This window comes from Perognathus longimembris, chromosome 25 (genome assembly GCF_023159225.1).
Source record: "Perognathus longimembris pacificus isolate PPM17 chromosome 25, ASM2315922v1, whole genome shotgun sequence".
Classification (NCBI taxonomy): domain Eukaryota; kingdom Metazoa; phylum Chordata; class Mammalia; order Rodentia; family Heteromyidae; genus Perognathus; species Perognathus longimembris.
In genome coordinates, this window is record NC_063185.1 from 9,958,284 (window position 1) to 10,084,358 (window position 126,075).

The window sequence follows — 126,075 nt, forward strand, 5'->3', positions numbered from 1 at the left end:
AGAATAAAATAAATCTATATGAAGTTTTATAAAATTTAGGTTAAAATAAGACTCTACAAACTCGTAATTTTCTGGTACCTTTTATCTATGCATTCAAGCATTTCACAAGCACTGTAGGGTGTATTTATAATAACATTTGCTTAATGGGAGAAGCAGATGAATCAATTTATATCCCAGATTCGCTGTGAGTCAGAGGTAGAGTGGTCCCACTGACTCATTATCAGCCCTAAAACAAGTGTTAGGAAAATTATTTAAGCAGAAGCCTTTGGATTAGTGAAAAATAAAAATAGCACCTCTCTGTATATCAGTTTGACAATAAAAAAACAAATAATAAAAATAGCCATGTCCTACTAGTTTTCAACCTACTAGATTGTTTGAGGCCAAACGTGGGAGGATTTCACATACCTACTGCTACTTCTAAGATGTAATACAAACATATTGTTCTTACCTTTAAAAAGTATGTCTGTTGTATTTATGGTTATTTTAGGGACGGAGAGCAATAACCTAACCACTTACAGCTGAAGTCCTATGCCAAGATCCTTCTTGTTTTTGTGCCCCCCAAGGGAACTGTGTCAACAAGTCAATAGCTTCTATTAATTCTGCCCTTTCTATCTCAGAACCTAGCTTCTGAGGTAACCACCTTGTAAATCCTCTAACACATTGTGACATAAATCAGAATTCTGTGAGAGGCAGAGGCCAGGGATCACAATTTGAGGCAACTCAGGCAAAAAAAAAAGTTTGCAAGATTCTAATCAATTCCTGGTTGCCTGGCTACAATATTTGGTCATGAAAATTACAAACACTGTTCTTATTAGTACATATTCTGTGTTCGGGTAAGTTTTCAATGACAAACTAATAAGGCCCTAGAACCTTGTTCTAAGAGTACATTATTTAAAGTACAAAGCTTGTTGAATCCAGAAAATGGGAATTAACTCCAAGAAACACCCAAAGGCCTCACTGGAAAGGTGGTGTGTTATGGCTCTCACCTTTTCTTCTCACCCTCACACCCTCACAGGGATACCACAGGGGACTCATGATTGGTATGACCATGTACCTTTCTTTATGACTATATCAAAAATACTTCCCTTTAGTGGAGTCTAAGAATGACTTTAATCACCAAGGAAAATCCAGTTTCACCCAATAACTGTCACATTCCTACTTAATTGATGAATTCCTATATTCTAAGATTAGGTAAATAGTAAGGTAGATGATTGAGTTCAACATGCTGTATTGAGTAACGTATTGTATTGAATAGGAAGTGATGTATCTTTTGGATTTTAAACCATATGGCCACACAACCTATCCAAAAAAAAAATGGAAATACATTTTGGATTACTGTGAATTGAACTCAGGGTTTTGTACAAGCTACTATGTCCTGTACAACTGTTATGCCTCCAGACCAAAGCAATACAATTTAAAACATTAACATATTTCACTTGAAATATTGTTAAGACCAACCCCATATTCAATCAAGAAAGCCTTGTTCTTCAACAAACAACATATGTGCACACCTCTCTATCCCCCAGTGAATAAGCTGTTTTAGCTTGAAGTCAGAAAGAATGCACTCATCAACTGTTTAGTTGTTCTGTCAGTCCTGGAGCTTGAACTCAGGGCCTGAGCACTGTCCCTGAGCTTTTTTGCTCAAGGCCAGCTCTTCACTACTTGAGCTACAGTTTCACTTTGGGGTTTTGTTTTGTTTGGTTTGGTAGTTAATTGGAGATAAGAGTCTAATGGGCTTTCCTGCCTGTGCTGGCTTTGAAACAGAACCATGATCCCAAATCTCAGCCTCCTAAATAGCTAGGGCTGCAGGTATGACCCATCAGTGCATAGCCAACAGGCATAGAATGGTACTTCAAAAATCCATATCAACAAGCTATTTCACTGTGTCATCATATATTACTTAATATACTCCTTAGGTCAAAATAAAAATGATGTAGTTCCAAAACCATTCAGCTCCCAGGGATAAATGGATAAGTTAGAGAGCAGAGGGAAAAATCACATTTAGTTTCCTTCTTAAGTCTCAGACATTTCTACTGATCTCAGTGCTAACAGACAAAAAGAAAGAAAGAAAGAAGGAAGGAAGGAAGGAAGGAAGGAAGGAAGGAAGGAAGGAAGGAAGGAAGGAAGGAAGGAAAACAAAGAAAGAAAGAAAGAAAGAGAAAGAAACTTGGAAAAATGAGAATGGAGAAGACTATATATGAAGGATACAGTCTATTCATTGTAGTCTATTATAGTGATTCATTGTAGCCTGTTATAATGATTCATTGTAGCCTATTTTAATCTTTACATAACAAAAATTTCCAATTGACTATATTGCTATTACCCATGGGAATTTAAATGACTAAATCCACGATAACAAAGAGAATATCTTAGAGTTGCCTCTCTTGAACACTAGTATCTTTGATACAGTTATAAAACTGCAGGTAATAGGGATTTGCATAAGAGATTTGGAGAATTTACTGTTTTCCTAGGTTCACTCCTCTGGCCCTATTTCTAGCTCCTTCTCTCCCACTTGCTTTCCCTTCCTCCCTTATTTTCTTTTTCCTCCTGTCATCCTTCCCTCTCTCCCTACCTTCCTTTCAATTAAAATATCCAGGCAATGGGAATTCGAGAAGCAATCTCCTAGATGGGTACATAAATAACCAAATAAATAGCAGAGAGCTAATATATGATAAGCTCCGTACACAAAGCACTTCACACACCTAGTGGTATAGATGGTTGCATCCTGTCCTGGCCACATTGAGGTGCCCTAGCAGCACCTTTGACCCACTGCAGAGGAAGACAGAGCTTGGATTCAGGTCTCTGGAAGGGGAAAGGAAATTCAATAAACAATCGGTTGCAAGTATCTTAATGGATAAACACAACCCTATTCCCTCTGTGGAATTGATGACCTGTTTTGTTAAAAAATGTTTGCTAGCTTATTAATACCATTTTTAAAAGCATTTACCTCTTGAAAGTGAGCAAAGGCAGTGATTTAAATACTTGAGGACAATTCATGAGGTAAAATGCTAACTTTGAAATGTCTTTGAGGAAGACTGGAGAAACATGTCATCTTTCCTTTATATTATGTTTTGCTTGAGCTAATACCAAAATTAATTTTAATCTATTAAGACAACAGTGAACTCTCAGCAGAGTAAACTGGATAAAGGAAAATGCTAGCTGAAATTTTACCAGAGCAAACCTACAGAGAAGGTAACCTGAGCTCTGATACCATGCAGGGCATTTATATTCAAGAAAATAACATTCTGTTATTTTCTGCTTATTCTTAAAATGATTTCCCCCAACCCCCCATACTTTTTCGATGTCTATTCTGATACTGACTAGAGTTGGGCTCTTGAAGCTGCACCTAGCCGATTCTGATCAAGGCTAGACTAGATACAAACTACTTGTGATGGCATAAACAACCTCCTCCCTCAGCTAAATGGACCTAAATCAGGAAATAGCAAGGTAAAACAAATCAGAATATATTAGGCCCTGAGCTGTGAGGATCGCAGAGTAGAGTGGAATACTCAGTGTTCCCACTGAGGTAGGCAATGGACAGTATTTATACAGGTAACTCCTGCGTGTCAGCCATGCTTGCTGACACGGGTCCAAGTTTACAACCAGAAGTACAACTCTGAGCACATTTAAATTGGTGATGATGTGAGTTAAGCCTAGACATGTCAGAAGAGGCTCATAGGTTGTTGACAACCGTTAACATCCATTAACAGCACTTGGAATAAACAGTTACTTTTATCAGAAATGGAGCTAATCATTCAACTCATCCCAGCCCAATTTCTCATGTAAATGACTTCATAAAGAAGGTACTCTGTTAACTGCCTTGCAGATGAGAAAACTGGGGCACAGAGGAAGGGTTGTGGCTGATTGAAAAGTCCATGAATTTATCTCCTGTGCCGGGCCTGCTTTGGGAAATTTAACGAGGAGAAATAGGAAGGAAATGGTGTGATTCATGAGACTTTAAAGCAATGCACATTGATATCTTCCTGATGAGTACGCTCTTCCTTTTTTTGGCAGTACGATAGTTCAGAACAGGGCCTTGAGCTTGCTAGGTAGGTACTCTACTGCTGAGCCTCCTCCAGCCCCCTTTTATTGTTCTGCTTTGTTTGGGAGGAGAGGGTACTAGAAATGGAGTGCAATGCCTCTGGATCACTAAGCTTTCTCACTTGACTAGAATGTTTATACCTGTATCACATCTCTGTCTCTGCCTTTTATGGGTGAATGAGAGATAGAATCTCTCAATCCTTTCAGTACAAGTTAGCCTCAAACTTCAATCTTCTTAGTTTCCTGAGGAGCTAGGGTTGCACCTGTGAGCCACTGGCACCTGGATGCTCTGTTTATTTTCACAATGGGTCTTGCTTCCTCCTGGGTACATGCCAGGGCCACAATCCACTTATTGCAGGCTTCCTCTTGTAGCTGAGATGACTGCACGTCATGATGCAGATTCTTCTACTGAGGAGTTTTGCATATTTTTCTATCTAGGCTGGCCTGGAACTCCCATCTTCTAAATCTCAGGCTGTCACTTAAAGTAGGATGACAATCACATGCCACTTTGCCCAGCTGTGGGTGGGGAAGGGATCTCAAAAGTGTTTCTGATTGGCTGGCCTCTAGCTTTAAGCCTCCAGTTCTCAGCCTCCCAAGGAGCTAGGATTACACTAGCCATTGTGCTAATGGGAACTAATTTTTATAAGTTATTTCCAAACAAGCCAGTTTTATCTACTTGGCTACAGTTTAACTGAAACACATACCAGTGAGACACATAATGTGGCTATAAAACTAATGAACACTTTAGCCAGGCACCAGCAGTTTATATATGTAATACTAGCTACCCAGGAGCTGAGGCTGTGGTTCAAAGCCAGCCTAGACAGAAAAGCCTGTGAAAGTCCATCTCCAACTAACCAGCAAAAAGCTAGACTGGAGAAATGGCACAAATGGTAGAGGTCCAGCTGTGAGCAAGTAAGCTAAGTAAGAGTGCGAGGCCCTGGGTCCAAGCTGTGATAACAGTTAAATAACAACAATAACAACAACAACAAAAAACCTGGAAGTGGCACTGTGGCTTAAAGGGGTATAGCACTAGCCTTGAGCAAAAGAGCTCAGGGACAGCACCCAGGTTCAAGCCCCATAACCAACAACAACAAAAAGAAACAAACAAAAATACAACTCTATACCTTCTAAAAATTATGCATCAATAGAGCTCAATGATAAAAAGAAAATAAGCAGCAGCTACCTAATAGCTAACACTAATTGAGCCTTTAGCATGCTCTAGGTGTTGATCTAATTCACAAAGTGGGTGCTATTTTTAATCATCTTTGCAAATGGCCCTCAGGGTTTTATTATAAACGGCTAAGAATATCTAGAACCAGAATTCAAACACAGGAAGTCTGCCTGAAGGGTCTAATCACTGCTGTGTACAGTCCTTAAATGAAAGAGGCTTGTGAGCCAGTTTCAATGGGGACTCCTAGGTATTGAGAAGTGTGTGTGTGTCAAAGCAAAGTGCCTAACATAGCCAAGAGTCCCCTCACTTGCCCAGCCCAACGTCCCAGCTCTTGCTGCTGGACTGGCCCTTGGTGCCATCCACTTCTTAGCCAGCAGAGGTTGGTAAGGTCCAGTAGACATCTTATTTACTCTTTGGAGTCAGCTTTTCTTTTATTGTCTGGAATGGTTGCTCATGTTGCTGTCTCCCCAAGTCTATGACCTTGGGTAGTAGGTCCAAAGCTGTGTGCTTGCTCACCTCTGAAATGTCTTATTAATACCCAGGTGGAAGGAACACTATAAACACAAAATATTAGCTATCCTTATCTTCAGGACTATACACACACAACAGGAGATATTTAATGAGGCACATAAATCAGCACAATTTTCACAACCTTGTTTTACAAATATTTGCGATGTCCTTGCTATCTCACAGTGGCACAGACAGAATCACAAGTGGGCCAAGTGACCTGTTTAAAGTTACATAGGAGGGTAGAGGTAGGGGTTCCTGGCCTGGATTTGATTCTAACGTGTTATGCCACTGACAGGCAAATAACAGCAGCAAAAGTGCTCTGGGCACTCATCAGAAGCCAGACCCTGCCCTTCACTGAAGGGGCATGCTCCAGTTCTCACAACTACAAGGCAGCTATGACTATTCATATTTTATTTAAGGATGAAAAAATGCACCCTCATAGAGGTTTAATCATTTCCCCAAGACTGCAGGCTTAGTATTTCCTCCCGCAGGTTTATTATGTGGCACAGGATCCCAAGATCCAAAATCGGATCTCTCTGACTCCAGAGACTTGGTAGGAATTCATTACCACCTAAACTCTGTAGAATGGGAATGTACGTGTAAAAGTCTCCTTACCTGAGACATAAAATAAATGATGGCCACAGGTTATGACCCATGAACAAGGATGTGCAGTTGGTTATTTGCTGAACTCTTTAAGCCAGGGGTCAAAACAAGAAAAGAAAGCATGTGTTATATATATCATGTTACTATCACCGGGTTCTCTATTGCTTATGTTCTGAAACTGATATGTGTAATACAACTGTTCATGTTGTGTGATTTATAAATATATTACTTAGTAGCAACAGTGTTAAGGGTATTGAATTGTGGTTTAGTTCCCTCCATGTACTGTATTATTATGTATGAAAATCTGTTTAGAGTACCAAGAGATGAGAACATAGAATGTGGTTTAGGTTATAAAAAGATATCACATGCACAGATTTTCATAGAGACACAAATTTAAACAATATATGTTTTCAAGTTTAAGTAGTCAGGCCATCTCTAGAGATAGTCTGAGTTTCAGAACATGAGTGATTTTCCACTTGGATGAAATCTGATTTGAACTATATGTATTTGCATGGGTCTTTTCTTATTCAAAGTGTGGTATCTAAAAACTTTCAGCAACTAAGGTTATAGTGAGAGAAAGTGTATTGATAGAACTGTTCGGGATAAAGGTAAAAAGTCATAAATTTCTTAAAGCCAGAATATTTTCAAATGAGACATGCTATTGACTGCTAAAAGAATTAAAATTTTACCAGATTACTTATTTTCCTCAAAACTTCTCTATCAGAGACAGGGACCAAGATACAGACATTTTTCACAATAGACAAACTATCTCTTGTTATCATCTGCTATGGGCTCCAGCCACACATGAAATCTGCAGTGCCTGTCTTGGCTGGTCTGTTTGGTAAATTCTGCTTGCACTGCCTTTGCTTATGCTGCTTGATTTGCCTGGAAAGCCTTGGCATTCCCCTCTAACGCTCATCTTCAAAGATTTACCTCACCTGTACCTCTGGCCCACTTATATTTCCTTCCAGCTCAGCTCACTTCTGAATCTCTCATTGCATTCTCTTCTTTGCACCCAGTTAGGTTGTGAAGCTCTGTCACTGTTGGCATTATACAACAGATTCTTCAAAAATCTGTAAGTAGGGAATTTTTGGTTTTATGTCCTTAGGATTCAAGAGGGCTAGATCTTCTTTGCTGAGTGCCACAGCATTTTCGTTAGCATTTTTTAAATTTAATTTTATTGTCAAGGTGATGTACAATTACATACATAAGGCAGTGAGTATATTTCTTGTTATACTTGTTAACCTCTCTCATTTTTCTACCACCTTCCCTCCTCCCAAGCCGGTCCCCTCATTAGCATTTTTATGCACTCCTATTTTAACTTTTTTCTGGGGCTGGGTGTTGAACTTATGAGCTATATTCCCAGCTCCAGCAGTGCTAATTTTTATAAAAGTTTCATCTTTAATAAACAGGCAACTCCAAACTCATTAATTATTATGTGGTTGTTTTTTTTTTTTAAAGCCAGTTCCTTGTACACACTAGGCAAGCCCTCTACAAATAAGCAACATCCCAGCCCTTAAAAAAAATCTCTTTATTATACATCACCATTCTTAATTATACCCCTCGTAAGGTCAAGAATCCTGTTTGTCTCCAGAGTACTTCAAATTCACTGGCTAATCTGAAAACATATTTACTATCTATGTAAATGTTAACACTCTTATTGAACTTAAGAAGCTCTACTTACATTCTGCCATTTGAACAATTTTTTTCCCTGCAAAGGGTTATAGTCTTCTGGGGGGGCCAGGTAGAGGAGAAAGGAGGAGGAGGAGGAAATTTATTTTCACAACTACATTCATGTTTTGGTTGGTAAAGGTTTGTTTGCTATCCAGGTCTGCTATTTACATCTCAATTCGTAATCTTCAGGGTTTATTTTTAATCTTTGATTTAAATGAAGTCTGCTCAAGTTTGAGGTTTGTCAAGCAAAAAGAATTTCCTTCCTTCCTTCCTTCCTTCCTTCTTTCCTTTCTTCCTTCCTAAATGGAGTCTTGCTATGTTACTCAGGATAGTCTGAAATACATAGACTTAAATGATTCTTCTACCTTATATTTCTGAGTAGCAGGGACTTCAAGTGTGCATATGTCCAGGTATTCTTTCTTGGTTTATTTTACCTGTTTCCTGGGAACACTGTGGCAGGCATTTGGTTGCCTACCCAGCAGCTATTTCTAATGCTTCCCTTCCTGTGCTGCTTTTCTCTAGAAGGGAAAACACAGCAGTTATTCCCCAGCCTCCTTGAAGCCAGGAGTTCTCAATATGGGATGGCCCCAAGAAAGAGAATAGGAAGTTTCTTTTTTTTTTTTTAAGGGACAAAGGATTTATTTTGATTCATTACTTCAAAGGATTCTGTTCTCCATTCCTGAGACCCATGCACTGGACACAATATGACCACAGTGGAAAAATGGAGCAGAGAATTACCACACCTGCTAGCAGCCAGGAAGGAGGCTGAGGGAGACACTGAAAATGACAGAGAGAAGAGAGCCGAGGGTGAGAGAGGAGTAGGGGAGGGAGGAGGAGGGAGAGCACAAGAGATTCCTGGTAGAGCCTTCAAGGACAAACCCAAAATGACCTGTTTCCTCCACCCAGAAGTCTACAAGTGTTCTACAACAGCCCAGTCCACTGGGGACAAGGTTTTAAAGCAGGAGTCTACTGGGAATATTACATTATCAAAACACAAAAACATCAATATATTCTATTAAGCAAATTAAAAACACACTAGATAGGCAGGCACATGTGAAAAGTTTTTGAAAATGCTCGGTATCTTGACATTTGGTCATTTGTTTCTAATTTTACAAATATACATGCATCTTACAGCAAACTATAATGCTATTTAATATACTTGCTAAGCAACTTCTGTTACTTGTAAAGATATGCTCTTCAGTAACCTGAATATAGGTAATTTGAGAAGTTATATTGAAAAGCACACTTTTTCCACATTATTGAAAATATTTCACCAGTGACCACTTACATAAAATCGGTAAACTCTTTCATTAAGGAGCTTCTCTTTTGTTTTTTTTTCTTCTGTTGATTCCTTGGGCTTGAGCTTAGGGTCTGTATGTTGGGCCTGAGCTTCTTTGCTCAAGGCTAGCACTCTACCCTTTGAGCCATCGTTTCCACAGCTGACTTTGGGGCAGTCAGTAAGAGTCTCACAGACTTCCTGCCTGGGCTGGCTTCAAAAAATAGTCTTCTGTTCTCAGCCTCTGGACAAGCTGGGATTACATATCTGAGACACTTGGGCAAGGCCCTTTTGATGTGAATATGTTACCATATACTTTATGTAAGTTATCTCAGGGTTATCATCATGATTTGACTTAGAGGAGCTCCCACCATTACTCTGCCCAAAGGAGATGTTTAAGGACAAACATCAGGAGTATTCTGAGGGCCTGACCAACAGATACCCATGTACTGAGGAGGACCGAGGGGCCCCAAATGCCTTAGGCTGCATACCCAGGCACTCACCTTTGACATAATTGTGGCATTCCTAGACACTTGGGAAGGAGAGAAAACCCTGTGCTGTGTTTCTCAGCACATTTGGGGATTTCTGCTAACGTGAAGAAGTTGGATATTATCTCAGTGGAAAGGATATTGAAGGAAGGGATGGCCCAAAGTATGGGCTGAATATCTTCCCACCTATCAAGGAGTTCAGATCCAATGGTCTGGTTCAAACTTCATGATAAAAAGTACAACAAAATGAATGTCAGATCTTCTCAAACTAGTCTCTCAAGTATTTGAAATCTGTATTCCTAATTCTATCTGCAAATTAGGTTCTGTCTGGTTGACCTTTAGTTTGGATTGCATGTCATCCAAATCTACATGTGATGATTCCTCTTATTAATTTTATGCAATCTCACTATTGTATATATATATTCATACATACGTATATATTGTTTAAAGATACTTTGACATCCAGTAAATGAGAAATGACTCCACTTTCAAGCTTCCTCAGTGAATCTTACTGTTGAAAAACACATCATTATTCACTCAGAGATTTTCATCACTCATGACACTAAACATCATATACAATATGGAACATTACATATACCACAAACATGGCTGTTAAATAAAAAAGCTATCAATTATAAAAGTTCATCATTCATTTAGATGGAATACTTAAGAGTTTTTAGAACTTGTCACTAGAGGGTTTTTTGCATGCCATACCTGATGCCTAGATGAATATTGTTCACAAAATTAGAGACAAATGAGGTATGTCAAGTGACGTGCTCTCCTATTACTTACAAATACATTGTATCCCAGTGCTGGTGGCTCAATCCTGTAATCCTAGCAACTCAGGAGGCTGATTATCTAAGGATCAAAACTGAATGCCAGCCGGGCCAGGTAAGTTCTCCAGTTCACTTAGAAAGCCAGAATTGGGGCTGTGGCGTAAAGTGGTAGAGTGCTAGCCTAGAGAAAAAAGAGCTAAAGGATAGTTGACAACCCTCACACCAAGTTCAAGTCAGACGACCAACCAACAAAGAACCAAGACACACACACAAAAACGTCATAGATGAAAGATTTCTCCATTAAGGATGGATTAGGAGTTTCCTTTCCGCTAAGGCCCTTAGGGTATTTGAAACTAACATTGTAACTACAGACTCCTACATTCCCTAGAATCCAAGCAGATTACCCACATACATCTTTAAATGTGTTTGTGCATAGGGACTGACTAGCCAAAATGAGTTGGGGTCTCTAGGTGGCTTTTCTGGTTCTAGTTCATCATATTTAAATTTACACTAAAGGTTGAGTCATAGTCACAGATGTTATGTGCATAATATACGAGCAAGATATAATACCCCACACAGCTCTATTCTTTCCTTTTTGTATTCCCACATGATATTGAAGGGCTGACTATAGATAGGATTTCTCACATGAAAAATGTTCTTGTGGATTCTCATCAGTGTGCATCGTTTGAGTCTGTATACGAGGAGTAGATCAGTTCACAGCTTTCCCACGAGTGACAGTCACTGTTTCTCTTCGCCATTTGTTCTTTGAGGGAGCCAACCCTCCATGATGACTGAAGGCTTTCCCAGAGCTGCGATGTTCATCGTCTTTCTCGCTCGCAGATAGTCAGGCCTAAAGCCTCTCACAAAGATGGTTTCTGTCGGTGGTTTCTGTCTAGTCTATGTCCTCTGGTGTTGTCTTAGATGAGTTGATTGACTGAAGACTTTCCCACATAGATGAGACTCCTGAGTTCTCCCTCCGGGAGGATTGCTCTTACTTTCTAAGGTTACACTGTGTACCAAAACCTTCCACACACAGGTTGCATTTGTGTGATTGCTCTCATTTCTTGTCCTGGCAAGGTTTAAATGAAATACTGGATGATTTCATTCCCTGATGACATGCATCATTTTATTCTGTAGTATGTACTTTCATATGGTGAAAAAGACTGGAGGCCAAACAGAAAACTTTCCCACAGAAGTGACACATATAGGGTTTCTCTCCAGTGTGTATTCTCTCATGTGCGGCACGAGAAGATTGCACAGTGAAGGCTTTCCCACAAGTGCGACATTCAAAGGGTTTCTCTCCAGTGTGTATTCTCTCATGTGTGGCACGAGAAGCTGGCGCAGTGAAGGCTTTCCCACAGGTGCGACATTCATAGGGTTTCTCTCCAGTGTGTATTCTCTCATGTGTGGCACGGTGAGATGACAGACGGAAGGTTTTCCCACAGAAGTGACACTCATAGGGTTTCTCTCCAGTGTGTATTCTTTCATGTCCAGCACGATAAGATGGCGTAGAGAAGGTTTTCCCACATGTGGGACATTCATAGGGTTTCTCTCCAGTGTGCACTATGCTATGTGCCTTAAGGTTACTTGGCCATTTGAAGGCTTTCCCACAGATGTGACATTTATGCCCTTTCTCTTCAGTGCGTGTTCTTTTATGTGTCTTAAGGGTACTTGGCCTTTGGGAGGCTTCCCCATTGGGAGGACATGCCTGTGCTTTCTCTCTGGCATGTGCTCCTTCTTGATTTCCAGGATGAAATGGCTGAGTGACCGCTTCCCACACACAGAGGGGACCTTCATCTGCCCCTCCTCCCTCCTGCTGCCGGAAGTGACTTGGCTGAATGGAGGGGGCAGTACCCAGGTGGCTGTCATCAACTTCCTGGCTAGTGTCTCCTCCATCCTGCCAACTGAGCTCCCTGGGTTGATCGAGTACATGCCCCAGTTCACTTTCCTCACATGCTTTGTCTCCATGGTGTGCAGTCCTATGGTGACTGAACTTTGAAGGAACAAAGGCTGTCCTACACAAACTACAACCATGTGATTTCCCTCCAGTGTGAGATACATTGTGTTTACAGCGTTCATTGCTCTCAACAAAGTATTTAGCACATAGACCACAGTCACACTGTCTGTTTTCCTCGAGAGACTTACTGCACTGTCTAATGTCTAACAAATTCTTCATAATGCCATTGCCATTTAGATGATCAATTTCTTTGTGTTCCAGGTGCTCAGGAGTACGTGAATATTCATGGTGGTTCTCTCCCCGGTGTAGGCTAACAGAGGAGATGTCTTCTGCATCTTTTAGCAAACTCTGTGTCAATGAAGAGTTGTGAGTCTTTGTTTCTGTGGAGTCATTCCTGTCAAGTGAGTCTTGCAGATAAAGAGATTTCTGCACTGACGGGGTCACGTGGACCTTACCGCTGACTTGCTGTATGTAAAGATGGCCATCTTTGTCATGTGGAATGGAAATGCCAATGGACTCCAGAAGACAGGCAACCTCTGACATCACATCTCTCCACAGCTTCCTCTGTACTGCGTTCATCAGGTCCCACTCATTGGGGGTGAAGTTCACAGTTACATCTTCAATGTTCAGAGGTTCCAGGGACGCCATCATCCCAAGACAGTCTAGGAAGTTTCTTGGTAGCTCCCTAGAATATTTTTTTTCTCCCTGATAAAAAAAATAAAAGTAATATTCAAAAAGAAATATTCAAGGGTTCATAGTTTGGAACAGCCATGCTAATATGAGTGTAACTTTTAAACTCAATACTTTTACAATTCCATTCCATCTCTTACACTTACTGATTTAAAACACACACACATGCACACAGACACACATACACGCGTACACACACACACAAAAAACCCACCCTTGAGACATACTTCATACACTGCACAAGTTAAGCTCCCTCTTGAAAAAAAAGTTGCATTTTCCTTTGGAAAAAAATATCTGAAGACTATTCATCTTTCTTACCCCACCTCCCTTCTCTCTACCCACAACTTCTACTTCTATATGTGCCATTTCTAACTCCTCCATCCACGATTCCCCACCTCCTTGGGGTTTACCCCATTGAAAAATCTTCATTCTCTTTTCACCTGTGCTAAGAACAGAACCCAGGAGCTCATGCATGCCAGTCAGGCACTTTCCCACTGAACTACATACTTCCTTAGTCCAGGAAGCTACTTCTGATATAAGCTTCCCCTCCCCCCCAAAAAAATGCATAGAAAGTAAGTGTAACCCAAATGGGTTAGCTGAGCAGTGTGGTCAGACAAGAAGAGGTTTGGGTATGGCAAGATTATTGGCTAGACAGAGCAGCAGGACTTGGCACGTTTAGGAAACCTATCAGGCTTTTGAAGTAGCAATCAAGGTCAGGGATGCCAGCTAATTATATTCCTCAGGATGGCGATCCAGGATCACTCCTGGAAAGGACTTGTTCTCTCACTCTAGCCTGAGACACCGTTGTCTTTCATCCATGGTAATCTAGATATTATTTGAGTCTGCATGTCCTTCCTGTCAGATAGCCAGACAATTTAAAACTTTCTCATTCAACAACAACAAGGAAAAGATTTTATAAGCGAGAGAAGGGAAAGATTCTCTGTCAGACTCAAGGCCTGGTTAGAAGACTGAATCCTTTCTGCTGAGCAAATTATGCAAAGCCTAGTAATTGTCTTCAGTTTTCTTTTGTCAGGACCCAGAACCTAGTAATTTTCTTCATTGTTTTCTTCTGCCAGGTTACAATGGGGTGGGGTGAGGTAGGCTCTGAGGTGCACAATCCTCTAATCAGTGTCTAGTCTCAATCTTTACTCTCCTAATGGAAATCTTCTAAATATTCTATATCTTTTTTTAAGGATTAAAAAAGGGAGAATACTAAGTAGATGTGTGTGTCATGTGAGATGCCAAATCAGAGAAGTGGACAAGAAAAGCCACACACACACTGTGTTGCCATTCAATTTTAGGCTCTGGAGTCTACAGGGAAATGGATGGACACTTTAACTTTCAATATTACTTCTTATGGAAAGAGGATCACATACCTGGGGACTGTTAGACTGAGTCTAACAGAGTTCACCAATCCTACGAAATCCCCAAACTGGAACCTGAGCAGCAAGTCCTGCAGCCTACATACCATTTAGATGGCCTAGACACATGGAGAAGAAATATCAATGATCCCGTATTGGGGAAAGGTCAGACCCTATCTAAAAGCAATAACTAAAACACAAAGTGCTGGGTAGCATGGCCTGAGTGGTGTAGCGCAAACATGAGGTCCTGAATTCAAACCCAGAATCACCGGCGGGGGGGGGGGGGGGGCAAAAAGTGTCAAGGAGGAAAATGAGAAGAAATGTATTATGCAAAAATGCAAAATGCAGAAAAGAAGAAAGCATAGATCCACAAAAAGAAGAAAAAAACACATTTGCTCTACAATTATACAAATTCTGTAAGATGCTCAAAGATGAGATGATAAAATCACAACATGAGAAGGAAAAGAGAAATTTCAGAATGTAAGAAACAAGGCAAGAATATCACTTTAGGCATGAAAAACAAATACCCAAACCAATGGGACAGACAACACAGTAAATCTCCTGCCAGTATCTTCTGCCAGTTGGCTCTTGAAAAATATGCCAAAAACAGACATTGGGGAAAGGACAGCCTCTTTCTTACAAATGCTGCTGAGAAAGAGTCCACATGCAGAAGATGGACAGTTGAAACCTGTCTCTCAAAGTCAACTCAACCCATATTTTCTAATAATGCTTAATTGTTAGCCAAATAGACTTTGAGAAAATTTTTCTCTCCTGCTATTGTGGAGCTTTGCATTGAAGTTCTCAGGTGGCCATGTGATCCAGATTGAATGTGACCTTGAGTGCAATGTTCAGTCTCTTAGATTTTAGATTTCTCTATTTACAAAATAGGATATCCTCAAAATGTTGTGGAGGCTGAATGAGATAAAATATTGATTACAGAGCAGAAAGGATGTTTAACAAACACTGGCTTCTATAAACAACTTGTTGACTTTAAATGTCCATGGTCGGATAACCCTCTCACTGAGCTTTTGAGTGTGAGCCAAGTATATTTATTGACAATCATTAAATATTTGAAGTGTTGCGATTAATTTTTCTATGTAAAAATGTGTGATGCTTGGAATCCAACTCATTGTTTAGCTATCTATTTATCACAGTATTCTTGATAAATGTTTTTCTATAGAAGGCTCTTTTCCTTTGTTTGCAGGATAGGCAAGAATATCAATTTTATAAGAACCTCACATTCTTTTGAATCAGAAAGAGTCATAACTACCTTTCAGTCTGAGCTGAAACATCATTGTAATGTTTGAAGACATCATAATGTTTCTTTGCTGTGCCAGAATCTGAAACAACTAAGCTGTTTGGTATTTTAAAGATATTTTTGTTAGTAATAATAAAATACTTCGTATTGGCTATTCTACTTAGAAAGCTTTGTGTGCAGATAGAGATGGCCTCAGATTGTTTTTCAGCACTCTCAAACATCACTAGGGAATTTTCTTTGAGGTTTTACTGAGATTTGACTGAGGACTGTGGGAAACTTTAGGAAACCTTAGAAGTAATAAGTTAAAAGGTACACTTAGGAAATGTTAGTGACCAGTAATACAAACTGGGAGGTCAAAGCAAAGGGACTGAAAATTTGAGGCCAATCTGGGCAATTTAGTGAGACTCTATTTCAGAATAAAATAAAAAGGGCTGGGAATATAACCCAGTAGTAAGGTGCTTGCCTGCTGCGATTGAGACCCTGGGTTCAATCTCCAATACCACAGTGGGGAAAAAAAGAAGAGACAAATTCAACTATAGGTATATTAGATCTCAACAAAATACATTAATAAGACATATAGTTGGATGTGGTGGAACAGGTACCAGTAGTCTTAACACTCTGATGGCCAAAGCAGGAGGATGGTGAGTTTGAAGCCAGCATGGACCATACAGGGAGATTCTGTCTCAAAAACACAACAACAGAGCAGTGCACTGGAGCTCCTGCCTATAATCCTAGCTACTCAGGAGCCGAGAGCTGAAGATTGCCTTTCAAAGTCAGCCCTGGCAGGAAAATCCATGAGACTCTTATCTCCAGTGAAGCATCAGAAAACCAGAATAGAAGCTGTGGCTTAAAGTGGTAGGAAACTAGCCTTGAACAGAAAAACCTGAGACAGTGCCCAGGCCTTGAGTTAATGTTTCAAGTTATTAAAAGGGGTATGGTTCTTATGCTTGCTCTTAATAATTTTTAAATTTCAAGATCAAATAAATATATATATATTTCAAAAAGCTTAAGAAAAGGAAATTAAATTTCTAGCATACTCTCATCAAAGTATTACTATGAAATCTTTGTTGTTGAGATAGTGTCCTAATGTAGTCCAGGCTGGCCTGGAACCGGCAATCTGCTTCTCTCATTGTCCCATCCCCTTTTGCTCACCATGCCCAGCAAATAATTAAATCATCATCATCATCATTATCCTCATCATCATCCTCATCACCATCATCCTCATCGGTGCTGGGGGTTCCAAACTCAGGGCTTCACGGCTGATTAGCTTGATAAGCAACTGCCCCTTAGTTACAACTCCAGTCCTAAACTTAAGTCTTTGTAAAGGCAATAATAGAGAGGGCCTAATTATATTCATTCATTCGACATGGAACTTCTAAATTGGGACTGACACTGGGCTAGCCATTTGAGAGAGAGAGGGAGACAGAGACACAGAGAGGAGAGGGGGAGAGAGAGAGAGAGAGAGAGAGAGAGAGAGAGAGAAATAGTCTGTCCCCAACATGCTTATAATATATGAGGGAAAATATGCAGATATTTGTCAGTAATAATGCAAAACTCGCGTCAAAATGCAGTGCGAGTTGAACCTCACAGCTGGTAACAGACGTTTTCTTTTGCAATTCTTGGGTTCTCTTCCCAAAACACACTAGAGCAGGGCTGGATCGGTGTTCTCATCAAACTGTTTCAAAATCTATATTAAAATAAATTTAAGTTGAAAAGATGTAGTCGGGTTTTGTCCAGTGTTTAAGCTGTGAAACTCACCCTGTTTGACCAGGTGGAAACGCGCTCAAGACTGGAATAACCAGACTTCCAGATCACGTGGAGTCTCAAGGGTCCAGCAAGCGGTGCATATTGGGACTTGTATTCCGCCCAGGACCAAGGAAACCATGACGCCAGTAGACGTCAAGCATCACGTGGATTAGAGTCTCAAGGGTCACCTCCGGAGCGGTGCATGTTGGGACTTATAGTCCGACCGGGGCCAAGGAATATGCAGCTTCATTTGTCATACCTTTCTTCCTTTAAGCATTCTGGCCCAACAGTTAGATGAAGTCCTGAACTAAAAGCATAGCTCAGTAAATCTCACGGTAGGCTGATGGTACTCCTGCGAGTCTGGTGGTGGTTCCAGATCAAACGGACGGAGCGGTCCTTCACCAACCGGAAGGGGATTGGTCAGCCTTCAGTGCTGGGCGGAGCTTTAACTGGAACGAAGCTCAGGATTGGCCAGCTTTGGGCTAGAGGCGGTGACTTTCGCTCTACTTGCGGGTTTGTGTACAGTAGTAAAAGACTGAACCCTTGGCCTCAGCTAGGCTGAGGAAGTCTCGCGATATTTCTGCCGACGGGACCCAGAGACGCGTAGTGGGCGGCGGAGGGCAGTGGGGGCGGTGGCACCGGAGCCGGGCAGGGGCCGGTCCGGCGGGGCGGGCAAGCGTGTGCGACGGGAGCCTCCTGGGCCGTCGCGGGGAAAAAGAGCCGTACCACGGCCTCGGGACCAGTGAAACAGCCCAGCCGCGGCTGGAGAGCGGACGCCGAGCCCCTGGGCCCGCGCGGTGACAGGTGCGCCTGCCCGCCCTCCCGTCCGCTGTCCGCACGCCCCTCCCGGCCTCGCCCGCCGGGGCCCGGGATGAGAGGACCCCGGCCCGGCGGCTCCGGCTCTCGGCGCCTCTCACTGCGGCTGTCGGCGCGGAGGAGCGGCAGCCGCTCCTGAGGGCCGGAGAGGACGCGAACCCGCGGCACCGCGGTATGAGCTGGGCGCGGCGGCCGCTGTGGGTCTAAGGTGACGACATGAACCTGCACCAGGTGCTGACGGGCGCCGTGAACCCCGGCGACCACTGCTTCTCTGTGGGCAGCGTCGGCGACCAACGCTTCACGGTGAGTGGCGGCGCCGGGCTCGGGTGGAGGCCGGAGGCCAAGCGTCCGCCCCCTGGGTCCCGGGTGCCCGGTGTCCCCGTCATTCTCCTGTCCCGCCCCGGTCCCCGCCACCCTTCGGTCTCCTTGCTCCATAGGTTCTCTCGCCATAGCCCTGTCCTCCGGTCCCTGCCCCTCGGTCCCTGCTGTCCCCGGTTCCCTCTGCCCCCTGTCCCCGGTCCTCACCGTACCTCTGTACCACTGGCTTTCTCGGTACACCCCCTAGGTTTCAGCTGCCCCTTGGTTCACTGGTCCATGCTGCCACCTGAGTGTTCGCATTCCTCCGTCCCCTGATCCCCACTACCCCAATGTCCCCGCCACCCCCAAGTCCCTCGCCGCTCCTAAGGGGGTTCACGCTGCCCTCCTGGGTCTCCACTGACCTCGGAAAACCGAGGCAAAACCTTTAGAACCTGAAACCAGAAGTTGGGATATCTTTAGGATTAAAAAAAAAATTAAAAATAGGATGCAGTATCTTATTTTGACAAAGTAATTTATCCAGAGAATGAGTTGAAATCTCCAACCCCCCCCCCCCACACACACACTTAGAACTAGTTGGGATTTCATTTTTTTTCTTTAATTCTAAGTTGAAGTCATTTGTATTTGTAGTTAAAAAGCGGGTGCACTTAATAGCTCAATAACTAGGTAAACACATAAGATGTTGCTAAACGAAGCGATTTATCATTGTTGTTGTTATTGTCCTATGTGAAACTGTGCCTTTTTCTTCTCTGTGGTTTTACTCATGTGTCACTGTAACTGATTTTGGTACCCAGGGTATTGTGTATACATTTATTGGAACTTGGGAAGGGAAGGGGAACATCAAAATGGAGGGACAAAGGGTAAAAGGCAAACCAACGCAACAGCAATACTTACATATGACAGTATGCTGTAAACCATGTGTACAGCTCAGGGTAGGGGGAGGGAGTTTGGGAGGAGAGAAGGTGGGAGAAAAACAAGGGCAGAGATAAGTTTGATAAGAAATGTACTCACTGCCTTACATATGAAACTATAACTAACCCCTCTGTACATCACTTTGACAATAAAAATAAATAAGTGAAAGCGGATGCACTGGCAGCATCAGGAATAACTTTGGGAGAGTAAAAGATATTTTAAAAGTAATCCACAGGTACTTTGAATTCCATATATAACAGTCTCAGAGTTCTTAAAACTTTTTATTTAATACTGTTCAAATTAATTAGTCAAAGTTGTTTCATTGTGTGGCACAACTCCTGCTGTGGAGTAGTAATTACAAGTTAAGGCGTTATCCAAAGTGACTTGCTTTGCTTGGTCCCCTCAGATTTTGATTGAAAGAAATATGACTCCATATTTGCTGTTAATCACCACAGTGGCTTTTCTTCTAAACCTTAACTAGCTTTTATAGTGCACAGCACTGGTTTAAATAACCTTAACTAGCTTTTCTAGTCATTTTAAATCAGTGCTGTGCACACTCGAAACATTTGTAAGGCTAATGATATTAGTTATATAGCTTGTGTTTTTGTCTCTTTAGTTATGGCTAAAAGCAAAACTCAGTTTTGTATAAGTGAAACAGTGTAAACAGATTAATGAGCTCCAGATTTTGAAATTTTGTGTTTCTGGTCTTACTGCCTTTGACTTTTTGGGGGAGCCTTTGTCAGAATAAATAATACTCAGTATGTAACCATAGTGTAGGCACTTAATGCCTGAACTGTACCTTGAGAGTTTTGCCAACCAAGCACTTGATCACAAATAGAGAATGCATTCTGACTCATGCACACCTTAGTGTGCGCTTGATACTAGTAATTGTCAAGATTCTAATTCTTAGTGTTTACCCAGCCTGAATAGCCTGGGGTAGAGTGAGCTATGGGTCTCAATGAGCAGCCTCTTTATAGCTAGATATTGTTCTGTTTCTTGTTATTTAAGGGAAGGAAATAAGCATCATCATGAGGGATTCTCCTTGGGAGAGTTTATAGACTACTACCATTGCATTCCCTGTCATCTCCTAAACTTATGTGAGCTCTTTCTCCACTGTCAAAACTAAGAGCTTTTAAAAGAAGGCATTCAGAATCTTAGGAAAGCAGTTGTGTGAACTTCAAAGCATATACAATGTGCCGCAGTCATGTGAACTTCAAAGCATATACAATGTGATGGCTTATGTTTATACCTGGGGTTATTCCTCTGTGAAACCTCAGTTGCCTCCATCTTGTTTATTTATTTATTCATTTATTATTATTGCCGCTATCCAGGCCTGGGTGCTATCTCTGAGCTCCTTTACTTAAGGCTAGCATTCTACCACTTTGAGACACAGCTCTACTTCCAGCTTTTTGTGATTAATTGGAGATAAGAATCTCACAGACTTACTATGTGGGCTGGTTTCCAATCATGATCTTCAGATCTCAGTCTCCAGAAGAGCTAGGATTACAGGCATGAGCTGCTAGTGCTCAGCTCCTCCATCTTATTTGTGAGAGACCAATGTTACATGGTCAACCTCCACCATCATGTAGCTTCTTTTTAAAAATCTCCCTAAAGCAAGCTTCACTTGCCTCCCTCCAAGCTTACTGCACATTTCTCCTAAATTTCTGGAAGCACACCAGTAAATAGGTTAGAAAATTAAAAAACAACAACAACGTGTATATATTAGTTTAGTATAAATGAATCCCAATTCTCAGTTTCAGTAGTTTAAGGATCTAGTCATGGGTTGGGCATTAGTGGCTCACACCTGTAATTCTAGCTAATCAGGAGGCTGAGATTTTAGGACTGTAGTTTGATGCTACCTTGGGCACAATAGTCTGTAAGGCTCTTTAACCAGAAGTGGAGGTTTGGCTCCTGGTAGAGCTCCAACCTTTAAAAATCTAATCAAGAACTAGAGGCCCTGAATTCAAGCCCCAGTACTGGCATAAAAAAAAAAAAGATTAAACAATGTTTTTGCTTTCCAGTCCTCTCATGACTTTAATACATCAGTAGTTCTTTTTACAAAATTTCTTGTTCTGTTTCCTGAAACTTACATTTATCCCTCTTAAAATTTCCCCTTCTTTGTCTCTCACATGACAAGCCAACCTGTTGTTTACATATTGACTTTTGTTTTTAACTTCTTTTGCTTTCTCTTATTCTGGTGATATAGCCCAGGGCCTCTGACATGCTAGTTTGAGCTACAGCCACAGCCTAGGTTTTGATTTCTTGTTTCTTTTTTCTTGTGTTTTTTTTAATAGAAATATAGCAAAAATGGATAGTAGATGGTATGTGAAGACTAGAAATCCCTCTTAGTTGCAGTTTTACTAGAAGTGGAGATGTGAGATCATCTTGCCATTCCCCTTGGAAAATTATTTGTAATGGTTTATGATTCCTCTTAAGACAGTCATGTGTTTGTTAATCCCTTTTTGCATTTTAAGCAACTCAGCCTTTCTTTGGAAGATTACAAGTGATATGATCCTGTTGTCAACATAAAGTCTGATAAATTTTAAATTAAAATGAAATTGAATTCTAGTTTTCATGTCTTATAGATTTTAAACTATGCAATTACTAATGTAAGTTAGCATAGTTTTAGACTGCTCTTAGTAAGAAAGCATCTAGTTGACAGCGACTATCTCTCTTACACTTTATTTGTGCTTTCATTATATCATGAACCAGTCTTAGCTTGTGTGTGTGTGTGTCTTCCCTGGGATTGAGGGTGTGGTGATATCTCATAGTCACCTCATTACCTGGATTTGTTTTTCAGTCCATCCCTCACTGTTAGTTGTTCTAAGCAAGTTCCTTAACAATCTTTACATTTCTTATTTCTCAACTGTAAAATGGGATCAAAACATTCTTTTAGGGGCTGGGGATATGGCCTAGTGGCAGGAGTGCCTGCCTCATATACATGAGGCCCTGGGTTCGATTCCCCAGCACCACATATACAGAAAATGGCTAGAAGTGGCGCTGTGGCTCAAGTGGCAGAGTGCTAGCCTTGAGCAAAAAGGAAGCCAGGGACAGTGCTCAGGCCCTGAGTCCAAGCTCCAGGACTGGCCAAAAAAACATTCTTTTAATTTAAAAAATTTAAGTTGGGTATAAAAATGGGTTTCAACTCCATAAGTCAGATTATGAGTACAGTACATCCTAATCAATGTCACCCCTTAAAACCATTTTTGGAGTTGGGGATTCAGCTCAATGGAAGAGCATTGCCTGGCAGGTGCAAGGCCCTGAGTTTGGTCTTCACCTCTACCAAGAAAACACAAAACAAGACATTCTTTTTTTTTTATTAATTGGACATAAATTTTTTTACAAGGTGTTGTGCAAAGAGGGTGCAGTTACATAGTAGGGCAGTGTGTACATTTCTTATGATATCTTACGACCTGTTTTTCTATCCCTTGTCTAGGTTAGGTTGACATATATGCAATATACAATGTATCAAGAACATATACAGTATTCACAGACTTGGTCTCTACTGTCTCTCCGTCTCCCTTTGTTAACAGTCATATATCAGGGAGATCATGCCCCTTTGTTTTCTGTGTTCTAGGCTTGTCTCACTCAACATTATTAAAACAAGACATTCTTACTCACATATGAACATATGTATGTTCTCTCAAGTCCCTTTTCTAATCTTAATGTTTTTGGCAGTTTATGTAGAGCTATTTTGGCTTTGGAATGAATTGAGGAGAAGGTACATAAACATGAATATAAACAAAAATGTTGAGAACTTAAATGGAAAAAGTAGTGGTAGATGTTAATTATTGTCTGTATGTTATGCTGTACCTCCCTGTAATATATGTAAATATTAGGACAGCCATATGCCTTGTAAAAGAAGAAACATCTGTGGTCAACAAATATATGGAAAAAGGCAAAAGGAATTTGAGTTGCAAGAGTTTTGCTCATTGTTAAACTTGAAAGCAGCTTTAAAATGCTTGTCAACAAGGCTTGAACAATTACCCTTTCATTTGAATATAGTGGCTGTTTTGTGAGATTAAATAGTCACTTTATCCTATAGGTGTTTTATAGAGTACTACTTGTATTCTAGTCCTCTTCTGTTGGAATAGGAGAGTGAGATAAACTTTTCCTACCTTTTTGCAATTTAACTTAGACAATGAGAGCAGATATTTATAAATTATGATATTCTGTTGTGAAACAATAAATAGTAATGTGATTGAAAATAATAGAGAATGGTAGGGAACTTAGAACTGAGTATTAACTTAGAACTGAGTATTAGGCAAACACTGAAGACAGATAAAAGTCAGATGAGCTATCTCGAAATGGAAAAAGGAACAGAAGGAAGGGCAATGTATGGATAGGTGAGGGAAGAAAAGGAAGTAGGAAGAGCTTGAGAAGGATTTATAGAATGACAATCTTGCATTTCATTTCAACTGCAGCAGGAAATTAGTGAAAAGGTTTAAGCATGAAAAATAACTAGGTATAATAAATGTTTTTTAAAAGTCACTGAAATTAGAGAGACAAGAATGGAAGCAGTTATACATCTTTTATAGCAGTGCCACACAGGGATGGTGTCACAGACAAGGGTAGTAGCTTTCAGTGAAGACAAGGGAGTGGGCAAAGTAAGTTGGTAAGCGTTTTGCAGATAGACTGGCAAAAATTGCTGTTGGACTATATTTTGAGAAGAAAGTGAAATACTTACAAATAAATTTTTTTCTTTTATTTTTTAAGAAAGAAAACATGTAAAATGATCAGTTTAAAACCCTGTATATTTTAAGCCCTATACTCAATACTAGTATTCTACCTAACACTTTTATTAATTTTATTTTTGTTTAGGCTTATGCCTCTGGATGTGACATTGTAATTCTGGGAAGTGATTTTGAAAGATTACAGATTATCCCTGGAACTAAACATGGAAATATCCAAGTGGGATGTGTTGACTGTTCAATGCAGCAAGGCAAGGTTTGTAATCTTATGGCAATATGCAAATTTGTTTTTGGTCAAGATAATTTATGAAGCATGGATTTCCTTTTTCATTAGAGACTTGCTTTGTTTCAAGGACAAACTTCTTTGGCTAAGATACATTGTGGAGTATGTTCAGAATTGTTCTTATATAACTTAAAAATGTTACACAATTTTCTCTTTGAATTAAGAAACAATAATTTCAGGTCTTAAAACCTGCTTTTTTTTTTTTTTTTTTTTTTTTTTTTTTTTTTTTTTTTTTTTTTTTTGGCCAGTCCTGGGCCTTGGACTCAGGGCCTGAGCACTGTCCCTGGCTTCTTCCCGCTCAAGGCTAGCACTCTGCCACTTGAGCCACAGCGCCGCTTCTGGCCATTTTCTGTATATGTGGTGCTGGGGAATCGAACCTAGGGCCTCGTGTATCCGAGGCAGGCACTCTTGCCACTAGGCTATATCCCCAGCCCCAAAACCTGCTTATTTTATTTAGCATGCAAAAACAAAAACAAAGTTAACTTATTTAAAAATTAATTGGATTGAGGTAAAGGAATGACATTAGATCTTCAATTTGTTTATAACTTTTTTTTTCCAGGAAATGAATTGTCACATAATCATTTTGTAAGTAGGTAGATTTCTCCCTGTAAATTTGTACCAAAAGTCTTCTAAAACACGTGATGTTTTATTAAGTTCCAAGTTTATAAGAAAGATCACAAACTTTGCCTGGACTTCTGTTTGCATATAAAAGTAAAACTGTAACCTTCAAAGTAAAATAACCATAACAAAGCACAAGAAACAGCATGTACATAGTTCTTCTAGATCATCTTAGACACAAATCTGTGGCATACCAGAATGGAAGGCATACTAGTAGGCAGCATATATAGGTTATAATAGCACCACATAGTTATAGATGATTAGGTCTATTTACAATGGCATCTAAATTCAATTGAACATTGTAAATTCATTTTTTTTTACAATGGCATCTAAATTCAATTGAACATTGTAAATTCATTTTTCCCTAGAGATATACATAGATTTTTTTACTCTGTGATCTCATTAGGACTCTTTTTTGTGTGTGTGTGAGACAGAGATTAAATCCAGGCCTTAAACATACTAAAGACACACTACCACTGAGCTACTACTGGCCTCGCGTAGAACATTTTGTGTAAGGAATAGCAATTGTACGAGAGTATGTGGACCTAATTGCCCTTTAAGAATAGCTATCGTAAATTCCAATAAATCTTCCAGTATGAGAAACTACTATTTGGGCCACCATTGCAATCAATACCTATTTCTTGTCCTGCAGTTCTTCTTGTTATACTGGATCCTTTCTTTTTTAAAATATAATTACGAATGTCTTTCATCTATCTTTTCTTTAGTCTTATTGCTTCGCACAATATAACTACAAACATGATTTTTTTGTGGGATGCTAAGAATCCTTGAGTTTGTTCATTTTTCACATTTTCTCTCCTTGCTCTATAGTTCTGTACTTTTTGCTATTTTATAAAAAAACTTACTTATATCATTACATAGCTCACTAGGTCACTAGTTTCACAATAGACTATAGTGATACTCCGGAGTATAATAAAGAAGTCATTTAGTTTTATGATCATTCTAGTAAAGGACAAATTTTCTTGTTTACAAATATCACATCTATCAAAGTCTTTCTTCAAGTATGAGGAAGAAAAATGTCAAATCCTAATACATAGAGACTTCTGACTACTCTTAAGAAAGAAAATACTGGAAAGGAGAGGTGAAAGGAAATGTAAATATGGTTGGCGTATTTTAAATGCATGTATAAAAATAGAATAACAAAACCTATTAAAATTGTTTGCAAAAGGGGAGGGAGTAAGAAAGTAATAGAGAGGGAAAACTTGATCAAAGTATATTATATGTATATATGAAAGTATTACAAACCCATTAGTGTAATTAACAAATTACACTAATAAAAAGAGAGGGAGAAGGTACTAGTTTTGTTTTATTTTTTCTTTGACAGTCCTGGAGCTTGAACCTCAGGGTCTGGGCACTGTCCTTGACCTTTTTTTGTTGTTGTTGTTCAAGCCTAATTAGTGCTGTACCACTTGAACAATAGTTTGACTTGTGGCTTTTTGGTGGTTAATTAGAGATGAAGAGTCTCAACGACTTTTCTGCCTTGGCTGCCTTTGAACTGCAATCCTCAGATCTTAGTCTCCTGAGTAGCAAGAATTACTGGTATGAGCCACCGGCAACTGGCCAGTCCTAGTATTTTATCATGAACATTTTTTTCTTTGGCCAGCCATCAAATTAATTTTCCTGAAATTAGTGTGGTTCTGTTTTGTATTCATCAGCTTCAAAACATTCTTTGCTTCAGGTGACCTTGGAAAAGATCAAATTATTCATGGTATGAATCCTTGTACAGGATTGGATTCCAGGTGACCTCTTGAATCTTGTATTCTTTATTCTCTTATAAGGAATACTTTCTTCTAGTCAGACTTATGGTCAGTCAGCTCTAAACATGCTGCCTCTCCTGATCCTCTCACCCAGGCTAGTTTCAAACTGGAGATCTTCCTGCTGCCCCCTGTCAAATGCTGAGGTTACATGTGTGCACAACCACACTCAGCTTGCCCCTTTTAATCTTCATAGCTGTGTTCATACTGTCATATTTTTCTAATTGGATAATGACTGCCTTTTGAAATCTAAAACCTACTTAGGCTAAGACTCAGCTCAACTCACTGTAGGTGGTTTGTACATCTTAGGAACTCAGGACATCTAAAATATTGGATTGAAAATAGTATTTTTCATATGTCATATTTTCACATCTCACCCACTTTAATTGATCATATTTTCTTTTTCTCAAATTTATTTTATCTATTTTGATTTCTAATATTTCAATGTTCTTTGTAGAGGACTCACTTAAGCTGTCATAGTGCTTACTTTATAGAATAGGGTTAGGAAAGGTTATTTCCCTGACTTAATAAATTTAAGGAGTCGGGGGAATGGTTCAGTGGAAGAATACATGTACAATGCTCAGACTTGCACTCCCCACAAAAAATTAAAAAGTTAACTTTAAAGATAAATAAAATGTTTAAAGATATACTCAAGAAATTCAGAAAAGGGATAGATTCAAGTTTGTTTGTTTGTTTTTAAAAGTTAATATATACCAGAAGAACTGTGAACTTTCAGGATAGACTATCCAAAAACCATTGTTTGAATGCTATGAAGTTACATATTTAGTAGGGATTACATTGATAACTTTTCTTCTGCAAGGAAAAGAATTAACATTATTATTCTTGTTAAATGTTATTTATCACATGCTAAGTGTTTTACGAATATTCTTTTCACTCCTCAAAATACGACTTTTGTTTTATAAACACAGATAGGAAAATTTGTATAGGTTTAGAGAAATGAACCTGCTAGATACAGGTAGCAGCCTAGGAATCTAAGCCAATGTGGGAATCTAAAAAGCTAACATTCTCAAGTATTAGTGAATGAAATTATGTGTATGTGGATATATTAAAAATTACTGTACTTCATTTTCTCTTTTGATCTGTAAGCAAGTTAATACATCTATAATAATTTTTTTCTATTTTCTTTTAAAAGATTGCAGCATCCTATGGAAATGTTATCTCTATCTTTGAACCAGTTAAGCTACCGAAGCAAACGAAAAATGTGGTCAGTAATTTATAATTTTTCTTTTAGGAATTGAAATGTCTTTATTGTTTGAGGGATATTAAATCAAAGGGACCACCAGATAAACTACATGTTAAGTCCAACTTTCATATCAGAATATATTTAATTTTTTATTAGAATCAGATTATACTAACCTGTGCCAACAAAATACCTTGAAATGCTTTCTTTCCCTCAAGTCATTTTTAAAAAATAATGTTTTAAAAGAATATTCTGAAAGCCTGATGCTGGTAGCTCACACCTATAATTCTAGCTACTCAGGATGCTGAGATATTAGGATTATGCTTCAAAGCCAGCCTGGGCTGAAAAGTTCCCGTGAGACTCTTAACACCAATGAACCACCAGAAAGCTGGAAGTGCTGCTGTGACTCAAGTGGTAGAGTGCTACCAGCCTTGAGCAAAAGAGCTCAGGGACAGGGCCCAGGCCCTGAGTTCAAGCCCCACCACCACCACCAACAAATAATATTTTAAAAGAATAATAAGCATGAAAATATATTTGACAGAAAGATGCTAATCATAATTGACTATTTTTTTTTTCTAATTTTAGGAATTTTATAGTCAGTGGCAGAAAAGTGGTCAGTTTTTTCTGGAATCAATAGCACACAATGTAACCTGGGATCCTACAGGTAAGAAAACAAGTAGGATTAACTACAATGAAATAACATTGCTTGGGCTATTGTTACTCGTAATTCATGCATCAGATTGTGGTGACTATACAAGTAACTATACAAGTAGAGAAAACAAGAAGTTTCCCTTTGCTTCCAAGCTGTTTCAACAAAACTAAAATTATCAGCCTTTTCCTTTTCTCCAGATATCCTTTTATTTTACTTGTTTGTGAAGTTGTGTTCTCTTTATAGTATTATGTGGAACTCTTGAGCATGTAACTTAGTGTTATATACCTATATAATAAATGGTGATCCCTTTTTTCTTTCTTTCTTTCTTTTCTTTTTTTTTTTTTAGGCAGTCGTCTTTTAACTGGTTCCAGCTGTTTGCAACTCTGGTCCAATACTAATTTACCAAGGCAAACTGAAGATGAAAATCCAGATAGAACAGATATTAACTTTGGGGATTGGAGGTGCATTTGGCATTGCAAGTAAGTAATGAATTAGAAGGTTAAACAGACATGCCTGTTCTGTATAGTTTTGTTATTTTATAAATATACATTCTTTGTATAAAACCTAGCTTATTTTTAAAAACTTTGATATGTGTTTTCTCATGTTCCAAAGATACACACACACACACACACACACACACACACACACACACACTTTTATTTTGTGCCTGTTCTGAGGTTTGAACTCAGGGCCTGGGTGCTATGCTCTAGATCAGTGCTCGTCCACTTCAGCCACAACTCTACTTCCAGGTTTTTTTTTTTTTTTTTTGGTGGTTAATTGGAGCTAAGAGTCTTGTGCTCTTTTCTGCTGGGGCTGGCTTCAAATTGTGATCCTCAGATCTCAGTCTCCCAAGTAGCTAGGATTACAGGCATGAGCCACTGGTGCCCAGCAATCCATATTTATATATTTTTAAGAAGTTAAAATAACAAGAAAAAATTATATTTGAAATGATGTGACGTTCATCTTTTACTTGCTTTGCTAATAAATTTATTACAGATTTATCTAAGTATGAATTTGTGCAAAGTAAAAGAAAGCAGTAACAGTGTAGTGCTTTGACATCACTGTATGTGTTGCAGTGAGAAGGAGGGCATTGTAGGGTGATGAGCCATTGTTCCTTTCAGAAAAAGGCAGGTGTATGCCCAGTAGGTACGTGAACCTAGCCAGTGAGTACATGATTACTCTAAGTCCTTTATTAATGAACACTTAATATTTCCCAGTTGAAATAAAAATTCATGCTAGTTTGCTTTCTTAAAATATGTATTACAATGTAGGGATTGATAGCTCTGGAAATTTGGTTTCCAGATTTAAAAATGAAACAATTTTTTCTTGCATTATCAGGGAGTAGAGTATGACTTTTAGACAGTAAAGATTTTGATGAAACATTATTCTTAGTAAATTTAGTGTTTTTTTCTTTTCTTTTTATTTCAGGTGTGGGGCTTGAACTCAGGGCCTGTTTGCTGTCTCTGAGCTTTTTTGCTCAAGGCTAGTGTTGTACTACCACTTTGAGCCATAGTACCACTTCTGGTTTTCTGGTGGTTAATTGGAGACAAGAGTCTCATCGACTTTACTGCCTGGGCTGGCTTTGAACCACGACCCTCAGATCTCAGCCTCCTGAGTAGCTAGGATTACATGTGTGAGCTACCAGCACCAGACAGGAAATAGTTTTTTTAATACTTAAAATTTATTCAAATAACTATTCATTTATGAAGTATACTTAAAAGTGAGAGGTGGGCTGGGTATGTGGCTTAGTGGTAGAATGCTTGCCTAGCATTCATGAAGCCCTGGGTTTGATTCCTCAGTACCACATAAATAGGAAAAGCCAGAAGTGGAGCTGTGGCTCAAGTAGTAGAGTGCTAGCCTTGCGTACAAGCAGGCTCAGGGACAGTGCCCCTGAGTTCAAGCCCCCAGAACCAGGAAAAAAAAAAAAGTGAGGAGTGGCCTTGGCCAACCTTGGTGACATGTATTTCTCAGTGTATGAGGCAGGAGGCCCATGAGTTCCAGGCCAGCATGAACTACATAGCAAGATCCTGTTATTTAAAAAAAAAAAAAATGTGTGGGATTTTGGGAACTGGAATGTAGTTCTTTGATAGAGCTTGTGCTTAGCGTGTGTAAGGCCTTAATTCAGTTCTCAGCACCAAAAAGAAGTGATTGTACTTCTAGAGCTGAGAGTGCCATACTTTCAGTCCTAGCTAATAGGGAAGCTGAGGCAGGAGGACAACTTGATACTAGGAGTTCAGAGACAGCCTGGGCCACATAGTAGGACTCTTCTTAAAAAGAGAAAAATGTTTAAAAACTATGAAACTAATCACAATTTTTCCTGTTTGAAGAAATTACTGAAGCTTAAGTTCAAGACCATTGAATTTTTGAACTGTTTTTTTTTTTCTGGCAAATTATTCCTTATCTGTTTAATTTACAGAACTGCTTCACAAGTTCATTTAATGAAATTTTCACCAGATGGAGAATTTTTTGCCACTGCTGGGAAGGTAAATTGTGAAAATATCTTGTGTGTTTATACCTTATTTTAAAAATGTAAATACATAAGCCAGTTTTATTGTACTTGAAAATATTGCTTTCTATTGAAAATGTTAAATAGAAAAGAGCAGCTAGATATTGCAATGTTAAAGGCTGTATGATATAATGGAAATAGCTTAGGCCTTAAGGCCTAAATAAATGCACCAGATTTATCATCTTCATAGGTTAGTCCCTTTGAGCCTTTTTCTTTTTTTTGCTTTTTCTGTTTTTTTGCCAGTCCTGGGGCTTGAACCCAGGGCCTGAGCCTGTCCCTGGCTTCTTTTTGCTCAAGGCTAACATTCTACCATTTGAGCCACAGCTCCACTTCCGGCTTCTTCTGTATATGTGGTACTGAGGAGTCAAACTCAGGGCTTCGTGTATACGAGGCAAGCACTCTACCACTAGGCTATATTCCCAGCCCCTTGAGTCTTTTTCTTTTCTCACGTAAAATTAGGGTAACACCACTTACCATATAGACTTATTAATTATTGCGTGTATTTAGACAATACATATAAAGAAACTGTAGTATATAAGCAATAAGTATAGCTGTTATTTATATTACTTTATAGCTGACCTGTGAATAAGGCTGCATTTAAAATGTAAGACTTTCCAGGCTTGCTAGAGAGACATTTGTAACCATTTCTTCATGCCATATACTTTGTTAATACCTACTGATTTCAGTATACTGTAATTCCTTGAAATTGTTTTCTTTATAAACATTGGTTTACAGAGCAGCTTGTGAACCTCTACTGGTCTGAAATTAAGAGTTTTATGGCTCAAAGCCTTCTGAAAACAGTGTAAGATACTCTGCCCTTTAAGGTTTTCTTGTTATTATTTTGGGTTGTTTTAGAGAGCAGTGGAGCTGTATTATGATTGACTTTACAGATGGAAACTCAATTATAACTTAAAAGTAGTACATAGTACTAGTCTTCCTTGCTTTTCTCTTCCTATATATGAGTCATGATAATTCACAAAATATCCTTTTTGGGAATTAGGTGTTTTTGTAACTCTGCTGCTGTTTGGCTTTCTTCTTGGATATTTGACATAAGGGAAAATAAACTCTTTCCTTTCATTGTTCAGTGTTTCCATAGTATATACCATAGTATTTTACTTGAATATAGAATACGTATATTCATTTTGATTCTCAAAACAGAATTAAGTAATGTTAACTGAAAAGTATTGTATTCATACATTTTCTTCTCATTTTTCTATGCCCAACCTTATGTCTTGTTCCCAAGTTCTTGCTGTTGAGAAGAATCACCCTTTTGCTATTTGGCTTTGGGTTTTTTAAATTTTTTATATTTTTGAGACAGATCTTGCCACATAGTCCAAGTTGGCCTGGAATTCACCATGTAACCTCTGCTGGCCTTGAACTTCTGATCCTCCTACTTTCCTCACCTGAGTGTTGGGATTACAAGAATGCATTGTTTAATTCTTATCTGAATATTTGTGTTTTTGTTTTCCCTTAGGATGACTGTCTCTTAAAAGTATGGTATAATGTAGAAAACTGGCGGACAGCTGTTACCTCTCCAGATAGAAGTTCAGAGAAACAATCCCAAGGAGAAATTGACTTTGCTTTTGTATATCTGGCTCATCCTCGAGCAGTAGATGGATTTTCCTGGCGTAAAACAAGCAAATATATGCCTAGGTCAGTGGATTTCTTATTTTCTCCTGTATGTTAAGACAACATCTTCATTGTGACTTTGCTTTTCTCACTTTGAGTTCGTACCTCTTAAGACTTCTGAGCCTTGGGTGGTCAGAGCAGCACTAGGCAGGTGACTAGGTGGCCCTTGTGACCTGCACACTTCTGGTGGTGGGTGCGTATGGCAGATGCTTAGCATGAGAGCCGTGCACAAAGAATTCAAGCTATGACAATTTACTTCTATTTCAGATGTCTTTCTGTCAGAGTTGTATATAAATTTTGTTTTGTGTCCACTTTTGTCTCTTTAATTCTTGCATTTTGTACTTTCTAATACGTATCTCCTCTGGTTTCCTTTCTTGTTTTTTTTTTTTTTGGCCAGTCGTGGGCCTTGGACTCAGGGCCTGAGCACTGTCCCTGGCTTCTTCCCGCTCAAGGCTAGCACTCTGCCACTTGAGCCACAGCGCCGCTTCTGGCCGTTTTCTGCATATGTGGTGCTGGGGAATCGAACCTAGGGCCTCGTGTATCTGAGGCAGGCACTCTTGCCACTAGGCTATATCCCCAGCCCTCTGGTTTCCTTTCTTAATGATAGCTTTACCGAGAAGATATAGCATAAATCCTCAAGCATTTGACTATTCCCAACATCCTTCAGGGAAATAGAATAGATTCATACCTTATAATCTTCCTTTGAATTAAGTATTAGTTTAACCCACACAATCACATATGTACCTACTGCTAGTATTTCCTTTCTTTCTCTTAGTCTTTGAAAGACACTACCGCGCTGAATTTTTCCTATGTCTATGTGAAGTTAGAGAAGCCTGTTACTTAAATACATGATGCTCATGTCAGTTTTTACACTTGTTACACCATGTAGGTTTACCATTTCACTATTCTGCCAGTTTTGTCACCTGAGACATTCTGAGCTGGTCTTTGGTAATGTACCTAGATCGTTTGTTAATTCTGTTTTGTTCTTCTGGGCCAACAGAACATACATAGATTTTTTTTTTAACTTTCTTTTTTTTAATGGTTGGGACACCACTTTATTTTTTAACAGCATAGATTCAAAGCATAGTAGTACTTCAGTTTTCCCCAAGTGACACTCTGTTATTACTTAGTAATCTCAGTATTTTTTTTTCATTTCTTTATTGTCAAAGTGATGTAGAGAGGGGTTACAGTTTCATATGTAAGGCAGTGAGTACATTTCTTTTCCAACTTATTACCTCCTCCCTCATCCCCCCCACCTTCTCCCCTCTCCCTTTCCCTTCCCCACCCATGAGTTGTACAGTTAGTTTACACTATACATAGATTTTTGAGCTATAGTGCAGTGATAACTGTCATTACTTAAGCCTAACAATGCAGGTAGGAGGGAACACTCTAGGAAAAAATTTTCTTTTTCTTTTTCTTCCTTGTTCTGAGACTAGGACTGGAACTAGGTACTTGATTTGCTTATTGGCTGATGCTTTCCCAACTGAGCCATGCCTCAAATCCCAAAAGGTTTATTTCTTTTTCTCTTTCCTTTTATTTTTTTGTTTTGTTCCAACTGTATTTTTAAGAGATTGTATCTTTGGGCTAACAGATCATTGCCTGGACAATCTATATAGTTTGAAAGGGCAACTTCACCTTAGCTTCACTGAATACTGTTGCTCTGGTTCTTCCTAAGTCCTGTATAAAAATGTGTTTCAAACAGAATGAGGTCATGGCATATGTTAACTCTTGAGTTGAAATTTAAAGGAAGAGGGGCTGGGGATATAGCCTAGTGGCAAGAGTGCCTGCCTCGGATACACGAGGCCCTAGGTTCGATTCCCCAGCACCACATATACAGAAAACGGCCAGAAGCGGCGCTGTGGCTCAAGTGGCAGAGTGCTAGCCTTGAGCGGGAAGAAGCCAGGGACAGTGCTCAGGCCCTGAGTCCAAGGCCCAGGACTGGCCAAAAAAAAAAAAAAAAAAAAGAAATTTAAAGGAAGAGGAACCAAGACAGATATGCTATTTTCGCATTTCTTTTCTTTTGCTCTTAGTGTAATAGGATTAAAGTAGGGAGAAATAGAAAAAGGGAGAGAAACACTTCCTACTCCCCCTGTAGGAAGTGGGAGTTCATAGTTCTACTTGTTCTTTTTTAATCAGGTAGAATTCTTTATCAAGGTGGCTACTATAGAATATTCAGTTTCCCTTTTCTTGGCTTTTTCTTTCAGTTCTGAATATTGGACCCCAAGGCCTTGTACATGTTTGACAAGCACTCTACCACTGATGTACATCCCTAACAAATGATTTATTTTTTATTTTTCTTTCCTGTAACTCACCAAATTTCCTGATAAAGCCTTCTACTGATTGTTTAAAATTAGGTAGATATTGTGGAATGAATGCTGACTACAAGACACTGTGACTTTTTTTCTTTGTCTTTTTTAAACTTGCTGAGTTACTAGTAGAAGATCTTTGTTGATAGGACTTCAACAGTTGAACTCTTTGATGCTTCTGGGGATTATTAATGTATATGTAATAGATTTATACATTTAATTTAAGGAAGTCTGAAGAAGGAAATGAAGTAAAAGTTAAAAGATGGCTAAGAAGGGAGGTGTTTAGTGCTGATTTTATTGTAACTTTTCTTGCACTTTGTTGCCTTACCTAGGTAGGCAAGGAATAGCTCCTGCCACTTAATTAGTGGTCAGTGTGCCAATGCTTTTACAGAAAGTAAAATATAAACCCATATGAAATAATTAATAGCTGTCCTCTGAATAAATCAGAATTTTTTATTCCATGATGTAGTTTTTTTCTTGCTTGTTAGCTGGGAAATTGTGGTTTAATCTCACTCTGTTCTTTATATGTGGGAAGAATCTTAAATTATTAAAATGAGCTAGTGAGTTCTAGGAAGAAAAGAAATAGGTGGGTATATTTACTGTGATATGTGAGTATATTTTCTTCATTGTTAAATTAGTTTTTGTACTTAATTATTTAGAGAAACATTGTAGAATATTTAGGATATGCTTTAAAATCTTTATTATTGCTTCTAAAATCTTTTTATTCTTAGGGCTTCTGTATGTAATGTATTATTGACTTGCTGCAAAGATAATGTATGTCGACTTTGGGTAGAAACATTTTTACCAAATGATTGTTTGTTGTATGGAGGAGACTGCAACCGTTGGTCTGAACCTATTAATTTAACAAATAATTTCAAAAGAAATGCTTCCAGTAAAGAAAGAGTTCAAAATGCTCTAGAAGTAAGTGTTCTTGTTATTTTCTACAAATGTTCAAACCTATTGTATATTGACTTTTTTTGTAACATAGTAGTAAGAAATTTTTGTCTTAGGAAAAGTAAATATCAGAATTTTGTTTTTAATTTTAAGTGGTTGCACAAAGGGGTTTCAATTTAACAAGTCAGATTTATGAATATAATGCATTTTGATCAGTGTCACCCCTTCCAATGTTCTCCCTCAAAAACTTTGTTTTATCTTGTTCAGAAAATATACCTAAGAATTTTTCTAAGTGTTTCTCAAATGGTTTATATTAAAATTCAAAATTATTGCATTTTCATCATTTCTCTGTCCATTGCTGGCATATCATGTTGTCAGCATCTTGGGTTTACTCGAATATGTACATAGTAAGACTTCCTTTTCAATGGGCATTTGTAAGTGTGTTTGCTAATTGATATGCTGTGGTACTGTTAACATATTCTATGAGCAATATAAAGCTCTAAAATCTAAATGGCATACCACAGTTCAGTCTTTTAGCTCAGTTTTCATTATATATGTTAAAAGGGTAATGGTTTCTCTGAGATGATTTTTTTAAAGGTATCTTAATTTTCAAAGTCATTGATCCTTTCAATGAGGAAAATTAGTGAGTATTGAATGATGCATGTGAAATTATTTTAAATTGGCTACACTAATTTTAAATGAGTATAAATTTTGATATTCAGAAAAAGTACTGTCCTGTAAAATATTTGTAATATATCATACAATGATAAGACATACTGATGTTTTCATTGAAATTATTGATCTTGCATAGTAAGTGCATGAACTTCTATAGTAATATAATTTGGAGGATGTTGGAATTAAAAGTATCATTCTAAAAAAAGAATTTTTCTAAATTCTTAAAACTGCCTATAATTATGACGTTACTTTTAGCTTAACTAGTGATATTAAATGAGTGATTATATTTACTTAGCTGATAGTATAAAGTAAATTCCAATTTGAGTATGTAAAGATTTGACTGTTAAGATTTTTTTTTTTTTTTTTTTGGGGCAGTCCTGGGCCTTGGACTCAGGGCCTGAGCACTGTCCCTAGCTTCTTCCCGCTCAAGGCTAGCACTCTGCCACTTGAGCCACAGCGCCGCTTCTGGCCGTTTTCTGTATATGTGGTGCTGGGGAATCGAACCTAGGGCCTCGTGTATCCGAGGCAGGCACTCTTGCCACTAGGCTATATCCCCAGCCCAAGATTTTTTTTTTAAGGCTTAGAGTAGAGTACACTAGTTTATTATATTCTGTTCTATAGAACTTGGTCTGCCAGTCTTTATTTTACTAGTGAATTTTGAAGAGCAAAGTAAGTTTTTTTAATGTTTGGGCTAAGAGAAGATAGAATAGGAATACAGACTCATTACTCCCTTAATATTTAAGTAATGATTTAAAAATAGCTATCTCTGCTGGGTGCCCATGGGTTATGCCTGTAATCCTAGCTGCTCATGAGGCTGAGTTAAGAGAAAGCCAGACCAGGCAGGAAAGTATGAGGGCTTTTTTTTTTTTCCTTCTGTTGGTCTTGGAGCTTGAACTCAGGGCCTGGGCATTGTCCTTGGGCTTTTGCACTCAAGGCTAGTGCTCTATCACTTTGAGCCACAGCACCACTTCTGATTTTCTAGTGGTTAATTGCAGATAAGAGTTTTTTGTATTTTTCTGCCTAGGCTAACTTAGAACCACAATCAATCGGAGGAACCTTATCTCCACTTAAATTACCAAAAAAAAGCTGGAAGTAGAGCTGTGACTCAAGTGCTATCCTTGAGCAAAAGAAGCTCAAGGATAGTGTCCACGCCCTGAGTTCAAGCCCTAGGACCTGCACCAAAAGTAAAATAAAATTTAAAATTAAAAATTATATATATATGAATCTTGGTATGACTGCAGAGCATTTATTGTTGAAATCTGAATGGTATTCTAATGGCTCAGAATATAATTAAATATTTATTGCATTGTATATTCCACAATAGATAAAATGTCAGTAATAATGGCTGAATAAAGTTCCAGACTAGGAATCCAAAGAGTGTTCTTTAAACTCTGCTTTTTTTTTTTTTTGTAGTTGATTAGAGATTAGAGTCATACAGACTTTCCTAGCCTGGCGGGCTTCAAACTTAGATCTCAGTCTTCTGAGTAGCTAGGATTAACTAGCATGAGCCACTGGCAGCTAGCTGGCTTTTGGTTCTTCTTGTTAGCTGTTTGACCTTTGGTTCTTTTAAACTGTTTTATTGCATGAAAGATGGATTGACAGTATTTTCAGAGTACTTCAGGGAATGATATGATCTGAATGCTTGTAAGTTTTGAAATACTCTAATGTGTGATAATATTCAGTACTTTACAGTCATGAGCGAGCTGTGGATAGAGAGGACAGTATACATAGAGACTTCAGTGTTCATAGAAACAGTGTTAGGGGGCTGGGAATATGGCCTAGTGGTAATAGTGCTCACCTCGTATACATAAAGCCCTGGGTTCGAGTCCTCAGCACCACATATATAGAAAAAGGCCAGAAGTGGCGCTGTGGCTCAAGAGCTAGAGTGCTAGCCTTGAGCAAAAAGAAGCCAGGGACAGCACTCAGGCCCTGAGTCCATGCCCCAGGACTGGCAACAAAAACAAAACAAATAAAAAAAGAAACAGTGTTAGAATTTTTTTATACTTTTAAGCCAGAGAATTAATTCTAAGAAAATAAACATTTGCACATTTTCTCTTATATGTGGAAGCTAGGATTAGTTTATCAGTAAATACCTTGGGTGATATTCAAGAATACACAAATGTCTTAACTGAAAATTTGCAGATTCATGGGAGAATTCAATATTCTTCAAAGGCAAAGTCATAGTTCAATAAAGTAAACACCAGAAAATAGGTGGTTGAAAGGATTAGATATGGAGCTAAGAGGTGAGGGGTAGACAAATGAAGAGAAGTGGGGAAAATGCAGTCAAAAATTCAGTGTAGCCAGGTTCTGGTGGCTCACGCCTGTAATCCTAGCTACTCAGGAGGCTGAGATCTGAGGGTCGTGGTTTGAAACCAGACCAGGCAGGAAAGTCCATGATACTTTTATTTCCAGGAAAGTACTCAGGAAAAGCCTGGAGTTGCAATGTGGCTCAAGTGGTAGAGTGCTAGCCTTGAGCAAAAGGAGTCCAGGGACAGTGCCCAGGCCCTGATTTCAAGCCCCAGGACTGGCAAAATAATAATAATAATACATACCCCTTACAAAATGAAAAGAAGTGAGGGAAAGAGGGTAGGTTGGGAAGAATTGGTAAGATTGTTGCGAAAGGTGACAGTGATCAAGATGCATTGTATTCATAAACTGCTCTGCTGAATGGCAACTCCTTTGTCCAACTACTTAAAGATAATAAAAAATCTTTTAAAGGAAAGAAAAGAAACCAGATAAAAGTTGACAGGTTTTGCATGAAGGTTAAAAGAGGAGCCCAGGCTCTTGAAGTTCTGACCATATTCTTCAAGATTCAAATGTGTTATAAATGAGCACCCATGGCTCATGCCTGTAATCCTAGCTACTCAGGAGGCTGAAATCTGAGGATCAAGGTTCAAAGCCATCCCAGACAGGAAAAATCTGTGAGACTCTTACATCCAATTAACCATATCAAGCTGAAAGTAGAACTTGCTCAAATGGTAGAGCACTAACTAGCCTTGAGTGCAAAAGCTTAGGAACAGCATCCAGGCCCAGAGTTCAAGCACCGGACCAGCTAAACAAACAAATGTGCAAAACAACATATTGAAAGTTAGTTTCAATTATAAAATTATCAGGAGTAGGATATATGTGACTGTATCAGTGACTTAATATAAACATTAATTAGGCTTCGCCATTAATATAGGCATTCATTAGACTTTGTTTTTATTTGCACAGGTAAATCTGAGGCATTTTCGCCGAGGTCGGAGGAGGTCACTTGCACTTGTAGCACATACTGGCTATCTGCCCCACCAACAGGATCCACACCAAGTCCACAGGAACACTCCACTGCACGCCAATGCACTCTGCCACTTTCATATCGCAGCCAGCATCAACCCAGCCACAGGTAATGGACATAGTTTTGAAATTGTGTAAATTTATTTTTATTATTACAAATAAATTATGTGGTTAGGTTTTTTTTTGTTTTTTTTTTTTTTGGCCAGTCCTGGGCCTTGGACTCAGGGCCTGAGCACTGTCCCTGGCTTCTTCCTGCTCAAGGCTAGCACTCTGCCACTTGAGCCACAGCGCCGCTTCTGGCCGTTTTCTGTATATGTGGTGCTGGGGAATCGAACCTAGGGCCTCGTGTATCCGAGGCAGGCACTCTTGCCACTAGGCTATATCCCCAGCCCTTAGTTTTTTTTTAATGTAAACAATACATTTAGTTTTTGGTGGTGACTTACTTTGCCAGTTTTTCATTGTAGCAAATTGACTAGTTTCTGTATTTGGTTTAAAAAAAATTTTTTTAGTTTTGTTTTTTCTTGTACTGAGTTTGAACTCAGAGTCTTATGTTCAACTTTCTTGATCACAGTTGGCATTCTACCAGTTAAGTCACATCTACAGTCTGGCATTTTGCTGTTTAATTGGAGAATCTTGCAGACTTTTCTGCTCAGGCTGGCCTTCAATAACAATCCTTTAGGTCTCAACCTCCTGAACAGAATTATAGGCATGGGCCACCAGCATCTAGCTTATCTGCTTTTTCAAGCCTAAAACCATGATTTGATTCATAATATAAATCTTTATAAGCCATTGAGATTCATTGTTAGCTTAGTCAGTAGTTAAGATCAGAACTCTTACCTAATAGAGATTTATACCACAGAAATAAATACTTTAGCTGGGGATATGGCCTAGTGGCAGAATCTGTAAGAGTGCGTGCCTCGTATACATGAAGCCTTGGGTTCAATTCCCCATCACCACATATACAGAAATAGGCAGAAGTGGTGCTGTGGCTCAAGTGGCAGAGTGCTAGCTTTGAGCAAAAAGAAGCCAGGGACAGTGCTCAGGCCCTGAGTCCAAGCCCCAGGACTGGCAAAAAAAATAAATAAATAAATACTTTAAAGTCATCTTATAGTTGAAACTATTGTGTTTGGTACTTATTCTTTGGATTTATTTCATAAAGAAGTAAGAAATATGTAAAAGTTATATCTGGAAGAATTAAGAAACTATACTGAAATTTGTGTGTGTGTGTGTGTGTGTGTGTGTGTGTGTGTGTGTGTGTGTATGTGTGTGTGTGTCCATCATGGGGCTTGAACTCTGGGCCTGGGCACTGTCCCTGACCTCTTCAGCTCAAGGCTAGCACTCTGCCACCTGAGCCACAGCACTACTTCCAGTTTTCAGGTAGTTAATTGGAGATAAGAGTCTCATGGTCTTTCCTGCTGCGGCTGGCTTTGAACCATGATCCTCAGATCTCAGCCTCCTGAGTAGCTAGGTGGTACTCGGCTTGAAATTTGTATTAGTAGAAAAACTAAAAGATCTTTAAGTTTAGAAATTTATGTGTTTATCATTAGATATTTTATGCGAGTAGAAGACTCACGGGCACAGTTGATAATGGCTTTTAAACTACAATCTTGAAAAATTACTTAAAATTACATACAACATTTGTACATGATAAATGCTATACATATAGAAAGTGGGAAATAAAAGCTTCCTCTTTCACTTTACTTCACCGTAGTCCTCTTTCTAGAAGATGGCCATTATTGGAGACAATACATTGTACAACGTTCTTAAGCATTAAGTATAAACTGTTCGCTAAGAGCTAGAAATGGCAACATTGCATTTTTAAGGGAACTTAGCAATAAGCATTGTCTTTTAGTTACATGAATAAAATTCTATTCATCAAAGTGAGATGTGCTCTACTAGGTCAAAGTGTTTATATATGTTTGATACATATTGTTTCCAGTCTTAGAATTTACTAGATTGAAGTAAATACTCAAGGTATCCATGAGCCAAAAAATATAACTAGAATATTGAATAATCTTTATTAAAAATTATCTTGGCTCGAGAAAGGTCTGTCACCTCTATCAAAACATATAATGGCAATGGTTATAATACACAGTTACCTGTAAGGTCATTGAATTAATTTTGAAGATAACAGTGTTAGGTAAAGCATAATACTGGGGAGGAGGTATAGTTTCTTAGAATCTCAAAATTTAAAAATGGCAAGATTTTGAAAATACAGCTTGACAGGAGTGGCACTGTGGCTCAAGTGGTAGAGCGCTAGCCTTGAGCACAAAGAGGTACAGGGACTGTGTGCAGGCCTTGAATTTAAGCCCCAGGAACTACTAAAATAAAAAATATAAGCTGGGCACTGGTGGCTCATGCCTGTAATCCTAGCTACTCAGGAAGCTGAGATCTGAGGATTACAGTTCAAAGCCAGCCTGGGCATGAGACTCTTATCTCCAGTTAACCATCAGAAAACCAGAAGTGAAACTGTGGTTTCAAGTGGTAGAGCACTAGCCTTGAGCACAAAAGCTTAGGAATAGCACCTAAATAGCACTTGAATTCAAGCCCCATAACAAACACAGAAAGAAAGAAAGAAAGAGAGAGAGAGAGAGAGAGAGAGAGAGAGAGAGAGAGAGAGAAAGAAAGAAAGAAAGAAAGAAAGAAAGCTTGAATATTGTCATTAATGGAAAAGGCCTGAGGGTTTACAGAGAAAGGAAAGTTAATGTCAGCATGTCAGGTTAAAAAAATTGTTGCTATTGATTTGGGCACTGGTGGTTTATGCCTATAATCATAGCTGCTTAGGAGACTGAAACTTATAAACATGTCTGTGTTATAGACATATTTCCCCAGGAGAGTATTTTTTAGAACTAAAGTAAACAGGAATAGTTAAATTATGGTATATGACCTAGAATATATAATTTTATTTCTTTTATAATAAGCATAGTAAATTTGCTACTTAAATATGTTTTTGTTGAAAATAATATTGACAGCTGACACCTGTGATTCATGCCTGTTTGTAATCCTAGCTTAAATCATGGTTTGAAGCCAATCAGGGCAAAAAGTCCAGGAGACTCTTACCTCCAGTTAACCATACACACTAGAAAAAAAAGGAATGTATTTTTATAAGTTGAAAGATAAGTATAGTACTACTTTAAATTTGTCCATGTTCATAGAATGTACAACCCCAAGGGTGAACCCTAAGGTAAATTATGGACTCTGAATGCTGGTGTTATGTCAAAATGTGTTCATCTATTTTAACAAACACTAGTGGACTACATTGATAATGGGAGGGACTGTGCTTAATATGGAATGCAGGTGGCAAGTTCTGTACTCTTCTCTGTTTTGCTGTAAGCTTTAACTGCTTTAAAGTAGTCATTTAAAAGTTAACTCAAACTAAATCAGATTTAATTAAAAAGTGGAGAAATCTTTCTCAGACAGAAGTTAAGTGCAGTAGTCAATAATTAAAACAAGAGATCTGAATGTTTTGTATACCAGAATAATAACAATTGTTATTTTGTGGCTTTTTCTATACAGACATTCCACTTCTTCCATCTATAACATCTCTGAGTTTAAGTGAAAATCAAGAAGAGAGTGGACCTTTTGTAGTACACTGGTTAAACAACAAAGAGCTGCATTTTACTTTGTCCATGGAAGTCTTTCTACAGCAACTTAGAAAAAGTTTTGAACAGCCATCTTCTGAGGCCAGCATGGAAGACTCGAATCAGGCAGATGTAAAATCTGATGAAGGTAAAGCATTAAGAAAAATGAACAGTTTTAAAGTATATTCAAACAGGTTTTAGAAACAGGTTTTTGTTTGTTTTTGTGCCACTGGAGTTTGAACTCACCCTAGGCTTGCCAGGCAGGTGCTCTGCTACTTGAGACATTAAGTAGCTTTTATATTAGGGCAAAACTAGCTATTGTTAGAAATACAATTCCAAGATTACAATGCATAATACAGATGTAGAGTAGATGTTCCATTTTCACTTTTCTTCCTTCTACATGGTGGTTCAAGACCTTAAAGGATCTTTATTCTTGGGATTGTTTTTCAGCCTTTAAGACCGAATAGCCCAAATTGCTGTCTATAGACAGGATCAGGATTACAGGGTGTTTTAGGAATGCAGAATCTCAAATTGGGAGCTGGTGGGTCATGCTCTCAGGAAGCTGAGATCTGAGAATCCCCCTTCAAAGCCAGCCTGGGCAGGAAAGTACAGTTCACCAGCAAAAAGCCAGAAATGGAGGTTTGGGACAAGTGGTAGAACATCAGCCTTTAGTGAAAAAACCCAGCAAGAGTGTGAAGTCCTGAGCTGAAGCCCTGGTACTGGCCCTATAAGAAAAAGGAAAGAAGGGAGGGAGGGAGGGAGGAAAGGAAAAAAAAAAGAGAGAGAGAGAAAAAGAAGGAAAGAAGGAAGGAAGGAAAGAAAAAAGGAAGGAAGGAAGGAAAGAAAGAAAGAGAAAGAAAGAAAGAAAGAAAGAAAGAAAGAAAGAAAGAAAGAAAGAAAGAAAGAAAGAAAGAAAGAAAGAAAGAAAGAAAGTGGAAAGAGTGAATACCCTGGAATGTTTAGCCAAGTACAGGTACTGTTGTTATTATGATCTCTGATGAGCTAATACTGTTTTGCAGTTGTTTTGTACAATTCCATTTGTTTTAATTCTTTCAGGGACAGTGCCTAGGTCCTGTGTTCAAGCTCCAGATCAGCACACACACACACACACACACTCGCACACGCACATGCACACACATATACACACACAGGCACTGTCCCTGAGCTTTTTACTCAAGGCTAGCACTCTGCCACTTGAGCCACAGCTCCACTTCAAGCTTTTTTGGTAGTTTTAGTGGAAATAAGAGTGTCATAGATTTCTCTGCCCAGGTTGGCTTTGAACCATGACCCTCAGATCTCAGCCTCCTGAGTAAGCTAGATTACAGACATAAGCCACTGGTGCCTGTCTTAAAGCTTTTTATTAGCTTATAGTAATAGTCTCAATTCATTTCCTTGGTTCATGAACCTTTTGCTTTAGAAATGGATGATGGTGTTGATGATCTGAAAATAAATCATGAAAAGAAGGAACTGGGAGAAGACAAAATGGTACCAAACTCAAGTTTTGCACCATTGCCATCAGCTGCCATTGATCATGAGATTGAAGTACTTCTGTCTGAATGGAGCAAAAATGCAGACATGCTTTTCAGTATCCATCCCATGGATGGTTCTTTACTAGTTTGGCATGTAGATTGGCTGGATGAATACCAGCCTGGAATGTTTCGCCAAGTACAGGTACTGTTGTTATTATGGTCTCTGATGAGTTAATACTGTTTTGCAGTTGTTTTCTACGATTCTATTTGTTTTAATTCTTTCTTGCTTTCTTAATTCCTAGGTGTCCTTTGTTTCGAGAATTCCTGTAGCTTTTCCTACAGGTGATGCGAACTCTCTCTGTAAAAGCATAGTAATGTATGCTTGTACCAAGAATGTTGACTTGGCTATTCAGCAAGGGAGACAAAAGCCCTCTGGCCTCACTCGATCTACATCAATGCTTATCTCTTCTGGTCAAAATAAGTCATCTAATAGCTTAAAATTAAGTATTTTTACCCCTAATGTTATGATGATTTCAAAGCATGCTGATGGTTCTCTGAATCAGTGGCTAGTAAGTTTTGCTGAGGAATCTGCTTTTTCTACAGTTCTTAGTATTTCTCACAAATCCAGATACTGTGGGCATCGTTTTCATCTTAATGACTTAGCTTGCCACTCAGTGTTACCATTATTACTGACAACGTCTCACCATAATGCATTAAGGACACCAGATGTTGATAACCAAAAGAAACCTCATGATACTGTAAATACTGAAGAATGTTCCCTGGTACACCAAAATAAAAGCACCATTGATGTGGCATTTCAGGATCCCAATGCAGTTTATAGTGAGCTTATTCTTTGGAGGGTTGACCCAGTTGGGCCATTGTCCTTTTCGGGAGGAGTGTCTGAGCTTGCCCGGATCAATTCTCTTCATGTTTCTGCCTTTTCCAATGTGGCATGGCTTCCTGCTCTTATACCCAGTTACTGTCTTGGTAAGCATTCTGATTTTCATTTCAGTATTTAAATTTTCTGACATTGTTACTGAAGGCTAAAGTATAAATGATGTAAATGCTTTCTAGGTGCATACTGTGACTCTCCTAGTGCTTGCTTTGTGGCTAGTGACGGGCAGTATCTGAGGTTGTATGAAGCAGTCATTGATGCCAAGAAGCTTTTATGTGAGCTCTCCAATCCAGAAATTTCTGTACGTACTGCCTTTAAAAACTTGTCTAAGTATTAAATGATATTTTTCAGATACTTAACTGTTGTTACTGAGCATGTCTAGGGTTCTGACGTATAATTTGTATTCAGTATGTCTTTTGTTATTTTTTTCACATTTGTATTGTATCTGTTTTATAGTGATTCTAAGCTAAAGAAACCATCATTCATTTAAAAATTAGGATCTAAGCCAGGGGTATAGCTCAGTGGCAGAGCATATTCTTAGTATATTTGAGGCCCTGTTTTCAATTCATAGCATACACACATTAAAATTAAGAGTTTAATCTACAGTATGTGTTTCTGTAACACTTCTTTGCTCATGGGTAAATGGAGACTAATGGGAGCATTGTGTATAAGTTGTTAGTTCTTTTTCTAGATAAGTAGGGCTAGAACAAAAGGAGTGAAAATTTAATCTTAAACATGAAAGAGAAAACGCTCAGGCAGGAGTCCTAACTATAACACTATAAGGCTTTCACCATTAGAAATAGATGCACTCTTCCTATGTTGACTAATAGCAGTCTACCCACTGCACTGTCTCTTTAGTACCTCAGGATTTCAGTTTTTCTCTAGTGTTGGTGCCTTAAATGTTTTTTGTTCATTTGTTCATATTCTTTCTTCTCTCCTCTTTCCCACTTTTCCCTTTCTTCCTCTTTTCTTTCTTTTTCTTTTTTTTTTTTTTTAAGCCCAGACTGGTCTCAAACTCACAAAAGTTCATACCTCAGGTGCCTAGATGCCAGATTCACAGGCATATGTGCCAACCAAGGCTAGTTTTTTACTATCCCGGAGGCAACTTTTAGCTGCTTAGGAGATTCATGCAACTTTCCAGTCTTTAACTTTGTGGATACACACTATTCTCCCCATCAGCACTTTCCTGTACCAATTCAAAAGCTGTAAATTTTTTTGGAGGTGGGGTTTGCATTCAGGGTCTTGCATTTGCTATGCAGGTGCTATACTACTGACCTGTGCTTCCAGACCCACTTTTAAAATTATGATATTGGAATTTATTCCAAGAGAATAGATGAAACATACCCATATACACTCACAGATCAACTTGTGAGGTGATGTTTCTAGAAAGAAGTATCTATAATAGCCAAATTTTTAAAAAAATCAAACACACCAAACCTTTTCACTAATTTAATGAACATTTATTGAGTACTTCTGTGTGCTAAGCACAGGAAGACAAAGGTAATTCCTGCTTTCCTAGAGAAGTTGCGTGCATAAATACTTTAGAAGCACAAAATAAGAATGGATAATGCACAACAGAGGATCACAAGAGCCCAATAGCTATACCCTTATGATCACATAAGATGATGCTAAGTGAAATGAACTCCATTTTATGAAAATGATTGTTATATCACAGTTGTAACTACTTTCAACATCCCATGTGTATCTGTAGTTTCTACTATTGATGATGTTCGTGTATCACCTTCTTGTGATTGTATCTACACTATCTCTGTAATCTTATCTGAGTGTATGGGAAACTGTGTAGTGGTATTAGAATTAGGAAATTCAAAGGGAATACCAAAATTGAGAGACAAAGGGTAAAATACGAGAAACAACAACAAAAGCAATACTTGCAAAACTGTTTGTGTAAGTGAACTGAACACCTCAGGGGGGGGAAAGGGGAGGGCGGAGAGGGGTATGAGGGACAAGGTAACAGTACAAGAAATGTATCCAATGCCTAATGTATGAAACTGTAACCTCTCTGTACATCAGTTTTATAATAAAAATTAAAAAAAAAAGAATGGATAATGGCAGCCACATACATTAACTTGTCTAGTAGTAGATCAAAAGGTAGGCATAGCCAGGTGTCAATGGTTCATGGCTATAATTCTAGCTACTTAGGACACTGGTATCTATAGTACTATGGTTTGAGACCAGCCCAGGAAGGGAGACTTATGGGAACCGCTAAGAACACTATTATTCTTGTAGATTCTACATTGACTTCACAGAGGAGCATGTTAGTGATTGAAAGAATGAGCCTTGAAGCAAACTGAATGGGTTTAAATCCTAGCTTTCCCACTCCAGTTCAGTGACATTAAGAAAGTTTCATCGTCTCTCTTATCTCATTATAAAATGGGAATATTAACAGAGTAGACATAAAGGGACATTAGAGTTGATTAAATGAATTAATATGGGTAAAGCATTTATAATAGTCCTGGGTACACACAGAAATCAATCAGCCTCTGCAGATTTTAAAATATAAGGATTATGTACCAGGCCTAATGGCCTATGCCTATAATCCCAGTTACTCTGAAGGCAGAAACCAGGATGATCATAGTTTGAGGAGAGCCAGTGCTAAAAGTTAGCAAGACATCTAAAATAAATTTAAATTTTGCATGATGGTTCATGCCAGTAATCCCAGTTATGTGGAAAGCATAGACAGGGAGATTGTTAAGATTGTTACTGAGATTAGCCACATATCATCCTGCTTATTTTAAGAGAGGGTCTTGTTTCTACTTAATTTGCCTTTTTTTTTCCCCCTGCCAGTCCTGGGGCTTGAACATAGGGCCTGGGCACTTGGTCACTGTTCCTGAGCTGCTTTTTTTTTCTTTCCCAAAGCTAGTGCTCTACCATTTGAGTCACAGCTCCACTCTGCCTATGGTGTTTAATTGGAGATAAGGTCTCATGGACTTGCCTTCCTGGTTTGGCTTCAAGCCCAGACCCTCAAATCTCAGCCTCCTGAGTGGCTAGGACTACAGCCATGAGCTTCCAGCACCCTACATGATCTGTCCTTTCTGAGTTGGGATGACAGGCACCTGCAACTGCATCCAGCTTTCCTTCATTGATAAGGGAGTCTGTCTGACTTTTCTGCCTGGGCTGACCTGAAACCTTGATGCTCCCAGTATCAACTTTCCACATAACTTAGATTGACAGGCACTTACCACTTCTCTCACCTATGGGTTGAAAAGAAGTCTCTTGAACTTTCCTACCTGGGCTGGCCTTGATCCACGTCTTCTCATTCTCAGCCTCCCAACTAGCTAGGATAGCAACTATGGTATTCCAGTACTCAACTGATATGTAACTATTTACTCATGCCTTTGTAACTCCTAGTGAGGTAAAATCCTAGAGTATTAGTACTTGAAAGGTACTATGTGTAGCCCACTTGAACTTAATTATTTTTATTGTTGTGCCTGAAATTTCATGTTTATGTTTAACTTATTAAATTAAAGTTTTAATTTATTTTCTCTTTTTTTGATAGAAATATGTTGGTGAAGTGTTTACCATTGTCAGTCAGCAGTCAACAGCCAGGCCAGGGTGCATTATTGCATTAGATCCTATAACTGAACTTGTAAGTATTATGTGCTGCACATTAGGTAAATAAAACACACATGACATCAACTTATGGTGGTATTTATTCACATTCAGCATGGCAGGAAAACCCAGCTTCTTCATGTGTTTCAAGAAGACTTCATTTTGAATAACTTGGAGAAGAAAAGTCTGGGGAAGGATAGCACTCCCTCTGATACAGGTAAAGAGAAATATCAGTATGGTAGGCAGTTAATAAAGATGAATGGATTGGTTTCTAAATGTATTGAAGTTAAAATTGTTCTGTATATGCTTATTATTTTTATTTTTGGCAGTACTGACCTTTCAACTCATAATTTTGTGCTTAATAGGCAGGCACTTGAGCTATGCCTGAAGCCTTTTTTGCTTTTAGGTTATTTTTCAAATAGGGCACATTTTTTACCTTGTCTGATGTCTAACCTGCACCGCTTGTCAAGGGCATTACAAGTATCAGCCACTATGTCCAGCTTGTTTGTTAAACTGGGATCTTGTTAAGTTTTTACCAAGCTGGCCCTGATCGACAATCTTTTCCTGACCTTCTCCTCCCAAACAAATAGAATTGTAGGCATGAGCAGCTGACCTGGCATTTGTGCTATTTTTTTTTATTGTTTTTGTTTGAAACATAGTCTCATTATGTGGTCTAGGCTGGACTGGACTGCAATCTTCTTATTTATACTTCCCACTGTAGCTGGTGTATGCCATCATGTCCAGCTTTTTTCAGTTGAAACTGAGTCTTAGGAACTTTCCTCAATCCTAATCTCAACCTCCCAAGTGGTTGGTACGAAAGGTGTGTGCGAGCTCGCCCAGCTCATCTTTACATTCTTAATGAGGAAAAATTCAAGGTATTTTCTCAGTTGCATGTGTTTGTTAGTTTATTATTAATGTGTAGAGTTTGGGCTTTCTTTTGTGTGTGCCAGTCCTGTGGTCTGAACTTAGTGTTTTGGGCACTGTCCCTCACCTTTTATTGCTCAAGGCTAGCACTCTACCATCTGAGCCACAGCTCCACTTCTGGCTTTTTGGCAATAAAAGCCTTACAGACTTGCCTGCCCTGTCTGGCTTGGAACTTAGATTCTCAGATCTCAATCTCCTGAGAAGCTAGGATTACAAGTATGAGCCACCAGCTACATACTTGCTAATGTGCATGTGGGTACATTCCTATGTTATTGGTTTCAATAATGTGGCAAAATCTGCCTTTTCAAAAGCCATAACTTAAATAAATAGCCTTAAATATATCTTGTGTCCTAATACTATTTTTTTTTTTTTTTGTCCATCATGGGGCTTGAACTCTGGGCCCTGCGTGTGCTGTCCCTGAGCTCATCAGCTCAAGGCTAGCTCTCTACCACTTGAGCCACAGCACCACTTCCTCCTAATACTTTTATAATAGAACAACTTAATTTTTTGGTTAAACGTCACACAAATTGTTAATTTGAGTGAAAGAATGCTGATTAGCTGTAGGTAAAGCCTTGGGTGGTCAGAAAAAAACCTTAGAAAGCAACCCTAGCCCATGTCAGTTAATCAAGTGTAGAGTGCTGTTACCTACATTATTAAATTAGTCTGGATTTCTTTCTTACATTTCTGTACACTTCTTCTACCTTTCCCTTTTTCTTCTCCTGAGGAGGCACAGTTAGTAGTTCTCCCTTCGATGTTTACTATCTAATCTCCTGCCTTGTTCTCAGATTTATGCTTTGCCTTGAAAAAGACAGGTTCTGCACATAGGCATTATTCCTTTGTTTCTTCATTGTAAACATGTCAGAAGTTTGCCCAGAAAGATGAGTAACAAAGATGACAGGTGGAGCCTAAAGGATTATCAAGTGTTCCTATTAACAATTCTAATCTCTTTAAATTAAAAATTTTAAGCAAAAATTACTTTCTCTGCCTACAGTTGAATTTTTTGTGCTCTTTATCTTTTCTGTTTCTAAGATTCTATAGATTTATTGTTTTTATGTTTATTTTTGTTTTTATTTTTCTTAAAATACCCATGGAATTCTTATTGACTATTAGGCTAACGTTCTACCACTTTGAACCACAGTGCCACCTCCAGTTTTCTGTTTGTTAATTGGAGAAAGGAGTCTCATGAACTTTCCTGCCCACGCTGGCTTCTAACTGTGATCCTCAGATCTCAGCCTCCTGAGTAGCGAGGATTACAACCAGGAGCCACTGTTGCCCAGCTTACCATTATTTTTATTATTAGAATTTCCCAGAAAATGCCTATGGAGTTAAATCTTTATGTTCTTTTGTCAAGAAGAAAGGTACTGGGCTGGGAATATGACCTAGTGGCAAGAGTGCTTGCCTCCTACACATGAAGCTCTTGGTTTGATTCCCCAGCACCACATATATAGAAAACGGCCAGAAGGGGCGCTGTGGCTCAGGTGGCAGAGTGCTAGCCCTGAGCGGGAAGAAGCCAGGGAAGGTGCTCAGGCCCTGAGTCCAAGGCCCAGGAATGGCCAAAAAAAAAAAAAAAGAAGAAGAAGAAAGGTACTTTACAGACATTATTAGGGTATTATTTTGTTTTAGTAAAATTATTACAAGTAGATTGAATTAGTCTTTTTCTTGTCCTATAATTCTTACTTCCTTTTAATTCTTATGATTTAAATGCCTAACCCATCTAGAAGATGTCATCAAACGTGTCTCTTCATTTAATCTCTTGTCACATGGTAATTTAAGATCTTCATGGTTTTTCTGATGTTCCTTTGGGGACTTTTCCCCCCTAATATTAGTTGCTTTCTGTTTTTACATATTTTTATTTATATCATTTTATAATTTTTGTTTACATAATTTTGTAAATAATAAAAAAACTTACACTAAAGTTTTTTGTAAAAGAAATAAATTGTCATTTTATAATATTTTAGGTGCATTCTTACTTTGATTTGTGCAACCTTAATGCTGTATAAATTACGTAGTATGAGTTATTATGAACACTTGTATTTTGATCATTAGATAAGAAACATGAATAGAAAGAAGTGTTTCTGCTATGAAAGTTAATTACTTGGAAAGATTTTGGCCATGTAATTTTCATCATGATTTATTGATAAGTATGTATCATATACAGTTCCTTTCCTTTTAGGAATTTTTTGGTTAATATGTTTTACTCTGAACAATTTGCAGTGATAACTGTAATACATGACTTTCAAAGCTTATCAGTTAAAAATGAAATATAAGCATAGCATTCATATAAGTGTTCAAATGTTAATACAAATTCATTTGGTAAGGAAGTAGAGCGTATTCTATAATGCCACCTTACATTTAGAACTCTAGATAATATTATCATTTTCTTTTTCTAAAAAAGGCATTTACTTTAACCTTAATGTATTAGTAATTATCTCTTACCTAACACTAATATTGAAAAATATTACTGATGCCAACAGGCAGCCTAGCTAATGGATTTTCTGAAAAATTCTACCTGGTTGTGATAGAGTGTACTCAGGACAACCGTTCACTGTTACGCATGTGGAACTTACATTTAAAATCAATTCCTGTCTCCTTGGGTGAGTTTGGTTTTTTTTTCTTAACTTTAAATTCACTTAATCACTAGCAAATTTTGCACAAGTAGACGGTTCAGGGCATATTACTACCTACAGTCATTTTATGTAGTAGTGATAGTTATGGTTTATTCAGTTGATAGAGAAAACAACTCATTTTCTTGCAGTAAAAAAATTATGACATGTCTACAACTTTATCTTTTGGACTTGTGTGTGTGTGTGCATGTGTGTGCGCTGCTTTTGGGGTTTGAACTCATTGGCTGGGTGCTGTCCCTGAGCTTTTTTTTTTTTTGGCCAGTCTTGGGGCTTGGACTCAGGGCCTGAACACTGTCCCTGGATTTTTTTTTTTTAACTCAAGGCTAAGATACTACCACTTGAGCTAAAGCTCCATTTCGGACTTTTAGGGGGTAATTAGTTGGAGATAAGAAACCCACAAACTTTCTTGCCTGGGCTGGTTTCAAACTATGATCCTCAGATCTCAGCCTTGTGAGAAGCTAGGATTTTAGGCAAGAGCCACTGATGCCTGGCTGGATTTTTAAAGTAGCTAATATAATCTACATAGGATTCCCTCCCAGTTTTTGCTCTTTTCCTTATGTTTTATAGATGAAAGAATAGATACAAAAATTTCTGAAGTAGTTTGGCAACCAGAAGAACATTATTCTTCTTCTCCGGAGAAGATCCCGTCTCCATTTGCACAGAAGTTTCAGGCTTGCAGAGCCAATCTCCAGAGCACCAGCAAGTTGACTCTGTGTTCTGAAATGGTGTACAGCCAGGAGTTGCAGTTACCTGAAGGAGTTGAGATAATAAGTGTGAAGCCATCAGCAGGTGTGTAAATTTGATGCAAAAATATTTATCTAACTTTACAATCCACAAATGTTTCTAATACCTCTGAAATCCACAGCCTTCCAGGGGATTCTCATGCACACGTGTTAAGAATACCAAGAAGAAATACATAGCTTCTTTATTTTTATGGTTTTGATGCACTTTTAGTATATCCTCTAGGCTGGTCTTGAACGCTTAGATTCAAGCATTCCTTCTGCCTCAGTCTCCCAGGAGCTAGGTCTAAAATATGTACACCAGACTAGGCTCTTTTACTTCAATTTTATAATCACCCAATTATTTCATAGTCAATATATGGCTGTTAGTCACAAAGTCTAGGATAGAAGCTAGCAGTTTGTTCCAATTAGTGAACAAGATGATTTCTGTACACACCAGCGATCCAGAACCACTTGTTCCAGGGCATCAAGAATGCAGATACAGCATCTGTCTCCTTTATCACTGATTATTTTATTTTCGTAGTCAAACTGTGTCTTTGTACTTTTCTACTTTTCTGCCTTTTTTTTCCTTGATATCCTAAAGTTTGAACTTGAGGCCTTACTAGATAGGCCCTTTCCCCTTGAGTCATATTGCCAGCCCTTTTTTTTTTTTGCACTGTTCTTTTTGAGATGGGGTTTCACTTTTTGCCTATGTTTGTGTTTAGACTATGATCCTCCTATTTTGGGCTTCCCATCATAGCTGGAATAACGGGTGTGTTCCTCTAGACCCAGCCTCTTCACTTTGAGATGGAGTCTCATGGACTTTTCTGTTCAGAGTGACTTGGAACTGTGATCTTCCCAGTTTCAACCTTTGTCATTGCTAAAAAATAGCATACCACTGCACCCAGCTATTGGTTGTGATGGGGGTCTCAAGAACTTTTTACCTTTTGCCTAGGCTGCCTAGACCTGTGGTCTTTTCAATCTCAGCTTCCCAAGTAGCTAGGATTACAGATATGCAGCACTGGCACCTGGCTGTCTGTTCGTTTAACTTTTTGCTGGATGATTTTAAATGCTATTCAGAATCCCGAGTTATTATCAAGTATTTAAGATTTTCTGAATGATGAAGTTCTCAGGAGTTGGGAGCATTAACAGTGTTCCAACTTTTAAATTCTGCTTCATTGTATATTTTAATTTAAAATACCAGGAAAAGTAAACCTTGTCAAAAACTAAGCAAGGTATTGTACATACCTGTAAATACCAGCACTTGAAAGCTGAGGCAGAAGGATCACTAATTCAAGTCTCCTTTGGCCAACAAGTGAGTTTGAGGCCAGCCTAGTATACATAATGGATATCCTGTCACAAAACAAATGAAAAGTAAGGGGGAAAAATGAAAATATTTTAAACAGCTTTTGTTATTAGCTGAAACAGTATGGTATTCACTACTGAATTCTAATGAAAATAACACTGCAGATGTACAGAATCCAAAAATATTTATCAAAGTAACTTTATTTTGAGCAAAGTTGTTTGAAAGAACTCCTGTGGAAAAATAGGGTTTTGTTTGTTTGTTTGGCAAGAAGAGTAGCATATGTAAATTTTATTCAACACTGTTGCCAAAATGAGAACTTTAGTTCAGAGAAACCTATTATGCATAAGGTGGGATTTACCTTTAACATGTTCGTTTAAATGTTCACATAACATTTTTTATGGTAATAGTTACAACAGAGGTCAGAAATACTTGGATTAGAACAGAACCACATCTATGTGTGTTCATGCCAGACTGAGCAGTGCTCTAGGGGCACTGAGGTTGGCAGAACCTGAGGAGGTGATCTGTCTGGCTCCTGATCTCACTTGCTCACCCATTTTAGGAAGTTAGTATTGTATGATTGAGCATGGTCAAATGGTAAGGCCCACTGAGGAGTCGTCTCAGCATCAGTTATATTACACAAATCTCAGTTGTGTAGGACTTTTCAAAGTGACCATTCAGTACTTAAGTGAGACTGGCTGTTCACATTTGTATTGAAAATCAGAAAGGCAGAGAAGCCAGGGAGAGCTGATACATTCTTACAAATGTATTGAGCTCTAATATGAGATTTGTTATAATGGATAAGGAATTGTGAAATGAAAGCTGGATTGAGAATCAGGGCAAGAATTCAGGTTTTTAATTCTGCCTTAATCTACTTACTTGACTTAGGCACAAGACAATATGTCTAGTAAAGTATCCTTACCTATAAAATGCAGAAATTGAAGTACATTTTGGGGGGTTAGGTTTTAGCCATAGATTTTGGTAATACTTTCTTTTATTTTTTAATTAGTTGTGGGCTTGATCTCAGGGCCTTGGTGCTAACCCTTAGCCTTTTCACTTAAGGCTAGCATTCTACCACTTTGAGTCACAGTGCCACTTCTGGTTTTCTGGTGGTTAATTGTAGATAAGTGTCTCATAGACTTTCCTGCCCAGCCTGGCTTTAAACCTCAATCCTCAGATCTCAATCTCTTGAGTAGCTAGGATTACAAGTTTGAGCCACTGGTGCCTGAATGTGTATGCGTATTGTTTCTTGAGGTGGTACTATTTCTATGCCTTCCCTAGTAAATATTTTCTTTTATATACTTTTTTGATATCATTAAAAGCCTCTTATTGATTTTGTCATATCTTACACTAAATAGAGATAGTCATAGCTCTGTTCATAGTAGTTCATACTATAGGATGAAAGCCCAGTATGTAAAAATGTAATTCTTCAACCACATTTGATATATTGTTAATAGATTATTTTCCTTTTAGGACATCTGAGTTCTTCTTCTATATATCCTGTGTGCAGTGCCCCTTACTTATTGGTCACTTCGTGCTCAGATGAGAAAGTAAGGTTTTGGAGATGCAGAGTAACAGATGGAGAACCTGCTACCTCAAAGAGTGGAAAAACTGATCTTACGTACATTTGGGAAGAATGGCCATTACTTATTGAAGATGGACTTCAGAGCAATAGTAGTATAACTGTACCGGGTAGACCTGTAGAAGTTAGCTGTGCACATACAAATCGTTTAGCAGTGGCATATAAGCATCTTGCATCTAATAATAGACCTTCTCAGGATGTTGTGATGCATGTGAGTATTTTTGAATGTGAGTCTACAGGAGGCTCATGTTGGGTCCTTGAACAGACAATTCATTTAGATGATTTAAGCACAATGTTGGATTCTGGCATTAGTATTGATAGCAATTTAGTGGCCTATAATAAACAAGAGACCTATTTATTCAGTAAAGAAAGTATCACATCAAACACAAAGCATTTGGTTCACTTAGATTGGATGTCTAGAGAAGATGGTTCTCATATCCTGACTGTAGGAATTGGATCAAAACTTTTCATGTATGGACCACTGTCTGGCAAGTTACAAGAACAGACTGGTAAGGAGAGCCTAGCGTTTCCTCTTTGGGAGAGTACTAAAGTTGTGCCTCTTTCTAAATTTGTACTGTTACGGAGTGTGGACTTGGTTTCTTCTGTAGAAGGCTCCCCACCTTTTCCTGTGTCTTTGTCATGGGTCCGGGATGGCATCCTTGTGGTAGGAATGGATTGTGAAATGCATGTATATTCCCAGTGGCAGCCATCCTCTAAACAAGAACCTGTCAGGACAGATTCGTACAGTGGGAGCACTCCTTCCATACTAAGCTTAATAAGACAGAACAACTCATCAAGCTCTGGGCTACAGCCTACAAAGAAAACTCTGACTCGATCCATGACCAGTCTTGCACAGAAAATCTGTGGGAAGAAGACTGCCCTGGATCCTTCAGTGGATATGGAAGATTCAGGACTCTTTGAAGCAGCTCATGTACTTTCCCCAACTTTGCCTCAGTACCATCCCTTGCAGCTTTTGGAACTTATGGATCTTGGCAAGGTTCGGAGAGCAAAGGCCATCTTGTCACATCTGGTCAAGTGCATTGCTGGGGAGGTTGTGGCTCTTAGTGAAGCCGAATCCAATCACGATCGCCGTCTTAGGTCTCTCACCATCAGTGCTAGTGGAAGTACTACCAGAGACCCCCAGGCATTCAACAAAACTGAAAATACAGATTACACAGAAATTGATTCTGTTCCTCCACTTCCTTTATATGCATTGCTTGCAGCAGATGATGATAGCTGTTACTCATCTTTGGAGAAATCTAGTAATGAGAGTTCCTTAAATAAGTCAAAGCAACTGTCCAAAGAAAGTTATGATGAGCTTTTTCAGACTTCAGCTCTAATGCCTGATATTCATGTGTTAGAGTCAGGGGAAGAAAATACAAAGCCCAGAGTCATTGACCTTTCACAGTACAGTCCGACTTACTTTGGACCTGAGCATGCTCAGGTTCTTTCTGGCCACTTACTTCACTCTAGTCTACCAGGACTCAGCCGGATGGAGCAGATGTCTCTTATGGCTTTGGCTGACACAATTGCAACAACAAGCACTGATATTGGAGAAAGCAGAGACAAAAGCCAAGGTAAAATTAAATTGTAGGAAACACTGGTCTTAGAAGGTATATATCAGTAGCATGTACCCTTTGAATTAAAGGAACTGAAAAGAAAATAAGGAGATAATTAAGGTAATTTAAATTTTTATCATTTTTAAGAAAATAAGTTGATCCTTCTAAGAGGAACATAAATAGATAACTATTTTTGATGTGAGTATGGTAGAGGTATTTTATAGTTTTGATCATATGAAGTAAAATCAGGTCCTGGTACTATTTAACAAGTATTAACAGATTATTGGGATGGATATATGATTTCAATCAACATAGAAAATATTACTGCCAGGTGCTGATAACTTACACCTGTAATCCTAGTTATTGAAGAAGCTGAGATCTGAGGATTGCAGTTTGAAGCCAGCCTGGGCAGAAAAGTCAATGAGAGTTTTGTTTCCAGTAAACTACTCAGAAAAAGCTAGAAGTAGTGCTTTGACTCAATTGGTAGAACACTAGCCTTGAGCCCAGGCCCTGAACTCAAGCCCCATGACCAATCAAAAAATTAAAAAAAATATTACTGTAACATATGTATAGAAGAGATAGTTTAAAAGTTCAGAGCAGGGGCTGGGAATATGGCCTAATGGCAAGAGTGCTTGCCTCGCATACATGAAGCCCTGAGTTCGATTCCCCAGCACCACATATATAGAAAACGGCCAGAAGTGGCGCTGTGGCTCAAGTGGCGGAGTGCTAGCCTTGAGCAAAAAGAAGCCAGGGACAGTGCTCAGGCCCTGAGTCCAAGCCCAGGACTGGCAAAAAAAAAAAAGTTCAGAGCAGACAAGTTCAGATTCTGTTAATAGACACTGAGTCAGTTCATTCTGTCCTTTATTTTCTAAATTATGAATCTATTCTTTTTTTCCTTTTTTAAAATTGTGTAGGTAAAATAAATGTTAGAAAGTATTTGGGATGATAACCATTTCTGTCAGTTTTAGAATGCTTCATTCCTCTGTGTGGTGCTATACTATATGCTATCAGACATTTTAGTCCATGATTTGCTTATAAAATGTTTTATGTGTAATAACTGGATACTTATCTCCTGATTGTAGGTGGAGAGACCCTTGATGAATGTGGGTTAAAGTTTCTTCTGGCTGTTCGACTCCATACCTTTCTTACAACTTCCCTTCCAGCCTGTCGAGCCCAACTCCTTCGCCAAGGTGATTTTCATATTAGTCTGTTGCATGGAAGTAAGGCAAGCACATGTGACAGTATTGACAAATTTGACACATTCAAAGTTTGTTTTTAACTTTCCTCATTTTCTTTGCATAAGGCATTGGAAATTTCTTTTTTCGGTCATGGGGCTTGAACTCAGGGCTTGGGCACTGTCCCTGAGCTCTTTTTGCTCTAGGCTAGTGCTTTACCACTTTGAGTCACAGCACCACTTTTGGTTTGCTGGTGGTTAATTGACTTTCTGCCCAGGCTGGCTTTGAACTGCATCCTTACTCAGCCTTCTGAGTAGTTAGGATTATAGATATGAACCACCAGCACCCTGTGGCAATGGAATTTTCAATCCTAGATTAAAAGACTTAAGAGAGAAGTATATTGGACAGCTTAATATTTTGTATATGTGAGGCAAATTAGTATTATTTTATCCTCTAATTTCTAAGACTGTCATTTGTTTTTTGTTTTTTATCTAAATTCAGCTTTCCACCAAAATTAGAAAGTAAAACATTCACTTTTATAATATTTGTCATTTAAATTGCAATAATTTATAATTGTTTATAATAATTAATATGATTAAATATACATGTTTATTTAAATTTAAATGTTTTACAAAAGAGAGACCATAAAAACCAAAAATTTCACATACAAGCTCCTAAACTGGTGGAATTAATACGTATTCCCATGGCCCACTGCTTATATTACCATCTATTCTTTAAACAATAATGTCCATTTTTTATTCCCATAAGGATGGAGCCTATCCATATAATAAATTTTATGCAAATAGTACCACATTGTGGGCTATATTACAAGCACCTCTTTAGAGTTAGTTTCTCTTGCTTGACAAATTTTATGCCTATTAATTTCCCCTCTGCCTCATCCATGATTATCAGCATTCCACTCTTTGCTTCTTTGAATTTGACTTTTTCAGACTCTTCATGTAAATGTAATCATGTGCCTTGTTTATTTCATTTAACATGATGTCCTTGAGGTTTATCCTTGCAGTTACAAGCGTGAACAATTTTTTTTCTCAAATTTTTATTATCAAACTGATGTACAGAGAGGTTACAGTATCATACGTTGGGCATTGGATACATTTCTTGTACTGTTTGTTGCCTTGTCCCTCATTCCCCCCTCCCTCCCCCCCTTTCCCTCCCCCCGCAGGTGTTCAGTTCACTTACACCAAACAGTTTTGCAAGTATTGCTTTTGTAGTTATTTCTCTTTTTTTACCCTGTGTCTCTCAAATTTGGTATTCCCTTTGAATTTTCTACTTCCAATACCAGTAAACACGGTTTCCAATATACTCAGATAAGATTACAGAGATAGTGTAGGTACAACCATAGGAAGGTGATACAAGAACATCATCAATAATAGAAACTACACATACACATAGGACGTTGAAAGTAGTTACAACTGTGATATATCACTTGTTTCCATAACATGGAGTTCATTTCACTTAGCATCATCTTATGTGTTCCTAAGGGTATAGCTATTGGGCCTTGTGATGCTCTGATATGGCTTGCCTAAACCTGTACTAATTATTCCCAATAAGGGAGGCCATAGAGTCCATGTTTCTTTGGGTCTGGCTCACTTCACTTAGTATAACTTTTTCCAAGTCCTTCCATTTCCTTACAAATGGAACAATGTCATTCTTTCTGATAGAGGCATAAAATTCCACTGTGTAAATGTACCACATTTTCCTGATCCATTCATCTATGGAGGGGCATCTGGTTGGTTCCAGCTTCTCGCTATGACAAATTGTGCTGCGATGAACATTGTTGTGCTGGTGGCATTACTGTGATTTTGTTTGTGGGCTTTTGGATAGATACCCAACAGTGGGGCTGCTGGGTCATAGGGGAGTTCTATATTGAGCCTTCTGAGGAATCTCCATACTGCTTGCCAGAGTGGCTGAACCAGTTTACATTCCCACCAACAATGAAGTAGGGTTCCCTTTTGGCCACATCCCCTCCAACAATTGTTATTATTAGTTTTCTTGATATATGACATTCTTGCTGGGGTGAGATGGAATCTCAATGTTGTTTTGATTTGCATTTCCTTTATGGCCAGTGATGTAGAGCATTTTTTCATATGTCTCTTGGCCATTCTCATTTCCTCATCAGAGAAGTTTCTTTGTAAGTCTTTAGCCCACTTGATGAGGGGGCTATTGGTTCTTTGCGGTTTTGTTTTGGAAGAAGGTAATTTTTTTAGTTCTGCATATATTTTAGAGATGAGGCCTTTGTCTGTTGAATGTCCGGTAAAGATCTTCTCCCAGTCTGTGGGCTTTCTGTTTATCTTGAGAGCTATGTCCTTTGCCGTGCAGAAGCTCTGGAGTTTGATGCAGTCCCATTTGTCCGCGTGAACAATTTTTAACTACTATTGTATCATGTAATCTTGGAAACTAGTGCAGAAATGTTATGATCACTTACATTTTATAAATGAAAACAACAGACATTAAGAAACCAAATAACTAGTCTAAGGTTGTATATTTTAGTTTTGTAAATGAAATTGAATATATGTTTTGGTTCTGGAGGTTCTGTAGTGCTATACTTACTTCACTGAGTTATGCTTTTTGCTTGATGTTCTTTAATTCGTGGGAGTTATACCATAAAACAAATACTGACCAAAGGAAGGAAAAGCAACTTAAAGAGGAATACCTTCCCCTCTGTAGTAATGCTTCAGGTATTTCTCATCTCCTAAAGTGTATTATAGGTTACAGCTAGAGGACAGAATTCTTTCATCACAGTGGTATTTGCTGTAAGCATTTTCCATATCTTCTCAAGCAAATGTGTGTTAATTGTACAAGATATATTGTACATTAAGGAAGTAGAGTTCTTTGGAGAACCAACAATAAAAAGTAGCCCTTACTTCAGGAACCTTAAAAGTTAAGTGTGACTATGTATCTCGTAAAAGTTTACACACTTTTATTGTAAATATGTATAGCACTAGTTTGTAGTAATCATTATTAACATTACTTTTTCCCCTTTTTCAGGCCTGTCTACAAGTCATTTTGCATGGGCATTTCATTCAGTAGCAGAAGAAGAACTGTTGAACATGTTGCCCGTAATGCAGAAGCATGATCCTACCTGGTCTGAATTAAGAGCCATGGGTGTGGGGTGGTGGGTCCGGAATAACCGAATCTTACGCACATGCATAGAAAAAGTGAGTGCATTTATTTTGGTGTAAAAAAAGGAATTAATATATTTTGTATGTTTGTTTAAACAGCATTCTATATCTCCTCCTTTGTTATTTTCTCCTCTTTGTTTGGAGCAGAAATATGTTTTGGGGGAGTCTTAATTTTTAAAATGGTGAAGTAATTTTTAAAAGTAATTCCAAAAATTATATAGTTCATTTAATAATGTACTTCTGGTTTTCACCAAGAGAAGTATGTATAGCAAAGTAAATTAGTATAGATGAGCTTGTGATAAAAGGCAGTCTTATTACCTTCTCTTGTATCCTTCTCTACATGTGTTAGTGCTTAAGAGACATAAAATTATTTGTTCACTTAGAGACTTTCTGTGAAAGTTTGACCAGTATTTTCTAATTGCAGGTAGCCAAAGCAGCCTTTTATAGAAATAATGATCCTTTAGATGCTGCCATTTTTTACCTTGCAATGAAAAAGAAGGCTGTGATCTGGGGATTGTACAGGTAGGTTAAAAACTGCTTTATAGCTAAAAATTTTTTATAAGGAGTAAATATATATAGTAAGATATGTTTTATGTGCTACTGATTCATATAGAATCTTGGTTACTTTTGTGTTTAAGGAGCAATTTCATAGGGAAAATACTTGGTTATTTTCCACAGAGGAACATTCCAGATGTTGTCTTTTTAATTTTAAGAATTTCTTAAGGTGTTTCTGTACAAAAGCCACTGTACCAGAGACTGGCATTTGAGTTAGGGGAGAAGATGAGTTGGTGGAGTCTAGGCTAGGATAAGCACCCATCTTCAGCTCTATTGAGAGCATGGGCCAGGTGTCCCCTAAAGCTATCTCCTCCCGGGGCCCTGAACTCATTCCTCTCTCCCTTTTCCTGAGTATTACCTGGTAAACATGAGTAGGAGCAGATGGTTCGCCATTTATTTTTGGTTCAGTTCCAGGTGAATAAGAACATCAACCTTTGGGGGAAATCATGCTTCCAGATCAGTTTTCTGCAAAACTAATTCTTTCAACATCCAAGGAATTAGTTTGATCACCAGAGTCATGTTCAAGCAGGCAAGAAGGAAAGGTTATTGGTGAGGTTTAAATTGGAAAGTAGCATAGATGTTACTATAAGTAACTATCAATTATTTTATATTAATGTATGTATATTGATATAAATTGTTTTGCATGAGTTTAATAGTAATTTTTCTTTATAATTTGACACATTTTAAATAACCTTTGAGATTTTTATGGGAAAGTATTATTTACCTACTCTGCTGACTTGTAGGAGATTAATTCCAAAAATGTATTCTTGATTTTTTTATACTTCCTTTTCTGTATAGATCTCAAAAGGACACTAGAATGACACAATTTTTTGGACACAATTTTGAGGAGGAGAGGTGGCGTAAAGCAGCTCTGAAGAATGCATTTTCTTTGCTAGGCAAGCAAAGATTTGAACATTCTGCAGCATTTTTTCTTTTAGCTGGTTGCCTCAGAGATGCAGTTGAGGTAATGAAAAAACTTTTTAAAATAGCACTTAGAAATACTAAGGTCTTCGTCTTAATTTTACTTTCACCTTAGTAGAAATAACAAGGCTAAATATCTGAAGTAGCTGATAATATTTATAGTAGCCTTTAAAAGTTGTCGTTTAGTTTGAATGGTTGGTAGAATGGGTAGTTCATGACTGTTTTCACAAATACATTTTAAAAAAAGATCTGTTTGTTTTTTGTTTTGTTTTGTTTTGTGCAAATCCTGAGGTTTAAACTCAGGGCCTGGGTGCTGTCTCTTAGCTTTGTGCTCAAGGCTAATAGTCTACCACTTGATTTGTACCTTCACTTCAAGCTTGTTTGCTAGTTAGTTGAAGATAAAGAGTTTCAGGGACTTACGTTTTGGGGTTGGCTTTGAATCTCCATCTTCAGATCTCACTTCAGTAGTTAGGATTATAGGCATGAGCTACTGGTGTCTGTCTTGTTCTACTTAAACATATTTGAATATATCTGGCATTGTCTTTTGTTTGCTTGTTTTTTTTTTTTTTGGCCAGTCCTGGGCCTTGGACTCAGGGCTCGAGCACCGTCCCTGGCTTCTTCCCGCTCAAGGCTAGCACTCTGCCACTTGAGCCACAGCGCCGCTTCTGGCCGTTTTCTGTATATGTGGTGCTGGGGAATCGAACCTAGGGCCTCGTGTATCCGAGGCAGGCACTCTTGCCACTAGGCTATATCCCCAGCCCCTGGCATTGTCTTAATAAACCTTAGAAAACTTTTCAGTGAGTATGAGAAACAATTATGAACATATCTGCATCAATTTGTCCCTTGCTCATAGTCTCAGACAGGTAATTCAAACAAAACAGCCTTTAATTTGCAAATGTAACACCCTTACTAGCATTGATGGAGAAGATGAAAGGTTTAGGAATAAAATGAAATCGCAAAAAAAAATAAAAATAAAAAAATAAAAAATAAATTGAAATCGCTCAAACTGACACTATTTAGAATTTTTATCTGATATAGCCTTATTAGTCTAAATGTTTTCAGAAATGCATAGTTAGTATTAGGAAGCATATTTACAATATTAATATCACTGTTCCCAAGTAAATTTGCCATAGTAAGTCCAGCTTATATATTTGATTCTTATTATTTGTTTGTTAATTTTGGAGACCGATAAAGCCCTGTGTTTTACTAGTTGCTAGTAAGTTAATTAAATTCATCCTTCAATGAAAGATGCTTATTAATGGACAATATTTTTTTTAAGGTATGTCTTGAGAAACTGAATGACATTCAGTTAGCTCTTGTAATAGCAAGACTACATGAGACTGAATTTGATAAATCTACAACATACAAATCAATTTTACAAAAAAAAGTTTTGGGCATTGATTCTCATGTCAATGGAGGCAGTTCATCAGACGTAAGTGTGCATTGTGATCCTTTCCTTCGGAGTATGGCATACTGGATTTTGGAAGATTACAGTGATGCTCTGGAAACATTAATAAAGCAACCAATCAGGCAGGATGATGGTAAGCTGTATTTCATAGTGGTTAATGAATAAGTATATTAAGCTTGCTGGATGTGCATACCATTGTTGAGTATCAAGGGTGTTACATAAAAAATTGAATTTACTGCTGGGTGCTGGTGGCTCACACCTGTAATCCTCGCTCCTCAGGAGGCTAAGATCTGAGGGACAAATTCACTGTGAGAATCCACTCAAAAACCAGAAGTTGCACTGTGGCTCAAAGGTAGAGCCCTAGCCTTGAACAAAAGGTTCAGGGACAGTGCCCAGGCCCAGAGTTCAAGCCCCATGACTGAACAAAAAAAGGAAGGAAGGAAGGAAGGAAGGAAGGAAGGAAGGAAGGAAGGAAGGAAGGAAGGAAGGAAGGAAGGAAGGAAGGAAGGAAGGAAGGAAGGAAGGAAGGAAGGAAGGAAGGAAGGAAGGAAGGAAGGAAGGAAGGAAGGAAGGAAGGAAGGAAGGAAGGAAGGAAGGAAGGAGAAAAGAAAGAAAGAAAGGAAGAAAAGAAAAGAAAAGAAGAGAATTTAGGGTTTTTGTGGCTTGGTGGATTGAGAATACAGGGTATGCATCTCATTTTCAGAGAGTTAAATCATTTGAAAATGAATTCAAAGTTTTCTGTTGTTACGAAGTAGATTTATTAAACATATTATTAGTATTTGACTAAAAATACTTTGAATAAATACTAAAATAAAACCAGTTTTGTAGTTTAGGTTCTATCTACTGCTTTTTATAAACAGTTTTATAATTCTTACAGTAAAATTTGTATACACTGTAAAGAAAGTTGACTTAAGTCAATTTTGTGTGTGTGGTCATGGGGTTTGCACTCAGGGCCTGGACCCTATCCCTGACCGCTCAAGGCTAACACTCTACTACTCATCCCACAGCTCCATTTCTTGCTTTTTGGTAGTTTATTGGAGATAAGGGTCTCACTGACTTTTCTGTCTGGGCAGGCTTGAAACCTTGCCTCCCAGAACTCACCCTCCCGAGTGGCTAGGACTACGGATGTGAGCCAGCAGTGCCTGACTGTGATTAAAAATTCTTAAGCTCAAGCTCTTGAAGTGTTTTGTTCATGAAATAAATGACAGATATTTCTTTAAATGGACCCTTTAAAGTTCTACTTCCATGTTTTCTTGTAGAAATTGTTTTGGCTAAAGTGTTCCTAGAAGTTAGTATAGAGTAGAATTTTTTTATATAAATTTGTATAAAATGATGGAACTTATTTTTTGTTGTTGTTAACATATGTTAGTTATACAAGAGGGGTTTCCCAGAGGCTGGGAGTGTGGCCTAGGAATAGAGTGCTTGCCTTGTATACATGACGCCCTGGGTTTGATTCCTCAGCTCCTCAGATATGAAAAAAGCCAAAAGTGGCGGTGTGGCTCAAGTGGTAGAGTGTTAGCCTTGAGCAAAAAGAAGCCAGGGACAGTGATCAGGCCCTGAGTTCAAGCTCCAGAAATAGCAAAAAAAAAAAAAGGGGGGGGGGGAGGGGGAGGGTTTCCTTGTGTGACATTTTCATTCACATAAACAGCAGATTCTTGTCAGTCTCCCAACATGGCTTTTCTGTCCCAGTCTTCCCCTTCTTAAGGTAATTTCTGTACGCTTCATTGTTTTATTTTCATACATGCAAAATAAACTACACTGAACTATTCATACTCTTTGTTAGACTTCTTTGCTCCTGCTGGTGTTCACCCTACCATCGAAACCTTTGGATTTACTGTTTTGTTATTATTTTTTTTTTAGTGTGTATTAATTGCAACAAGAGCTTTTACTATGGCCTCTCATTTATGCATGTATCATAGTCTGCTCAGAATAACCCTCTCTGTTGCTTTCTTTTCCCCCCAAATCCTGTTTTCTCTATATATTTTTAGATTAATATAAAATTGCATATTCTTAGAGTCATTTAAACCTGAATTTTTCAGGAAGAAAATGCAAAAGATAATAGTGACTTGTTACAGGATAATAGAAATAGTGACAGAGAAATATTTGTATTTGAAATAATGTCTAGATTTTTGGAACAATAGGTAATTATGTAAAGTGTTGTTTTAGATCAAGAAGCTTTTGCAGATAAGATGACTTTTGGATAGAGAACCAGTTGAAATGAGTATTCATTGTAGATATCTAGGTAAAAAATTGTCTATACTACAAGCACAGTAATAAAAAGTCCCTGAGGTGAAAGTGAGTGCATCTAAACATAAATGAAATTTAGACTTTCAGCAGTAAGTATATTTTAGGATGCTGTTGGCATTGGAGAAGGTGATATACAAGTTGTCAGCATATACATGATATTTAAATGAGGGCTATATGTGAGTTCAACTGAAGGAATAGAAATAGAAAAGAGATGATGTACTGACCTCTTTAGTCATGGGCAGAGAGGAGGAGTCTAGCAAATTAGAGGAGTGACCAGGACAGAAAGAAAAAGAATTGTTTCAGTGGGAAAGCAGAATAACTTTTGTTTTCCAATTGCGTTGAAACACTTTTCATTTCAAATGTCTTCTTGTGTGTTCAGTGCTATGGATTGATGTGGCCTATTAATAAAATTTGTCAGAAGACCGGATAAAGTTAACATAGTAGGGAGGGGGGAGAGGGGAATGAGGGAGGAGGTAACAAACAGTACAAGAAATGTATCCAAACCTAACGTATGAAACTGTAACCTCTCTGTGATTAGTTTGACAATAAAAAAAAAGAAAGGGAAAAAAAAGTTAACATAGTAGAGACAAAGTTCTGTATAATATACTCAATTCACATCTTAAACTTTTCAGTTCTGAAGATGGATTTACATTTACTTTCAGATCAAGTCTTGGAGTCAGCCTGTAATCCTGCAGTTTTTAATTTTTACAATTACCTAAGGACACACCCTGTTTTGCTAAGACGTCATTTTGGATCAACTGACACATTTTCTGCACACCTGGGTTTACCAGGGCAGAGTGGACTGGCAGGAACAATTAGTTTAAGTGAAAGAAGGTTATTTTTTACTACTGCTAGTGCTCATCTAAAAGCTGGCTGCCCTATGTTGGCCTTGGAAGTATTATCAAAGATGCCCAGAGTCATCAAGAAAACAAAACCTTTTTGTAGAACATCTGGTTTTCTGGATACTAGTAAAAGTTCTTCTCCACTAAAATTGGATGCAAAAGAAGATAAATCTTCTGCAATTAACTGGTCCCAGTCACTGATGAATGGTTTTGAATCTTCTTCAGAGAGTTCTTCAGAGAAGCAGTCCAATTCTACTCTTTCTTTTGATTGGAGCCAACCAAGTGTTGTATTTCAGGATGATTCTTTAGAGTTAAAATGGGACAGTGATAATGATGAAGAAAATGAGGATCTTCCTATTTGCATGAAAGAACTGAAACCATTACAGAGAAAAGTAGATACAAAATTAGATGAAGTAAGCAGTTACACAGACTCTTTCAGCACCCTAGATGAAAATGACATTTTAAATCCATCAGAAGATATAATTGCTGTTCAGTTAAAATTCAGAGCATGTTTAAAGATTCTCACAGTAGAACTTCGTACTTTGTCTACTGGCTATGAAATAGATGGTGGAAAATTACGTTACCAATTATACCACTGGCTTGAGAAAGAAGTGGTAGCTCTTCAGAGGACATGTGACTTTTGCTCAGATGTGGAAGAACTGCAGACCACAGATGACAAAAATAGAGATGAATTGAGATTCAGTGAGGATGCTGATGGTTTGCATCAAACAAAAGCAAAACAACTGAGAGAAAGTTTTCAGGAAAAGAGACAATGGCTCTTGAAATATCAGTCACTCCTGAGAATGTTTCTAAGTTACTGCATACTTCACGGCTCCCATGGTGGGGGTCTTGCATCTGTAAGGATGGAATTGATTTTGCTTTTACAAGAATGTCAGCAGGTATGCAACTTTGTAATCATTCAAAAAAAAGAACAAAACAGTACATGCATGAAGCACCTTTTGGTGTTATATCTTCCTGTTTTAAATATTAAAACTTAATCTTCTTTATTACAATTGCTTTTTAAAGCATTCTCCTTTGTATGTAGCCCATCATTTTATGAATTTATAGACTTGTGTATATATTGCCATTGGAAGGCAGTTCTGTATCAGGCTCTATGCCTTGCTTAATTCATACTACCACATCCTTAAATGAATGTCTTGTAAGGTAATGTCTTGTAAGCTTTTCCTTATTGCATTTTAAACTGTGATAAAACATTGAGCTCCTAAGATGCTTTCCAGGTCTTTAAAGTTTCTATATTTAGAAACACAGGAAATTTTTAATGATTTTGAAGTTTTTCAAAGAATTTTCTGAATTGTTTAACAAATGGGTTATCAACTTTTTTTCTTCTGTGTTTTTAAGGAAACTTCAGATCCACTGTTTCCTAGCCCTCTGTCAGAGCAAACCTCAGTGCCTCTCCTCTTTGCTTGTACAGCCAGTGCCAAAACAGTAGTTGCCAATCCTTTATTGCACCTTAGTAATCTGACACATGATATTCTGCATGCCATAATAAACTTTGATTCACCACCTCATCCGGATAGCCAAAGCAATAAAGTAAGTATGTTTGGCTTCAAGCTTTTGATTTACCTATGTAGGATGGAAAATCTGAAAGATGTATGTTTAGCCTTTGTTAAAGCAAATTTAGCCAGAGTAGACACCAATTGTTACTTTCCCACCTTTTTATTAGTTCTGGTTAAAGAACTCCAGTTATGGATCCAGTTTATTTTATTGTGTTACTTAAACTCAGTGGAATAATTCTCTGTACAACACTTTAATAATAACAGTAAAATTGTATTTTTAAAAAATTGAAGCCTACTCATTTAGCCTTTGTTAAGCTTATTAAGGTAAGAGTAATAGATGAGTGTGTAAATTAATGAGTGGTTCCTTAAGTAGTACATTTAACCAAAGAGATGATTGTTTTTAAAGGATAGAAACTTAATATACGGGTATAATAGCATTAATAGGTAAGTAAATTTTTTTCTTACATGAAAGTATTATACATTTTAAAGATTATTTTTATTGGCTGCTATCTGTTATAGGGGAGCTTTTTGATTACTGGCTTCTACACTTACTATTTTCTGTTAAGTATTACTCTCTTGCCATTTTTTTTTTATGGTAGCTAGAATACATGATGGCATTTTTCTCTATGTCTTGTCCTGAAGTGAACTGGCAATTATTAGTCCTTGCTTCCATATTTTGTTTAAGGAAAGAGCATATTTAGTGTGAGAGGGAATGCTTTTAATATGTGGCTACATTCTCTACTGGAGAGCAGAGAGCTGACATTTGTTTCCTTTTAATTATTCTTGAAAAATAATTATATATAGTAAAGATGTATTTTATAAATTTTGCCAGAAGATTCTGGGGTTTTTTTGGGAGGTGGGGGAATTTCTCCTTAGGCAGAAATCAGTGTAAGCAAAAGATTTTTTAAGTCTTTTTTTGAAATGCTAATTATATTAGATCTTGATAAAAATTATACTTTAAAATCCTATGCTTAATCTTGTGTTTTTTTCTAGGTATATGTAATGCATACTTTAGCAGCCTCGCTTTCTGCTTGTATTTATCAGTGCCTTTGTGGTAGTCATAACTACAGGTAACTATCGTTTTGGAATGTAAGAATGTTTACTGTAACCTGTGAGGTTTCATATTTTATACATTATTAATTTAGAACTATACATAGTAGTCCTTTCAATAATGCAAAAAGCATATGGCTGAGATATTGAGTACTTGTTTTTAATCTTTGAAATTTAGCATAAGACCTCATAATAAGTGAATTTCAAGTAAACAGCCTATTATTGATCACTGCCTTTTGCTAGACATTGTGAGAGATTATTTTAGAATGAATAGGGTAAAGACTCCTTCCTTAAGGTCAGTTTGGTTAGAAAAAAGTAATAATTTGAACTGATACATGATAACAAGGCATAATATTTAAACTATTAGTGCTATAACTTGATAATTAGGAGCCTAATGAGCATGGGATAGGGAGTGATTGACTTGGAATTGAGAGGAATTTCACAGAAGGTACAATGTTTAGGATATTCTCTTCATATTTTAAAGTTTCACCATCATCTAGACTTTAAAAATACTGTTTAACATTCTGTGAAGTCTTTTTATATCTATCTTTTCTTTCTTTTTAAATGTTTTTATTATCTTTAGTTGGACAAAAGAAGAACCATTTAACAAAGCACTTTATGAATACATTGAATCTAGACCAGTGTCACCCCTTTCAACATTTTCACTGCCCTTTCACACCAGTTCTCTTACTTTTCTTAATTTTCTGCCATGTACAATGTGATTCTTGACTGTGTTCTCCTCTCTCCTTCCCCTCTTCATTCACCTACCCCTTTTCTCCTGCCTCCACTCCTTGCTAATAAGAAGAGAAGTTACTATTTAAGAAGCTGAATCAGGAAGATCCTGGATTAAGGCAATCCCAGGAAAATAACTTCATGAGACCGCTTCTAACTAATAGCTGGGCTAGATAGCATGCACCTGTCATTCTGTCTACATCATATCCGTCTTTAATTCTTTGAAGTTTTCTGTTTTTCTGCTAGATACTGGAACTTGTGGGTCCATCTTATTTTTCTTTTATCTTTTTGTTTCATTCAAACAAAAATCCCAACTTTTTTTTCCTGGCATTGATTTATTCTTCTGTAGTGTCCTGCTTTCTATTTAGGCTGAGTTTATACTTTAGGAATTCTTTTTTATTATTAAGGTCTTACTGATTTTTAAAGTTTTGCTAACTTACATTGTTGTCTATATCTATATAGTACATTATATTTTGATGCAGTATATACAATGTATAAAGATCACATGAGGATAATTAGCATATTTATCACTTCAAACATTTATTGTTCTTTGTGGTACGAAGACTGTAAGTCCTCCCTTCCAGGGGCATGAAGTTCCTGGAAGTGCTTACGTGCCCATAAAATGTTACTTTTCTTACAGTGTATACATATGTATAACATTCTTTTCTGTAATTGAGAAAGGTTTAATTAAGATACAGTTCTTTAGGAAGATGTTTTAAGAGTTGAATCCTTGTGTGAATATAAGCATCTTCAAAACTAGCCATGGACTAATAATTGGCTGCTTCTTTAACTTTCTAGTGTTAAAAGCCCATCTACAAAGTAGCTGCTGGAGGGAGTGTTTTGGAACCCTGTGGTTGTAATGGAGTAGAAAACCATTTGTTGGTTTTACTTAAGCCCTTCTTTTTTAAAACCCTGTTGGTTTTTTTATTGTACAGAAAGAAATTTTGTGTGTAATTCTCTGTGCTCACTCTTCATCATCAATGATGAACTAATAGGTAAACTAGGTTTGAGACCTTATAGATGAGGTCTAAATATTTTCTCCACAAGAGAATATTTAATGTTGGGGTTTCCTCTCCCAACTTTATGTGGTACAGTACCTCAAGTGAGATCATGCCTCAGTGTATCATTTACTTGGTAAGACTTATCCTGAATTCCCAAACATATGACATACTCTTTTCTTTTACTTTAGTCATATCTTAGGCATAGTTTCATCTTCATAAACAACTTGGCTGGTTTCTCATATAAGAGTGTATATGCCTGGTACCTGGTTCAGTGCCTGACATAGGGCAGGGTAGCCATTAAATATGGAATTGAAACAAAATGTGTTCTTTTTTTCCCCATCAGCTAGGCTATTTTAAAGTCCTGTATGTAAATCAAGGTGCTGGTGGCTCACACCTGTAATTCTAACTACTCAGGAAGCTAAGGTCTGAGGATTGTGGTTCAAAGCCAGCCCAGGAAAGAAAGTTCATTTCTAATTAGCTACCCAAAAGCTGGAAATGGAGCTGTGGCTCAAGTAATTAGCACTAGCCTTGAGAAAAATTCTCAGGGACAGTGCCTAGGCTCTGAGATCAAGCTTCCAGATTGTCACTCTCCCCTGCCCCCCCCCCCCCCCCCAGCGCACACACACACTAAAAAACCAAGTCCTACATGTGAGCTTGCTACTTGTTCATAGAGATGTAGGCTTTATTCCATTTGTACCTATTCTTTGTAATCACTATTAACGAATATTACGAACTGTGGTTTGGTTTAAAAATATGTATTTATTTATATTTTATAGGATAGTTTACTTTATCTTTGTGGGTCATGGGGCTTGAACTCTGGGCCTGGGCACTGTCCCTGAGCTTTTCAGCTCAAGGCTAGTGCTCTCCCACTTGAGCCACAGTGCCACCTCTGGTAGTTTATTTTAAATAGCACCGAATTATAGAATACACAACCTAAATAAATAGAATAATAAGCAAAAGTTAGTATTTAAGTTACCCTAGAAATTAGATCTCAAATTTTATAAACATTCATGTGAAATTCACTGTAGATTTAAATATTGCATTCTTTCCTTAGTTCATTTCAAACAAATCAGTTTACTGGAATGGTATATCAGACAGTACTTCTTCCTCATCGGCATTCTTTGAGAACAGGAAGCTTAGAAGAAGCAATAACTCCCAACACATCACCAGCTCAATGGCCAGGTATAAGTAATTTATATATGTATGAGGTCTTCTTAATCTTTGATATTAATTTCTTTAATGTTTATTAAAAATGTTAAATAAGCAAAAAGCTTGATTTTTAAAAAATTATTGCTTAGTATAATTATTACTTGGTAATCATTAAATGTTGCTAGAATTGATACCAACTCTGTACTCATCAGTAATTATAAATTCTATAATTACTTAATTCTGTATTATTTCCTCGGTTATATAAAATTATATATTGATTACATCTAAGTGTTTTTTTATATCATTTTAAAATTTTAAAGCATGCATCAGAAGTTGGTGTTATTTGCAATGGGCTACTTGAGTGACTGAAATTGCGAAGATTGCAGCTTGACGCTAACACTGACAGAAAAGTTTGAAAGACCTTTTTTCAATGGAGAGGTGGACACTATGGCCCATAATTATCCACCTATGACAGAAAGCCTGACTTTAAGTGGATTGTGCTTTGGCAGGCTCCTAGGCAGGGCCTCTTTGCTTCTGGGTGGCATTTAAAAGAGCTGGAGGCTAGGCTCTAGCAGTAAGAGCAAGCACAAAGACCTGAATTTTAAACACCCAGTGCTACCAAAAAAAAAAAAAAAAAGTTTTACATATGAGATTTGAGATTGCAAATTTTTAGTGATTACTTAAATTGAACAAATAGCCCAACATTTACTCATTAATTATACTACTACCTATAACACTTGGGAAGAAAAGACTTAATCCTATTGGATATAGTATAGTCTTTTTTTGGTCAAAAACTAAGAAAATTTCAAAACTTAGGAGAAAGTAGTTAATTTTTACTTTAAAAAGTAAAATGAGGGCTGGGATGTAGATCAGTGGCAAAGCACTTGCCTAGCAAGTGTAACATCCGGGATTCAATCCCCAATACCAAAAAAGAAAAGACAAAAAAAATACAGTTAAAAAAACCCAATAAAAAAAAGTAAAATGATAGAGGGGGTAAGATTGATTAGAACATACTGTAAACATGTGGAAATGTAAAAATGAAATTCCCCTCTATATAACTAATGTAAGCTAATCAAAATAGACAGAAAGACAGACAAAAATATATTTGTACCAGGCACTGTTGGCTTACACCTGTACTCATACTTACCTGGGAGACTAACAACAGAATCATGGTTCAAGAACAGCCCAGTCAGACCGTTTTGGGAGATCTTATCATGGAAATAACCATCAAAAAAACAGGTCTGGAGGCATGGCTCAATTGTAGAGCCTTGCAAGCACAAGGCTTTAAGTTCATTAGTCCTGCCCCACAAAACAAAATGTATTATTAATAGTTTTGATGTTTGTTGTTTATTTTAGGAATGACTTGTCTCATTCGCCTTTTGAATTCTTCTGGCGAGGAAGCCCAGTCAGGACTTACGATCTTGCTTTGTGAAATTCTCACAGCGGTGTATCTTAGTCTCTTCATCCATGGCCTGGCAACACATTCCAGTAATGAACTGTTTCGGATTGTGGCCCATCCTCTAAATGAAAAAATGTGGTCTGCAGTATTTGGTGGAGGGGCACATGTGCCCAACAAAGAACAGACACACACAAAAGCTTTACCTGGTCAGTTTTTTAATCATTTTTTTTCTTTTTTTTATAAGCTAAGGTTTTATTCATTCATGTTAATGATAACTTTAACAGAGCTAATTAATTTTAATTTAGTCATGGAAAGCTCTTGTTCCAGACTCTGTTTTTTTTTTAATAAATAGTTTTCTGGTAAAAATGAAACACTAAAAGTTTCTGGTGTGGTTTTTAATCTTTAAGATACTCCAATATCAATGATTAAAACTGTTTTAATTTTATTAGTTTGCTATCAGCATTTTCATTTCTTTGAACTACACTGTGTCATTGTTTTTTTGTTCTATGCCAAATACAGACTCTCTCTTCTTTCTTTGGCAGGAAGGCAATTTGCAATGCCTAGCCCCCACCAAGTAGTGGTGTTCTCCATGGAATGTGTGGGCTTTTCCAAAGCTCTTTCAGCCATCAGTTCCCATAGCCCTCCCAGTCTTGCAGGCAAGATACTAGCTTTAGAAATAGGCTTTTACAATTTTCCTTGCTTTGTGTTCATTTCAAGGGGTTGGAAGAGTGGGATGGTTTTGTTTTGCTTGACATTTATGGAAAATTGACACATTGCCTTTAACTAAGCCATACTTTGGGTTTATAACAATGATTTGCATTTTAGAAAATGACTTTTGCTTTTAACTTCTCCATTTTAAAATATTTTCTAACTCTTACATTTTAACATTTTTAAGTATGGAAAATACAAAGATGTTGGTGCTGATCATATGAAATCAGACTATGGCTTGAAGTGACTTGAAAATATTTCAAAAAAGGCTGCTTTATGATTTGCATATAATGACTGGCTATGGAAGTTTTTGGATTTCTAAGTGTTCACAGTGCCATGAAAGTTAATATTAAAATTTATCCACTACTGCTAAAACTATATATACTATGTTTATTTAAAGATTGAAGCAGGGGTATGGCCTAGTGGCAAGAGTGCCTGCCTCATATACATGAGGCCCTGGGTTCGATTCCCCAGCACCACATATACAGAAAATGGCCAGAAGGGGCGCTGTGGCTCAAGTGGCAGAGTGCTAGCCTTGAGCAAAAAGAAGCCAGGGACAGTGCTCAGGCCCTGAGTCCAAGCCCCAGGACTGGCCAAAAAAAATAAATAAGTAAAGATTGAAGCAGCATCCAGGTGCTGGTAGCTCACACATGTAATCCTAGCTACTTAAGAGACTGAGATCTGAGGATCACCATTTGAAGCCAGCCCAGGCAAGAAAGTCTGTTGAGACTCTTATCCTCAAAATACTCAGAAAAAACGTCAAAAGTGGTGCTATGGCTCAAGTGGTAGTTAGCCTTGAACATAAAGAGGCCCAGGGATGGCACCCAGGCCCTGAGTGCAAGCCCCAGAACCAGCAAAAAAATAAAATTTAAAAAAATTGAAACAGCAAACTTTCCCAACTTGAAAAGAATTGCCATAGTGCTTTCCACTTTTCTGTTTCAGTGATTTATTTAACTATACATGGTAATCTTGGGTTTCCAGGGTTCGAAATGATAGGGAGTAGATGTAACAATTAGTATGGAGTACAGGAAAGCCTATTTCATTCTATACTGACAAACTAAATTAAAAATATTTTAAGTGCTTTTCAAAAGCCAAGCTGTATGTATACATTTGAGCAGCACAACAAGATAGTTTGTCTTTGAACTTTAATATACTTCCTACCTCCCATCTACACTAAGGATAACATGTTACCGATGTAAATAATTTTTTATAAGATATGTGAATATTTTTGTGTGAGGAGGTCAGACAGTTGGCAGAGAACAGACAGGAAAAACTTGCACTTAGTTTCATGATATAGGAAATCATTATTGCCGTAAGCTACATCAGGAATGACCAATGTTCTTTAAACTATATTAAAAGAAAGTTTTAAAAGTGATTATCTTGTTAAAATACTTAAGAGATTATTAGGAGCACCACTGGCTTATATTATGCATCCTAAAAGCTGTTTCTACTAGCCAGTAATTGCTTAAGTTCTATACAACCAAATACTGGTGACCTCGTTTGCATCCCATCAATTGAAACTGTTTCTTCAGTTATCAATGCATTCTCTTATTTCTAATTCAGAGTCCTTCACCTCTCCTGCCAAACAAAAATAGATCATAGATTCATTCCCTTCTGTGTAATACTTAGAAGAACATCAAATTAGTTTATAATTTTGAGCAAAAATCAGCCAGCTTTGTTGGGACTTAGGAGCCTGTGGTGTCTAACTGTCCTATTCTGTCCTTGAGGCATCAAAGCAGTCATAGACAATATGTTAACAAAAGCATAGTTCTGTTTCAGTAAAATACTAAATGCAAAAATAAGTCATAGTGTGCAAACCACTGCTTTAGAGGTAGAATCAGTTTGTTGTTGCTTCATTTGGAATAAGGTATTTAGTTACCTTTTCTGTTAAACAAATTTCAGTTAAGAACTATAGATACCATTTTCAGGCCTGGCATGGACTCCACATTGGCTCTTAGTGTTTGAGCTGCCCACAAAGCAGTACTTGTGAAATTGGACAAGTAGCAGTAGAGGAATAATTTGCAGTCTTTCCTCCATGGCTCCTATATTCCTTGAACAAAGTCTGGAGCTGATGCAGTTTTGGCTCTTTTAAGCTACTGAATATTTAAAGCACTTTGATTTCCTAGTGGGGCTGGATGTAGTTATATTGCTTGTCTGTGGAGACACAAAAATAATCTGAATATGATCAGGAAAAAGTTCTGTAAAAGCACTCACAGAAAATGTTTGCTAGCCAGAAAGTGCCCTTGTTGAATGAGGAAGCCAAATACTTGGTTCCAAAGCTGATCTACTTTGAAAAGGAGCAGAGAAAGCCAGAGGAGAAGAGCGAAGGGGATATGATAGGAGAAAGTGAGAGCAGTAGTGTCTGTTAAAAGCAACAGTTCTATGAAGCAGATCCACTGAAAACGAGAGAGAAAAATCTTCTGAGAATGTAATCAGTTAGGATCATGAACTAACAGTGGTGATGACTTTCAATCTTAAGTGAAATTAGTTTTTAAGCATGATTGTTTTTTGAAAGACACCTATATCACAGAGCAGACTGATTTTATAGGTTGTAGATAAGCAACACTGTGTATATAATCACAATGCCCTAAGAGTTTAGTTGCATTAAATATACAGTATACATTGTCCACCAACAATATACATTGTCCACCACCTCTACAGAGTTAATAGTCTATATAGAAAAGATCTGGTACAATTAATATATGTTAATAAAAAAGAAAAAGTAATGAAACTCATTCAAGATTAGTATATGTTTGTATAATAACTAAGTATAAACTGTACACTTCAAATATCTAAAATCAAGATAAACCTTCAACGTCTAAGAAGACCAGTTTAGCTAAATGAAAACTGGTTTAGAAGAGGTCATTTTCCTGTCAACCAACCTCTCTGTACATCAGTTTGACAATAAAAATTTTTTTAAAAAGGAGGGAATTATACAACACTAAAAAAAAAAATTCTAAAAAGTGTTTTTGAAAGCTTAATACTAGTTGATGAGTTTGAAAGACAATAGTGTTTTTTTTCTGGCGTAAATTCTGATTTTTAAATTTTTTTGTAATAATAGTTTCGTAAACTAAATTACATTTTTCCTCATGTCCAATAAATAAAGTACTTTTTGTAGCATAAGGTTTAAATGTACTTTGAGCTTCAAAAAGAATACTTTTAAAGTAAATCAGATCAGAATTTTGCAGATCAGAATTCTTAACAAAAAAATGTGAAACTACTGAAATTAGCAATTTCTTTTTTGTATTTAAAAATATTGTTGTTATAAAGGTGATATACAGAGGTTACAGTTACAGTCAAGTAAAGAGTACATTTCTTTTTTGCCATTTCCTTTTTAATCAAGTTTAATTTCTATAATACATTTGTGAATTCTATAATACATACTAATGAAAAATCTGATTTTTCTAATAGCTAAGCATGGTGTCCTAAATTATGTTGTTATGGTTAATTTTTTAAGCTGATAATCAGCTAAGCATTAGCAATTTTCAAAAGATACTATATTTTGGCAACAGTTAGAAATCCATACTTTTGCTTTTCATTGCATATTTTAAAGCAAAACAAAATAACCTTTTAAGAATTTTCATTGCATTTTGTGAAAATATTTTCTAAGAACTCTGTCTTTTCTGTCTTTATAAAATTTGCACTAAAGAGTATTTCTTTCCAAATTTAGGAATGAAATGAAAAATGAGTATTTTGCTTGTAGTTAGTATGTCATGTTTTATGTCTCGAAGTTGCTAGTGGCATATTTTAAAGTATCTCTGGCCTTTTATCATTTGTGTTAAATACAGATTCAATGTATTATTATGAATAGCATTCCCATTATGAAATTGTATAAAAATAAGGAGTTCTGTGTTTAATATTTAGTGATTACCACATTATTGCTATAATTTCTTTAGTAACATCAGAATATCTTGCTTAGAAAAGATGAGTATAGTTAAAACATAAAACAAAATTAGAAGGGGAAGCACAGAAATGGTGGGACAAAGAGTGAACTAATTTAGCAGTAATAGATGGATGCTGTGTTGGAAATGGACTATACGACTTTGTGGGAAGGGAGTCTAGAGGGAAAGAACTGAGAGAAAATGAGGGAGGGGGTGGTACTGTTCTAAAAGAAATGTATTCAATACTTGACTTATGTAGCTGTAACCCCTCTGCAATCAAACATTCCAAACACTGTGTGTGTATGAGAGACAAACCCACACAGAACGAGAGAGAGAGAGAGAGTGAGAGTGTGTGTGTGTGTGTGTGTGTGTGTGTGTGTGTGTGTGTGTGTGTGTGTTGGGGCTTGAACTCGGGACCTGGGTGCTGTCTCTGAGCTTTTTTGCTCAAAGCTAGTTAGTGCTCTACCACTTGAACCACAGCTTCACTTCCAGCTTTTTTTTTTTTTTTTTTTTTGGTGGTGGTGGTGGTTAATTGGAGATGGGAGTCTCACAGACTTTCCTATCTACCTTCTAACCATGATCCTCACATCTCAACCTCCTGAGTACCTAGGATTATAGGCATAAGCCACCAACACCCATTCATTCCAAACACACTGGTGAAGAATACTTTATCAGTTTCTGTAACATACCCTTTTGTATAAGATCTTTCATATTTTATAGAGTGCTTGCAAATGGAAAAAAATTAACATATCTAAACCAATGTTGTTAATTTCCATGTATTGCCAACTAAACAAGATAAACTGAGTTACTTTTTTTCCAAAGTTGGCAGCACATCTAAATTTCAAAAAGTTTATGTTTTATATGTATTGTATCTGTTTATATGTATAGAGACCAAAACCAGGAGTGTTTTATGCATCAATGGCTTTTCCAGGTTCAACAGCCTATTAATGACCTTGCAAAAAGCTGTGGATCCTAAATGTGACTAATTTTTCTTTAAGGATAATACATTTTTGTTAATGTCTTAGACTTTTGTTGAGTACCATCTGATAAAATTAATTTTTCAAAAGCATTCATATATTTTGTTAATTACTACAGAAGCATAGCTTTCTATTAAAAAAAAAAAGAGTAGAGAAAGCAAGTTGGGCACTGGTGGTTCAGACCTATAACCTCAGGAGACTGAAAGATTGTGGTTCAAGGCTTTGGGACAGTGTCCACGACCTGAGTTCAAGCCCCATGAGAATTAGAAAATTAGAGAAAGCATAGAAAGAGACCTTCCAAGTAATTCACATTTATGTTTCTATAGACAATTTTTTCTTTATGTCACTCCTAAAGCTCCTGGGTAGTGGTGAAGCGTGTCTTCTGTTTTACCTAGATTCCCTTGGATCTTCTTTTCTAGTATTTGTGGTAGTGTAAAGTCTTATACGAAGAGTATTTTGAATATATTTCCTCCATTCTAGGTTTTGGGGGTGGGTAATAAGTATCAAAACCAAAGCCTCTAAGCTGGGCGCTCGTGACTCACACCTGCAATTCTAGCTACTCAGGAGGCTGTGATTTGAGGATCACAATTCATTGCCAGCCTGGTCCAGAAAGTGTGTGGGACTCTTATCTCCAACAAACAACTTAGAATGTAATAAGTATAAAAATGTGGTGTTTCCTTTTCATATCCCAGTAGGTCATTTTGTATACTAACTACTTTAGAGTATGCTTTGGTCTTTGATTTGGAAATCAATCACTACTCTTCACATATTTATCTATTTTTATGCATGTTAATAGAGCATGGGAAAGGTATTTAATAAGGAGTGGGTCTAGCAAATCTGAGAATCCACCCTTCCTCCTAAACTGGATAGTATCATCTGTTAGACCTTCTTTTAAAAAAAATCAGTTGCACTTTTTAAATATTAAGTATCATTAGAGGCTGGGAATGTGGCTTAGTGGTAGAGTGCTTGCCTAGCATGCACGAAGCCCTGGTTCCGATTCCTCAGCACCACATAAACAGAAAAGGCTAGAAGTGGAACTGTGGCTCAAGAGGTAGAGTTGCTAGCCTTGAGCTAAAAGAAGCCAGTGACAGTGCTCATGAGGGCCCTGAGTTCAAGCCCCAGGACTGGCAAAAAAATATATATCATTAGTTCATAGCTTTTTAAATATTTTCCTTTTTAGAATTTTTTTTTTTTTTTTTTTGGCCAGTCCTGGGCCTTGGACTCAGGGCCTGAGCACTGTCCCTGGCTTCTTCCCGCTCAAGGCTAGCACTCTGCCACTTGAGCCACAGCGCCGCTTCTGGCCGTTTTCTGTATATGTGGTGCTGGGGAATCGAACCTAGGGCCTCGTGTATCTGAGGCAGGCACTCTTGCCACTAGGCTATATCCCCAGCCCCCTTTTTAGAATTTTTGAGATTTATTTGTAAAATTATGTTTTAAATTTAACTTCAAGAGTTTGTTTTCATAGTTGACTTACGTTTGAATACATTTGTACATTTTATACTTTGTACTTAAATACCTGGTGGATGGGAAACTTGATTGTATTTATATTTCTTGAGTGGCTGAGCACTGAGGTTGAACTGTCTTGCCCAACCTAAGAAACAAATTTGAAATCTGTTTTATCTTAAACTTACTAGACTTTTATTTCCCCCGTGTCTGTATTTCTTTAAACATAAAATGCTTTAAACCTAAGTTAAATAATTTTCTTTCTCTCCTTACAATTTTGGGTTAATTGGAAGGTATAGGATGATACATGCTGCCTGGCGTCTATTGTGCTCTTTGGCACACTCCCTAGGACTCCCACTGATAGGCTCCATTAAATTGAGAAGTCGAAAATGAGGGAATTCCACTGACATTTAAATGTAGGCACAGAATATTGATTTCCTTGTGTCTCCTTTGACGGCCCAGACATGCCAGCAAATGCCATGCAATTTAGTCTGGAGGGAAGGTCAGGGGGTAGCAATTCCAGACTAGGCTAGCAAGTTAGTGAGACCTCCATCTCAACTAGCAAGACAGACAGGGTCCTACTCTGGTGTAATCCTAGCTAGGTAGGAGAGTGGTCTGAGACAAATCCTGGGCAAAAACTTGTCTAAAAAGCTAAAGCAAGATGAGCTAGAGGCATGCCTGAAGTGATAAGAGTATTTGCCCTAAAAGCTCAATGCCTTCACTTCAAATCCCAGTACTAAAAAAAAAAAAAAAAAAAAAAAATTGAATCAACATTAAGTGGTAAACTGAAACAATAAATGCTAGTTTAGTAACCTTTCTCTTCTTGGATTTTAATTTTAGTGGGAATAATTTGTTCAAAGTAACAAGTGAAGTAATACAGAGAAAGATGATAAAAAGCTGCAGTGTATTTCTTATCTCTGCATTTTCCATTCCTGTTCCTTAGATGAAGTTTGTGAAACACCTCTCATTTCCCCTCTAAGCTCTTTTGGGAGTCATTTCCATAGCTCCAAGAAAGCCACAGTGCAGAGGTGGTAAGGGTGAGGAGGGGTTTCTCAGGAGGAAGGTGTTTTTGTCTACTAGTCTTCCACTGAGACACTACACTGAAGCCTACTTTTAGAGATCATTTCTATGCATCAGAGCAGCTAAGAAGCATACATTGAGACTTGGATCTGTCTGCCTTCCGTATGCATGCTTTCAGTCTTCTTAGACACTTTTTGCCCTCTCCCTACCCTGTTCTAATTCATAAACTCTTTATCCAGCCTTCTCTTCACTTCAGTTTTAGAATGTGTCAACATATGTAACCAGCCTATTGAAAACAGTTGTATTCTGATACAGCCAAGTTAAATTGGTAGAGCTTAATATGTGTGTATGTTGAATTTACAAGCTAAATAGCTTTAAACAAAACAAAATTGTATTACAGCGCGAATATTTGCATCCTGTTAGGTGGTAAGTAAAATCTGATTGGGACCATTGACTGAAAATGTTGATGTGCCTTAATGTGAACTGTTTGTAAAGTTTAGCAGATCATGCCTGTGCCTGCAAAATTCTCTGTTCTGTACAGGTGATTTGCCTCTTGTGACTTAGTGTTATTAAAAGTATTTGTGACTTTTTAAATGCTTTTTTAAATGCTTCTGTCATTAGTGTTCAAGGGTAACATACAGGGAACTGCTGACTTAATAATGTAGAAATGCTTATTAGCTTGTATGAGGCCCTAGGTTCATTCCTCAGCATCCTTTTCTCCCTGCAATACTCCCAAAGAATAAGGATTTGTAAAATTTCCTATCCTGATCATAGCTAAATTAGGACTGATGTGTAGGCAAATACTATATATTATTATCTCACATAGACAACAGACAGATAAGTCAGCATCCAAAAAGCTGGAGAAATTAGATATAAAAGCACAAGTTGGTCTACAAAGCAATTTTTGTCTTACCTACTATAATCCTATCTTAGCCTTTTGTTATGTACTTAATTGAAGTTGGCCTTAGATTTTGTATGAAGGCAGATGAGATAAGTATAATGAAGATAATACTTTAATAATGCTTTTTTTTCCTAATTAGTTTCCTCACTAGTGGAAGAAGGAGAAAAACAAAACAAACATTTTAGGCCGTCAAAAGCATCTTGCAGAGAATCATCTCTTCTGACCTCATCCTCACCACCAGTAAACCAAGAGTCACTGGCAGTTAAAGAAAAGTTCATCCCCCCTGAACTCAGTATCTGGGACTATTTCATAGCCAAGGTAATAAAAGTCCTATCCAGTTCAATGTCTTCATGGCTAAATGGAAATGAAGGAACTTAAAACAATTCTAATTATTGGTGCTTCCAAATATTTCCCCACTTGGGTTTAGAGACTTTTCATTTGTATCAGGCCATATTTTGATGCGGAAAATAAAACAGCTGCAAGATAATTTTGGTCATATATGCAGTTAGTACTTAAGGCATGCATTTGCTTGTTTGTCTGGTTGATATGTTTGGTTTTTGTTGGGGAGGTGTTTGTTTGTTTTGTTTTGTTTTTAATGTGCCAGTACTGGAGCTTGAACTCAAGGTCTTATCTTACTCTGAAGTCACTATTAGCAGAATCACACCAGTCTCTCATCATTGCATCAGAACGCTATAAGTAATGCAGCCTACACTTATTCCCATCCTAATTCCTCCAAAAGTGGAGAAAGAATAATTCCTATCAAAGACCGTTTCTTTCAGTCTATTCTGAATCTCCTTATTTTTTTTCTTTTCTGCTCTCTTCTGTTCCAGTATTCCCTCCCTAACCCCCGCTGCTCTTTTCCATTACGGCAGAAATGTGCAAGATTTCTCCCTTTATGATCACATGCTTAGACTCCAAAACTTGGTCCTGCCCTGTATGACTTCTCTGCTTTCTGTTTAGATTCAGCTTTTCAAATCATCCACATGTCTTTCTACTTGAATGTATTAAATCAGATGTTTAGGTAAACTGCATAACTTTTTTTGTTTCAGCCTTTTCTACCCCCTTCCCAAAGTAGACCAGAATATGACTCAGAGGAGAGTCTGGAAAGTGATGATGATGATGATAACGATGATGCCTTAGCTTCAGATTTTCACCTTCAAGAGCATTCTAATTCAAATTCATATAGGTATGAAATATTTTATAACCTTTTAAAAATCATTATGGCCTACATAATGTTTATACATGTGAAATTACTTATTGATGAATTATAATGCAACTCAACATTTATGTAATTGAAATTGTAAATTCCTTAGTAATTTCTCAAATTTTTTTGCCAGTCCTGGGGCTTGAACTAAGGGCCTGAGCACTGTCCCTGGCTTCTTTCTGCTCAAGGCTAGCACTCTACCACTTGAGCCAAGTGCCACTTCTGGCTTTTTCTGTATGTAGTGCTGAGGAATTGAACCCAGGGCTTCATGTATGTAAGGCAGGCACTCTACCACTAGGCCATATTCCCAGGCCCTAATTTCTCAATTTTTGATTATTGATAAATAGATTTTCATTTTCTTTCCCACAAATCTTGCGTTCCAATTATGCTTTGCCATTTGGCCCTAAAATAAATTATTTCAGTCTACAGAATCTAATGTCTTTAGTAGAACAATAATACACAAGACAGTAGTAAGTACCCGATGCCAATGGCTCATACCTGCATTACTAGCTACTCGTGTGTGTGTGAGATCTGAGAATTGTGGTTTGAAGCCAGCCGAGGCAAAGTCTGAGATTTTTATTTCCAGTTAATCACCAAAAAGCCAATGTAGAGCCAAGGCTCAAGTGGTAGAGGATCAGCCCTGATAAAGTTAAGGTCCATACTTTAAGCCCTCATACTGGCACGAAGGGAGGGAGGGAGGGAGGGAGGAAGGGAGATCCTAACACATGGTTCAACAAGGATGAGCCTTGAAGACATTATGCTAAGTGAAGAAAAGCCAGTCCCAAAAGATTTTGTATGGTTCTTGTTGATGCACTGGGGATAAAGTGAAATGTCAGTTGCCAAGGACAGGACTAGAGGGAAGAGGGTAGTTAATTGTTGAATTAATGTAGATTTCAGTTCAGCAAGATGAAAGAAGTTAGATGCTGGAGATGGTTGCAAATAAGATGGAGATAGATTCTGGTGCTTATTGCAAATAATAATAATAATGGTAAACTTTAACACAATTAAAAAACAAAAGTCCATACTTTAAGAAATGTGTTCCACTTGAAATGAAAGAGAAATGGAAATAAAAAAACTTTTTAAATTACTTAAGATTTTGTATTAGCATATATTCGTTGTACAAGGAGAATTTTATTACGATATTTTCCTGCATGTGTACTATGTAAGCACCTATCAAGCTTACCCAGTCTCCCTGATTGCTTGCTTCTTAAAACATACATTAGAGTATAGAAATGTGAAATTAAAAATTTTGTATTTTTGTATATTCCACATAGATTTTTTTCCTTATAGCTTCTGCAGATAACTACTTTATTATTTTCTGGCTGTCTGGTTGGAAAAATAAATATATACATCTATATAATTTTATTTCCCCTTCCTCCCTTTCTCCCATTATTTTCTTGCTTTGTGCCAGTACTGTTCTTGAACTCAAGGCCTCATGCTTTTGTTTGGCTTTCTTCTTCAGGGTTGGTACTCTTACCATTTGAATCTTGCCACCAGTCAGGCATTTTTCTAGTTAATTGAAGATGGAGTCTCACAAACTTTTCTGCCTGGTCTGGCTTCAAACCTCAATCCTCCAGTCTCAGTCTCCTGGGTAGCTGGGATTATAGGCATGAGCTGCCAGTGCTCCGCTTTCTTCTATTTTCTTGCATAGAAAAGAACATACTATGCATAATGTCTGAAACTTGCTTTTAATTATTAAAAATAAATGTAATTAACAATTATTTAACTTATTATTCTTTCCATATTAACACTTAAGAGAGCTTTCTTTCTCTTTTAGGGTTACCTTAAAATTCCATACTTTAAAATTATAATTATTTAGCCAGTACTCTACTGGTAGATGGAAATTTGGTCCATATTTTTATTACTGTGCTATTGTGGGTAATGCTGGCATGAATAACTGCATGTGTATATCATTTTCTGTGTGTGTGTGTATGTGTATATATATGTATATATGTATTTATGTATATCTTCAGAGTTAATTCCCAGAAGTGAAGTTGTGGGATGAAAGGGTCGCATCTTCCTACAAATCTCTTGGTAAATCTTTAATTAAGTTACCTTTGTTTTATTTGTAGTTGGTCTTTGATGCGATTGGCTATGGTACAGTTGGTGCTCAACAATTTGAAGACTTTCTATCCCTCTGCAGGTCATGATCTTGCAGGTAATAAATATCTTTAGATGAATTAATGGTGCTATTGATTTGGTTTAAATATTGAAGTAAAAATTAAATGACTTCCTATAGTAAGAGACATGTTTCTTTTAACCAAAGAAATCGCCTTTAAATGTGTGTATTATAATGTTAGGTGCATGAAGAGGACAATGGCTGAAATCAGAGACACTGAACTGATGTGGTTAACGATAGTGAAATTTTATCATCTTTTCCAGTGTTTTGGGATTTCATAATGGTGAACATAGAGAAACTAAGCAGACCTAGAACATAGTTACTAACTTCAAAGGAGGAAATGGTTGTATGGGAGAGAACATTTCATTGCAGAAATAACTGGTTCACTTATATTTTACCTTTTTAGAAGTTTTCAGTGGAGAACTGTATTTTCATGTGTATAATGAACAGGTTTAATGAGATAAACAGTAACAAATCAACCAAAAATTTTATGTGATGGTGTTGGAAAGGTGGAAAGAATGCTGTTCGATCATAATGAATCAGCATATCATTTCCAAAACTAAAAAACAAAACAAGAACTAACAGTGTAAGCATATTTAGATATGGGGAGGCAGAAATAATTAAAAGTTGAAAGTGGGATTAGAAGTATGAAAGGGGACAGGTAAAAAAAGTGCTGAGTTTCATGGAAAATATTATTTAACTTTTAAAAAAATATTCTTAATGTTTTATTAGGATATTGTTACATAGGTCAGATAAAGAGTATATTTCTGACATACCATGCCATGTGTCTCTGTATTTGTGTCTTGTCTCCTGGCTCTTCTCTGGTCACCATGGCATCCCACTTCAGCTCTCCACTGGAGCTCAATTGTTGGTATTGTTTTTGCTCTTTCTTTCTTTCCTCTCTGGTCTTCATGGCTCAATTTCCTAACAGTGTGAAGTATATTTGCTGGCTGCTGGTCTTTGAGACAAAAGTCCATCATGTAGTCACCAGCCTTTTAATAAAGACTCCAAATTTGACTTCTCCAGAAAAAAAAATACATTTCCTTTTGGACAAACCCTTATTTAACTTTTTACAAAAGTTTTTTTTTCATTTTCTAAGCAAATTTTACAGTTATAAACATCAGTTCTGACACACAGAACTGATTCAAAGTGAAAGCAATTAATTTTTGCCTTCCTAGCCTTTGGACTGATATAGTTTCAAGTAATTTTCTTTGCACATATGTTTTCATAATCATTAGGTACATTTTATTTTAAAGTCAAAGGCAGTAATAATGTTCAAATGTTTATACAGATTTATGACATCTTATTTTCAATCTACTATAGTCTATGCCCACTTCTCCATACTAAAGTGCAGTTAGCCCCCTATCTCAAGATTCTGACCACTGAATATAGCATTTTCCTGTAGAAAATAACTGATTTGCTTGTATTTTATCTTTTCAGAACTTCCAGTCAGTTCACCTCTTTGTCATGCAGTTCTAAAAACTCTACAGTGTTGGGAACAGGTTCTTCTTCGACGTCTTGAAATTCATGGTGGACCACCTCAAAACTATATCTCAAGTCATACCTCTGAAGAGAGTTTGTCTGCAGGTCCTGCAATTCTCCGCCACAAAGCTTTACTGGAACCTACAAATACTCCTTTCAAGTATGTTTTCCTGTAGATACTGTTATTAAGTGGAAACTTTACTAAATCAGGTGGTAGTTAAATACATATTCTTAAGAAACATGTTTAATTTTCAGTTGTTGGTCTAACCTGTGGCTTTGTGTAATGTTGTACTACAGAGGTTAGCAAGCTTTCCTTAAGGGTGCAGAGAGTAAATACTTTAGGCTTTGAGGATCTTCCTTCTCCTGCCTGTTTAACTCTGCCAATGTAGAATTAAGACAACCATAGACAATATATAACAAAGGTAACTTGGTCTATTAAACTTTATTCTTTGAAAATAATAAGGCATGTCCTATTTGGCATCTGGGCCATAGTTTATCGATACTTTGGTAGAGGAATATTATAGCCATTCAGCAAGTGTTTTGCTTTCCATAGAAAAGAAACTTTGAAGCAAAGGCAAATCAGTGTAATAATTGCTTCCTCTAGGAAGTTGTGCCACAAAATCTAAGCAGTGTTTAGTGGCTTAGTGTTATAGTCGATGCTGTTACTCAAGTCAATTCACTGCTGATTAATGACAGAGTTTGTGGAATATTATGTGTCTATAGAAAACACTTCTATGGATTAAAAATAATTATTTAGAAGTTGTACAAATAAAATTCTATGTCAGGTTATGTATACAGTATGTCTCCCCTATTGTCCCCTTTTCCATTTCTATCCTCAAGTTACATAGTTTAATTTTTACATAATGTACACTGAATAGAATACCTGCATTTGTGTCACTACGGAATTAAAAACTGTAAAAGGTACATTAGGTCATTTGGCCAAAATGTTATTATAAAATCATATTTTGAGGCCCTACTTCTTAAATTATCATGAAAACTAGATAAAATCTTTTAAGACATAATAATAATTATAAAACATTAGACAACCTGAAAGTAGATCTACAGAAAACACTTTTGAGTACCTCTGCTTCTGATCCACTTCTAGGAAGCCTAGAACATCCTGTGTCTGTCTTAGGTAGGGGTCATCAAACAATGGCCAGCCACTAGCCAAATCTAGCCCTCTTGCTCTTGCACTGGAAAATAAAGGTTTTTGTTGGTTTGTTTTATCATATCCATACTTCTCGTTTGCATATTACTGGCTGGATATCCTTACCCAAAAGACTTGGGATTTGGGGATATTTTTGTAGACTTTTAACAGTGGACCATCCCTAATCAAAAATCCAAAGTGCTCCAAAATCTGAAAGCAACTTTTTTTTTTTTTTTTTTTGGCCAGTCCTGGGGCTTGGACTCTGGGCCTGAGCACTGTCCCTGGCTTCTTTTTGCTCAAGTCTAGCACTCTGCCACTTGAGCCACAGCGCCACTTCTGGCCATTTTCTGTATATGTGGTGCTGGGGAATCGAACCCAGGGCCTCATGTATATGAGGCAGGCACTCTTGCCACTAGGCCATATCCCCAGCCCCTGAAAGCAACTTTTTGAGTGCCATGTCAGGGACTTAACAGTTCATATTTTGGGAGCATTTTGCATCAGGGCTGTATGGCTACTTTTCCCAATATACTGGCAGTTTTGTGGTTATAATAGAAACCATATGATTTATAGCACCTAAAATATTTACTTACTCTTCGATCCTTTAAGACAAAGCTTGTGAGCTGCTCCACTGGATGACAGTATGATTCTCCTTCATTGCAGCAAACATTGGTATAGTACCAAGGACTTGTCACGTAAGTCAGAAATCTCGAAGCATATAATTTAATTTACTATCCCTCGTAGATCTAAACATCATCTAGCACTGTCTGTGAAGAGGCTTTGGCAGTATTTGGTGAAGCAGGAAGAAGTTCAAGAAACCTTTATTAGAAATATATTCACAAAGAAACGATGTCTGAATGAGGTCAGTATGACCAAAAACTTTAACATTTGATTAAATTTTATAAGCTAAAATGTTAGTATTTTATTATTCATATCTTTTATATGACTGTAATGATGAGATGTATTTTACAGACTTTGAAAACCATTTCTATGTTATAACCATATGCAGTTAATGATTAGAAAAATGATTCAAAAGAAAGGAATGGATTCAGTCTAATTTATTGTGATTAGATATGCTTGAGACTTCTCAAGTGTATATTGTTTAAAATAAGATTCTGTATCTTATTTCTTGTTTTTTGAAACGTTTTGAACAATTGTGTAAGTGACATTTCCTATTATGTTCAAGTGATAGTAAAAAGATGTCTTAGGAGTTTAATTGAAATTAGGATCAGGTGCTGGTAGCTCATGCCTATAATAATAGCTGTGCAGAAGACTAAGATCTGAGGTTCGAGGTTTGAAGCCAACACAGGCAGACAAAACTCTTATCTTTAGTAAACCAACAAAAAGCTGGAACTGGAACCACTCAAAGGGTAGAGTACTAATGGTGAACAGAAAAAGTCAAGTTAGAGCACAAGGCCCAGAGTTCAAATCTGGCTACTGACAAGAAACTGAGAGAGGGAGGGAGGGAGGCAGACAAACTGGTTGACTGTATTTGGGATGTGAAGATACTTTCTTAATGTACATTTTCTTACCTTTGTATGGATTAGTTTTAAGTAATTGAAATTTTACAGACTAATAATTATATTGTAGCAGACTGATTATCTCAATATTATTATCACAATTGTAACTTTTTTGTCATTTTGTTCAGTTTTAAAAAATACCAGTCTAGTAATATGGGGAACTTGCATCTGAATGTAAATGAAGGTCTCGCTTTCTTAATTGAAAAGCTTTGCCACTAAAAATAGCAGATAATCTAAAAAGTGGACATAGTTATATAGTCGATAATCTTCCATGAATCAATAACAAAGAGTCCAAAACTGGCAGCTGGCCTGTGAACCACATTTTGAGTAGCACAGTACTCTTCTGAAAGCAAGTTTTGCTATTTTTCAAGTAGGAGGAAAACCAGAAGATATACTTCAGTGGGGGAAATAAGGAAGTAGATGCCTTCACAATAGGCAAGCATAAAGCAAGATGATTTCACACTTTGAATAAAAGGAAAACTACACCTATGCACACATATAAACTATCGTCTCACACATACTTTGTTGTCTCTGCATTTAAGTACTGATTTGTATTAGGCAACTGGGTGTCTTATTATTTACTATTTGCCTGATTTTGTTCATTCATTCAAATTGACCACACCAGGAAGCAAAATATGTAATAATCTAGCTGATTTAAAAGACTTTGGACAAGAGATTCGTATCTCTTGGTATTATATTGAAATCTGGGAAATCTGAGAGTATTTCATTTATTTAACTTCATTAAAACAATATTTAGTGTGTGAATTAACATTAAAACAGTTCAAGAAAATGTTTGGATAAATACATTATTCCTTAATGTGTTACAACTCTAGAAGTAAAAGACTTACGAGGGTATGTTCACTGGAAAAGTAATTTTCCCCATTTTATTTGAAATATGGCTTTGCCTGCAATAATTTATTATAACTTACAGCATCCTGATATCATACACAAAGCATTGTTGTGTTATTGTTCTGTATAAAGAATGTTTGGGGCTAGGAATATGGCCTGGTGATGGAGTGCTTGCCTTGTATACGTGAAGACCTGGGTTCGGTTCCTCAGCACCACATATATAAAAAAAAGTCAACAATGGTGCTGTGGCTAAAGTGGTAGAGTGCTAGCCTTGAGCAAAAAGAAGCCAGGGACAGTGCTCAGGCCCTGAGTTCAAGCCCCAGGACTGACACACACAAAAAGTTTTCTTTTTCTTGTTACTGTGCTTTCTCTAATGAATGTGAAACTTTTGTTTAGGTGATTTCAGGAAATAGAATCATTAGGGAGCAGAGTACTGTAGCCAAGCCAGAGAGCAGAAGAATAGCAGATAATGAGTACCTATTTGTTATTTATTCAGCTTCTTTAGAAATTCAGACAATTTTAAAATTATTTTTACTGTAATTGCCTTAAACAAAAACATGAACCTGATTTTGTATACTTATTGTATACGTAGGTTCAAAAACATGAACTATTCATGAACAGCTTTGTAACTAGTAATTTTTCGCTAACTTTTACTTTTTTATCTGCAAAGTATCTATTTCAACTCCTTACTGCCAACTTTTTTTTTTTTTTAATAATGCTGGTCCTACAAAGGCCTGATATCTGTCATCTACAGAGAACTCAAAAAACTAAGCCCCTCCAAGCCCAATAAACCTATTAGGAAATGGGCAAAGGAGCTAAAGAGAGACTTCACAAGAGAAGATATACACATGAGGAAATGCTCAACATCCCTGGTAGTAAAGGAAATGCAAATAAAAACAACCCTGAGATACCACCTCACCCTAGTTAGAATGGCCTATACTCTGAACTCAGGCAACAACAAATGCTGGAGGGGGTGCGGGGAAAGAGGAACCCTTCTCCATTGTTGGTGGGAATGCAAATTAGTACAACCACTTTGGAGAATAGTATGGAGGTTTCTCAAAAAGCTCAATATAGACCTACCCTGTGACCCAGCCATACCACTCCTAGGCATCTATCCTAAACAGCAAACCCCAAGATATCAAAAAGACATTTGTACTTCCATGTTTATCGCGGCACAATTCACAATAGCCAAAATATGGAAACAACCCAGATGCCCCTCCACAGACGAATGGATCCAAAAAATATGGTACTTATACACAATGGAATACTACATAGCGATTAGGAGTGGTGAAATATTGTTATTCGCAGGGAAATGGTCAGAACTCGAACAAATAATGTTGAGCGAGACAAGCCTAGAACACAGAAAACAAAGGGGCATGATCTCCCTGATATATGACTGTTAACAAAGGGAGACAGAGACAGTAGAGACCAAGTCTGTGAAACAAAAACTGCTTGTCAAATAGTATTCCCCATAGGATTGGGGCAGTGACCCAACAGTATGTAACTAAAACCAATTACTCAACATTTAAAGGTCAAAAATTGACCTCTCAGGGGAATACAATAGCTCAAAAGCTAGGTATGTACGTTCATATAAGACTACTGTCGACATATGGTCTAATATGGACATTACATTTAAAGCCCAAGGTGAACTTTCTTGGGCGTGGCCATGTGGCTACTGTATATGTTCTTGATACATTGTATATATGTCTACCTGACCTAGAGAAGAGATAGAAAAACAGGACGTAAGATATCACAAGAAATGTACGTGCTGCCCTACTATGTAACTGTACCCTGTTTGCACAACATCTTGTCAAAAAATTTGTGTTCAATTAATAAACAAATAAATTTTAAAAAAAATAATGCTGGTCCGAGGTCTTGAACGCATGCCTAGGCTCTGTCACTGAGATTTTTTGCTCAAGAGCAATGCTGTACCACTTAAGGCACACCCCCACTTCCACCTTTTTTTTTTTTTTTTTTTTTTTTTTTTTTTTGGTGCTTAACTAAAGATAGTCTCATGGACTTTCCTGCCTGGGCTGGCTTCAAACCATGATCCTCAGCTCTCATCCTCCTGAATATCTAAGATTATAGGCATGAGTCACCAGTGTCTAGCTCATATCTTTTTTGATTGATAGATTTAACTTTCTTAAACACTGGCTAATCAGTAGTGGTTATGAGAAATTTGTTGTTACTGCTTGATATAATGATACTCTTAAAGTAACTTTTTGTAAAGGGATTGTGAAATGAACATTTTTATGTGGTACAATAAATGGTCTTAAGTAGAACTTTATTGTTATAGAGTTGTTATAAAATTATTTACTATCTACTAGAAAGTTGAGTAGCCTGTTGGTGGTATTAACAAAATTACCTTTGATCTCTTGTTTTTATAAATTGATGATTATTTTGAAGTCATTGTGCTTTTTAGCCAATTATGAGATAGCCATAAAACAGCTATATTTTGGGTGGGAGGTGATGGGGAATATTTACTACTACTTCTGATTCATTATTCCTTTATGTGCTCTAGAATGAAATTTCATCTTTTCCCTATCTGGCTTTATTCCTTCAGCATACCTTAAAATCCTGATGTGTCTTTATTTTCTTTTCATATATAGTATAGCTTACTATTGTATATATACTTTAAAAATAAAATGCCTTCCCTGGTTGTATTTATCTGGAAATGACAGATGAGGAGATAGACTATCTGAGCCATTCCAAAATGAGTAGACCTGACACTGTCTATCTTTGTAACCACTTCCTTCCCTTTCTCATTTTGTGGGGAAAATCTCAGAGAATTATCAAATCCCCTCTGATAAAGGATATGTGCTTTAATCTACTTTTGATGTTTGTGACAACATCAGCAGGGAGAATTAGATAAAAACTGAAAATTTCTCATTGGGAGGTTTTCCTGAAGCGTCATGCATTGTGGAAATAATAGAAGAAAATATGACTTTGGTTTTTAATATTGTACTCTGGCACCAGTAGCTCTGACTTTTTAAATATAAAGTACCTTAGACTCTACCTTTAACAGGTTGAATTTTGCTGCCAACATTCAAAATAAGTGAGTAAAATTTTTTAAGTAGTAAAAGACATATATATATATACTTATATATTGGTAGTTAATTACTTTTGAGCTATTAATTTCTCAACCCCTCTCCATACACTCTCACATATACTTTTCTATGATATATGAAATTTAAGAACAGGAATTCAGCTCTTTATTCTTTTTTAGTAAATTTTGTCAAAAATATAACTTTAAAAGATATCCCTACTGTTCTGCATGTTATATCTCATCTTTTACTGTTTGTCATGTGATTATTCTTTCTTGATGAAGTCATTAGAGGACAACAGTGAAATCATCAAAAATTCTGTGATGGAGGAGCCAAACATCAATAAGGTACCAATATCATTCAACTGAAACTTGAAATTGCGTTCTTAACCAGAACAAAAAATTGCATTTTAGTTCTTTACTTGATTTTGTTTTCAGTAGAATTAACAATATTATTCCATCAAGTTCTTTTATTTTAACAAATTAAATATTGGAGTCATAAAAATGATTCTCTGTCATATAAAAGAATGCAGTTTCAAAGGGAGTTGAATGTATTCTGTGCTGGCTACAGAATTTTCTGAGAAAATACAACTAAAGTTCTTAGTAAATATGATTACACTAGAAGGAATAAAAGTATAGAACATTGTTCCATTTCTGCCAGTATTATTTTAGAAGTTAGAATTTCTCCTATAATATTATTTCCTAAGAAATACAGGATTTGTTTTGCTGGGAGGAGTACCATATAGTACAATACCTATACATAGTATGTACTCAGAGTGCTTGAGAACCAAAGTAGGAAGGATGAGGATTTGTACAAACATGAAAAATTCTTAGATTTTATGTACATTGAAATATGACTTTCATATTTAATTTTTTAATCTCACAGGCAGAGTGATCTTTAAGCAGGAAATTGCTCAGAAGTTTTTCTTTTCTTGTTTAATTTTTTAAGTAATTGAAAAGAGTTTTCTTTATAAGTATACTAATGCTACTTCTTAGTCTTTCCTAAAGGAATCTTTTGGTAAAATAGAAGAAATAATTCTGTTCAATTATTTTAAAATAAATTCATATCAAGTATATATTATATTTGATAAAATAAATATATGTGGTCTATATTTTGAAATGGTCTAATTTTTTGTTTTGAGAAAATATTCAAATTCTTAATTAAATTTTTAATTTAAAATTTTCTTTGCTTGGATATTGATCACTAATTATTTTCTACAAGCTATTAGGCATTCTTGTCCCAAAGACTTTGCTTTTAATGCTGCTTTTACAGTGTTAATAATTACAACATTATATTTTTATTTGTTTGTAAGTGTTTTATTGTCAGTCGTGGGGCTTAAACTCGGGGCCTGGGCACTGTCCCTAAACTTTTTCATGTAAGGCTTGCATTCTACCACTTTGAGCCATAGTGCCACTTCTCATTTTCTGGTGGTTATTTGGAGATAATAGTCTCATGGACTTTCCTGCCTGGTCTGGCTTTGAACTGCAATCCTCAGATCTCAGCTTCCTGAGTAGGTAGGATTGCAGGCATGAGCCACTGGGGAACAGCACCATTTATTTTTTAAATCATGTCCATGCTACATTAAAACATAGTCATTCTGTTTGTCACAGTCTTATAAGGGAAGGCTGGGATATTTGCTTAATGTTACCATTTTGGTTCTAACAATCACACTTGTTTATATACAGTTTCCAAATAAAGTTAGATTTACCTGGAGAACATATTCTAAAGAACTACTTAGCTATTTTTAATCAGTATAATTAGATCAACATAGAAAGTAGGAAAGGAGACCATGAAATTTCTGCCTATTCCCTCAAAAACAGATCACCCTGCCACTCACCCTAACAGCTACTCTCATTTACTGTGCTTTATTCTTAATCTTCACACACTGTGCCATATTTCCCCAGGGTTTCTTTTAAGCAACTATCCAAATAATTCTAGTCTTTGTTCATGGTTTATAGAAGTGGATGAGGACAAGTAATAGATTTACTAATGTGTATTTAATCAACAAAAGAGGATGTCTTCTATTCTGTAATATTTCTAGGATTATATTAAATGCATACAAAAAAGAGGTCATGGTAGAACAGGAGAAGTAATGTATGTTGGATAATAGATGGAACTAAATATTATGCATGGCAGATAGCCTAGTTTGTGTTCTAAATTTTACTATGGCTTGGGTTTTGTTGATCTTCCACTGTCCTGTTACAGCATTTGCTAAGGAATCATTTGAATTAGGAATACTTATGAAAGCCTGCATTAGTGGCCAAATTGTGGATCTGGGGACAGTTTGTCTTCCAAAATACCTGAACATATTCTCCCCAGTGCACCTATTTAGTATGATGTGTTTATGAAGTGAACCTTAGCATTGTTAATGACAATACTTAAGGAAGCGTGCCAAAGAGTGAAGTCTGTTCCTGGAAGGCGGACTCCCAGGGATCTGCAGTGAACAGAATGGGTTCTGCTTTAATGCCAGGAATTGTTTCAGTCAATAAATACTGCCTAATCTTCCCTTGCAGTCAGTCGTGTTGTCCAATATTAAATTTTGGTCTCCTTTCTCAAGTAGCTTAGACCCTGTGATCTATCAATATGCGCAGTCATTTTCAAATGTCCTCAGCCTCCTCTCTCTGTGCTTCCTACATTGCACTTATCTTGAGTATCTCCAGATCTGTCTAAACTCAACCCTTTATGGCTATATCTAAGCAATTAAACATGGGTGAAGAAAGCACAGACCTCAAGTTAACCTAAAACTACTTTGTAATTGCTTTTTAATAAATTATAGTAAATTTTAGTTTTCAGTCTCTTTTTCACTCCCTACAGGTCCACTAGCAAAATAAATGTAGCCAGCATAGATGTAACTTAATACTCCCACCACCAAATCTAACTTCTGGTAGATATAAAGATATTTTGTTCTGCCCAGTGGATAAACTGTCACACTTGTCCAAGCTCTTCCTTTCACTTTTGCATTGACCCTGTCATTTCCCTCCTACCCAGAGACATTGCTCCAGTTCTTATTCCCCTACCCCTCACTCTCATGTCATAATTGTTTTCCTTTTTTTTTTTTTTTTTTTTTTTTTTTTGCAGGGGAGGAAGACAGTCCTAGGGTTTGAACTCAGGACCTAGGCACTGTCCCTGAGTTCTTTGACTCAAGGTTAGTGCTCTGCCACTTCAGCAACAGTTCTACCTCCATTTTTTTGCTGGTTAATTGTAGATAAGAGTCTCACGGACTTTCCTGCTCAAACTGGCTTCAAACCACAATCCTCAGATCTCAGCTCATGAGTAGCTAGGATTACAGGTGTAAGCCACCTGTACCTGGCTTCTTCATAAATTTTTGCCTTTCTTAAGATTATTATTATTATTACTGGCAGGAACAAATATATTTCACTAAATATTTCCTTAAAAACAAATGTATTTTCTACTCTTCTGTAGAGAGAAACACATTTGTTGATTTGTCTTTTAAGTCACTCAAGATTTAAAAATTAAATTGCAAGCACAATGAAAAACCATCCAGCTTAAGAAATGAAATATTATAAATTCAATTGCAGGTGATTCTCTGTATCTGCCTGATGTCACATTCTCTCTCAGTAGATCTTGTCTCTAGTCCACTCCACTGAGGTTGTCCTTGTCATGGTAACCTCAGTAGCTAAATTCAGTAGTCAGTTCTGAGTTCTGATTTAACTTTTCATTATCATGTGAAGTGATTGGCTCCTGATATTATAACCATTGCCTCACTTTCTATAACATCAAACTTTATTTCTGATGTCAGCCAACTACTGAATTACCACATCTTTATCTGTCCCTGAAAATACTAGTATCCAGAAGTAGTATCTGTAACTTTTTTCTTCCCTGCCATCACATTCTCTTTGGTTTGTCTTATGGCTTAAATATCATCTGTACTCTCAAATCTGTCTAGTCCCAGCTCATTCGTTGCACTCCAGACATTCCCTGTTCCCAACCTAAAACTACTCTTGCTTCACTTTTTGCCTATTTCACTAAGTAGTACTTCATTTACCATTTATCTAGCTTGAAAGCTAGGAAATCACCCTTTCTTAGTATTAGTCACACTTATAGTTCATTAGCAAAATGTATCCCGGTTCCATCCATTATCAGCATCACCGTTTCTGTTGCCCTTGTCTAATCCACCATCGCCTCTCACTTTAACCACTGTAGTATATCATCTTGCCTGGTTTCTGGCAGCCATTTTCATATCCTTTTTGGTGTTGCTTTTGTTAGTTTTGTTTGGGGAAGTTGGTTTTGGCTTTTTGATACAAGGTTTTGTTTTACAGCCAAGGCTCATTTTTAACTCATTTAGCCCACCTGACCTACACTGTGGATACTTCCGCTGAAGCTTTCTGATTCCAGGATCATAGTTGTGCATCACCACACCCATCCACCTTTTATATTTTAGCTTACAACAGTCAGAATTTTCAAAATTCCTCCATGATTTCTCAGCCTTGAGTATTATTGGACTCTTGATTGTGGCTTTTATGCTGTAATGAGCTGAAGCCTGTGTGTGAACTGAAACCCCTGTGTATTATGCAATCTTACCTCCTACAGCATGTTTTCATTCTCAAGTGCAATGAAACAAAACTATTGAGAGATTAACCACTCTTTATTTGGAATTTGCCTTATCCCTATGGATTTCTAACTGTATGTTTGCCATAGGGTTCGGAATCTTCATGTTTTAAAAATCACCTCTTTGGACTGGTGATAGGAGTCAAATCAAAGTGTTTACCTAACTAATATGAAGAGTAAAAGAAGTCACTTCAGTTGATTCTTGTGCAGGTCATCTTGACACCACACCACTGAGAGACATTGTTTTCAATGAGAGGACAAGAATGTATCCCTGCATTCACACAACTTTTTGAAGCTTGTGTCCGTATGGGCTTACCTCCTATATATATGAAGTCTGAAAAACTCCCTACATGAAACTGACGTGTTCCTTCCAGCCATCACCAGCAAATAATAGATCTCTCTGTTGCATGGCAATCTCTCTGCCTTTCTTCACACTTAGTATACTTTGGACACCTAGTAGATGGGTGCATAAAGTGGGATTTTGTTTTAAATTTATGGAATTTGATTTACACATTCTTACTGCAAGTGGGCCTCTTGACGGAGTAGAATTAAAACTGTCCTTGGAACTGGAGGCATGGCCCATGTAGTAGACCATCAGTGTTGATGAGCAGAAAGGCCAAGCAGAAGCATAAAGCTGTAAATAGTTGACATATTTACATCCAGTGGCTGATTTTTGTTTGGTTTTGTTACTGTATAAACCTCTTTTTCAGCTCTACAATTGAAGTTATCTTAACCGCTGTTTTTTAAAATACTGCTAATACTGGTGAGCTCTCTGGCCATGAGCAGGCATAAATGGTGCTTTTCTTTCAGTTTTGCAGGAAATAAATTTGTATGACTATTTCAGATGAACAATTTCTGCATTTTATAATGAACTGTGAAACATAGTAATTCATTTTGACAGGTTGAAGAGTTAAGGAAGATGGTAAATGAAGTAATATTCTATGTTAAGCAATATTTCTAGTTCTCAATAATTCCGTCCTCTTTTCAGCTTGTAATTGAGTACTTTTGTTCAGAGATGTTGTATGTACCTTCTCTAGGGAGGGCAGAATGTCAGATGTTTGTTCCTCTTGTAAACTACATGGAATAATGCTTTACTTGTTTCTACAAAGAGAACTGCCTTGGCTAAATACCATGCATGACTGTCATGAATATATGACATGAAACAGTCAAATATACTTGTTTTTATATAGCCTCTGAGTGCAGAAGAACTTTTATACCTGTAATTCTTGCAGCTGGAAAGGATCATGGTTCAAGGCCAGCCTAAAGAAAAAAATTTCAACTGTATATCAACAGAAAAAGTGGGGTCATAGTGTTGCATGTCTGTTATCCAAGCTGTATCCAGAAGCATAAATAGGAAAATTGTGGCCCAGTGTGTCGTAGGCAGGAAATGAGACCCTAACCAAAGCAGTCAGGTACCTATGGTTCACGCCTGTAATTGTAGCTGCTGAAGAGACTGAGATCTGAGGATTATGGTTTGAAACTAGCCCAGGCAGGAAAGTCTGTGAGACTCTTATCTCCAGTTAACCAGCAAAAGGCTAGAGGTTGAGCTCAAGTGGTAGAGCACTAGCCTTGAGCACAAAAGCTCAGGGACAGAACTATTTCCCTGAATTCAGACCCCAGGATTAACACATGCACACACACAAAATAACTAAAGCAAAATGTCATTTAAGTGATAGAACTCATGACTAGCAGACGAAATGCCCTGAATTCAAACCCTAGTGCTGCCCTCTCCAAAACTGTAATACATAGAAACTTGGTAAATAAACCTCACGTCAATGATGAAAGTGTATTGGTCTTTAAAGTTAATTCATGTTTAAAAAGAAATGTACTCATTATCTTACTTATGTAACTAATCTCTCTGTTCATCATCTTTATAATAAGTTAGAAATAACCAAATAAAGTTAGTTCAGTGTTGCTTGGAGAGGAGTAAACAGTGAGTAAACTTGTATATTATTTCAACTGTCTTTTGATATGTGAAAAAGCCAAGTTCAAGAATTTACATTTCCCTTGTGACATAAATTTTGTTCTAGGGATAATTAACCCAATAATACCGTTAGGATAGAAATTGATTTTTAATAATAATTTTAAATAGTTGATGAAAATGCTCAATGATTGGTTGGCACCTGTTATTTTTTCTATTGCTAAAACCACTATTTTTCATACTTTATTTCTTTCCATTTAGATAGAAGCAGACTTAGGATATCCTGGAGGTAAAGCAAGAATTATCCATAAGGAATCTGATATCATTACTGCCTTTGCTGTTAATAAAGTAAGTACTTAGATTGCTGAGAATTCTTGGTTGAAGAATATCTTCTGTTTTATCAGTTTATTCTGTATCACTATTTCTCCTTCCTAAAGCTGCTTCCCTCTGTATATATTACAACCTGAATAAGATTTTTCTTACTTTATGGGTATTTATATAATAATGTGTGTTATTATTATATAATTTGGGAAATTCAGCCAGTACAATGTTTTATTATTACACAAAGAAAATAATAAGGAATCAAACATGAATGGCTTTAGAATTTAGAATACATAAGGTATTATAGAAGTTAACGCACATTTGGGGCGCCAGTAGCTCATGCCTATTATCCTAGCTACTCAGGAGGCTGAGATCCTCTGGTGCTAGTAGCTCACACCTATAATCCTAGCTACTCAGGAAGCTGAGATCTGAGGATCGTGGTTCAAATTCAGCTCAGGCAGGAAAGTCCATGAGACTCCTGTTAACCACCAGAAAACCAGAAGTGGCACTGTGGTTTAAGTGGTAGGGCACTAGCCTTTAGCTGAAGAGAGCTCAGGGATAGCACCCAGGCTCAGACTTCAAGCCCCATGACCAACAAAAAGGAGGTTTTTTTTTTAATATGCCCTGTTCAAGTACATTGGGTATGATTCCTAATATCTAGTAAAATTTAAGTTTATGTGTGACTCAGAAATTCTCCCTTGTGACTTAGACCTTGAGTAGCTACACAATTAGTGTGTTGGTTTTTTTTTTTCTTTTTGTACTCTCATCCTTTAAGAGATAACAGCCTCCTTAGAGATACCTCTAAGCTCCTAGAAAAGAGGGTTGCCTTAGGTTTAACTAAGGTTAAAATTTCTCCTAATCATTTTCTGTTTCTATCTCTCTTAATGTCTTTCCTGCATAATTTCTAGTGACTTCTAGTTATTCTTTTATTACATTTCTTTCCATTAACACAGACTATAGATGTTATGGTTTCTCATGTGTTTCTGATGAAAATTTTAAAGAAAGGGTGTGTATATCCATTTTTCTGTGTGTCCTTTTGTGTATATACATGTACATACGTTCCTAATTTACATTGCTTCATGATTTGCTTTGTTTTCTTGAATCAGTGTCTTGTGCATAGGCTGGTCTCAAATTCCTAGACTAAAATGTTCTTCTACCCTAATCTCCCGAGTAGCCATGGCTCTGCCACCACACTCTGCATGCAGAAATTTTACAGTATTATTTAAGTATGTATCTTATGGCATCATGAATTCATATCTATGTGTTTCTTCATCTTTGTTTATTATTCTTGTATTCTCTTGATATCTTCTAAACAGTTTTTTAATCATTCTTCCCTCAGATTTCTGTGTATGCTTCATCTCTTTTCCTTCATAGACATGCTTGACCAATGACGAGCTCTCTGCTTAAAGCAAGCAAAAGTTAGCCCCAAATTATCCTATCTATGTAACATCCTGCAGCACCTCCCTTCCTCTGAAGAAAATACAATTTTAAGTATTTTACCTTATAAAACTACCTTTTTGTTTGCTGGAGATGTTATTTAACTAGAAATTAATCATCTACATATATAAAGTTTTTTACTGGTATACATAATTATTTCTCAGATTTGATCTTTTTATATCCTTGTTAAATTTATAGCTAGGAAGTAATACCTTTTTCTCTATATGTATTTTAAAATACCATTGAGGTTTAACTTCTTTCCCATTTGTATAGTTGGAAACTATCTGTATCAAGAATTGTGAAAGATCTGAGATTTACTTTACATTCAAGGTAACAATTTTCAAAGCTTAATGGATACTGTTTGCAAACACAAGAATCCTATACCACAGAAGGCAATTTATTTCTAACAGCAAGAACAGTATCCAGAATATCAACATTTTCACACTAGTTTTTAGAGTGATAGAAGAGGGCCAGATTGTACCTGCATATGCAGAAAGTTATAGTGCAGGTAGAGATCGCTGAGTTTAGGAACCAAGTTCTCTTGTAATGTATAATGTATGGTAAGCATACATGCTGTTTGCTCTGAAGGAGACTGTAGCTATACAAACATCCTTGGAACAAAGGATTGTCAGTGGCTCACAAGACATTCCTAATTGGAGACACCTTTGGAGAATTGCCTCTGGAGTCAACTTTTTCTTATTAATTTGTATTACCATTTTTGGTATTAACCAAACAAGAATACAGTGCTAGGCAATCACTGCAACTGAGCTACATCCATAGATCAAGATGTATATTTTTAATTCATCTATCCTTAAAATTTTATGTCATTTAATCTCACCAGTTTTTTTCATTTATTCTGGTGTATTTCTCTCATAATTTTGAGTTTATTATCTCCCTCACCTTTCTTTGCTTTTTCTGGCTTCTGTCTTCTTCAGTATCTTCCTCCACATTTTTTGTGGCCTTTTATTGTTGTTATTTTGTCTTGAGATAAGGTCTCACTGACCTCCAGTCCCTGGACTCAAGTGATAGTTCTGCCTCAGCTTCCCCCAGGTACCTAGTACTGCAGGTGTGAGCTGCTGTATCTGGTGCAAATCTTGGAGAGATCATAGGATTTTATTAGACTGAAAAGATAGCGTGATAGAGGAAATAAAGTGGTATGTGCATTGTTGTTGATAATAGCTTTCTGTTGTTCTACAATTTCTAGAGCATAAAATATCTCCAGGTTCAGACTTAAGATGAATTCATTAACAATTAAATTCGTAAAGTTAATTTAAAATATTAATTTGTAAATACAATACATTTTATACCTTAGTTCTCTCTAGAGATTATTTTCAGAAGTCTCATATACCCATTGTGTTTTTCCTTGTTGAAAAATGTGCCCCATGCTTTATTTTTCAGGCAAATAGAAATTGCATAGCTATCGCCTCTAGCCATGATGTTCAAGAGCTGGATGTTTCTGGAATTCTGGCTACACAGATCTATACTTGGGTAGATGATGATGTAGAAATGGAAACAAAAGGGTACTTTTATGTTTTGTATTTATTCAATGATATTACAAGTGATTATATCCACAAATGTGTGTATACATACATATATACACGTATATAACATATGTGTGTATAAATGTGTATATGTATATATATGTGTGTATGTGTGTATATATATGTACACACACACACATATATATATACCACCTTCAGAAAATTCTTTAAAAGTTCTAAATTCTAAACAGAATATACACTGATGTGCTTTTCTTAGTAGCTAAGGGATAGTGAGGCTATAAAAAGTAAAATGAGGCCAGGTGCTGATGGCTCGTACCTGTGTAATCCTAGCTACTCAGAGGCTGAGATCTGAGGATCACATTTCAAAGCCTGCCCAGTCAGGAAATTCTGTGAGATTCATACCTTCAACAAATTACCAAAATAACTGGAAGTGTAACTGTGGCTCAAGTGGTAGAGCGCTAGCCTTGAACAACAACAAAAGCTAGCCAGGTTCCAGTGGATCACACCTGTAATCCTAGCTACATGGGAGGCTGAGATGAGATCAGTCAGAGAATCACAGTTTGGAGCCAGCTCAGGCAGGAAAGTCTCTGAACTTCAGTTAATCACAAGTAAAGCTGTAAGTAGTGCTGTAGCTGAAGTGGTAGAGTGCTAGCCTTGAGCAAAAAGAACTTAGGGACAGTGCCCAGGCCCATAATTCAAGGCCTAGGACTTGCACAAAAGAAAATTAAAATGAGAGTTATAGAAAGTGAAGGTAATAGATGTGTTTGGATAAGAAATTCGCCAGTCACTGGGAATAAGAATTGAAGAAAGTTAATTTAAAAATGAAATATAAAATCAAATGTTTGAACTTTAAGTATAAGAATTGAATAAAGAACTGAGGAGTTGTTTTTCTGGTTAATAATCCTTTGTAGGTCAGAAGATTTCTTGGTCATCCATGCTCATGATGATTTAACAGCTGTCCAAGGTACAACTCCATATACACATAGCAATCCTGGCACCCCAATCAACATGCCATGGCTTGGTAGTACCCAGACTGGCAGAGGAGCATCTGTGGTATGTAAAATTAAAGAAACTTAGGGTTGTCTACTGTCCTACGTTTCCCTTTAAGTTCGTGGATAAAAGATGTTTGAAAACTGTGTATGTGTGTACAGTCCTGGAGCTAGGACTCAGGGCCTTAGTGCTGTCTGTTAAGCTTCTTTTCCCAAAGCTAATGCTCTACCACTTGAACTCTTGTTTGTTTCTGGCTTTTTGATGGTTAGTTGGAGATAGAGTCTCATCCATTCTGCTGGCCTGACCTCTCATCCCCACACCTCCCTATCTTTACAAGTTCAGGGCTCTTGAATAATTTAGATTCACAAAACAGCTAAAAGACTTACCTTGAGATTGTACTATAAATTTAAGATAACTTTTTATACTGTTATATAAACAAAATATTCTGTAAGTCACAACTTTCCCCTTCATTTAGTGTATTTATTTACTTTTGTTGATTGGCTAGTCAAATCTTTCAGTGAACGAATTAAGAATAAACAGTCATACACTGCTAATTAAAATTGCATTTAATTTATGCCTAACCTAATGCCAGTTATGATTCCAATAAGTTTAATGGGATCAGAAAATAAATGGTAAGAAAGGAGTTAAGAATGCATTCTTGAGGAGAATTAGTTTATAGATCCTAGTCAGTGAGGCAGGAAATGGATATAAACTAAGTAGGAGAGCTGCACTATTCAGTTTCTATTGACATGTTTAGTATGTCTAATACTTAGGGTAGTTAAATAAATACTACCTAAATTTCCTGTCATACTTTCATTGTTTCTGTGTGGTGCTGGAACTTCAACCTAAAGTATTGTATATACTAGTCAAGTGCTTCAGTGTTGAGCTATGCATGTACCTCCACCCTACAGTTTAAATATTTAATCCTATTTTTTTACTATAAAATAATTTTTCTTTTTCACCAGATGATTAAGAAAGCTATTAATAATGTCAGAAGAATGACTTCTCACCCAACTCTTCCTTACTGTAAGTTAATAGCAATTGGCAATAATTTTTTTCTCAATATTTACTTTTGGTTATTTTTAATATAAAGGGCTTATGGGAAACTTTTCATTTCAATGAGAAGGCAGCAATTAGTCTGCATTTTTCATAGAGAATATTTGTTAGTAAATATCATTTCACAATTAGATTTCAAAAAAGAAAACATCCTTGAATTAAAAGAGAATACCAACTTAATGCAGCCAAGTTTTAATATTTTGACTACTTATTTTTTACTTTTGTCTTTGAACATTTCTGAATTCCTTGTACAGTGCTAAATTATAATTGATAATTTTTCTTTTAATAAGATAATTACCATTTTATTATATACACCAAAACCATAGTTGGTCATTGCTTGAATATAAATGGTTTCTATTTTACTATTTCTGCCAGTGTCTTTTATCAGACCCACTAATAATAATCACAGAAAATGATTGTTACTAAATCATCCTATTCTAAGGCAGGTACACAGATGAAGAGGTGCATATTTCAAGATGCACAGGCACTCTTAGAGCTAGGGCACACCATCCCTTGATATGTATATGCAATTCAAGTGCTTTTATATGACTTAATCATCATGTAATGATTACATTTTTATGATTCTATATTTGCATCTATTTTTGTGAAAAATGATTAAGACTAACTTACAAAATCGATCAGTCTCCCTGTACTTGGACTGAATGCTTACATGAGTGTGGCAAGAATAATGATTGTGCTATTGTGATGGGATTGCTCAAGTGGTAGAGTACTTCCTAGCAAACACAAGGCCCTGAGTTTCAACTCTAGTACCACTACCACAACCACAACAAAAGAGTAGTGATTGGTTGAATAGTCTTTGTAAAACTCTGCTTTGCTGAATCATCATCTCAGATTATACCTATTTGTATAGGGGACATGACTCTACTCATATCTGCTTATATAAATTTTTAAATGTGATAGTCCGGTCTTGTTTCCAATTTTGTTATCCACTGCTTTGGATCAAACCCAGGACCTGTCTGGACAAGTGCTATACCACTGAGTCACATCACAGGTCCACAGAGTTCCTACCGAATACATATAAATAACTATATTACCATGAAAATAAAAGTAAAAGTGCTCGCTAAGAATTGTCTAAATTCTTGACTGGTCAGGTAACAAGAAAAAATGATTTTTTTGCCAGGTAATCCTAGCTATGCAGGAAGCTGAGATCTGAGAATCACAGTTGAAGCCAGCCTGACAGAAAAGTCTAGGAGACTCTCATTTCCAGATTAACTACCAAAAAAGAAGTGAAGCTGTGGCTTAAGTAGTAGAGTGCTAGCCTTAAGCACAAAAGCTCCAGGATTGGCACACACACACAAAATAATAGTAAATGTTATCTTTATTCACCAAGTATCAAATTGTTATGCTGCAAATAGCTTGAGAGAAATGAAAGGTTGCCTTAAATCATGAAAACAAGTCATGAAAGAGTATGAACAGTTTCAAACAAAACACATCATTTAGAATCCTTTATTCAGTCAGTTTCTTTTAATTCTCATTCTGCTTGATCTTGGTTGGAATTCTAGTCATTCTCACTCACTCCAGTGGTAAGAAGTTTTCAGAAACCTGTACTTTCAAGTCTTTTCCATAAATTTCTTGGAAGATAGGACACCTTAAAAGCTTTTAGAAAATCATCAGAGTAAAATAACTAACTCTGTTGATAGTAAAAGACCCAACATGGCTCATTATAGTAATTATAGTTATAATTGTAATAGTTGCTATGACAGCTCATTGCCATAGTTAGAATCACAATGTGATAGTTACTATGACAACTCATTGTAATAGTTATAGGTACTGAACAGTGAAGTTCTATTGATTCTACAATGTACAACATTGTAATATGACTAACAGTATAAATGACAGCATTCTACCAGGATGTAACAGGTCAAGCTCAGGGATCCAAGTTCAAGCCCTGATACCAACACAAAAAAGAAGGTTTAAAAAAAAAAGAAAAGAAATAAATTTTCCCAAAGAATCTTAAATTTATAATTTCTGTCATCTTATGATGTAGACCTGACAGGAGCTCAAGATGGGAGTGTCAGAATGTTTGAATGGGGCCATTCTCAACAGATAACCTGTTTTCGGTCTGGTGGCAATTCAAGAATTACAAGAATGAGATTCAACTACCAAGGGAATAAGGTACTATGTAAGGTGCTATGTTAATGAGAAGAGAAAAGATAATTGTGCTGAAGGTTATAATTATCACTTGGTTGGGTTTTTAAGAGTAGCTCAAGTACACTGGCAGTAAAGTATCTAATCCATACAAATTATTTTCTTAAATGTTTCTCAAAATACAGTTAATTTCATTTTGTTATCATGAAGGAAGGGTATGTATATGTCTCCACTAAAATTGGATTAAAATATTGCTTTACGGACAAAATTACTGTAATTCTTCCTTATATTACAGAATTGAATTACAAATGTCAATTTCTTTATTTCTGGAATGTATTCCGATATTGAGTCAGGATCATGCAGCAAGTCACATGGGGGAGCTTTGTTAGATGTGCATACTATTGACCCATCTCTACGAGTCCATATTTCCATTTGAGATTTCTATACCTGTTAAAGTTTTGGATGCAAATAATAGTATAGCTACCTATTGTCTTTCTCCACTCATTATGTTTTCTTTGGATATATATAACACAGTAGTGTTCAGGAAGACAAGGACTTCAGAGTGAGCAGCCAAAAAATGTTTATTACATACAAATAAACATTTAAGGAAAAGTTGGCTGACCTTGCTTGAGGTCATCTCTTTTTCTCTTAGCTTCCCATTTCTTAGAATATAAGTTTATATAGTTGAAATGCTCTGCTGAGATAATTTTTATGTGTTTTTCTTCTTGGGTGTTTTTGAATTAGCAAAGTGATTGAATTTTTTTTATCATATTTGGTTGAGCTTTATTGTGTAGTTTAATGCCTAGCTTAATCCAATATTCTACTTTTGAATTACTTCTAGAGCACATGTGATGTAGCTTACCAGTGACGTAGATTGTCACTAAAGGATCGCCTAGTGTTTGTTTCCATTACATCTACCCTGGAGTTTCTTTTTAAGCAGTAGCTAAATGTTTCTGTGAACTAAAGCCATACACAAGTAAAAGTAAAAAGTCAAATATCTAAACGTTTAAAAGTTGAAGTGTGGGTGTTATCATGTGGATGGAAATAAAGATGGGCTTTTGCATTTACACCAAACATATGTCTTTCTTTAAGTTTGGAATAGTTGATGCTGATGGATATTTAAGTTTGTATCAAACAAACTGGAAATGTTGTCCTGTTACTGGGAGCATGCCTAAGCCATACCTGGTAAGCCAATTCGATTTGTTATAAATTCCAGTCTTTTATTTTAAAGAAACCCAAGAATATATTTGAAGCAAGAAAGATGAATCGGTTTGAGTTGATCTGTGTAGTCTTCAGTGAAATTCCCCAGGAAATCATAAAACTCCTTAGTCTGGTTATTTGGAAAGTTAACCTGTACATGGAACCTTCCATGCAACCTATAGATTACTGGAGCTCTTTTCTACCCTCACTGAGCTGCAAGTCAGTTCTTTTCCTGAAGAAAATAATTATATGAGACTCTTTCCTTGTTTTTTTTTTTTTTGTTGTTTTTGCGTGGGCCAAGGGGAATGCTGTATGCTGTTCCCGACCTGAGGCTTGAACTCTTGAGTACTGTTGCTGAGCTTCTTTTGCTCAAGGCTAGCCTTCTTCCACTTGAGAGTCACAGCTCTACTTCTGGCTTGTTTTGTTGTTGTTGCTTTTGGTTTTTGGTGATTACTTGGAGATAAGACTCTCACAGACTTTCCTGCCTCGGCTGGCTTTGAACTGTGATCCTCAGATCTCAGCCTCTTGAGTAGCTAGGATTACAGACATGAGTCACTGGCACCTGACAGCTTGTTTTCTTGACCAAAATAGAAAGGACATCTGGTATTATTAATATTGGCTTTTATTTTTGTTTTTGCCTATATCTTTTTCTGCTAGACATAGATAGATCTCTGTTTAAGACTGTTCAGACTTAGTCAACTTTCTTTGGCTTCAGTGAATAGTGAATTAATATTTAATATATTCTTTAGGAAAGTCAGTCCTTTGCAGAACTAAGCATTACCTATTAGGGAGAAGTTACAGGTATAGATTATGATTCTAGGAATTCACCCATGAGTAAATGCTATAAGAGTGATCTGAGGGAGAGCAAGGGAAGATTAGTCAGGGTACCTTGAAAGCATCTTTTTCATATTATCATTAAAGGAACAAGTTTAAATGCAAGCTCATGTTGCCCAAGACACACTGCCTTTGGTTTTTTCCTTAATTTATTTAAATATATCAATTTATTAAGTTACTGTTTGATGAAATATTGGGAAGTTCCATCAGTATTCTAACTTTGATGACTATCACTTTTTACTCATATATTTGAACAATAATATGAAAGTTTATTTCTGAAAAGTATCAGCCAGCTGCTTGTGGCTCATACCTGTAATCATAAGCTACTCAGGAAGCTGAGATCTGAGGGTCACGGTTTGAAGCCAACTGGGGCAGGAAAGTCCATGAGACTCTATACTCACTAAACTCAGAAAATGCTGGAAGTAGCTCTGTGGCTCAAATGGAAGAGTGCTAGTCTTGAGCAAAAGAAACTCAGGAACCGAGCCTAGGCCCTGAGTTCAAGCCTCAGGATTGGCATGCATGCACACGTACACACACACGCACACACACACAAAGAAAAGTAACTTATTTCAACAATGAAAATGAAGTCTAAAGTAATGTAAACTCCTTATTTCTATCATCTCCTGAGTTCAAGCCTCAGGATTGGTGTACACACACACACACACACACACACACACACACACACACACACACAGAAGTAAATATTAATTCAACAAAGAAAATGAAGCCTAAAGTAATGTAAAATCCTTATTTCTATCATCTCCTAAGACAAAAATTTTTACTGAATATTCCAAGGGAAATACTTGAAGTTTAGCTACCCTTGTGTTTTCCTCTGAAGTTTCATGTGAATGAAAGTGAAGAGCTTTGTAAAGAATGGGACATAGACAGCCACTTAATTAAAATAGTTTTGAACAGTAGGTGTGTGTGCTTATGTGCATCTGTGTGAAAGAAAAGGATCTGGGGTGTGGCCCAGTAGCAGAGCACATTTTTAGTATGTTGAGGCCCTGGGTGGGGTTCAGTCCCTTGCATAGAGATGGCAGGGACAGAGGGGTAGAGAAGGAGGGAGGGATGCTATGAAAGGAAAAACAGATGCAGCAACATGATAAAGACTGCTGAATCTGGGCAGAAGTTATGGGAAATTCTCTGTCTTACCTCTGCAACTTTTCTGGGAGTTCAAAAAGACAAAAAAGATTTAAGAAAGCCATAAAGTACATAAGCATATTTTGAATAGAACACATAGTGGGTATGAGATTTTTTTTTGTGACAGTTTGCTTACGACTATTTCAGACCTGGCAGTGTCATAACAAGACGGCCAATGATTTTGTCTTCGTTAGCTCCTCCTCTCTGATAGCCACAGCTGGTCTTTCCACTGACAATAGGTAAGAAGCTGTAACTGAAGTACTGATGGATAGCTGAACTTTGTGTATCATTTTATATCATTTTGTCTCAAGAATAATTATGCTGTGGTTTGGGAATGTGGCTAAGTGGTAGCATGCATGCCTAGCATGCATGAAGCCGGGTTCGATTTCGCAATACCACATAAACACCACTTGTGGCTCAAATGGTAGAGTGCTAGCCTTGAGCAAAAGAAGCTCAGGGACAGTGCCCAGGCCCTGAGTTCAAGCCCTGGGACTGGCCAAAAAAAAAAAAAAAAATAGAAAAGAAAAAAGGGAAGTGAGGGAGGGAGGGAAAAGAAAATTATGCCTTAAGGGATTTTTTTTTATAAAGACCTGTTCACAAAAAAAAAAAAAAGACCTGTTCACTAGAGTGTTTTTGGTCTCCTAATTGCAATTCTAGGGAAATTCTAAAACTCATATCATTCTATATTTTAATATTCTGATGTTAAGACTTCAGTGTAAAAGGAAAGAATGTGGTTGTTAGTGTGTCGAACATTTTTCTGTATTCATAGGTATTCAAAAAACCTGAGCCCAGAAGGAACTACTTTTTATTGGACATACTATTTAGTTAGTTCATTCTCACCTTGGCTCTATTTGGTATATATTACCACTTTTACAAGAAAACAAACTCAGAGCAAGTTGTTAGCGGTACAGTGGCTGGTAAACAGCAACTCCATCTCTCCAACAAAGGCTTAGTTTAGGAAACCTGTCTGTGTTCCAGCCCCCCATCTCCTCACACAGACAATTGACTTCTGAAGTCTTCAACCATCTTCCATAGGAATTCCACACATGTAATAGAAGCCAGTTTCCTTTATACTCAGGAAAATTCACTGTCTTGTGTCATTTGGATGTTTCTATCAGCTATTAGACAGTGAGTAAAAACAAAAAGTTTCTGTATTCAGCCCTCAGTTGCTGTTATCAAATGAACTACACATAACTATATGTTACTCTAAATTTCAGTTTTGTAAGAAAATAGCTTTTAAATTTTGTGTAAAAATTAATTATACATGAACTTGTTGATTAATTGTACTTGGGGCTTTCATAAATTTAAGATCCTTCTTTGAGAGCAAGAATCAAATGTTATACTATCACTATAGAAATAAGAATGAGACATGCTTTTTACTCTGTGAACTTGATATATCTCTCAAAAAGTTATTTTTTTTCCAGAAACATATGTTTGTGGGATACTCTTGTAGCACCTGCCAATAGCTTAGTTCATGGTAAGTTTTGAAAGTGTTTTGTTTATTTTGGTGGTGATACTGAGATTTGAACATGAGGTCTTGGTGCTTGCTAGGCCAGTGCTCTACTACTTGAACCACGCCTCTAGCCCTGAAAACAATAAGTTTTAGATGTCAAATTCATAAATTGAAAATGCATTTTAGATAATTTTAAGAACATATTTGTTTGTTAGATTATTTTTTCCATGATGACAAAGTTTAGAAATAGATATGCATACTTAACTTTTTTGCTTTAATGAGGAACAGTGGGACATACTTGTCACCTGAACACTGTGCCTATAATCCAGTACCAAGAAGACACAGACAGGAGGATCTTTAGGTTAAGGCCACTCAGGCTACATAGTAATAACCTATCTCAAAAGAACAACAACAAGCCATTTGCCTTTATTTTTATTTTGATAGGTAATGATAGACCATCATTATGAACATACCTTATTCCTAGTATTATATCACCACTCTTATTTAACTCCTATTCAACATTGCCCTGGAAATCCTAGAGATAACACAAGAAAAAGATGCAAAGGGATCCAGATTTTTTAAGAACAAAACTGCCCATATTTACAGATTATGTGCTTTTTTAGAAAGACCCCCAAAAAGCTACCAAAGAATTTTAAAAAAAAGAACTAATGGGGGGACATACAGGACCATTTAAGGCAAGCTACTTGCTGTGCTATGTGTAAACAATGAACAAGTGAAACTTGAAATTTTAAAAACATTATTATCATAGCAACTAAAATAGGAAGTACTGAGGCAAGTTGAAGAAATGTGTCCAGGTTACATCTACAGAACAATAAAAGAAAGATCAAAATGAATAGTAAAATACTCCACATTCACAGATTCAGTAGTATTGAAGGTTCAATATTAGTAAAGTGTCAGTCCTCCTAAGTTTGCAGATTTATCACAATCTTAATCAAAATCACAACATCTTATTTTGTAGAAAACAACAGATTCTAAAATTGTATTTAAGAAAAGCAAAATACACAAAGGACCAACAAAATACTGAAGAAAACACTTGGACTTACACTGTCTATTTTGAAGACTTACTGTTAAGCTATAGCAATGAGAACATTGTGACATTGGCTGGAAATAGATCATAGAAAAAATAGCCCATATTATATATTAAAATGCCCCCCCCACACGCATACACACACACAGTCTCTGATAAAGGCACAAAGGCAGAATTAGTCATTTCAACAAATAATGCTACAATTGAAAGTAGACAAGTAAAAAACAGTGAAATTAAATACAGAACTTAGTTTTTGCAGAATTTAACTCAAAATGGCTTACATGTAAGGTAAGCAATGGAACTTCACAAGAAAATAGGTAAAATCTAAGTGATTTGGATTTGATAGTGAGTTCTAGATGCTAATAGTAGAATCTCTGTACAGAAGAGAGTGATGTGTCCAGAGGCTTTTAAGTTTACCTATTTCTCAATATGTGAATGATGCATAAACTCATGGTATATATCCAACATAAATACTCCTTGGGGAAGTGTGTATTAAATTTGCTGTAAGGTGCCACTCTACAGTTAGTATCAGAAGTACAAATTGGGGCTGGGGATATGGCCTAGTGGCAAGAGTGCTTGCCTTGTATACATGAGGCCCTGGGTTCAATTCCCCAGCACCACATATATAGAAAATGGCCAGAAGTGGCGCTGTGACTCAAGTGGCAGAGTGCTAGCCTTGAGCAAAAAGAAACAAGGGACAGTGCTGAGGCCCTGAGTCCAAGCCACAGGACTGGCAAAAAAAAAAAAAAAGAAGTACAAATTGGTGTAGCTACTTGAAAGTTTCTAGTAAAATTAGAGAAATATAGCATGACATACCTGTGTATATAGTGTTACATGTACCTAAGAGAAATGGAAATGTGTGCCAAGAAAGGCTTATGTAGGCTGTATTTGTAGCAGACAAAAAACTGGCAACAACACAGATGTTCTACAGGAAACTACATGTAATACCATTTATGTTCAGCCAGGCACCTTCCCCCCACCCCACGCCCACCCCCAAGCTCTCTGGGCACTGTGCTAGGCAGTCCCACCTTCCACAGATCATTCTTCATTGCCTAATGTCCTGTGTCTCTCATCATACTTCTTCAGATTTCATTTGGTTTGATTTTTGAATTGTTTCAAGCACAGAAGTAAACCTGGCCCATTATTCCATTTTAGTCACAGCACAGAAATCTATTGCTTTTATTATTACTGGTTTTAACTTCCTTTAAAAATTTTTCAGCTTTTACCTGCCATGATAGTGGAGCTACAGTTTTAGCATATGCTCCCAAACATCAGCTACTGATATCTGGCGGCAGAAAAGGCTTCACATGTGTATTTGACCTTCGACAACGGCAGCAGAGGCAACTCTTTCAGAGTCACGATTCTCCTGTTAAAGCTATTGCTGTTGATCCAACTGAAGAGTACTTTGTTACAGGGTCAGCAGAAGGCAACATAAAGGTAAACACAGTTGATACCACAGTGTCCAGCTGGGTGCCAGTGACTCACACTTGTCATCCTAGCTAATCAGGAGGCTGAGATCTGAGGATCTTGGTGAAAAAAACAGCCTGACCAGGAAAGAGAGAGACTTATCTCCAGTTAAACAGTGGGAAAAAAAATCCAGAAGTGGAACTGTGACTCAAGAGTGCTAGCCTTGAGTAAAAAAGCTTAGGGACAACACTCAGACCCTGAGTTCCAGCCGCAGCACTAATGTCCAAAACAAAAAACACTTCAGAAAACTTTGCCCTTCCCTCACATTAATGGCACTAGTCTACTATTGTAGTCAACAATGCTAATTGCTATTTAATAAATCTTTTCTTCTGAGTGTGATTTTTATATTTTTATATATACACAAAAGTATTTATTTTTAATTAATCCGTTATTTTTATGTGGTACTGAGGAATCACACCAAGGGCTTCAGGCATGCTAGGCAAGCACTCTACGGTAACATTCCTAGCCCAAGTCACCTATTTTAACATAGGTAGAAGATCTATACCTTCAGGACCCCTACTTCAAAGGTCTAGGGAGGTGAGTTTACTTACTTCCTAGTGATATTGCAACAGCCTGTTCAGAGTTAAGGTGTCATCAAAAAGCTATACAGAGGGCTGGGAATATGGCCTAGTGGCAAGAGTGCTTGCCTCCTACACATGAAGAAGCTCTCGGTTCGATTCCCCAGCACCACATATGTGGAAAACAGCCAGAAGGGGCGCTGTGGCTCAGGTAGCAGAGTGCTAGCCTTGAGTGGGAAGAAGCCAGGGACAGTGCTCAGGCCCGGAGTCCAAGGCCCAGGACTGGCCAAAAAAAAAAAAAAAGCTATACAGGTTTTTCTCCATCTTTATCTGCACAGAAAGGCAGGCTTTTTGTTTGGATTCTTAAGTCAGTTTTCCTTTTGTGTTTGATGTCTTTCAGATCTGGAGTCTTTCTACCTTTAGTCTTCTCCACACTTTCATCAGTGAACATGCTCGGCAGTCCATTTTTAGGAATATTGGAACTGGTGTGATGCAAATTGAGACGGGACCAGCAAATCACATTTTCTCTTGTGGAGCTGATGGTACAATGAAGATGAGGATACTGCCAGACCAGTTTAGTCCCTTTAATGAGGTGTTTAAAAATGATATGAAACTTGTACTATAACAGGAAAGCTTATAACTTATTATCTGTTTGATGGACGCGTGGCCAACAGAAGTAATTTCCGCTATGCTACAAATAAGCCACTGCTTCCTTGTTTCTGTATCTACTTTATGGAGCTTTCCCCTGACGCACTGATGCCTTAAAAATTAACAAAGTCACTCAAATTAGATCATATTGCCTAATTTAGGATGAATAAGCAGTGCAGTAACCATTCCTGTTTATAATCTATTATAGTGTGTTGTAGTCAAAGGAATTCTGTTATCTTACTGGTGACACACTCTTCTGCAAATACCTCCGCATGACATTAAGTAAAAGCAGTTGCACAACTCCATATCACTTAATTTGCAGTTTGTCACTTTTTATTAGACTTATACCTCTCTAAGTCTTCTCTTAATTAATGACAGATCAATATTTGAGTAAGAATCAACCATATAATAAAATCTCTGTTGAAACTGTCCTTGGGACTTTGGTGATAAAGGAGCCAAATGTTTATTGTGTAAAGTTCTCATTAGTGCCCTCAAGAGCCCAGCTGTATGTACATAAATGTATTTGTGGGTGTATATGTGTGTGTGGGTTACACATCTTATTTGAACTTAGTTTCATATATATGTGTATATATACATATGTATGTATATATATATACACCAAACTACAAGATTTTCATGTGTTTTGTGCCATAATGACTGCTATCAGAATAATAACTTCTTTTGCAACTGTTTTTCATTACTTTTTTGAATTCCCATCTTAATTTTATTAAAATGAATCTTCAGACTTCTAAGATTATTATTTTAAAGATTACATTGGGTTAAATAAAGCTTAGTAGGAAATATTTTCTGTTGATACTTACAAGATACAAGTAACTTTGTGAATTTGTCAGAGTTTTGAGCATCAAACACTTAAATTTTATTTTTACCTGATTTCTTACATTTAGGTGCTTTTATTCTCACAATTCTGAAAACCTTATAGCAGTGTTTTTAGAAGCAAATGTGAAGAGTCAGTAGATGGTATTTGCAAATGTAAAATGCCCTCCAGATCTACCATTAAATAGAAAATAAACCTTATATTTTATTATTTTGCCAAATATATTATTTTATTATTAAATATGACCAAAATGTTTAAAATGCACAATGTTTTTAACTTAACTATGCTTATCCTATTTCTGTCTGTTTTTTGCTATTCCCTTTCTGATTCAGAATTTTAGGAAACTTGATAAATACTTGATCTTAACAAAGGAGACTAAGGTAGAAACAACTAAGTGTATACGGAAATATTGTATGCTGTTTAGCCTAAACTTATTTTGTTTAGTTGGAACTAAATTAAGAGCATTTTTATGTAATGAAATATGGACAGTTGTTATATTGGAAATGAAAGAGTCAAATAAAGTGAAGAAATGAAGGGCTGGCAAAATGAATTTTGTAATATCCTCAGGATACTTTTGTTATAAAAGTATATTGCTAAAGATTTTGTAAATTGTATTTCATAATTTAAATGTATTGAGCAGGTTGCAGTGAGAGCACTGTCATTATACAGGGAGTTTATTTGCACAGAAAAAGCTGTACCTGTGAATCATGCACTAGCTGAGACTATTTGCCATGGGGAAATCTGTGACAATACTGCAAACAATACTGCTGTTTGTTGTAGATAGGTTAAGGTATTTTTCTGCGATTTCTTCACAAATCAAGATTCAAAAGGCTTTAAACACTATTGTTCAATGAGATAGACATTTTACTGGTATGCTTACTAGAACAGAAGGCATTGGGGAAAAAAACTATTAAGCATTTTAATGAGGATTTATATGAATAAACCATAAATTATGTAAGACCGTATGTATTTACATTCAGAGTCATAATATTTTAAATAAATAATCATGCAGTTACTTTTTTGGCATGCTATTGTTTTAAGTAATATTTGTGCCACTTTAGTTGACTTTAAGTATGACACATTTAAATGGAAAGTTTCTGTGTTTATATTTCACTAAGGTAGCTCCTCAAAGTCCCTCTTGTTCCTTTTCTAGTCTTTTTACTTAATAGGTGGTGTTATTCATGAAAGATGGGATTAATAATAGTTGGAATGTGTGGATAAGCATAAAATGGCATGCATATGTGTGAATTTTCCATTTTCCACACACGTGGAGTGGGTACAACAAAATGCATTTTTAAAGGCTGTCTTTGAGAATGTGGGTTTGTTACAAGAACTCACAGCACTTCAGCCCTCCTTATCCAGCTCACTTGCTGTATAAGATAGTCACTGCTGCATTCTTCTTGCCTGCTCTTTACCCTTGTTGTACATCCTTCTTTGTACCTTGGGGGCTAATGGCTCACACTTGTAATCCTAGTTACTCAGGAGGCTGAGATCTGAGGATCACAGTTCAAAGCCAGCCAGGCAGGAAAGTCCATGAGACTAATCTCCAAATAACCACCAGAAAACCAAAAGTGGTACTGTGGCTCAAAGTTGTAGAGTGCTAGCCTTGAGCAAAAAAGCTTAGGGACAGCACCCAGGCCCTGAGTTGGAGCCCCACAACCAACAACAACAAAAATTGCAAAACATTGGTCCAAATAACTGAGACAGTTCAGAGAGAAACACTTAAAGAAAAGCCTTATACAAGAGAATTATGATTTTTAATTGATTGAAAACCTAGAAAGCCATGTACTAAACAAAATTTTAAGGTAATCTGACAGGACCACAAGGTTAAAAGAATAAGTGGCAGACTAGAAGAAATACTTGCATTGTGATACAAAATATGTGTGTATAAAGATTGACGATCGGGCTGGGGAGCCTCGTATACATGAGGCCCTGGGTTCAATTCCCCAGCACCACATATACAGAAAATGGCCAGAAGTGGCGCTGTGGCTCAAGTGGCAGAGTGCTAGCCTTGAGCAAAAAGAAGCCTGGGAGAGTGCTCAGGCCCTGAGTCCAAGCCCCAGGACTGGCCAAAAAAAAAGATTGACGATCTCTGTGTCTATCCAACATAGTAGTTGCTGAGAAAATATCCATTGTCCATTTTCCCTGAGAATGGGGAATGATTATACATGGTAACTATTCAGGCATAACTTTAAAAGAGGTAAGATTTGGGCTGGGAATATGGCTTAGCAGTAGATTGCATGCCTAGCATGCATGAAGGCCTGGGTTCGATTCCTCAGCACCACATATATACAAAATAAATAAATAAAAGGCCACAAGTTTTGGTGCTGTGGCTCAAGAGGTAGAGTGCTAGCCTTGAGCAAAAAGAAACCAGGGACAGTGCTCCGGCCCTGAGTCCCAAACCCTCAAGACTGCAAAAAAAGAAGAGCTAGAAACATGGCTCAGATGCCAAACAAGCAAGCTGAATGAGCGCAAGGCTCTGAATTCAAATTCCAGTACCACCAAAAAAGAAGTCAGTAAGCATAAAGTAGGATAACCTCATTAGTAGTTCATGGAATTTGAGGTTTTCTATGTGTTCTTACTGTTGTTGTATTGGCTTTTTGTTCCTTTACTAGGGCTTGGACTTAGGGCCTTACATTTTCTGCTTCTTAGTTGGTGCTGTCTCACTTAAGCCATGCCTCTATTTCCAGCTTTTTGATGGTTAATTAGAGATGAGACCTTAGAGATTTGTCTGCCCAGGCTAGCTCTGAACCAGGATTCTAAGACATCAGGTTCCTGAATAGCTCAGATTATTATAGGTATGAACCCCTGGTGCCCAGTGGAATCTTTTTTTTTTTTTAAATAAGCAACAGTGTACAAGCATATATTGCATTTTTTTGCACTTGGCAGTAGTATGTTGTACAGTTTAAAGATCTGTGGCAAGTTTGTATCAGGCAAGATTGGGCCATTTTCCAATGTTGTATTCTCACTTCATATCTGTCACATTTTAATAATTCTCATAACATTTTATTATGGTCAATGATTTTTTGATGTTTGTGTAATTGTTTGGGGGGCCCCTAAACTACAGCCATATAAAACTGCATACATGTGTTTGTTCTGACTGCTCTACCAACTATTCCCTTATCTCCCTCCTTGTCACCTGGCTTTCTTAAACTCTGAAATACTATTTTGAATTTAGATAAATTAATAACAATGCCTTTGAAGTTCTCAAGTAAAAGGAAAGGTCACCCCCTTCCCAAAAAAGTAGACACTATTTTTTTTAAATAGGCTTTGTTATACTTGTGAGGAAAGCATGTCACAGCTGGTGGCGCACCTCTGAAATCCTAGCTAATCAGGAGGCTGAGATCTGAGGATCATGGTTCAATGATAGCCTGGATAGGTAAGTTCACGAGATGCTTATCCAATGAATCACTAGAAAAACAGGAAGTGGCTCAAAGAGGTAGAGCTCTAGACTTGAGGGAAAATTTTCGCTCAGGGACATCACCATGCCCTGAGTTCAACCCCCACCCCCACCCCCAGAAAAAAAAAAGAAAAGAGTCAAAATAGGAGTTTGGAGAACAAAAACTTGGCCAATTATGCAAATGACCAAGTTGTGATTGCAAAGGAATATTTTTTGTTGTTTCATTTTTTTTTGTTTTTGGTGTGTGTGTACGTGTACGAATGAATTTGGAGTCTTATGCTTGATAGACAGGTAATCTACCAACGGAACCACACATACTCTCAGCCCTTTCTCGTTTTTACTTCATCCTCACATTTCCTTGGAAGTGCCCCATGTTTTCATATATCATCATCTCTGCCTGTTTCCTGTCCAGGGAAGTTTGAAGGTTCAAAGATCTCTTTACACTTTGTACTTTCCAGTCCTTCAAAGGTCTGTCTTGTAAAGTTGCTTTAAAAGCTTTGTGGGTTTCTTATATACCAAGTTGTTATCCACTCCAGCAGATCTAAACCATGTCCATCCTTGTTATGTTTTTCTTTCCGAGACGGCTGATTCTAGCCTCAGAATCCAAGGAATGTCAGTTACTTCCTTTCTTCTCTCAGAGCATTAGCATGCATACGTTTTATTGCACATACCAATGCCATGCAGTTATTTTACAGTAAGAAGGAGGAGGATGTGACTGAGGAAACAAAACAGACAGTTGAAGCAAGAGAGAATGAACTAGTCCTGCATAAAACTGAAGCAAAAATGGAAAATATATGTATACGTATGTATGTATGTGTGTGTGTGTATGTGTGTGTTCATGACTTGGTAGAGTGAGTTTTTTCTACTAGGTAGAAGTTGAAACGACGTGTGCAGAAGCATTTTTGGAATGCTGTTATTCTATCAGTTATCAATACTTCATGTGATTTATAGTCTTGGAGCTTTTATTGGTCAAAAGGTTCATTAAACCAGATGTAGCTACAATTATTTGCAGCTTCATGTTGCTATTAAATAAGGGCGATTAGGGGCTTTAGATGCTAATACACTTTTGTGATACCAGCTTAGAAACACACAAAAAGTAGCTCACAAACAAAATGCCCAGTCACTGATGTAAGTAGGATAGAAAGGCCAGAAATGGTGCTGTGGCTTAATTGGTAGAGTGCTATCCTTGAGCAAAAAAGGAGCTCAGGGACAGTGCCCAGGCTCAGAATTCAATCCCCAAGAAAGGGAAAAATATAAAAATGAAAAAGAGGAGAGATGGTGAATGGGATAGTTTCTGCACTGGGAGTCTTGGAGAAGGTCAAGATCACTGGTGAGCAGAACTCTGTTGCCGTGAGATCAAAGGAAAGGCAGGAAGAGGAGGACCTGTAGCTGGGCTAGGGTTTGGTGTGCCTGGTGGCTGTCTAGGATGTGAACACTGCTCATTGATGATTTCTATATGTTCTGTGAACTAGTAGGTGAGATCATATATTGGTGAAGACAGAATGGATGAGGGGATGGAAAGGATAGCTTGAGTACAAGGTAAAGATGAAACCCCCTTCTCTGCATCTCTGCAGGAAGGTATCTAGGCTTCAAGAAGACTGGATGGAGATTAGAGGAGGAATCTGCAGAGATATTAAGGTTCACACTTGTTGGGTTGTCAGTGACCTGTATGAAAAATGTGGAATGGCTAGAAAATTTGCCAGGAGGGTCCAAGAGGGATGTGGGGCAAAGGGAGCACTGGTAAGGGGGTGACTGGTATGGTGGATATGGGTTCAGGCTGGGCAGGAAAGAATGCCACCTGCCCAGAAAAGAAAGCTCCTCTAGAACAGAGGAAGAGGGGAGCCCAGGGGGGAGAGGCTGTTGTTGAGAAGGGAAATGTGGAGATGGAGGTGATAAAGACAGCCATGGTGGGGGTTTGTTGTTGCAGGTTCTTGTAGCCATTCTTGTAGAGTTCTTGTAGTGGGTTCTTGTAAAGTGACTGGCATTGTTTTCAGAAAACAGGACCTCCAGGGTGACTCATAACAATCCTGCATCGTCTCCCTTCTCACACAGGAGAAACCAAGTCTCATTAAGGGTTGTGCTTTGTCCAAAGGCATCCAATGTATGTAGGTACACAGGTCAGATGCAGGACAGAACTTTCAGGTGATGGAGACACTGTTGTGGGCATTGTCTGATGACACAGGGGATGGAAGGCCCTTTCAGTCCTAAGTTAGCTGCACCATTTCTGATCCCAGAGGTATTTAGGAAGGCATGTGCGTTTGTGTCTTCCTCCACGGGGCAGTGCCTCTGCTGACAACCTGCCATGGTGACTCCCCATTTAGTTGAGACCCTCAGTATTTGTAGTTGGTTATTGCCATAACAAATCTGCACACATTACAATAACAAGATTACTTACAGTTCTGCAGGTCACAAGTCCAGTATGGGACTTCACCAGAACAAAAATTAAGGCATCAGTATGCGGAGTCTGGATTCTCCAAGGTGTCACTTCCTCATGTATCTAGGTTACTGGGAGGATTTGGATTTGGAGTAGGATTTGGAGTCCTACTTTTCTTGGCTGTCAGCTGAGACCCCTTTCCAGCTTCCAGGACACCCACAGTCCCTGGTTTGCAGCCCAAGTTGAGTCCCAGTCACACTTGGAATCTCTCTGACCCATTGAAGTGCTTCTACTTTAGGAGACTCCTTGTGTGATTAGACTGAGCCCCAAATCCAGGGTAACATCCCTACCTCAATGTCTCTAATCACAATTTCAAAATTCCATTTACCATGAAGGGGACATATTCACAGGTCTTGGGGCATCTTTTAGGGAGTTGTCGTTCTACTACAATATCTCATTCTGACATAGTCATTTCTTCAACATGTTTCTTGGCGCTGAGACCCCCTGTATTGTTTCCAGATTGACCTTCCTAGAACCCTAGACATCCTCTCATGCTTAAAAGTCCTTAAAGCTTCCTTCCCAGGAGGATTTAATTGAACGGATCCGTTAATCAATTAATGCTCTTTATCTCCTGTGGAAAGACAGACCCTAGATTTTTGTCCTATTGTATTTTAGCTTCAACCACCCACCACTCCCATTTACCCTCCAGTCTCTATTATGCCTTCCTTCCTTCACTTACAGATGCTGTGGAGCTGAACCCGGCTCTGACTTCAGGGGCTGATGTCTTCTCCTGCACCTTGGGTGTGACCCCATGTTTAAATTCAACCCCACCGTGATTGTTGTGATTTGGGTCTGTTTCACCGACCAGCTTGTATTTTCCTGTTCTTCACATTTCCTAAATGTGTGACATCCTTTGGGCAGGCCTTTTCACTTCACTCTGTTCCCCCCCCCCCCCCCCCCGCACCACCACCACCACATTTCTCTTTCCAGCACTGGGGTGACTGTGAGGCCCTCGGCAAAGGTTAGAGTGGTGGCCTGCACACATTGAATTGTGCTACCGTCGGTCGCGCCCCAGCTCTCTGCACCAAGCTACCGCAGAGCAGGCGGCGCGAACGCGTTCCACTGTTGGAACCTCAGTCTGTTCCCGCCCTGGGCAGCAGCATACAGTAGGTGCTCAGCGAACATCGGGGCTCCCCAGGCCCCGCACCCTTCCGCAGCGGTACCCCTGGGAGCCCTGGGTCCCGCCAGTCTTGGGGGTCGTGGCTCCAAGACGACCCCCGGGAGCCCCTGGGAAGCTGTTCCCGGCGATCCCCAACAGTCCCGGGCCGCAGCTGCCCAGCCGTCTGAGCTTCGCTGGCCCTAAGATCCGCCTGCCCGCCCACCGGAGCTCCTAGGAGACTGACTGACCATTTCCGACTCCGCATCCCGTCCCGCGGCTCCTCCCTTCCCCGTGGCTCCTCCCCTCTAAGCCCCGCCCCAGAGCCTTCGTATCCTAGGAGCGT

General features: G+C 37.4%; 1 protein-coding gene across 3 annotated transcripts; it reads left to right on the forward strand.

Annotated features, from left to right (window-relative positions):
- The first annotated feature begins 18,262 nt into the window (after window positions 1-18,262).
- Dmxl1 (Dmx like 1) lies at window positions 18,263-119,815 on the forward strand. 3 transcript variants are annotated; one of them, XM_048334290.1, is made up of 44 exons: window positions 18,265-18,670; window positions 24,416-24,541; window positions 28,112-28,183; window positions 28,745-28,823; window positions 29,158-29,290; window positions 31,228-31,294; window positions 32,792-32,970; window positions 35,984-36,173; window positions 40,035-40,203; window positions 43,611-43,823; window positions 45,093-45,346; window positions 45,447-46,131; window positions 46,219-46,340; window positions 49,557-49,646; window positions 49,724-49,826; window positions 53,008-53,127; window positions 53,725-53,946; window positions 56,653-58,338; window positions 59,403-59,510; window positions 62,505-62,674; window positions 63,063-63,160; window positions 63,992-64,157; window positions 65,394-65,655; window positions 68,432-69,510; window positions 69,971-70,162; window positions 71,122-71,198; window positions 73,966-74,093; window positions 75,417-75,665; window positions 84,529-84,707; window positions 85,439-85,575; window positions 87,666-87,751; window positions 89,153-89,354; window positions 91,083-91,200; window positions 96,036-96,098; window positions 102,503-102,589; window positions 105,398-105,519; window positions 106,413-106,554; window positions 107,457-107,517; window positions 109,556-109,683; window positions 110,749-110,841; window positions 112,978-113,069; window positions 114,255-114,307; window positions 116,551-116,768; window positions 117,717-119,815. In XM_048334290.1, the coding sequence occupies exons 1-44, from the start codon at window positions 18,584-18,586 to the stop codon at window positions 117,939-117,941; spliced, it is 9,132 nt and encodes a 3,043-aa protein (XP_048190247.1). In that variant the 5' UTR covers window positions 18,265-18,583; the 3' UTR covers window positions 117,942-119,815. The 3 variants fall into 3 exon arrangements, with proteins under 3 accessions (XP_048190249.1, XP_048190247.1, XP_048190248.1); XM_048334291.1 differs by lacking the exon at window positions 96,036-96,098; XM_048334292.1 differs by lacking the exons at window positions 84,529-84,707; window positions 85,439-85,575; window positions 87,666-87,751; ... (11 more) ...; window positions 116,551-116,768; window positions 117,717-119,815 and adding an exon at window positions 76,002-76,549 and having other exon boundaries at window positions 18,263-18,670.
- Window positions 119,816-126,075: the final 6,260 nt, after the last annotated feature.

What these genes read in the sequence shown, in the direction of transcription:
- Dmxl1 (XM_048334290.1), top strand. Translation starts at nt 18,584, where the DNA reads ATGAACCTGCACCAGGTGCTGACGGGCGCCGTGAACCCCGGCGACCAC. An exon ending in TGTAACCTGGGATCCTACAG is followed by an intron (nt 28,824 to 29,157) that starts GTAAGAAAACAA and finishes TTTTTTTTTTAG; the next exon opens with GCAGTCGTCTTTTAACTGGT. An exon ending in CAGCAGAAGGCAACATAAAG is followed by an intron (nt 116,769 to 117,716) that starts GTAAACACAGTT and finishes GATGTCTTTCAG; the next exon opens with ATCTGGAGTCTTTCTACCTT.